General features: G+C 38.3%; 1 protein-coding gene across 1 annotated transcript; it reads left to right on the top strand.

Annotated features, from left to right (window-relative positions):
* The first annotated feature begins 36,436 nt into the window (after positions 1 to 36,436).
* MROH9 (maestro heat like repeat family member 9) lies at positions 36,437 to 117,954 on the top strand. The gene is given in 25 exon segments (XM_044003119.1): positions 36,437 to 36,501; positions 42,236 to 42,279; positions 53,078 to 53,213; positions 54,761 to 54,847; positions 67,154 to 67,255; positions 70,180 to 70,315; positions 72,077 to 72,198; positions 75,176 to 75,325; positions 78,582 to 78,736; positions 81,343 to 81,508; positions 85,356 to 85,405; positions 85,407 to 85,496; positions 89,711 to 89,836; positions 93,244 to 93,296; positions 93,299 to 93,363; positions 94,666 to 94,828; positions 97,211 to 97,385; positions 98,947 to 98,986; positions 104,221 to 104,373; positions 105,153 to 105,218; positions 105,220 to 105,270; positions 105,645 to 105,747; positions 108,626 to 108,642; positions 108,644 to 108,689; positions 117,662 to 117,954. Coding segments are annotated over 23 exon segments (2,472 nt in total). The 5' UTR covers positions 36,437 to 36,501; positions 42,236 to 42,279; positions 53,078 to 53,150.
* Positions 117,955 to 128,343: the final 10,389 nt, after the last annotated feature.

The following is a 128,343-nucleotide window of genomic DNA, read 5'->3' on the forward strand; positions in this document are numbered from 1 at the left end:
CCATTGACCTGAAAGTAGTGGGGGGGGGGGTGTCATTTATTTTTAAAGTTTTTCTTAATGCTGAACTATTTAGCCAATGATTCCACCCATTGCTTGCAGTGAGAAAATGCAATATGTTGAAAACATTTGAACCATTAAGTCAATGCAGATATGTTCAATCAACATTCTTTAGGGAAAAAAAAAACCCAACAACTTGTGGTTACCTTTTGACTCAGATCCTTTATTCCCCCTCAGCAATCGGGTGCATTTCTGTGTAATAGTTCATTTGCCAGTTTAATTGCAGCCACAAGGCCTGCAGATGCATCACTGTTGACTCACTGGTGATTGTTCCTTTAGTATCCTGAGATTATCAGAGGAGCAGGCCCAAGAACAAGACTAATTATGACCACAATAAACAGAATATATACAGGGATTTATGGACAAAAATATTTTACACTTCTTATTAATTTATTTGAACCTCACAACCCTGTGGACTAAGAAGCCTCAGTTTCCCTAACTGCAGAATAAAGGTATTGGACTATATGATGTTCAAGGTTATCTTTGTAATACCTCTCATATAGGTTCCCTTCTTTCCTCTGACTCTGCCATGCCCTGAACCTGCCACCATCTTGGAAGCACCAAAAACTTGAGGACCTAGAGAACTAACTCTGAAAACAGCAGCAGCAAAAAGCCTGAAACTTGGGACAGTGCCTCCCCACCCCCAAATAAACAGAGCCGAACTTTTAAAAATTTGATTTAGAATTTTATTTTTCCAAATTACATGTAAAATACAAATTTTGACATCAAAATTTTTTTTGTGGGGCTATGGGGGTTAAGTGACTTGCCCAGGGTCACACAGCTAGTGTCAAGTATCTGAAGCCAGATTTGAACTCAGGTCCTCCTGAATCCAGGGCTGGTGCTTTATCCACTGCACCACCTAGCTGCCCCTGACATCAATTTAAAAAACAACAACAACAACAACAACAACAAAAAAATTTGTGTTCCAAATTCTCTTCCTCTTTCCCTCCCTACCCCTCCGAACTCAAGCAATTCAATATAAGCTATATATGAGCAGTCATGCAAAACATTTCCACATTAGCCAGGTTGTGAAAGAAAATAAGACAAAAATAAAACTTCAGATAAAGGAACTAACAAAAAAAAGTATGCTTCAATCTATGTTCAGATACCATCAGTTCTCTCTCTGTAGATGGATTGCATTTTTCATAAGACTTTCAGAGTTGTCTTGGATCATTGCCTCAGAGCCCAACTTTTACATGACATTCAAAGTCAAGAAAGAGACTGGGAAAATGAGCAACAATGATATGTTTACAGTACTTATTTCACAGGATGGTTGTGAAGCTCAAATGGAATAATGTATGCAAAGTCTCAAGAACTATCTAAATGTCTGGGTTTTGGGTTTTTTTTTTGGAGGGGGGAGGTAAATTGTTAAAAATTTATTTAAACTTAAATACAGGGGCAGCTAGATGGCGCAGTGGATAGAGCACCGGCCCTGGAGTCAGGAGTACCTGAGTTCAAATCCGGCCTCAGACACTTAACATTTACTAGCTGTGTGACCCTGGGCAAGTCACTTAACCCCAATTGCCTCACTAAAAAAAAAAAAAACAAAAAACAAAAAAAAAACTTAAAAAAAAAAAACTTAAACACAAAATGAGAAAAGAAAAAAAGAAAAAAGTGCTGCCATGTACACAGAAGAACATAGGAGAGCATTCAATATAAAATGATAAATTTCTATTTTAAGAAAACTGATATAATAAATACTACACGTTGTTTTCAAATCTGTTCAGCTTTTCTTTGCTTCCTTGTTGGTTTTCTTTTGTTCTCTGCTGTGTACTTTTAACTTTATCTTTCCCCCTCCATCCCTGCCATACCCTAAAGAAAGCTGCAATTATATATAGATATAGATATATAATATATATTTTATATATTGTTGGGAAAATTTCTAAGTCTGACAGAGGAACAGAAACAACAAAGTTTCCAGCCTGAAGCAAATAGGTTTATTGAGAGAATTTTAGTCCCACAATAAAGCCAATAGGTTTATTGAGAGAGATTTTGTCCCCCCAATAAAGCCGGTCATCCAGGGGTTGGATCTGAAAGACACAGAGTTACAAAATCCATGGGTTTATATACCCTTCCAAAAGTTGCACTTATATAACATAGTATTGATCTTAATTAATTGCACTTCTAAAATTAAAGCATATTCTTAGCAAACATGGGAAACTGCCTAATGACCATAATGTCAGTATTTTCCAAAACTCTTATCAGTCTTATGATGACAACAGGGTGGGTCATAGTCATGCTGCATGACCCCCTCCTATTATTCAAGCATGCCACTCCTTGAGTCAATCATGTCACTCATGGTTTCAAAATATAGTATTGCTGACTACTGTATCTTGTGATATTACTTAATGCTTGACATTAGAAAGTTAGCCAGAAGAGAGACTTAACCTATTTATATAATTGTAATAAAATAATATCTAAATATAATAAACCACAATTTTAGTTAATATATTGATTATTATCTTAATTAAATCACTTATAACTATGGTAAATCTCTTATAACTAAAGGATGGGGAAAATCTCACTCACAATATACACACAGTGTGAGAGTGTCTATATACATATACACACACATATATAGATATAGATACATACACACATATACATAGATATCTACACACATAAACATATAAACTCATACACATATATGCAAGATTATATCATACTTATTTCCACCTGTTATCTGTTTCTCTAAAGAGGGATAGCATCTTCCTTCACATGTCCAAATATTTCTGTTTTTCCAAGTCAAACAAATGATCATCTCCTATATCACATCCTGAGAGATTGACTATGAAAGCTTTTCCCCAGTTTTCTGCATTCTATTCTTGTCTATATAGGTTTTGTTTATATAAGAAAATTTAACTTAAAATAATCAAAATTATACATTTTGTACTTTAGCAATGCTCTTGCCTTATAATATAGTTCAAGGTCTGATACTGCTGAATCTACTTCCTTTACATCTTTTTTCCTGGTTTCTTCAAAGTTCCTGACCTTTTGTTCTCCCAAATAAACTTTGCTATTATTTTTTCTAACACAGTACTATAATTTTAGTAATTTAATTGAGATGACATTGAATTAATAGATTAGACATTTTAAAAATTATATTGGCTTTACCTACCCATGAACAATAAGTATTACTTCAATTATTTGAATCTGAATTTATTTGTATAAAACGTGTTTTATGTTTATATTCAAATAGTTCCTGTGTCTGTTTGGGCAGGTATACTCTTTTTTTAATGCATTTAATAATCATTAAGTATTTAAGTCACAACTTGAACTAGATCTTTTAACTCCTAGAGTAATGTTCTTTCCACTAAACCATATTCCAGAATCCTGAAACTCTGTGGGTGAAGGAAGTCTCCAAGTTGTATGGCCCATAATTCACAAAACAATCAAGACCTAAGAACTTGATCCATAAATCACCCAGGCAGGTGGCTCAGATTAATAGATCATCAGTATCAGAGTCACCTCCACCAGTGAATTTAATATCTTACTTGTAAATTTCTTTTATGGGAGGTAACAGGATGAGGAAAAACTCCAGCTATATGACTGCACCTTCATAACTGAGCATTCTCTCTGTCTCTTTTTGTCTCTGTCTCTGTCCTTCTAGGTCTCTCTGTGTCTCTGTCTCTGTCTCTGTCTCTTCCTGCCTCTGTCTCTCTATCTCTGTCTCTGTCGTCTCCCCCCCCCCGTCTCTCTTTCTGCAGTAACAGCAATATGATAAAGATAATCAACTATGAAAGACTTAGCTACTCTGATCACCACAATGAACTACAACAATTCCAAAGAACTCATGATGAAAAATATACACTTCCAGAGAGAAACTGATAAATTCTGAGTGCAGATTGAAACATATTTTTTCTTGCTTGCTTGCTTTTTTTATTCAAAACATGGCTAATGTGGAAATATGTTTTGCATGATTTCATATATATAATGAATATCATATTTCTTGCCTTTTCGATGGGTAGGAAATGGTAGAAGGAGGGAGAGAATTTGGAACTGAAAATATAATTAAAAAAATAAACCCTTTCATTAGAAGAAAGAGAGACTAGAAGCAGAGAAAGTAGAAAGAGAGGCAGTTGGGTAGAATTGGTGAGCTTGGAGTCAGGAAAACAGTTTTAAATTCTGCCCCTCTGGCTTAAATTTCACCATCTGTAAAATGAAGGTCTGGGACTCATTTATCTCTGAGGTCTCTTCTAGCTCTAAAATCTAGGATCCTTTTTTTTCAATAATTTAGGAGAAAGTTAATGAGAGTTTGAACTGATAGGAGAGTAGGACCTGTGAGAATAGAAAACGGGGGAACCATATGCAAAAGCTACAGAGTAAGCAGAATTGATAGGTTCTGACAACTGATAGTACATGAGTGAAAAGGAGAGGTGAGTATGGAAGATTACTCTGAGCTCATGGTACTGGGAAAATGGGGGCATCCTGAAAAGAGACAGGAGAGTCAAGAGGAGAAGCTGATGTGTTTGGCAGGAGATGCAGAGTTTGATTTTGAGCGTACTTAGATGGCAATGTCCATTAGGTGCTTAGAAATATAAAGCTAGAGCTTAAATAAATGACTGGGACTAGAGATGGAGACTTGGGAGACATGGAAAATTTTGGTTAAGCAGAGAGTAGAAAGCCAAGATAAGTGAAGATATTGTAAAACAGCATCTAACTGCCTTCAATAAGCTCAAGACACCAGGCCCAGATGAAATATATTCCAGACTACTGAAAGAATTTACGGATGTGGTTACTGCACACTCATCATTGCTCTCTGGGAAAACAGGAAGGGTTGCCAAATGTGGTGATACATGCCTGTAATCACTGCTCCTGGTGAGGCTGAGGCTGATGGATTGCTTGAGCTCAGGAGTTCTGAGTGGCAGTAGGGCTGAGGCTGGTTGAGCTTTAACACTGAGTCTGGCACTGATATGGTGAGTGGCTAGAATTTGGGCTGCCTAGGGAGGGGTGGCCCAGCTCAGGTTGGAGATGGAGCAGGGCAAGACTTCTGTGCTGATCAGCAATGGGATCAGACCTGTGAATGGCTGCTGAATTTCTAGTCTGGGCTGTTGTTGTTTATCCCTTGTACTTGAAGAAGACCATGACATCAGGAGGTGAAGTCATGACTTGCACTGAATTGGATTTAAGTGAGGGAGGGCCGTGCAAGGTCTCCAACCTCATTCTCTCCTCCAGAGCCATCTAGGTCCACTGGCAAGATATATATCAAGACAACCGGAGATGCCCCCCTATGCAGTGGGTGACTTTGGCCTTTTTAAACCAAGAGCTTTCCTAGGTCTTGGTTTGACTGAGGCGACACACATTCTATGATAAAAAATAGTGAGAGGGTGACTGAAAGAGGGAGAGAGAGAGAGGAAGGGAGGAAACAATGAAACAGGAAATGAACCATAGAATTGAAGAGGGGCACAGGTCACATGTTTCTTTCCCTTTTCATTTTTTGACTTTTTTGACTTTTTCTGCTTTACCAGCAGAAAAAGTGTCCATGATATAGTATAATTAGATTATATAAATCATGTGACAAAATATCTCATGGTCTCCTTATGAGAAAAAAAAATAGAAACTAGACCAAACTATGGTCAGGTGGGTTCAAAATAGAGTTTCTTCTCACTATAAAACATTTTTATACCATCTTCCCCAGATCAAAGATGATTTTTGAAAACAAAACATAAAGTTAGAATTTAATAGCACAGTCATCTCAGCAACTTCCATTTATCATCATCCTATCCACCCCAAGTTATCCTATTCCTGTTTTATACTCCTTTTATAATCAGTCTCTTACAACAATTGAAATATTATTTGAAATGGAGATTTGCTTGTGTCATTAGAATATGTGTATAAGAGAAACTTTACACATGCTATTATTGCATAGCACTTCTAAAAATCATGAGAAGACAGAAGTCATCCTGGCATAGTGGAAGAACATTGACTCTGGAGGCTAAAGTTCAAAAACTATTTCTGATATATACTGGTTGTTTTTTTTTTTTTGGTAGGGCAATGAGGGTTAAGTGACTTGCCCAGGGTCACACAGCTACTGTCAAGTGATTGAGGCTGGATTTGAACTCAGGTCCTCCTGAATCCAAGGCCAGTGCTTTATCCACTGCACCACCTAGCTGCCCCTGATATATACTGTTTGTGTGATCTGAGAGGTCACTGAGGCACCAGGCCTCAGTTTTCTCATCTGTAAAATGAGGCAGTTGGATGAAAATGACCTCTGAGGTTCTTTTGTGCTCTAGTTCTATGGTCCTTTCAAACACATAAAGATCAACAATAATTTCATGGTGAGTTCTTGTCAAGGATTTACTTTCTAATTTGAATTATGAATCTGGATTCTCATATATTGAGTTTGTTAAAAACAGGTTATGATGAAATGCTATAGAAATGGCCTTGAAAGTGCCCCCTACCAATGAAAACTGACATATAAGTGAAATTACTCCCTGTGAATATATTTCTATGCTAGATTTATCAGTATTTTTGATGCTTAGAGTCATTCAAGTGATATTTATTTTTTAAGATAAAAGTATTTTATTATTTTCCAGTTATATTTAAGGATAGTTTTCAACATTTGTTTACATAGGATTTTTAAAAATTCTTTAATTAATTAATTAATTAAGAATTTTCCCCACCTTACATGCAAAAACAAGTTGTAAAATCAATTTTTATAACTTTGTGTTCCAAATTCTCTTCTACCCTACCTCCCCTTAAGAATTTAAGCAATTCAATATAAGCAGTACATGTGCAGTCATGCAAAACATATCAGACAAAAAACTTTAGAAATAGGAACTAACAACAACAGCAACAAAATATACTTCCATCTGTATTCAGATACCATCAGTTCTTTCTCTGTAGATGAACTGCATTTTTTCATAAGTCCTTCAGAGTTGTCTTGGATCATAGCATCACTGAAAATAACTAAGTCATTTGCAGTAGATCATCCTATAATATTGCTGTTATTTTGTATATATATTTGTATATATATTTCACTTTGCTTCAGCTCATGTAAGTCCAGGTTTTTCTTTTTCTTTTTTTTTTTTCTGTTTAGAATCTTATTTTCCAAATTACATGTAAAAGCAAATTTTGACATCAAATTTTTTTTTTGGTGAGGCAATTAGGGTTAAGTGACTTGCCCAGGGTCACACAGCTAGTAAGTGTCAAATGAATGAGTATGGATTTGAACTCAGGTCCTCCTGAATCCAGAGCCGGTGCTCTATCCACTGCGCCACCTAACTGCCTGGACATCATTTTTTAAAAACTTTGTGTTCCAACTTCTCTTCCTCCCTCCCTTCCCACCACCCACCCCAAGAACTCAAGCAATTCAATGTAAGTTATACATGAGTAGTTATGGAAAAATCTCTACATCAGCTAGGTTATGATAGAAAACAGATAAAAACAAGACTTCAGATGAAGGAGATTTCCAGAAAAGAAAAGAAAAGAAAAGAAAAGAAAAGAAAAGAAAAAGAAAAAGAAATGTGTTTCTGTCTATTTTCAGATACCATCAGTTCTTTTTCTGTAGGTGTATTGCAATTTTCATAAGTCTTTCAGAGTTTTATTGGATCATTGCCTTGCTGAAAATAACCACATGCTTCCCAGCAGATCATCTTACACTATTGCTGTTATTTTGTATGCAGTACATTTCTCTCTGCCTCAGTTCATGTGGGTCTTTCCAGGTTTTTCTAATAGCATCCTGTTCATCACAACTTTTATATAGTACCTTAAACTTGATAAAGAATTTTCTTCACAATAGCCCAGCAGAGTAGGTACCATACGTTTTGCCATTGTAGTCAATCATCATAACTATTTCCCTCCATCCTATTCTCTTCCAATGATATTTACTCTATTTTCTATCTTATTTTGCCCTATTATTCCTCAAAAGTGTTTTGCTAATGACTGCCCCCTCCCCCACTCTACCCTCTTTTCATTCACCCTTCCCTCCTTACCCTCTTCCCCTCCTACTTTCCCTTGGGTTAAATAGATTACTCCTCCCAGTTGGGTGTGTATGTTATTCCCTCCTTGAGCCCACTCTGATGAGGTTAAGGTCTTTGAGCTAATTCTATTTTCTTAAATTTTTCTTCCTCCCTCCCTCCTCAACTCTCCCTATGAAATCAAGCAATTCAATATATGTCATACATGTGCTGTTGTGCAGAACATCTTTACCTTCCTCAAAAGTGTTTTGCTTTTTACAGCTCCCTCCCTCAAACTTCCCTTCCCTCTTTCCCCTCTTCTCCTTCCCCCTTATCTCCTTCCCCACCCACTTTTCCACAGGGCAAAAATGTATTACCATACCCACTTGAGTAGGTATGTAATTCCCTCTTGAGCCAATTTTGATGATAGTAAGGTTCACTTACTGCCCTATTCCTTACCCCTCTTTCCCTCCTCTCCATAAGCTTTTTTCTTGTTTCCTTCATGTGAACTACTTCTCCCCAAACCATCTCTCCCCTTTTCCCTCCCCCAGTTTATTCCTCCTACCCCTCAACCCTATTTTAAAGATGTCATTATGAGTTAGCTAAGTGGCACAGTGGAGAAAGCACCAGGCCTGGACCCAAGAGGCCTTGAGCCCAAATCCTTTCCCAGACATAAGACACCCCACCCTGTTTGCTCCACAGAGAACAAGGATAAACAAAAAATGAATTCTTTACAGATATCATCCCTTCATATTCAGTTCAGACCTGTGTCCTCTGCGTATTCCTTACTGAGAAAGTTCTTATGAGTTAGAAGTATTATCTTCTCATGTAAGAATGTAAACAGTTTAACCTTTTAATGTCCCTCATGGTTTCTTTTTCCTGTTTACCTTTTTATGCTTCTCCAGGGTCTTATATTTGAAAGTCAAATTTTCTATTCAGTTCAGTTCTTTTCATCACAAATGCCTGAAAGTCCTCTTTTTCATAGAAATGCCATTTTTTCTTCAGAAAGATTATATGCAGTTTTGCTTGGTATGTGATTTTTGGCTCTAGTCCCAGTTCCTTTGCTTTCTGGAATATCATATTCCATGCCCTCTGGTCCTTTAATGTAGATGCTGCTAGATCTTGGTTTTTTTCCTTATTGGTCCTCTACACTATTTGAATTCCTTTTTTCTAGCTGCTTGCAATATTTTCTCCTTGACCTCGGAGATCTGGAATTTGGCTATAATATTCCTAGAGGTTTTCCTTTTGGGATCTCTTTCAGGAGGTGATCAGTGGATTCTTTCAATTTCTATTTTACTTTCTGCTTCTAGAATATCAGGGCAATTTTCCTTTATAATTTCTTGGAAGATGATGTCTAAGATCTTATTTTGGTCCTGGTTTTCAGGTAGTCCAATGATTTTCAGATTATCTCTCCTAGATTTATTTTCCAGGTCAGCTGTTTTTCCAAGGAGATATTTCACATTGCCCTCTATTTTTTCATTCAATTGGATTTGCTTTACTGTGTCTTATTTTTCATAAGGTCACTAGCCTGCATTTGTTCAGTCCTAAGTCTTAGGCAATTATTTCCTTCAGACAGCTTTTTTATTTCCTTTTCCATTTGACTTTTCAAGCTGTTGACTTTTTTCTCATAACTTTCCTGCATCACTCTAATTTCTCTTTCCATTCTTTCTTCCTTCTCTCTAAATCTTCCTTCTATCTCTCTTACTTTCTCTTCAAAGTCCCTTTTGAGAGCTTCCTTGGCCTGAGACCAGTTCATATTTTTCTTTGAAGCTTTGGATGTAGGGCCCTGAAGTTGTTATCCTCTTCTGAAGGTGCATGTTGATCTTCCTTGTTGCTGAAGAAACTTTCTATAGTTCTCAGCTTTCTTTGCTTGCTCATCTTGCTGTCTTTTACTTGACTTTTAACTCCCCACTGGGGCACTCTGCTTCTAGGCTACACTACTGTCCCCAGCTTCAGAGGGTCCCAGGTGTTTTGGTTTGAGGGAGGGCAGGTTTTTCTCTCACCTGGCCTGTTCTCTGGTCCAAAGATAACCTCAAGCCTACTTACTAAACAGACAACCAGCAAAGCTTTCTGTGGTATGGTTCTTAGCTTCGATGAGCATGCACCCCTTCCCAACCTGGGCCTCCCACTGCTCAGGATTTCTTCCTGGTTCCCTGCCGGGTAGGGACAGCTGAATTCCTCCCTAGGTCCTGCTGACACCCCTGCATTCCCCCCAGCCCTCTCACCCTACCGTAAGCTCAGTTCCAGAAGATGCTGGTGCTGCAACTGATTCAGAGGCTCAGGGGTTAAGTTCCTCTGGTGCAGCATGCCTGGGATCTCTGTCAGTGTGATCACAGGGTTGGACTTTACCAGTAGCTCAGAACAGCCCCCTTTAATCTGTCTGTAGCTGGAAAATAATCTCAGCCCATATTTTTGTGAGTTTTTCTACTTCAGGGGTTCTTTTATTCCTGTTTTGGGGGTAATTGTATCAGGAGCTTTGTGAGTTTATTGTCTTTCCTATACCATCTTCTTCATCTGATTTTTAGTTCCAAATTTTTCTTCTACCCTCCCTTCCCTCCCTCCTCCCCAAGACAGAAAGCAATCTGATATAGTTTATATATGTACAATCACATTAAACATATTTCTGCATTAGTCATATTGTTAAAGAAGAATCAGAGCACAAGGGAAAAACTTCAAAAAAGAAGGAAGAAGAAAAAAAAGCCCAAAAGTTGAAACAGTATGGTTCAATTGACATTCATAATCCACAGTTCTTTTTTTCTGGATGTTGAAAACATTTTCTATCATGAGTTCTTTGAAATTGTTTTGGATCATTACACTGCTGAGAAGAGCCAAGTCTATCACCATTGTTCATCATACAATGTTGCTGTTACTGTGTACAATGTTGTCTTGGTTCTATTCCTCTCAGCATCAGTTCATGTAAGTCCTTCCCGGTTTCTCTGAAGTCCTCGTGCTCATTGTTTCTTACAGCACTATAGTATTCCATTACATTCATATACCACAACTTGTTTAGCCATTCTCCCAAACAGAGCATTTTTTGAAGAGCAGTCCCTCGTTTTCCAATTCTTTGCCACCACAAAGAGAGCTGCTATAAATATTTCTGTACAAGTGGGTCCTTTTCCCTCCTCTATGATCTCTTTTGGAATACAGACCTAGCAGTGGTACCACTGGGTCAAAGGGTATGAAAAGTCCCATAGCCCTTTGCATATAGCTCCAAATTGCTCTCCAGAATGGTTGGATCACTTCACAGCTCCACCAATAATGCATTAGTGTTCCAATTTTTCCACAGCCTCTCCAATATTTATTATTTTCCTTTTTTGTCATATTAGTCAATCTGATAGTTGTGGGGTGGTACCTCAGAGTTGTTTTAATTTGCATTTCTCTACTCAATAGTGATTTAGAGCATTTTTTCATGTGGCATTAGATAGCTTTGACTTCATCAGAAAACTGCCTGTTCGTATCCTTTGACCATTTCTCAATTGGGGAATAACTTACATTCTTATAAATTGGATTCAGTTCCCTATATATTTTAGAAATTAGGTCTTTATCAGAAATATTGGCCATAAAATCAAATGATATTTTTTAATAGGAATGCCTTTCGCTTCTACTTACTAAACCCTTAAGTGAAGTGTATGTTGGCCTGCTTTCCTGTTGGCTAACTCCTTCTCCCCCCCACCAAAAAAAATAAATAATAGTTTTATTCTTTTGATGCCAAGAATCTTCATTCTTGACTAAATTTGACCATATATGGTGCTACTTCCTGAAGAAGAATTATGGTACTTTCAAACAGAGGCTGTGTGTGAGCATATGAAGCCCATTCTAAAAACTGAATTCTTCCAAGAACTGTGTGAAGTTCTGTTTTGGCTTGTAACTCCATGCCTCCTTTGAAAAATGGGCTTCCTCCTGGGAGTTTGGCTAGATGGCCCATCCAGGGGAAAAACTTGTCATGTTAATTTCAGTGCCACCCAGCCCCATGGGCTTCCTAGGAAGAGTGGCAACTTCCTCTTTGTAGCTACAATGGAAGACCAGATGTGGAGTAGTGTGATACCAGGCATTGACAAGTGAAGGACAGAATAATAGAGCCATCCCACTCTCAAGTAGTGTTGGAATGCCTCTGTAGAAGAACAGAGACTCCCAGGCTGAGTAAGCATAGGGCCATTCCCATAGAAACATGTAAGCTAAGATAAAGACCCACAATGACTATTGTCATTAATAATGAGCATGCACAAGGCTTTTCTCCAAATCCTCAGAACTTATGTGTGGAAGTAGCATGAACACCATCAGATTACATATGTGCCATAGGGCTTTAGTTCTTTAGCAAAGCAGTTAGCACTCTCCAGTCAAACTGGGTAAATTGCCATTCTCTGTATGGGACTTGAATTGTTCTATCCCTGCTTATTTACTTTTACTGTTCTTTCTTGAATACTCTCCCCATTCATCTCTACCCATTGAAACAACAATAGTAATAGTACCGGCTACCAGAGATGCTGAGGCAGGTGGTTGTCTTGAGCTTGGAATTCTGAACTTTGGTGAGCTAAGTCAATTGGATGTTTGAACTAAATTCATCTTTAATCCTTCCCTTGGGGAAGGGGCTGCCATATTGTCTAGGAGGGGGTAGACTGGCCCAGTTGCAAATAGAGCCAAGTTAAAGCCCCCATACTGATCAGAGTGGGATGAGATAGCCCTTGTATTTCAGACCGGGTGAGATTGGAAGACCAAGTAGGTAAAAGCAAACAAACTCCTACTATATACAAAGCACTATGTGAAGTGCTGGGGATACAAAGCCAAAAGTGTCTATGCCCACAGAGGACCACCCTATCCATTCTTGAAGACTCATATCAGATGCCAAATCTTCTCTAAATGCTTCTCTCTTCATCAAAGAAATGATCTCCTCTCTCCCACACACTCTGAATTCCTTCTATCATTCTAATCACATCATATGTGTTTATGTTGTTATTTCTTCCTATCTTCTATCTTTCTTCAGTATGGCAATATCAATGGAGTGCTGTACTTGGAGTCAGGAAGACCTGTGTTCAGATCCCAATCTGATACTAACTAGTCGTGTAACCTTGGATAAGTTATTTAAACTCTTTGACTCTCAGGCAATTCCCTAAGATTATACCTTTTAGATGGTTGTGATCTACTTCAAGAGGGGGAAGTTTGCATATTGTGATCTGCCAGTGTTCCCACACGGAAAAAAAGAGTCAAAGTAGTGGCTAGAGGCAGAGGAAGTAGGACAACCAGTGTCCCACATCTGCCTTGTACATAGCAATAATCCAGGATATAGTGGGATCAGCTGATGAGAAAAATGTCCCCATCCTCCCCAGCCACATGGCCAGAAATGGTGAAGTTAAGTGATGGAGGAATGGTTGGGTGGAGGGTAGCAAGTGCAATGCTAGTTTATAGTCCTTTTGGGATCTTTAGTTCATTTTAGTTCTTGTATAATAGTTGTGTGCTGCAAGGATTTACAGGATGTATTTTACCTGGGGCAGTCGCACAACAATAAACCAACCATCCCAGAAACCTCTACTCCATCTAGCTGGCTCAGTGCTCTTGTAACAGATATTCCAAGGAGGGTCTACCGTGGAGTGACCGAGGCCCTAGCTGTCTCTGATTAGGATATTTTCACCCAGTGAAGGTTATCTCATCAACTGTTCTGATTTGGGCTGCTTGATGAAGAAAGTAATAATGAACAGAAGCAAAAATGTACTTTTCTTCCTGCAGATTGAAGAATATGAGGCACACCTGTCTCAAAAGGGGATTATGATTTCCTTCCCACCCTAACTTGCCTTTAGAGTCAAAATACTGTGGCCTCCTGAACATTTATTCCTTTTTCTATTCAGAGAGCAATTTCTTACTTTCAAGTAATTTATAGGGACCCCCTTCTGGTACAATGGAGTTTATCAATTAAAGGCCATTCCTAGATGAACACGAGATAGAATAAATCACACTGTTTTCCTCGGAGCATTTTTAAAATTTCATTGATTTTTTTTACATAACAAAGATTTACAGATTACCTCATGAGAAGTCTACTTTAACAGAGCAAAACAATTAAGTAAAAATGTAATAATTCAGTGACCTGAAAGTGAAAGTAAAATTCCATATCTGTAGCACCCTTCACCTCTCTTTCTTTTAAAATTAACAACAAAAAAATTCCCTTCTTACCTCCACCCCATTGAAAAAAAAGGAAAGAAAAACACATTCCTGGTAAAATATGCATAATTAAGCAAAACAAATTCTATAAATGACTTTACAAAATATATATTTTTTTCATTACACACCCTAAATCCACCATCTCTCTGTGAAGAAATTTGTTTCATCATTGCTCCTCTGGAATCATGAATGGTTATTGTGTTGATCATAGTTCTTACAGATTTAAAAGTTGTTTATCTTTCCAATGTTGTTTTTATACAAATTGTTCTACTTGTTCTGCTCTTTTCATTTTTAATCAGATTTTTAAAGTCTTCAAAATTGTTCAATTTTATAATATTCATGTTGTAGTATAAATTGCTTTTCTGGCTCTCTTCACTTCATTCTGAATAACTTCTCATGTCTTTCCATGTCTTTTTTTTTTTTTTTTTTGGTGAGGCAATTGGGGTTAAGTGACTTGCCCAGGGTCACACAGCTAGTAAGTTTCAAGTGTCTGAGGTCGGATTTGAACTCAGGTCCTCCTGACTCCAAAGCTGGTGCTCTATCCACTGTGTCACTTAGCTGCCCCTTCCATGTCTTTTTTAAATCATGTTTCTTTATTTCTTACAGCACCATAGTCTTCTATCACATTCATTTACTATGACTTAGTCAGACATTTTTCAATTGATGGGTACCCAACCCCTTAACTTCCAGGTTTTTGCTATTGTAAAAAGAGCTGCTATAATTTTTTTTGTACATATGGGACCTTTTTCTCTTTCTTTGATATCTTTTGGTTTTAAACCTAACAATATTATGACTGGGTCAAAGACAAACAACTTTTTTTTTTCCTATGTAACTCCAAATTGCTCTGCAGAATTTATAAGTCCATTAAAAGTTGTCAATGAACCTATTTTGCCACCAATATATAATTTTTATTTTTGTCATCTTTGCCACTCTGATGGGCACGTGATAGAATTTCTGAATTGTTTTAATATGCATTTATCTAATTAGTAGTGATTTGGAAAAGTTTTTCATATGGCTCTAGATAGCCAGGGTTTCTTCTCTTGACAACTACCTGTTCCTAACCTTAAGCCATTTATCATTTGGGGAATTGTTCTTATTCTTATGAATTTGAATCAAATCCACATATATATTGGAAGCGAGATCTTTATCAGATAAATGTGCTATAAAGATTTTTCCTAGTTAAATTTTTCTCTTTAAATCTTAGCTTTGTTGGATTTTTTGACAACCTTTTCAATTTTATGTAATCAAAATGATCTATTTTATGTTTTGCGATTGTCTCTATCCCTTATTTGGTCATAAATTTTTTCTATATCTGATAATGCAATTTTTTTCTGTTTCTCTAATTTGTTTATGATGTGACCATTTGTAACAAGGCACAAATCTATTTGGCACTTATCTTTTTATAAGGCATAAGACATTGGTCTAAATATAATTTCTTCCATACTCCTGTCCAACTTTACCAAGAGTTTTTGTCAAACAGTGAGTCTATCCTAGGAGCTGGAGTCTTCATGTTTATCAAATATTAGGATACTAAGTATATTTGTTTCCATATGTTACATACCTACTCTCTCCTATTGATCTTCCTGTTTTTTAATCAATACCAAATTGTTATACCGTAATTATTATATGTAAACTATAAGTATAGTTTGAGATCTGACACTATTGGGTCCACTTCACTCTAATTTTTTTTATTTGTCTTGAAATTCCTGACCTTTCTTCCTTTCATATTAATTTAATTTTTTAGTTCTATAAAGCAATTCTTTGGTAGTTTGATTGGCATGACATTGAATAAATAGATTGTTGGATACTATTGTAATATTTATCCTTATTCTGTCTAGTGTTTTAGTAGTTTTATATAAGTAAAGTCAGTTAAGATTGTCAACAGAGTCAGATGAGACTTGTGGAAGGGTCTAGAAAATGTTTGAGTTCCTTAGAAAGAGGGAAGATTATTTCATTTAAATAATACAGATCATTTTAAGTATGATTTATTCCCATGATAGGTTCATAATAAATTTAGAGTTGGGAGGGACCTTGGAGTTCACTAAGTCTAACTCCCTCATTTAATAGATGGTTTCCCCATTTTTAAAGTTAGGTCATTAATAGTTGCAGTATCTATTCTACCAAATTAGTTTAAGGAAAATGCTTTATAAACCTGAAAATACTATATACATATGAGTTATTATGACAAATATTTCTTTATCTTTTATGTGCATGTGAGGCACTTTGGAAGATATATCACCTGACTCTTAAAGCACTAACAATTTATTTGACATGGGAGATTGTACATTATATACAAATACTTATCATAAATTTCTATGTGCATGTCCCTTACCCTTCTCAGGGACTGGGTTTAGAGCCCTCCTTACCCTCAAATCTACTGCACTTGGACCTAGCATCATGCATGGAGTTATATTTATTCTTCCTGAAGGCACTGAATAGTGTGAGAATTTTGTCAGTTCCCATGTACTACAATGCCTTTTTTCATGGGGCCAGATTTAACATTCTGACTGTCTGGATAGAATTTTGGATGTTTCTGTGTGGCTTGGAAAACTAAAAGGTAGACTACTGTGACAGATGTTCCCTATGTTTTAAGCTTCTAATACAGAGCATGGCACTTCTTTTTTCTTTTTTCTTTTTTTTTTTTTGTGGGGCATTGGGGGTTAAGTGACTTGCCCAGGGTCACACAGCTAGTAAGTGTCAAGTGTCTGAGGCCAGATTTGAACTCAGGTACTCCTGAATCCAGGGCCAGTGCTTTATCCACTGCACCACCTAGCTGCCCCAGAGCATGGCACTTGTAACAGAGGATGCAGCTAAAAATATTAAAACTAATTCTTTTCACATATGTAGCATGTCCTGTGCCTACAAAGGAGTATGATCCTTCAAAGTGGGTCCCTTGGGAAGATATCTTTTGGGTCCAGAGATGATTCCACTGTTCAAAACAGTTTGGAATTCTTTGTTTGGAACTATCTTCAGAAGCAGTTTATGAGCCACATAAGAACATCATTAGCTTATAATCACACCTCATCACAAATATGTCATTACCAGCCAGCCTGGTCACTCACCTCATTCACTACACTTGGATGAATCACTTTTTGACTTTCTAAAAGCTAAATCCAACCTCAAAGGATGAAGACTTTCCACCACTGAAGGTATTCAAACAAGGGAATTCTAAAAGAGAGCCCCAGAACTATGTTGAGCGGTGGAAAGAGAACTGGAATAAGTGTGTAACCTCCCAGGGTGGCCATTAAAAAGGGAAATGCTCATTTGGCTATACAAGTGTTTTCATGTTTGAAACAGCTTCCTTAGTTTATAGTCACACCTTGCTTGGAATATACTTTTCTTTTTGAGGTTCTCCGTTTGTTTATAACTTAACCATCATCATAGGAGACAACCACACTTGGAGTGAGAATCTAATATTTACTCATAAAGGGATATGTTCTTTACCTTTGAAACACTTCTAAGATCTCAGCAACACCTTATTTGCAGGAGCAGATTTGTCATAGTCCCATTACTACAAATTACTAGTAAACTGAGACCAATGTTTTTAAAATTCACCATAATTCTCTTCTTTTGAAAGGTTTATTTCCCTCCTGAGCTTGGGTCAGAGAAAGAAAGCAATTGGGAGAAAATGGAAAGGGTCATTTTAATGGACTCCATATTCATGTAGGGTGAGTCCTATAATATTATCATTAGAATGGACCTTGAATCAATTTCAAACTCTTCACTTTACAGATGGGAAAACTGAAGAATAGAGACCTGAAGTGACTCAATGGAGCGAAGGTCATCCAGTGGTGGTCCAGGATTTGAACTATGTCTTTGAACTCTCAACACAGTATTTTTTATGGTCATTCTGGAGTCTTTTCAATAACTTTAAAGTACCCCTGAGCTTCCATAAGGTGATGAGAACTTTTAAATTATTTTCCTTGGCTGTTTTTCCTCTTTAAAGAGAACTTAATGGAACTTGTAAAACACTTGTTATCAGGAAGAATAAAGTACACTCCAGTTTTCCAATGAATTTGTGGCCTCATTGGTATAGTGCTCATTCCAGTGATGCCTAATGTCAAGATCCCCATGCAAAGACCACCTCTCTTTTTTTTTACTCCTCTCTTTTTTGGAGACATCCTGTTTCCCAGAGCTAAGACCCTGCAAGCAAGCTGTGCCCTGAGCTTGGCATAACAACAATCCTCTTCACTGACCCTTTGGATGAACTCAAATGCAGCGAAATCCCAGAATTGTTTCACACCAACACCAGGTGATCCCTGAACTCACACAAGCACCGGCAGAAACTGTTTTCTGGTCATGAACCCTTGCTTTGAATCAAACTCGTCTCACTGTTGTTGTTAACCCTCGTTGTTGGGCCTACAGCTCACTGTGAAACCATTGCTATCTGTACTGAGATTTGCTCACACTAAAGTGGGTCTCCTATTAGAGAAGGTATTGGCACACATGTCTAGTTTCCCTCCTCCAAATGAATAAAGAAAGCTTTTTGCATATGATGGCTGTTGGCCCTATTTTTAAATTTTATTTTTATTTTATTTTATTTCTTAGAGTTAACTGTGGTTGTGATAACCAGTGTGAGTTCTCTGGTATTTTTTTTTAATTGGCAGTAGCTGCATAACCTCTGTGATGTTTTTGGTAATTTGTTTTCAGAGTTGACACTATCATGATACCCTCCATATCTGCCCAACCTGCATGACTCTTGTCCATGTTTTCCCATAAACCCACCACGGGGGATCCACCCAAAATTCTGGGGGTCTTTGTTGTATTCTCTTGATATTGTAAAAGCACCATCATAGCCCATGGATTGTCCATTGTTTCTCCCTTATTGTCACCATTTCACTAGTCCATCTTCCACCACCCCTCCCTAGGCTTTGATGGTGTCCTTTACACTACTTCTGCATATACCCTCATTTGTAATGTCCTTCAGCCTTGCTTATACCTACCACATGTTTCTCCATAGTTTTTTTATGGGACCCTCTACTCCATTTTTTCAAAGTCTGTTTTATTCCTTGACTTGCATCCATACATTACCAGAAGATTATTGGTTTTAGAATGATGGACTTTTGTTTTGGGTAAAAGTTTGGGGTCATTAAAAGAACTATATCAATTTCCCAAGATAATTTAGCCAATTGTCCCATTTTATTGTGAACCTAGTAAATTTTGCACTTGCAATATCTATCTATATACATACACATATAAACATGTGTGTGGTGCATATGTGTGGTGTGTGTATGTGTATATACATATATGTGCACCTATATGTAAATATGTACATTTATATATAAATATATGTGTGTTTATATATATATATATATATAGGTATTGATATCAACAGTTATAGACTTCGACATGGATATAGGTGATATAGATAGTTATAAATACAGATCTAGCTATTTATGTCTAGGCAGATACAAATTTAGATGTAGCTATAGATAGACCGAAGGATAATCTTAATGGTTATTTGTAGAACTGCATTTCAGAAAACAGCCATTCTCTATCCATTTTTTTTTCTATTTGGAGAATCAGGAAGAAATATTTTAATTGATTATGCTTCTAACTTAGGCAATTATTCCATTCTCTAGGGCTTGATACAAGCAGAACAATGCCACCTGCAAGAAGAAGAATCAGGACAAATACACTGCCTCCAAGAAATGTCTCTTCCTTTGAGATTGCCCTATGAAAGACACGTTTTTGTCTTTTTTTAAATTTTATATCTCATTTGATCTTAATTCATGTTTATTGAACAAAGGATTTCTGTTGTTGCATCTTTCAAGTAATCTTTCATGGTTTTGACATACGTTTCTGGAGAAAGATCTTTCAGGAGACCTCTTGTCCTATTGAGTCAAATTCTCTTTTATAATTAATAAAGGGGGCAGCTAGGTGGCGTACCGGCCCTGGAGTCAGGAGGACCTGAGTTCAAATCCGGCCTCAGACACTTAACACTTACTAGCTGTGTGACCCTGGGCAAGTCACTTAACCCCAATTGCCTCACCAAAAAAAAAAATAATAATAATTAATAAAGAATAGATAAATCAGGATCTTTTTTGCCATGCCTTTTAGTCAATTATGTGACTGTAAATATGTGGTCTTCCATGAACATACTTTTTGAAAGCCTCCCTGTTCTCTTTCTATATTGTCATTAGACAGAAAAGTAGCAGCTTGAATTCCAATAGAATTCTACTAGAAGGTAAGCACCCTGAGAGCAGGAACTGTTTTGTGTTTGTTTTATATTCCCAATGCCCATGGCAATGCAAGAACCTAATAAATCCTTTACAAACAGAATAAAAGAAACATATGGATCCGCAGTTATTGACATTTTCTCCCTTGCATTTTTCAAGAATAACAAGATCTGATATTTTACCCATGCCTTTGATATCTTTTCTTTCAGAAAATTTAAAAACTAGTTCATCATAATACTCTCATTATTGTGTTCTCTTCAGGCTTCTTCTGTATGAACAATAGCTTGGGTTTTTTTTTTTTCCATTTTGGTTTGCTTCAGTGATGTTTCTACTTATATAGCTTGTCTAGGACAATGATGTTAAAGTTTAAATGAAATGGCTTCCTGTCTTTGATGGAGAAAAAAACTTATTCTAAAAATATTTATAGCTCTTTCCCTCTGCTTACTGTCCTTTGAGTTCCATCCCTAAATGCCCTTGGGATTATTGTGCTTAGTCACATCCCTCACCAAGCTTTCTTGGAATTAGTTTTTCCTTCCACTGCCTCTCATTGTTTTATGAGGCAATATTAGGTAGCATAGTGGATGTCGTCCTGGACTTGGAGGGAGGAAGAGTTGAGCATTAATCCAAATTCAGACATTTATTAGCTACATTACACTGGAAAGTCACAACCTCTCTTAGCCTCTGTCTTTTTATCTGTCGTAAGGATCATGTGAGATTATATTTATATAACTAATGATATATTATTAACTATAATTTATATATAATTAACAGAATAATTCTATATAATTAATAACACATAAAATATATTATAGATGTATGTATATTAACCTATAATATATAAATATATGTATATATACATACATCACTTTGCTAACCTTAAAGTACTATATACATGTTGTTACTACTACTACTACTGCTGCTGCTGCTGCTACTACTACTACTACTACTACTACTACTACTACTACTATGCTATCATTCTTTGTCCATAAGAAATTGTAATTGAGTTATATTCTAAACTGGTGCTGCCCTTGGCTTCCATAATTCTTCACTTGGCCAGTAGATCAGAGATCACATGTGTGTTAGTGAGGCAATTACTAAGCTCTTTTGATGCTCTTATAGCAATTAATTTACACTGTATTGACTTTAGGAAATTATTATAATCATTTGGTGATAAAGTCACTTTTTCCATCCATTTCCCTTTACCGGCTTGAAAAGCTTCTTTAAATAGGTTGGGTTGGAATTGTGGTCATTGCATGTAATATCTCTTTCTTTCTATTTCTAGTATATTTATTCTATTTTTATCAATGTTGATTTTTACCTAATAAGTCAGTGGTATTTTCCAAAAGCACATATCTGACCATATACTACTCCCCATCCCACTCAATAAACTCCTATGACTCTATCATTTCCAAGATAAAATATAAAATGCTCTGTTTGGCTTTCAAAGCCCCTAATAAACACCCAACACCTTTCCAGTCTTCTTGCATCTTACTTACCTTCACATGCTCTAGGACAAAGCTTCTTAAACTTTTTCCACTTGGGACTCCTTTTTACTTCAGAAATTTTTATGGGATCTGGATTATATAAGTATATAAAATAGCTATACATAACCTTTTACCGTTGCTAAATTTTTTGCAACCTCCACATTCAGTTATATGACCCCATTTGGGGTCACAACCCACACTTTAAGCTTTGCTCTAGGATCCAGGGACACTGACCTCCTCAATCTTCATTCTATCCAAGACAAGCCAAAGAAGGAGTATCTTGTCTGTGGAACAACCAAGAGGCCATTGTCACTGGATCAGACTGTACATGTCAGAAAGTAAGGTATAAGAAGACTTTAAAGGTAGGAAGGGTCTAGATCATGAAGGAGTTTGAATTCCAAACAATCAGGGGATGAGTTTCCACTCAATGGAATGCTTCAACGAGGCTTGCAGCCCATTGGCTGTAGAGGGGATTGGCATTTAGATGACTTTGAGCTCTCTTCTGTCTCGAAATTCTGTGAATCCTTTCCCCTAAACACAATTATTTCACATTCTTTTTTAAAAAATCATTTTATTGGGGCAGCTAGGTAGCACAGTGGATAGAGCACTGGCCCTGGATTCAGGAGAACCTGAGTTCAAATCCAGCTTCAGACAGTTGACACTAGCTGTGTGACCCTGGGCGAGTCACTTAACCCCAATTGCCTTACCAAAAAAATCATTTTATTTATTTTATTTTGATTTATGGAATAAAATAAGCATTTCCATAACATAATATAATAAAAAAGATGATTGCACATGAAACTGCAAGTCTATTATGTACAACTTGCTATTCTTTTAAAATATCTAATAAAGTTATCAGGTACATTTCTTTTTATTCCTCCTCCCCCCTACCCTACAGATGGCTACCATTAGACATAAATATGTATGTGTGCGTGTGTGTGTGTGTGTGTGTGTGTGTGTGTGTGTGTTTAAAATCCGTTTATATATGCTTCTATTTATCAGTTCTTTCTCTGGATGCAGATAGCATCTTCCTTCATAGGTCCTTTGTATTATTTAAATTTATTAAATTAAATTAATTTTATTAAATAAATTTATTTAAGTAAATTTAAATTTATTAATTTAAATTGTATTATTATATACATTTAGGTATTTAAAATAGTCAAAAAGACTTATTTGCTCAAAGTTGTTTTTCAAACAATATTGCCATTACTGTATATAATTATTTCATATTCTATAGACAATGAAATATCCACCTATAAATAGCCCAGAATCATAAAATCATAGAATCCTAAAATGTATATGACCCAAAATGAATGGGAATATCACCTTCCTCATTGTAAATTCTATGCTTTTATCAACATAACCTGAAATTACATTAGTGCCTATTTTAGAGGCACTGAGACCACCTATGGACATTTTCTGGATGAGCCCACCTACCCCAAGGGAAGGTACATTCTAGGTCTAGTTGTTTTTGTTCTTGTTGCTTAGTTGTTTCAGTGGTATCCAACTCTTTGTGTCCCTATTTGGGGTTTACTTGGAAAGATAATGAGGTGGTTTGCCATTTCCTTCTCCAGCTCATTTTTACAAATGAAATCTTCCTAGTCACCCGTGCTCAAAAAGTGGCTGATCTTCAAGGTATGCATCATCTGAGCAAAGCTAAAAAGGGTGCAAAGGGTGGGAAGGAGGTGGAAGGAAGGCTGCAAAAAACAATCATACCCAGAGGTTGATAATTCAGAAGATGAGGCAATGTCAGTCTCCTTCTAAGGAAGGTTCAGGGACTCTCTATTCCCGCTAGCATAAAACAGCAGTTTTTAGTTTGGTTTAAAACTTTTCAGGATATGACTCTAACTTATATTTCCAGTTTTGTTACACATTACCTCACACACACACACAAACAGAGGCAACAGAGTCTAGTGGAGAGAGAACTGGCTTTGGAAACAATTAGAATTAGGTGGATAGTGTGACCCTAGGCAAGTTGCTCAGATGCCCAGTGCTCTAGATCAGGACTTCTTAAACTTTTTCCACTTGTGAACCCTCTTTGCCTGAGAAATTTTTACATGACCCCAAGTATATAAGTATGTAAAATAGGCATACATGCCCATTTGTTGTTGCCAAATTTTTCACAATCCCCACATTCAGTGATGTGACCCCATATGGGGTTGTGACCCACAATTTAAGAAGCTAGGCTCTATGGGAAGCTAGGTGGTGCAGTGGATAGAGCACCAGCCCTGAAGTCAGGAGGACCTGAGTTCAAGTCTGACCTCAGACACTTGACACTTACTAGCTGTGTGACCTTGGGGAAGTCACTTAACCCCAATTGCCTCACCAAAATAAAAAAAAAGAAAAGCTAGGCTCTAGATGGTGATGTCATACTCAAATAAAAACTAGGACCACTAAACTGTACATAAGCATCCTTGACAGCCTCATATTGACTTAGAAAAACACATATTAACATTAGCTATGGTCAATTGTATTTTTATTTAAATATTTTCCAATTACATTTTAATCTATCTTTTGCCAGTGTTACAATTCCATGGGTGAATATTTGCCACTTCCGCCCTAGGCAACTCTTTAGGATTCTAAATTGTTGAGAAAGTGTTCACTTGAATTGGCAGAGGAGTTTCCTCACCTGGGAGTTCCTTGATTGGACTGGTCTGGTACCTATTGCTGTCCCTATCTCCTTCACATACTCTTAATTCTAGCCAAACTGGCCCTTTACTGGTTCCCCTTACATGTCACTCCATCTCTGTACCTTTTTGTAGGCTGCCTCTATATTTTCAAAGCTCTACCCCCACCCCACCCCCAATTCCATGTCTTGGAACTGCTGGTCCCCTACAAGGATTAGCTCATGGGCCTTTTCCTACAAAACACCTTTCCCGATTCATCCTGGTTGTTAGATTGTTCCTTCTGCAGTTATGTTTATTATGTTTACATTTTGCATTTATTTATCTGGGCATATGTTCCCATCCTTCCAACCCCAGTATCCATCACCCCAGTAGAATGTAAACACTTTCAGATTTGCAGCTATTTCAATTTTATATTTGTATCTCCAGTGCCTAATACAGTATCTGGCACATAGCAGACATTTAACAAATGCTCATTAAATTATTGAATCCTGGAAGGTCCTGCCTTAAATTTTGTGGTCTCACTAAATGGATTACATTTTTAAAAAGGCTTATAAGGACTCTTGGATGAGAAATTTCTCTTACAAAACATTGTGATGAGTTAAGTGTAAATGAATCAGAAACATAAGGATTGAATTTCCCTTGAAATACACATGGACTGATGAACCAAGGGAAAATTTTCCACCCGAGTGCCTTAAGGAAGAACCAGGATATAATGCCAAAGGATGACGACCTATTTTTCCAAGGCTCAATCTGACTCCATCTGAGCCATCCTCCTCCCCTGGGCCCCCTGCTTCTGATCAGGCACCTGACACAAAGGTTGTTGCCCAAACCAAAAATCACGCTTCCCACTTCTCCCCATCCTCTGAATTAAGGCAGTCATCCTGGGTCAAATCTTTCTTCCAATTAAAGAGAGAAGGAGCCAAGAGACTAACAGGAAAAGACAGCAGAGCTACAGGGAGAAGGGCTAAGCTCAATTCTTAAGCTCTGATGAGCCTTGGCTCAAAGGACTCACCATGTGTGTGGCTTGTCCTAGTCCCCAAGTACTAAAATTATGCTCTCAACTCTAAGATGTAGGACTTTCCTTGTTTTAATAGAGTGATTTTTTTTGAAATAACACTCCATGCCTTTTGGTTCACTTGAATAATTCCAATTAAGTGGGAAGGGCTTGAAAACTCAGAAGAAATAAACCTTGTTCTTCCTATGTTAAAAATGGGTGTGGAGGCTGAGGAACAAAGCTGAGGCTTGGCCCCAGCATGAACTCTGGCAACCCCAGCCATATATTGGTTACAGAGGATAGAATATATAGATGAGGCTCAATCAGGGTAGATAAGTGGTACTTCTTATATTTTCCACCCTTCATTTGACTCTACAGTCTCAAGGACATTGACCTTGCTATTACTCTCACAAGGAACTCCACTGGCTGTCCCCATACCTAGAATGTTCTCCTTCTTCACATCTGTCACCCAGCCTCCCTAGTTCCTTTAAGACTTAGCTCAAATCTCATATTTTTCAGGAAGCCCTTCCTGGTCCCCACCTGCCTCTATCCCAGTCCCTTCTCTCTGAGATTATCTTCTATTTGCGTTGAATGAATCTTGCATGTACAGTTATTTGGATGTTATCTCCCCTTTAGAATGTAAGCTTCTCTGGCCTCAGACACTTAAGACTTACTAGGTGTGGGGCAGCTAGATGGAGCAGTGGATAGAGCACCAGCCCTGGAGTCAGGGGTACCTGAGTTCAAATCCGGCCTCAGACACTTAACACTTACTAGCCGTGTGACCCTGGGCAAGTCACTTAACCCCAATTGCCTCACTAAAAAAAAAAAAAAAAAAAAAAAAGACTTACTAGCTGTGTGACCTTGGGCAAGTCACTTAAGCCTCACTGCCCCACTCAGAGAAAAGAAAAGAATGTAAGCTCTTAGAGGTCAAGGACAGTGTCTTGACATTTCTTTGTATCTACAGTACTTAGCATAATTCCTTGCACAAAGTTAGGGCTTAATAAGTGCTTATTCACCTATTCTAGGTACTATGTTTGGTGTAATTTAGCATTGCTTTTAATTTTGTGACTGCTGGGTCACATTGCTGAGCCATATTAAGCTTGCAGTCCACTAAAAACACCAGTAGGGCTTTTTCATATGGACTGTTATGTATCTGGGTCTTTGATTGTACATATCTATAGGGACATTTAGCCCATGGTGTGAATACATGAATACATGGATTACATCAGAGGGAAACTGTAACTTCTCATCACCTGAATAATATTCCCTTCTTTGTGTTTGTTTGTGTGTGTGTGTGTGTGTGTGTGTGTGTGTGTTTAACCCACGTGTATTTTGAGGGAAATTTGACCAAAGTTTGTTATTGACTCTGAAATGGGCAAGTCTACAATATCAGAACTGATGAAGAGAGCCATGGGGAACACTTCCTGCTTAGGGAATGATAGATGAATCATGACCAAGGGTGTGCTTGTAAATAATTAGTAACCTGCTCTCTGGAAGATAAAAAAAAGTCTGCCCAACACATTTTTAAATTTAATCTTTATCATTAATATTTTCTTCACCATTTTTTTTCAGTCTAGAAAAGAAATTGGCAAATAATGGCCTGAGAGCCAAATCCAACACAAAATGTGAAAATCATGCTTAAATGTGTGTGTGTGTGTGTGTGTGTGTGTGTGACATATTGGATTGCCTGCTGTCTGGGGGAGGGGGGAGGGGAGAGGGAGAGGAGGGAGGGAGAAAAATTTGAGATTGGAAATCTTATGTAAACAAATGCTGAAAGATCTCTTCACATGTAACTGGAAGATAATAAAGTACTTTTATTTAAAAAAAAAAGAAGAAAAGAAAATCATGCTTAAGGGGCAGTTAGGTGGTACAGTGGATAGAGCACCTGCCCTGGAGTCAGGAGGACCTGAGTTCAAATTTGGCTTCAGACACTTAACACTTAACTACCTGTGTGATCCTGGGCAAGTCACTTAACCCCAATTGCCTTACCAAAAAAGAAAGAAAGAAAGAAAGAAAGAAAGAAAGAAAGAAAGAAAGAAAGAAAGGAAGGAAGGAAGGAAGGAAGGAAGGAAGGAAGGAAGGAAGGAAGGAAGGAAGGAAGGAAGGAAGGAAGGAAGGAAGGAAGGAAGGAAGGAAGGAAGGAAGGAAGGAAGGAAGGAAGGAAGGAAGGAAGGAAGGAAGGAAGGAAGGAAGGAAGGAAGGAAGGAAGGAAGGAAGGAAGAAAGAAAAGAAAACCATGCTTAACTTACAGTCACATACAAAAACAGGTGCCCAGTCAGGCCACAGTTCGCTGAATGCAGGTCTAGATGATCAACAGAACAACAAATCTAGCCCCAATTTGGAGCGTTTGTTTATTTCTGAGAAGTAAACACACTGAAAATTTAACATTCAGCTCTAAGAAGTGGTATGAGCTAATTCCAGCCCACTGTTGACATGATCTAACAAAGAAGGCTGAAAAGTAGGGATCAGAGAAATAGGAAAACCAGGAGATACTAGTCTCCTGGAAAGGACACTAGTTGCTCCTCCAAGAGAGGAAAAAGTATCTAAGAGGAGATGCTTAAGAAAGTTAAAAACTCAGAAAGATCAAAGTATATGAGGATTAAGAAAAGGCCATGACTTTTAGCAGTTCAAAGTAGAATAATGGGTTGGAAAATTGATAAGGAGTTGCAATGTGACAGTAAGATGTTATAAGGAGTTAATAAGGGATGAAGTAGAAACAAGAAGAATAGACAACTCTTTCTAAGATCTTTGAAGTAAAAGCAAGGAGACATGATAACTTAAGAGGGTGGCATGGCCTTTGGAAGGTGGAAGAGACTTGGCCATGTTTGCATACCCCACCATAGGAACTAGTCAAAAACGAAGAAATTATTTCAGGGGAAACTTCCTGGAAGTTATAATATGTGTTCTGGATGTGGATGAACTTTACATATGTGCCTGATCTAGAAACAAGAGGCCTTCCCTTAAGAAGGTCAGTCTTGTAAAATTTGTATTTTACAGAAAATATTGTGCATTTTGAGATCAGGGATGATTTTTTTGTGGCACAAGAGGTAATGTTCTCTGATGGTTACACAACAAAGAGGTTAAAAAATAAGGATGAGGGGAGAAAGACTGAAAAAAATGTCCAAATACATAATCCCCTTGAGATGCTAAGCTTAAATGGATGATATAAAGGAAGATCACATTTATGCCAAAACAATAATAGCAGTACTTTTTTTATAATAGACAAGAATTAGAAACTAAGTGGATATCCATCAACTGGGAAATGGTTAAATATTCGTAAAATATTATTATGCCATAAGAAATGAGAAATATGAGGAATATCGAGAAATCTAGGAATATGTGTATGAACTGATGAAAGGTGAAGTAAGCAGAACCAAGCAAACAATATACACAAAGACTATAACATTGTAAGTGAAAGAAATAATTAAAACAAAACTGAACACTCTGTTATTATAATGATCAATGTTGGTTCAGGAGAAAAGATGAGTAGATCATGAATGAGTGTAGAATGTTACAGACCTGTCAGACACAAATAATGGAACTATTAGTTTTGCCTAATTTTCCCCCTTCATTTGTGACACACCATTTTTTAATTAAGTAAAGCATTTCAATTGTTCCATATTTTCAAATTATTCTGGAAGCTAGTGAAAGTCAAAGGTTTAGTACAAAGTATGTATGATTCAAAATGACTATCCACCTTCAATAAAAAAATGGTGTGTCACAAATATAATAGTCACCTTTTTTGGACCTAACTTCTAAAGTGCCCAAGTGAAAGGGAAGGATTAAAGATGCAGCCCTGGGACACAGACATCATAGACAAACCTTAGGTCTTTCCTGTGCCCAAGACCTCAGTCAACCTAAAACATAGCCTAGTGCACCATTCTATCCATAACCACACAATAAACAGGGAAACCCTTACAAACACAAACACACAGAGAAAACAGTTCAGGAATAATTATTCAGAAATAATACTCATAGATATCTGTTATTAAAAAATACTTGCCCAACTTATTTTATTTTCCTTCTTATGAATACAGTCAAATCCACAGCACTAGAGGTTCTGGGTCTCTTTAATTTAGTTTCATTGTGTACATGTATTCTCAAAGTGAGAGAGATTTTGGTGCATACAGCTATTGGAAAAAGTCACTGCATTTCTATTCTCATAGCTTTAGTGTTTACTTCTGTGAGAGTGGTAATCTGTAAAGGATTTCAGAAATGTATCTACTACAACAGTTTAAGGATTAAAAACAAAAACAAAAACTAAGAAATTACTTGCCCAAAGTGGGAAATGCATTCTTCTACAATTTGTTCCTTGGTGCCTTTGTCATACACACTTCACTGACAAATCATAAGTTTGACCCACTACTTCTCTTCTGCTCTTAATAGCATGATGATAAAAATTGTTGGTAAAATAAGGTCAATGTTCTTTTCTTCCGTGAATACAATTTGTGATCCATCAATGATGTTTTAATTTTGTAGAAATTAATCTTTACTCCCCTTTTTCTACTAAATTCACTCTCAGATGGATTGGCCTTGTTTACTTTCCACCCAAAGTCCCTGTAGTTTTCTACTTCTTTAACCACTTTTCTGTTTATTTCAACATTCCTTTTGCAACAGTATTCATTGCAAAAACATGCAGTCTTTGAAAGATTCACCTTCAGGTTAACATTTTGTGACAGCAATTTAAATTCTTATACTTATTTTCCATCTCTTTAGCATCATTTCAAAATATAATTGAGTTGTCAACAAAGAGAAGATGCATCAATTTTATGCCATCCATATTCATTTCTGTTCCTGGTTAAGTTTCTCCACCCTTGATTATAGTGGATGGTTTTTGTTTGGCATTTGTATCTTATTCCTTGATTCCTCTGAATAGATTTATGTAGCATGAACTGTTGAATGATATAATTCTTGTTTTTGATTGTGGAATCTTTCTTCCAGATGGCTTATAAGACTTGACTGTATTTCAGTTTTGTTATGTTATGTAAAAAATGCTGTTACCTTCTCTTGGGTCTATTGCTTTCTTGTAATTAAGAAATGTAAAGTAGATTGAAATTTGATGATTCTGTCAGGTGGTAGACAGAATGAATTTGGTTAGTAGTTGGTTGCCTAGAGTAAAATTTTGCTTGTTCCTCATCAATACTCAGAGGCAGCTAATTAATAGAGCACTGAACGTGGAGGCAGGAAGACCTGAGTGTAAATCCTGCCTCAGACATTTAGTAACTATGTGACCCAGGCAAGTTATTTAACTTAATTTTGCCTCAGTTTCCTCAGCTGTGAAATGGCAATAATAATAGCACCTAGCCTAAAGGGTTGTTGTGAGTGTCCAATGAGATAATATTTGTATAAAGTGCTCAGTACAATGCCTGCACATTATAGATGCTATATAAATGCTTGTTTCCTTCCTTCTAATCTTCCTTCCTTCCTTCCTTCCTTCCTTCCTTCCTTCCTTCCTTCCTTCCTTCCTTCCTTCCTTACTTGCTTCATTACTTACTTTCTTTCTTTCTCTCTCTCTCTCTCTTTCTTTCTTTCTTTCTTTCTTTCTTTCTTTCTTTCTTTCTTTCTTTCTTTCTTTCTTTTTTGCAAGGCAATTAGGGTTAAGTGACTTGCCCAGGGTCACACAGCTAGTAAGTGTTAAGTGTCTGAATCTGGATTTGAACTCAGATCCTCCTGAATCCAGGGCCAGCACTTTATCCACTGTGCCACCTAGCTGCCCCTCTGTAAGTCTTTCTTAATGTGATCAAGCATGATTTTGTTGAAGACTTTGTGAAAAAAAGATAATTGGTCAGCAATATTGAAGTTCTTCTGAGATTGTTTTATTCCATTAAAGAAGTCTTCAGTCTTTTTTTTTTTTTGCTCTAGTAAAAGTCATTTATTCCTTTTTTAAAAGCAATGCTTCTAGGATCTCCCCTCTCTAACCCTTCTATACTGCCGTTAAATTGATATTCCCAAAACACACACCTGAGCATGTCATTCCTTTATGCAGAAATTTTCAGTGGCTCCATTATTTATAAGATACAAAATTCTCAGCTTGGCATTTAAAGCCTTCCACAATGAGGTCCTCTCTTCTCTATCTAATCTTATTTCATATTAGATGCCTTCACTTGCTCTCCATTCTAGTCATCCTGTCCTGTTTACATTTTCCCATACACGTCATCCCATTTCCCATTGTCATGATTGTGCAAAGATGATCCTGTTTCCAGAATGTACCCCATCATCCTAACCTCTAACTGTCAGAGCTCATTGCCTTCAAGACGCAACTCAGTCCCCTCTCTCCTCAGTAGGTTTCTTTCCCTTCAGAAATTTCTGTATATTATTTTATATTTACTTTGTAATTATTTCTCAAGTTCATCCCCTTCTCTCTATTCCTACTTAACAACATCCTAGTACAGATTCCCATGATCATTTTCCTGTATTAGCTATATAAAAAGGCTATATTGAAACCAGAAATCCTCTTCATTCTCTTCGTTCTCAAATTCGCCCTTCTTTTTTATCCAAAGATTATATCATGCTGCTCCATCACTCAAGAATCTCTGAGGACTAAACTCATGCACCTGGTATTTATGACTTTCTATGACCCGGTGCCACCATCTTTTTCCTATCTCACCTCAAATTACTTTCTTCAATGAGCTCTATATCAGAGCCTAAATGAACAGCTCTCTGATTTGTGAATAAATGCTACACTTTTATACTCTCTTGCCTTTGCTCACCCTAACACCTGATGCTCTTCCTCCCCATCTTCATTTATTAAACACTTGTCCACCCTTTAAAGCCATCATACCTATCATCTCCTCCAGCAAGCCTTCCCTTATATTCAAGACTGGTAATGGTTTTTTCCACCAATAAGGAAAGTTTTGTGTTTTCCCAGGGTGAAATTCACATGGCTCAGGTTCCTGAAATCTCCATAAACTTAGAAGCAATGTCATAGATTCAGTTCCTGATCCCAAGGACTAGACTAAATCCTAATGTTTAAATGTTCTTTGATTTTGGAAGTTCCTGTGTGTTCTCAGGACATTTCTGAAATTTTGTGGAGAATGGGGTGGGGAGATGTACTAGGGGGAATCAAGGCCAGAAGCTTTTAGAAGCAGTGACCATACAACCTTTTGGTATTCCACTTTACCATTCAAGGCTACTGAAAACTTGATGTGGGTCTTCTGTATTGTGCTACAGACTTTTCCATTAGTTAACTGTTCTAGTGTCCCAGGAGGGTCTTAAATCTCCTTGGAATACTTCCTGAGATTTACTTTGACACATAATGTCATGGAATATATCTATTTATGGACTGTTGGTCCCAAGAGACATCCCCAACCTCTCCTCCCACAACTCCCACCAACTCCAAGGAAGAAAACATAAAAACAAATGTCTATTGTTTTAGTGGCTTTATTTTATTAGAAATATTTACTTGACAAAAACCAGGCAGAACTTTTTTTGGCTTTAAAAAAAGAGCTTGTCTCATTAATAAAAAAATATTAGGAATAAAGTATAAGCAAACATGATGAAAACACTTTATAAATGCTGGTGGTGTTTTCAGAGGCAGAGCTAACACTTCCCTTCTCAGCTGGCTTTCCATGTTTGATAGGACACTCAAAGGCCTTGTCTCTTGGTTTTGTTGATCTATCATTTCTAGGACTGGAAAGGCAAAGTTGCCTAGTGGATAGGGCATTGGATTTGGAGTTGGGAAGATCTAAGTTCAAATTCTAACTCACACACTAGATTTGTGACTATGAGCAAGTCCCTTAATCTCTTTCTGCCTGTGTTCCATCACCTAAAAAAAAATATGACGGAGCATCTAGGTGGTGCAGTTGACAAAGCACGGGCCCTGGATTCAGGAGGACCTAAGTTCAAATCCGACCTCAGACATTTGACACTTAGTAGCTGTGTGACCCTGGGCAAGTCACTTAACCCTAATTGCCCTGCAAAAAAAAATTTTTTTTTTTTTAATGAAGAGATCTGGACCTTATGGCTTTGAAATCCCTTCTTTCCTGAAAACTATTATTTTATGACATCAAGGTGGGCAGATAAAGATAATAGAATTGTTTCACTTTAATCCAAATTTAACCTCCTATCTTTGAGTCTGAAAAAGAAAAGAGACCATGGAAGGACAAAACAACAGATGATCGGAAGAATCAATGTCCACTGAGAGTAATCAGGGTAAATTTAAATTCAACACTTATTTCCCTCAAATGCAACCTTGAGCCCGACTCCTGGAACTCCCTGGCTCTTATAGGTGAGCTTCTACCTAATCTTTCTGGGAACCAGGCCTGCACAGCACTTCCCAGCCATATCCATACCTTATCCCTCTCCCTTCTATCCTCCCTTTATGAAATGTCTTCCCCCATTAGAATGTAAGCTCCTTGAGGGAAGCCTGCTTGTATTTGTATCTCTGGCACTTAGCACTATTTCTGGCACCTACTAAGTGCTTAATAAATGCTTTATTCCCCCTCCATCTATAGTCTAGGGGCTCACTCTCCTTTAGTGAACAAATCCCCAAACTACCAATACAGACCTCAAAGTATCCTGGAGAATTAAACAAGTACTGGAACTGGAGCATTATCCAAGACAATGCTGTTGCCCATAATCACATGGGTATAACAAAAATATAAAAAAACATAATAAAAATATTCTAATGGCTGTTTCCATGCTGAATCCTCCTCGCTTCTAAAATATATAAAATGGGGGCAGCTGGGTAGTACAGGGAATAAAGCACTGGCCCTGGATTGAGGAGGACCTGAATTCAAATCTGGCCTCAGACACTTGACACTTACGAGCTGTGTGACCTTGGGCAAGTCATTTAACCCTCATTGCCCTGCAAAAAAAAGGCAAACAAGCCAACAATAAAATATGTAAAATGGAAAGCCTTTCCACTATAGAGACAAAAGCAGAAGAAATCAAAACCATGTGATAACTGGATGAAGGACATATCATCCCCAACATTTTGTCTGCTACTGGAATTGTCCCAAAGATGTTTCCAATGAGCCAATTGACAAGAATCAAATCCTGAAACTTTTGTATCATAACAAAAAAGGAATAGTTTTTACTCACATATGCAATAATACAGTTAACATTAAAATCAAAGGAAAGGGGCAGCTAGGTGGCGCAGTGTATAAAGCACCAGCCCTGGATTCAGGAGTATCTGAATTCAAATCCGACCTCAGACACTTGACGTTTACTAGCTGTTTGACTTTGGGCAAGTCACTTAATCCCCATTGCCCCGCAAAAAAAAAAAAAAAAAATCAAAGGAAAAATCATCTTGTCACATTTAAAAAATGGAAGCCTGGGGCAGTTGTGACTTGCCCAAGTCCTCACAGGTTGTCAGAATCAGAGCTAATAGTTGAATTTAGTTTCTTTAGCTCCAGAGCTGGGGCTCTTTCCTCTCAAACTTGCTCATGGTAGCCCAATAGTGACTTGACAGGAATATTTTTATCTGAACTCTATCAAATATAAGATGAGAAGACTGAGAATCATGGTCATCCCTGACATTTATAGCATACTCTGTTAAAAAGAGCTATATATCTCTTTTCTCATAGGGTAAGACAGGGCTGAACAGAGATTTCTTTGAGTAATTTGGATCAGGAGTCCACGCTTTATGTTTGAACCATAGTGGATTCCATGCTTTCTGTGTTCTTCTCCCTAGGTTTTATAAGTACCAGTGTTGATTTCAGCAACCTATTTGGAAAGTTTATTTCTAGTGACATCTAGCGTACTCTGTGTAGCAATGCAAAGAAGGTTGGGGTCTGATTTAAAGCAGGCTTCTCGAGCTCAAAATGTTGTACGTGCCTTGACAAAAATGAGAGAATTTGGACTATTTTTTCCCCAAATGAAATCACTTTAGGCAAGTGATTTCACATGACTTAGTTTCCCTCATCTGCAAAATGGGGAAAATATTTGCTCTCCTTCTTGTTTTGATGATACGTTGTGAACTTTAGGAGAGAAGTGCATCATTTCCTATCAGTTAAGGAATATCCAGATACAACCAAGTGGCTATTCTTTGGGGGTGGGGGAGAGATTGATCCCTTCTCTGAAGGAGCACAGGGAACCAATGCAATGTTAAGAAAGATAATGAGTCACATATTTAGTTTCTATTTAAACTTTGCTGTGTTGGATTTGAGGAGATGCTTTTTGTTAATTTGTTTGAAAGGAAAACAAAAGCTAGAATCTGAAATTCTGGGTTAGAATCACGCTCTGAATACCACTTTGCTCTAATAAGTCATGTATATGGTTACAAAGCCATACATACCCCCTACCTTTTTTAGAACAACTCAGCAAAATAAAATTCTGGTTTATTGTTGGACAACATGTCTCAAACATGCATCAAAGAGGGCAAATAATTTTTTAAAACAAAACAACAGGGGCAGCTAGGTGGCGCAGTGGATAGAGCACCGGCCCTGGATTCAGGAGGACCTGAATTCAAATCCGGCCTCAGACACTTAACACTTGCTAGCTGTGGGACCCTAGGCAAGTCACTTAACCCCAATTGCCTCACCAAAAAAAAAAACAAAAACCACCAAACAAACAAACAACAAAAGCAAAATAAAACCACCACCACTACCACAACAACAATGAAAACAAAAGAGTAACTTCATAGATAAAGGGGAAAAAGAGAAATATCTTTTATCTTTAGCCTTTTAACCATCTCATAAAAACCAACTATTTATTATACAGCTAAGTACAGAAGACAGACAGAAATACACAAAAGTTATTGGAATGCTAGGAATAAGATTGTATTTTTCGTTGTCTTTTTAGGTCATCTATGACTTCCTCTGGTCAAAGATTTCAAAGAGAAGACAGAATTTAAAAGCTCCCCAATCAACAATTGTAATGTTGAAACTCTGAACATAATTTCCTGTGCTGCAGATCCCTTTGAAAGGCCTGAGAACCAGGGTCTCATGACAACTAGGCATCAGGTAGACCGCCTCAGTCATGGGCGTACTGATCAGTATTCTAGGAAGTCAGTTACGGGCCTTTCAGAATGGAATCCCAAGGCCAGCTGGTTACCATGCCAACTGACAACAGTCTTGAGGGTGTTGTTTTGATTGATTCAGAAGAGGCCTGTTGTAAGGGAAAGACATTGACTTGCTCTTCACTCCAAAGCCCTAGCACTGATGGATATATGTAAGTGATATCTTTCCCATTATGCCAAACATTACTAATCCCCTCTCCCAGATAGTAATGGCCCTGTTCTTCTTCAGAGATCTCACTGACTTCTTCACCCTCTGTCTTTTGTATCCATGAAAGAAGGAGTGATACTGCAGGACTAGGAAGAATCTGTAGATTATCTAGTTCATTTAACTGAACAAAAATCTATTAAGCATCTGGTATGTACAATACCCTATAATAAGAGTTGGAGATGCATTGACAATAATAAAAAACAGTATCTGCCCCTCATTTATAGATGAGGAAACTGAACTGTAAACTGAATTGTAGAGAAAGTGACTTCCCCAGGGTCACCTGGGAGTAGTGAAAGGTGGAAATGAACTCATTACCCTCTGATGCTAAATCTGTTATACCACAGGGAATGAAAATACAACAATCTGCCTCCCGGTGGACCCAGGACAATTGTTGGCCTTACCAACCATGAGGACCCTTGTCTAAACTGTAGAATAGTTTAAATTGGTCTTTAGAAACCTCACATTTCTGGTCCAGTGCACTGTTACTCTTCTTGCTCTCCCCCACCCAGTCTGTACAGTGCCTTCATATTAACCTTTAGCTGCCAAAGTATTCCACTATGATAAATCACTCAGATCTGAGCCTACTATAACCCAGGACTCCATCCTGAATTTTGCCCCAGGGCTTTGCTCCTTCGTACCCCCATCTGGCTTTTTATTTCTACCATCTCTCCTCTTGAACCTACCCTCCCACTTCAATCTAAGAAGAGAAGGCACAACTTACTTCCTTTTCCCTTAAAATATCCCAACCGTATTTTTCAATATTTTACTACTAACCATTACAGGAAAACAAAGGTTAAAAAAAAAAGGAACAAAAAGGGGGTGGTGCAGTGGATAAAGCAACAGCCCTGGATTCAGGAAGACCTGAGTTCAAATCCAGCCTTAGACACTTGGCACTTACAAGCTGTGTGACCCTGAGGAAGTCACTTAACCCCCATTGCCCCGCAAAAAAAGGAACAAAAAGAAAAGTTATAAAGTTAAAGAAAAATTTACATTTTACTCTTTGCCAGTTACTCATTCATCTATCTTATTCCCTTGAAGTCTTCATTCTATTCTCCCTCATTCCTCCACCCCGCTTCATCAGCTGAAGTGATCACTTAATCCTAAAATTTCTCATAAGATTTTTACAGAACCTCTCCTTTCTATCTATAATATTTCTCCTCACATCACAGTTATCTATATACATGCTCTTCACCTCTCCTTACTTGGCTTATTAGAGTGCAAATTCCTTATAGGCAGGTATTAAATTGTAGTTATATTCATATCTCTGGTGCCTAGGACAGAGAACTGTCCATTGCAGGCATTAAACATGCTTGTTAAATTGAATTCGCCATCGTATCCTGCCCTTTGATGCCTGGGCCAAGTACTAGGTCAGAATCTAGATTTCTAGCTAATATAAATTTACTTTGACAGTGCTGGGGTTTATGACTCCCATGTTCTGGGAGAGGAAGTTTTATGTTTGTGATTATATCTTTTTTATTATATCTTTTGAAGTAAATATTTCTGGGTAAAAGATTTTTAAAAAATACAATGTTCTTAGGTATCTTAGATACCTTCCATTTTTAGCTTCATGTATGGAGGTCATGTATGGAGGTATTTCCATAGCCACCTGATGATTGAATTTGAACTGAATCATAGAACATTTATAGCCAGAAAAATGCTAAATAAACCCAAAAGTTAAGGTTAAACTTCTGGGAAGGACTAAGAATTATAGTGGAAGTATTTGTATAGTATGTAGGTATTTGTTTCTTTAAAAATACAAATGTATAGACGCAGACTTTTTTTGTCACAAAGAATTATCTGACCTACTGTCTAAAGTTATCTTAATAGTCTAACTACTTTATAGGGCTGTATATTTCAGTCATGGATGCTCCCTGAGAAAAATATTTGGGTGTTTGATATAGGATAAATTAACAAAACAATGAGTCTGGAAGACAGTCACTAATTCCCATGGAAAGATGTGCAGAAAGTGGAAAGAATACTGTGCAATTGTCAAAGACTATATTCCTCCACACAAGGTTACATAATAGAGGAGATTAGGAAACACATAGGACTAGAGGAATGTAGAAATTGGGGAGTAGGATGGGGTAAGGAGAACAACTGTAGACACACAGCAGGAAGGAGTTATCATCAAGTCCTACTTTCATTCAGAAAGTCCACAAGAACAAAAAGCCCTTCCATTGGTAATCTGACTAGTGACTTGAATTATTTTTAAGAGATTATAGTGGGCTCCACAACAGGAAATCTAGGATGAACTAATTATATTTCTGCCCAAAGTGGTAGGAGACCTTAGAGACTACCCATCTGATTTTGGAGTGGTCTGTAGCCTCTAATCTCAGTAATGCTTAGAAGACCAGGAGTTCCCAGTTGGAGACTTGCTTATTTTAGTTCATTAGTAGGTAAGGGAGTGTGGGGGAGAGGGGGGAGGGAAGCAAAGCATCTGGTCTCATACAGATTAGGAGAAGCTGCTATTAATGAGTAATTATAGCTCTTGTTTGACAGTATTGTTTGAGGAAGTCCCTATTTCTACTCCACCGGGATATCTGGCGAAAAGTAAATGCCTTTATGGAAAAAGAAAAGATAGAACAGGTGTACTCATATTTTACCTTAGTAAAACATAATTAGATTCATAAATTATTACATGGACCATGCGGCAAGGAAAAGCCACCTAGTATCATCTAATTGTCATCAGTGCCACCTAGTGTCATCTTGCCCACATAACAGGTTCCTTTTTCTTAATTGAATCACTACATTTTGAATGATGAATTCAAAACAAATACTACTAATACCTAGCATTTATATAAACCTTAAAGGTTTACAAAGCATGTTGCATTATTGCATTTGATCTTCACAAAAACCCGGGGGGCAGGGGGGTAGCTGCTATTATCATCTGAATTTTATAGATGAAAAATCTGAGCCACACAGGAGTTAAGTGATTTGCCCTGCTAGATTTGAACTCAGGTCTTCCTAACTCCAGCATGCTATCCACTGTGGGATCTACCTTTCTCTAGCTCCAACAATGACAATAGCAGACATTAATTTAATACTTCAACATTTACAAAATGCTTTTCTCGGAGTGACCCTGTGAGGTAGAAAAGTATGAAGTGACTACTAATTTCACACATTTAAATGGGACAGAATATGTAACCTTTCAATATTCATTGTCATAAATAAAATTTTTGAGAAGCAGCATAATATAGTGTATAGAGAATTGGTCTTGGTTTAATGCCTTCCTGCCTCTGGCCCATGGTCTATACTGGCTAGAAGAATGTAAATACTTCAATGCCCCAGAATACTCTCTAAAGACTATAAATTACATACTATGATGTGATTTCATCAATACAGGTAGAGGAAGTTCCTACTGATGAAATCACAGATCTAATCAAACAAGAAAAAAAGACTTTTAAGTTGACAGTATAAAAGGTTGAACTTAAAACTATCGAACTTGTAATTAGGTTATAGCACCATCGGGGCAGCTAGGTGGCACAGTGGATAGAGCACCAGCCCTGGATTCTGGAGGACCTGAGTTCAAATCCGAACTAAAAAACTTCACACTCACTAGCTGTGTGACCCTGGGCAAGTCACTTAACTCCAATTGCCTCACCAAAAAACAAAAAAAAAGGATATAGTACCATCAAATGGAGGGCAGCTAAGTGGCACAATGCATAGAGCACTGATCCTAGAATTGGGAAGACTCTTTTTGGGTTCAAATCTGGCCTCAGACACTTACTATCTATGACCTTGAGCAAGTCACTTAGTCCTATTTGTCTAAGTTTCTTCATCTGTAAAATGAGCTGGAGAAGGAAATGGCAAACTATTCCAGCATCTTTGCCAAGAAAACCCCAAATGGGATTATGAAAAGTAAGACATGACTGAACCTGGGAACACAAAAAATAACCACGAAACAGTATCTGTCTCCAATGAGCTTATTTTCTTTCCAAGAAGACAATTTGAACATACATACATATGTTAGAAACAGGTAAACTGAGGCATGACTCCCAGTCTGCTGCAAAGAAGGAAGACCATTTTATTATGATCTTGCGAGAAAGGGCGTATACTCTAGAAGAGTGGCATGCTTTGCCACAGCAAACTTCCTTTTTTATTCTAGATCTAACACAAAGTCCCTCACCTGGTTCGCCTATCAGGTTATTCCAGATTCACATTCTTGCAACACTTATAAACATGTAGACCACCCCCACTACACCCCCGCCCATGTGGCACCACTGCTGCCCCCACCCTGTGGGACAACCAGATGCTGAGATTTTACGATTCTTTGTTATCTAAGTTTAGAAAACCTCTGCTAACTCAGCAGGAAAATGAAGAGAATTGTGGGGGAAGGAGAAGAAGCCCCTTTCATCTCTCACATACATACATATATGTGTGTGTGTATATATGTACATATCTGTGTGTATATACATATACATATACATATACATATACATATACATATACATATACATATACATATACATATACATATACATATACATATACATATACATATACATATACATATACAAATTGGCTACAAGGTAATTTCAGTGGAAAGCCCACTTGGAGTTAAGGGAATCAGAAAGGGTCTTTTGCAAAGGTGATGTTTGAAGTGAATCTCAAAAGTGGTTAGGGTATACAGGAAGTGGAGGTGATGAGAGAGTCATTTGGGATCAGCCAGTACAAAGTCTTGGAGATGGGAAATGGAGTGTCTGCTTTGAATGAGGAAGAGTAAGAAAGACAGACTGATAAGTAAAGGGTGTGAGAAAAGGAATATTGTATATGAGGGCCCAAAAGGTAGCTTGAGGCCAGATTGTGAAGGACTTTACATGTCAAGAAGAGCTTATATTTGATTCTAGAGGTGGTAGGAGGTAAATTAGAGTTTATTGAGAAGAAAAGGATAAACTGTGTTTTAGGAAAATAACATTGGCAGTTTTGTAGATGATGGAGAGGAGTTGAGAGAGACTTAAGGCAAAGGAGAGTAATTCAATTCAGTAGTTGAGCTGAGAAGTGATAATGGCCTGAACTAGGGTGGTGACCACATAAATGGAGAGAAAGGGATGGATGCAAGGGATTGTAGGGGTATCAACGTCAAGATCTGGCAAATATTGTGGTGGAATGAGGAGTAGGCTATCATAGTGTCTACCCCTGACTGTGCAAAGCTAATCAAAGAAAAGACTTGTTTACCATCCTACCTTCCCTAGTTTTCTCTTGCTTCTTTCCCCAAATTTGTCAGAATACAAAAGAGAAATAGTATAATCATGTTGGAGTATCTTGGCTTCAACAGTGCAAAAACCTGAAATGTTTCCCCCTCCCCACCCCACTCAGAAAGGAGGAGGTTTTCCATCCTCAAAGGAAAGAAAAACACCCTCTCTTCCTAATAGCATTCCAGGGGCTGACTATATTAGGCAATACCTACATTATAATACGAACTTTTAAGGCAGAAATAATTTACTCAAATCTCCCCCCAAAAAGCAAGAAAATTGACTCAAATACAAACTACTTTCTTTTAAAGGGACATTATCTCTTTCAACCAAACATTTCTTTGAAAAAGAAAGTCATCACTGATACAGAGAACTTAACAGTTTTAAAAATGAGATTTACTCTAACTTTGTGATAATCTTTTATTATTCTCAATGATCTGGACTCTTCCAACTTTAACTATGGTTCCTTTCTTTCCTCCTTACCAGCCAATCTCCACTCTTTGCAGGCCAGTGTGAAATGGCGTCACATGGTAAGTAAATTTTTGTGGAATACTGCATTTTCAGGAATTGTTTGAAAAATATATGGCAGAACAGAATTTGCTCTTGTCTTAGAACAGGGTTCCCATAATCAGTATTTAATGTCTTCCTCATGTATATAGAGAGATGGAGAGAGAGACGTAGATGTAGACACAGACATTGATATAGACATAGAAGTAGATGTAGACTTAGACATAAACTTAGACATAGAGAGAAAATATATGAGGAAAAAAGAGCCTTTGGCTCTATACGACATCCACCTCTTCTCTCCCTCTCTAATGCAACTGCTCAGGCTCCTCTCCCATCCTGGACAATGACCTTGACCCCTGCTAGCCCACATTCACCCCCCCCCAATGGAAAGAATAAGGAAAACTAGAGGAAGTAGAAAAAGGGTTTTTTTTTGTTTTGTTTTTGTTTTTGTTTTTTTTTAGTGAGGCAATTGGGGTTAAGTGACTTGCCCAGGGTCACACAGCCAGTAAGTGTTAAGTGTCTGAGGTCAGATTTGAACTCAGGTCCTCCTGACTCCAGGGCTAGTGCTCTATCCACTGTGCCACCTAGCTGCCCCGAAAAAGTTTTAAGTAAGAAATGCCCAACCAAGACTTCAATCTGCAAGTTTGGGGTTAGCATTCCACCTCACCCTTTCCGCTTGGGGCCCTTGGCTTCTTGGCTATAACAGAAGGCAGGTGGGTGGATCCATCTTTAATCCAACCTCCACACAGCCTTCAAAGGGCTTTCTAAAGCATATTTGACCAGACCACTCCACTCTCCCACTTAAGAACCTTCAGGAACATGACATTTGAAACCATTTACACTTGGGCTACGGCTAATCTTTCTACACTCATTCTAAAGTATTGTCATACGCTCGACATTCCAATCAAATGGCTTACTAGTGGTTTCTCAAATTTAGCATTTTACTTCCCACCTCCTATTACTGAACCTTTGCACAGGTCATACTGCAAGCCTAGAATGTGCTCCTTCCTCACTCCACATCTTAGAATGCCTAGGCTTTTTTTTTTTCAAGGTTCAGTACTACACATGCATAGGGAAGCCTTTTTTGATTCCCACTAGTGGTTATCTGTCTGTCTGTAGTATCACAGAAGAATGTGAATGCCTTGGAAGTAAGGAATTTTTCATATATATTTCTAGAACAGTGCTTCCCTATGTATTGGCTCATTTCCTGATGCCTTTAAACATATCTAGGACTCTTCTAGCCTTAAACACTACCCCTCCCAGACTCTACTGCCCCCTCAAGTTTTGACCAATCTCTCTCCGTGTCTCTCTGTCTCTCTGTCTGTCTTTCTCTAGGTTAAGTGACATGTCCAAGGCTACACAACTAGTGTACTACTTAAGTGTCTATATGTTCTTCCTACCTATATCTTATAGAATGTAAGTTCCTTGAGGGTTGGGGCTGTCTCATTGTTCTTTTTGTATTTCCAGATATTCATATAGTATCTGGCATAGTAGGTGTCTAATAAACATTTGTGGACTGATTGGACATCATAGCTCCATAATGAATGTTTACTGTATGAAAATGAATTGAAAGTAACAGATTTGCTTCCTAGAAAACAATGTAGCCTCCCATCCATCTTGTAGTACATATAATCCCCAAACCATATAATTTAGCACTTTCTTATTTGCTGAATAGTATTGTTCTCTATTTCATCTGTGCAGATCTTGCCTCCTCAACAAGATTTGAAATTCCTTGATGGAGAGATGGCATCTCATATTTCACTTTGGGGGTTCTCTAGCACCTAGGATCCCGGTGGATTTCTTGTCAACCAGGCTGGAATTTTACTTGATTCACATTCGAGTTTCTTTTCATACTGAATAGAGTTCTCTTCCAGGAGTCAGGAAAACCTGAGTGCAGAGATCAGCCGGAGATCCCTTCATGTTATGTAATCCTGCTCCTTGGTTTTCTCATATGTAAAGTGGGGGAGGATTATAACTTAAGTCCACATTGTACTTTAAGGTTTACATCTCATTTCAGCCTCTCAACAACATTGTAATAGTAGACGGTATTACAGTTATGACCACCAATTTTACTGAGACTGCCAGTAGTAAAGAGACTCGTCCAGAGTCACACAGGTATTAAGTATCAGAGGCAGGGTTGGAACTCAGTTCTTAATGACTCCAAGTCCAGTATAATCCAGTATACCTGTCTTCCAAGGTTATTCTGAAGAAAATGCCTTGCAAACCTTAAAATGGTATGTAGGCATCAATTCTTTTAACAACAACAATAAGAGATTTATATAACTACAAAGTGTTTTATACCTATTAACTCATATGGGCATTATAATAACCCTAAGGCATACATACCATAAATACTATTGTGTTTCCCATTTTATAGATCAGCAAACTATGTCTCAGAGAGGTAAGATGACTTGCCTTTCTAGTCAATTTACAGGTAAGGATGCTGTCTCAACAGCCTCTAAGAAAGGAAAAAAAAAATAGATGTTCTTTGTGTGGTAACCAATGCAGTTATTTAATTTGACTTTTTTCTGCAATTTACAGGAAAATGTAAATAGTGATATATGGGAGACTTTCTGTAAACTGCTAAGTCAGCAGACTATAATCTTGGCAATAAATTCCAGGTATGTGATAATTTTTCATTTCATATGAGGCATAAAAACATTTTTTTTTTCTTACCTGGACTCTCATACATGCTGACAGCTCATTAGCTACATCTAGTTCCAGTGACTGAAGGAAAGGAGAGGGAAGAATACAGATCAGGGGCATGCTGATAAATCTTTAACAATAGACTTCTCTGAGGGGCAGCTAGGTGGTACAGTTGATAGAGCACCGGCCCTGGATTCAGGAGGACCTGAGTTTCAATCCGGCTTCAGACACTTAACACTTACTAGCTGTGTGACCCTGGGCAAGTCACTTAACCCCAACTGCCTCACCAAAAAACCAAAACAAAACAATAGACTTCTCCAAAAAAAATGTATACACAACATGCTTTTAAGTTTGATCTGCATCTCTAACATCTCCATCACTTTCTTAATTCGAAGCAATCAACAAAACACTAAATAAAGCCCTAATTTGGAGATTGCCTGTTTCTTTTTTTCTTATTTTATTTTATTTTTTCCATTTCTTTAGAATTTTATTTGTTCTCAAATTACACATAAAAACATTTTTAACATTGATTTTTAAAACTTTGTGCTTTAAAAACACAAATTCTCTTCCTCCCTCCTTCCCCACCCTGCTGAAGAACAGAAGAAATTCAATGTAAGTTAAACAGGTGTAGTCATGCAAAACATTTCCACATTAGTCAGTGAAAGAAAACAGAAAAAAAAAACTTAAGAAAAAGGAACTAAAACATTGTGCTTCAATCTGTATTCAGATACTATCAGTTCTTTCTCTGGAGATGGATTGCAGTGTGTGTATTTTTTTGGGGGGTGGTTCTTTTGTTTTATTTTTAGTTTTTATTTAGAATTTTCCCCCAAATTACATGTAAAAAAACCAGATTTTTTTCACATTGATTTTTTTTTTGCAGGGTAATGAGGGTTAAGTGACTTCCCCAGAATCACATAGCTAGTGTTAAGTGTTTGAGGTCAAATTTGAACTCAAGTCCTCTTGAATCCAGGACTGATGCTTTATCCACTGTGCCATCTAGCTGCCCCCACATTGGTTTTTTAAAACTGTGTGTTCTGAATTTTCTTCCTCCCTCCCTCCTCAACCCTTCCTAAGAAATCAAGCAATTCAATATAAGTCATACATGTGTAGTCATGCAAAAAGTCTTCACATTAATAAGGTTGTGAAAGAAGATAAACAAAATAACTTTAGAAAGAGGAACTAACAAAATTATACTTCAATATGTATTCAGATATACTCTATTTTCTATCTTCTTTCACCCTATCCCTCCTCAAAAGTGTTTTGCTTTTTCCTGCCCCCTCCCCCAATCCACCCTCCCTTCCTTTACCTTCCTCCCCCCCCCACTTATCCCCTTCCCCTCCCACTTTCCCTCAGGGCAAAATATATTACTATTGGATTTCATTTTTTGTAAATCCTTTAAAGTTGTCTTGGATCACTGTATTGCTGAAAATACCTAAGTTATTCATAGCTACTCATCTTACAATATTGCCGTTACTTTGTATACACTTTGCATCAGCTCATGTAAGTCTTTCCAGGTTTTTCTGCTAGTATCCTGCTCACCATTTCTCATAGCACAATAGTGTTCCATCATAATCTCATCCCACAATTTGTTCAGCCATTTCCAAATTGATGGGTATCTCTTCAATTTCAAATTCAACTTTTTGTTTTTTATCTTTTTGGATACCAACCCAGTAGTGGTATTACTAGGTCAAGGAGTATGCATGGTTTTATAGCCCTTTGGCCATAGTTCCAGATTGCTCTATGGAATGTTTGAATCAGTTTACAACTTCATCAAGAGTGCATTAATGGGGCAACTAGGTGGCGCAGTGGATAGAGCACCGGCCCTGGAGTCAGGAGGACCTGAGTTCAAATCCGGCCTCAGACACTTAACACTTACTAGCTGTGTGACCCTGGGCAAGTCACTTAACCCCAATTGCCTCACTAAAAAAAACAACAACAACAAAAAACAAAAACAAAAAATAAACAAAACAAAAAAGAGTGCATTAATGTCTCATTTTCCCATATCCCCTATGACATTTGTCATTTCCCTCTTCTGTCCTATTATCCAATCCAATAGGTGTGAGGTAGTACCCCAGAATTGTTTTGACCTGCATCTCTCCAATCAATAGTGAGTTAGAGCATTTTTTTCATATGGCTATATAGGTATCTTTGATTATTTCATCTGAAAACTTCATATCTTTTGGTCATCCATTAATTGGGGAATGGCCCTTATTTTAACAAATTTGACTCAGCTCTCTATGTGTTTGAAAACTGAGGTCTGTCAAACAAACTTGCTTTAAAATTTTTTTCACCATTACTATTGCTAACTGTATTTCCCTCCATTCTATTCCTTCTCCATGACATTTACTATATTTTCCATTTTCTTTCACCCTTTCCCTCACCAAGGGTCTTTTGCGTCTGACTGCCTTCTCCTCCAATCTGCCCTTCCTTCTATCTATCATCCCCCTTATCCCCTTCCCCTCCTACTTTCCTTTAAGGTAAGACAGATTACTATACCCAATTGAATGTGTATGTTATTCCCTCTTTGAGCAAATTCTGATGAAAGGTTCACTCATTTCCCAGCACCAACCCCATCTTCCCTTCCACTGTATAAGCTTTTTCTTGTTTCTTTTATGTGAGATACTTTATCCCTTTCCACCTCTCCCTTTCCCTGTCTCTCAGTAGATTCTTCTCTCACCCCTTAATTTTATTTTTAAAAGATATTATCCCTTCATATTCAACTCACACCTGTGCTCTCTGTCTAAATATACTCCATCCAGCTGCCCTAATAAAATAAGAAAGTTCTTATGAGTTACAAGTATCATCTTCCCATGTAGGAATGTAAAAAGTTTAACCTTTTAATAGCCCTTATTATTTCTTTTTTCCTGTTTATCTTCTTATGCTTCTCTAGAGTCTTGTATTTGAAGGTCAAATTTTCTATTCATCTCAGGTCTTTTCATCAAGAATGCCTGAAAGTCCTCTCTTTCATTGAATTCTCATTTTTCCCCTGAAAGATTATAATCAGTTTTACTGGGTAGGTGATTTGGGTTGTAATTCCATTTCCTTTGCCCTCTGGAATATCATATTCCAAGCCCTCTGATGCTTTAATGTAGAAGCTGCTAGATCTTGTTTTATCCTGACTGTGGCTCAACAGTACTTGAATTGCTTCTTTCTGGCTGCTTGCCATATTTTCTCCTTGACCTGAGAGTTTTGGAATTAGGCTATAATATTAATGGAAGTTTTCATTTTGGGATCTCTTTCAGGAAGTGATCAGTGGATTCTTTCAATTTCTATTTTGCCTTCTGGTTCTAGAATATCAGGGCAATTTTCCCTTATAATTTCTTGGAAGATGATGTCTAGGCTTTTTTTTTTAATCATGGCTTTTAGGTAGTCCAATAATTTTCAAATAATTTCTCCTGGATCTATTTTCTAAGTCAGTCATTTTTCCAATGCGATATTTCACATTGCCTTCTATTTTTTTTCATTCTTTTGGTTTTGCTTTATTGTGTCATGATTTCTCATAAAGTAATTAGCTTCCATTTGATCGATCCTAATTTTTAAGGAGTTATTTTCTTCAGAGAGCTTTTGTACCTCCTTTTCCATTTGGCAAATTTGGCTTTTCAAGTCATTCTTTTCCTCGTTGGCTTGTTGTACTTCCCTTACCATTTGGCTGAGTCTGTTTTTTAACGTGTTATTTTCTTCAGTATTTTTTTTGTGTCTCCTTTAGCAAGCTGTTGACTTTTTTTCATGATTTTCTTGTATCACTCTCATTTCTCTTTCCATTTTTCCCTCTACCTCTCTTACTTTATTTTCAAGGTCCTTTGTGAGAGCTTCTATGGGCTAAGACCAATTCATACTTTTCTTGGAAGCTTTGGATGTAGGAGCTTTGACTTTGTTATCTTCTTCTGAGGGTCATCATAGAAACTTTCTATGGTTAACTTTTTTTTCCTGTTTGCTCATTTTCCCACCTTATTTCTTTACTTTTAATTATTTGTTACAGTGGGCCACTGCTTCAAGGGTGGAGGGTGCACTATACCAAGCTTCAGGGGGCTTGAACAGCTGTTTTCAGAATACTTCTAGGAATTTATATGTCCTTAGTTCTTCCCAGGTGGTATGGTTTAAGGAGAGGTATGTTCACCATTCTCCTGGCCTGTGCTCTAGTCTGCAAGTAAGTACAGGCCTGCTTTTCTGCCCTGAAATTATGAACAGAATCCTGCTCTAGTGTGGCTGCAAGCTCTTGTGTGCTTGTGCTCCTCCCCAACCTGAGACCACTACCCGTGACTGTGACCTGGATCTGAGTATGGGCAAAACAACATAGTCCTGCCTCAGTGCTAGCAAAGAGAGTCCTATAATCTCCTTCTGGCCAATTGTTTGACCCTCTTACCCTATGTGGGCTGAGTTCCAAAAGCAGTTGCTGCCCCCACTGATTGAGAGGTTCCCGAGGCCTGCTCGTGGTTCACTGGGGCTGGGTCTGCACTGGGGTTGGGTCTGTGCTAGGGTTGGGTCTTTTCTGGCGTGGCCTGTGCTGGGCTGCACTTCTCTCTCACCCTGGTACAACAGACTTTTCCTGTCAACCTTCTAAGTTGTCTTTGGCCAGAAAATGATTTCACTCTGTCCTTTTGTGGGTTCTGCTACTCCAAGAATTGTCTTATGGCATTATTTGAAGTTATTTGGAGGGGTCTTGGGGATAGCTCAGGCAAGTCATTGTCTTTCCTTCACCATCTTGGCTCCATCCACCCACTGCCAAGTTTGTCTATTTCTAAGATGTAAATGAGGGGCAGCTAGGTGGCGCAGTGGATAAAGCACTGGCCCTGGATTCAGGAGGACCTGAGTTCAAGTCCGGCCTGAGACACTTGACACTTAACTAGTTGTATGACCCTGGGCAAGTCACTTAACCCTCATTGCCCTGCAAAAAACAAAAACAAAAACAAACAAAAAACAAAAACAAGATGTAAATGTCCACAACGGAAATTAACAGTTGCCTAGTTCAAGCTGATTCCACTGATCCTCAGATTTAATAGGAATAAGCATAATGTCCTACACTTGAGTTAAAGAAAAATTAATCACACATGTCTAAATGAGCATTTCTTTATGTGTGCTGAGGATAAGGAGAGGGTTATGATTGGATGTGTTAAAAAAAATTCTAAAGTTTGTTAGCTGAAAACCCAATATAAGTCAAACATATGAGGTGGCAATCAAAATAAATGATGTGATATTAATTCTCATTATTTAAAGTATAGGAGCAAAAACAAAACAAAAACAAAAAAACAAGGGGCAGCTAGGTGGATAAAGCACTGGCCCTGGACTCAGGAGGACCTGAGTTCAAATCCGACCTCAGACACTTGACACTTACTAGCTGTGTGACCTTAGGCAAGTCACTTAACCCCCATTGCCCCGCAAAAAAAACCAAAAACATAAAGTATAGGGATATGACATAGTCTACTATACTCTTCCATGACCATACCACATTTAGAATATTGTGTTTAGTTCTTGGCCCACACTTGAGATTGAAAAACCAGAGCAATTACAGAGAAGAGGAACCATGATGGTAAGAAAATTCATAACTTTCTGAAGAAAAATAGTTTGAAGACCTAAAAATATTTCTTGGGAAGAAAGAGGATTTAAAGGGGACATAGACTATCTTCAAATATTTAAAGGGCTATATCATATAAAAGGGTAGATATATTCATTTAGCCTAATATTAATTAACATATCAAGATTTAATTATTTGACTGTTCAATTTAATTTATTCAATGTTTTAATTTCATTAATATTAATTTGATATATTAAATTAATAACTAAAACCAATGTGTGGAAGCCATAGAGAGTCAGATTTTATTTCAGTGTAGGGAAGAACTCATCAGCAATTAGAAGTGTGCAAAAAATTAAATTAAAAAAATTAAATGGACTACCTCCAAAGGTACTGAGTTCCCTGACACTGGCAGTTTTAAAGCAAAACCTGAAGTATACTTTCTCAGGAATTTAAGGGAGGAGATTTGTAATAGAGATGAGAAAGTTTGGGACTATTTGATCTTTGAGCTCTCTTCTAACTCCTTTGAATCCAAGGTCTATGATCAAAAATAATTGCAATTTAAAAATAAGTTATATTTGTTTTCATTAAAAAAAAATAATTTCCTCCTTTGACTCCAATCTGAATTCTTTTAGGTCCAGCTTAGTTTTTTTATCTAAGTCTTGAGCTTATGGACCTATAGTGCTTTGTTCAAATCTCTTAGTGCATAAATGGCCAAACCACAACTTTAGAGCCAAATAAGATTTTTCTGAGATGTATGTGAATATCTTAAAGGAAAAATGCCAAGGTAAAAATGCCCTTACAAATTATATTAAGATAATTATATAAAAAATAAAAAATCTCAGTTTTGTCTTTGTTTGTTTTTTTAATCAGTCAGGGTTAAGTGATTTGCCCAGGGTCACATAGCTAGTAAGTATCAGAGGCTGGATTTGAACTCAGGTCCTCCAGACTCCAGGGCTGGTGCTCTATCTATTGCACCACCTAGCTGCCCCCCCCCCAAAAAAAACCTATTTTTGCAAGAAAGTCAGATTTCAAGTGCAAATGAATAATGCAAACACATTGTGAGTTATGTTCAACAAAATCACTGGATTAGGTAGATAAATTTCAAAAACAACACAAAAAGCATTTATTATATTTGCTTGTTGAAGATGGTGCATTTTGTCTCCTCTTTTTGGTCTGGTTGGTTCCATATATTCTACAGTATTTCAGTTAGGGAAAAACATATATTATTCTGAGCTGCAAACTTCAAGGTGCTGTGTGAAGATAGGCAGGTTGTCCTCAACTGAGGGACAAACACCCTGATTCCTTCCCTGATACCAAGGGCTATTGGAACAAATGGGAACAACTGGGAAAAACTCAAACTTTGCAAAGCATGTGTGTGTGTCAAAAGTGGAACAAACCAAGAAGGTGCTTAGTGGAACTGATCCCAGGGACAGATGCCTAGGCATGAGGTGGCTCTCTGGGCAAAACTCTACCTCCCTATCCCAGTTTTCCCCCCAACTTCCTTCTACTCTCTTTAAAATTCATGATTCATTCATGGTAACCAGTACCTGCTTATTACAATATAAATAATATGGGGGCAGCTAGTTGGTACAGTGGATAAAGCACTGGTTCTGAATTCAGGAGGACCTGAGTTCAAATCTGGCCTCAGACACTTGACACTTACTAGCTGTGTGACCCTGTAAGTCACTTAACTCTCATTGCCCTGCAAAAAATTAAAATAATTTTTAAAAACCAATATAAATTAGATGATATGATATGATATGACATAATATAGTATGTGTGATATAATGAAATGTAATATATAATAATAATAAAACCCTCTAGGAAAGTGAGGTGATCTCAATCATTCACATACCTATTGAAATATTTTCATTAGATTACTCTCTTAACAGAGACCATTTGCAATGATCAACTATATTTAAAGCAATTTTGTTTTGGTGGTTGTTATGGAGGGGGTTTTTATTTTTGTTTTTTGAAACTAGGTCTTTCTATCTTGCCCAGGGTAGAAGAGAAGCAGTCACTCACAGATATGCCCAAAATTCTGATTGCCATGGGTGCTTTAACCTACTCTGGGCTGACCTGGGTTGGTTGGTCCCCCCTTAGGAAACTTGGTGGATCTTTGCTCCCCAGGGTTGATCATAACAGCACAAGACTTAAGTAGATACCTGAGAGGTTTTACTGTAGCTCAGAACACCTGAGCTCACACAATCTACCAGATTCATCTGGCCCTGCATCAGAGATTAGGACCCAGTTTTTATAGATTATTCCTTTTTTGCCAGGCAATGGGGGGTAAGTGACTTGCCCAAGGTCACATAGCTAGTAAGTGTCAAGTGTCTGAGGCCGGATTTGAACTCAGGTCCTCCTGAATCCAGGGCCGGTGCTCTATCCACTGCACCACCTAACTGCCCCTTTATAGATTATATCTAAGAAGGATGGGCTGTAGTCAATCAATAGTTTTTGTATTACACATGGTTAGCACTTCAAAACGGTTGAGTGGGTATTGGCAAATGATCTCATTGAACTGAAGTAGGTTATCCCTTTTCTTATCATTCAAAGAAGCATCTACTTCCTGTCACAACCCCACCCCCATGAATGAGTTTATCCTGATCTGCAGTAGGCCTAACACATCAAAACTGACCTGAATGTTCTGTTTCTCTCCCCAGTTACGTGGATCCCTTACAGCAATTTGATACCCAACTGAAGACAACAGAGGAATGCTTTAAAAATGTGTTCTCCATGCCTGATTTAGAAATACTAAAAGAGAGGCAATTGAATGAAACGGATCAAAAAGATATCGAGGTAGTATTTTATACTAATCATTAGTCATGGGTGTCTTGGAAAGAAAAGTGGACCAGGGGGCAAGAGACATGGGTTCTGCTACCAGCTCTGGCACAAACTAAGTGACCTTGGGCCAGTCATTTAGTCATCTAATCCTTGTATTTTGAAAGGTGGGGGGTGGGAGAGAGGGAGGATACATCTTGATGATCCCTTCTAACTCCAAAGTCCTAGCAACCACAAAGTCCCTTCATTCCTTTCACCAGATGTAGTTCCATTTCCCTTGCCCAAAATCATCATCTTGGTGGACACCTTCCTCCTGGGGCTGAGAGGACATCTGGCTTCTATTCTCAGATGTGTCTTAGACAAGGATTGGGAGTCACTGAGTGTACTGCAAGAGGGAGATGAATGCATTAGTGAGTTCTACATTGCAAAGGGTGCTATATTTTGAGAATGATCTGGGTTCAAATCATGTTGTTTAGTCATTTTTCAGTCTTGTGATTTGTGTGTGATTTGGTATCCCATTTGGGATTTTCTTGGGCAAAGAGTGGCCTTCCATTTACTTCTCTAGCTCATTTTTATAGATGAGGAAATTGAGGCAAACAGGGTTAAATGACTTACCCAGGGTCACACAGCTACTAAGTATCCCAGTCTGGATTTCATTTCAGGAAGGTGAGCCTTCCTGATTCCAGGCCCAGCCCTCTGTCCACTGAGCCATTAGCATACCCCATTCATGGTGTCACCTAGCTGCCTGAAATCATGCATCATATATCAAATAATAACCATATATCAAGGCAGTTATGTGGTACAGTAATGAGCATGGAATCAGGAAAGACTGAGTTCAACTATAACCTCGGACATTTACTAGCTGTGTGACCCTGGATAAATCATTTAACCTCCGTCTCATTTTCTTCATCTGTAAAATGGGGAAAACAGCACCTAATATGTGAGAGTGTTGTGGGAATCAAACAAGATAATATTTGCAAAAAAAAACCACTTAGCACAGTTCCTGACACATAGTAGGTACTCTATAAATGCTTATTTCCATTCCAAAATCCTGGCTCTTATTATCATTTAACCTCTACGGGCCTTCGTTTCCTCACATAAGAAATGAAAGTGTCGAACTAGATGACTCCTAAAATCCTTCCCACCTCTAAATGTATTTTACAATGAGTTTACAACCCCCATTGAGTGACTGGGGAGGAGAGGGACAATGCAAAGGAGAATGGCTGGCGAGGGAAGCGTTTGTTGGTCAAGTGGATGAGCAGGAAGGAACTAATGAATCAAAGATGCTCAATCAGATTAGATCAGAACAGAAAGAGACGGTCTGGGAGAGAGAAGAGACTTCTCTGGTCCTTCTGTTTCTTCAATATCTATATCCAGTGCCTGGCTTCTGCTTTGGGCTCCCATGTCATAGGAAGGGTGGGATTGACATCAGCATCTCCTCTACTTGAAGACAATGTCATGCCTGGATCCCAACCCCTGCCCAGTTTGGGACCACTAAAAAACTCATTCCAGCGGTGATTTGACCCAAGTTGAGTGCATAATTCTCTTTTCCTTTTCTCTCTCAGCAACTGTACAAGACTATTTTAAGCACCTTTGAGGACACACTTCTGATCTTGGTTTCAAAAGACCTCTACAAGTTACAGCTCTTAAGGGTAAAGTAGGCAACCCTAAGAAGGTTGATTTCTATTCAGCTCTTGAACAAAAATGGAAAGTTTACATTCCTGTCCTGAATCCAGGAATCCAGATGTGCTTCTGTTGTTGTCCCTTGTCTCTCTTTCCTTTTTAACTTTCTGGCAGTGACTCTTGTTATCTCTAGAATTGAGTAGAAAAAAATTTTAGCCTCTTCTGTGGAAATGGAAAATAAATCCTGGTGTCATGTCCCACCTCTGACAAAACCTAGGTGATGCTCGGCTAGTTACTAAGACTCTAAGAAATCTGGGTGCCTGAGACTAAGGTGCAGGCAGGGTGGTGACCTACATTGGGAAGAGATGTTTCCTCACCTGGGAATTTTCTATATGGTACCAAGAAAATTATAGATCTGATCCCAATCCCTATATAAGGATGGATAGAAATAGTGGAAAACAAAAAATAACGTCACTGATCCTTCAAGTAAGGATAGCAGCACTGTTTCTGGTTACTGATACTAGAACTAATGTAAACTCTATTAATATATGTCTATGGGCTTGTTTGGAGGAGTTAGAAACAATAATATGCCATGATTTAATCTGCAGTATTTTCAAATTCCTGTAATAAAGAACCCCCTTATAATGGCACATTATGATGTTGTCATTCAAAGATAAGTCCCTTGAGGGTGGGGACTGCTGGTGTTTTATTATTATTATTATTTCTGTATGAATAAGACTTTGTGCCTAGCACAGTGCCTTACACACAATAGGTGTTTAGTAAATGTTGAACTGAATAGACTTGAATAACAACTCATTGCTTATCAAGCATTTTGTGCTTTACAAAGGACTTTCAGCATTTTAGTACTGACCTGTGAAGGAGGCAGGGTAAGTATTATTCCATTTTATTGATGAAGAAATAATTAAAGTCTGGAAAGAGGCTAAAGGGCTTGCTCAAAGTCACACAGCTAGCTCATCAGTGTGTGAGCTAGGACTTGAATCCAGGTGTTTGGATTTCAAGTGACTTGTTCTTTCTATTATACTATGCTTTTTCATCCTATATGGTGTTTATGTACACATATATGTAAACATATATACATACATACATGTTATATGGGCAGTTAGGTGGCACAGTGGTGTAAAAAATATTTTTGGTGAGTAGCCTAATTTGGAGGGCTAATCTGACTGGAGGACTAAACTGGGGACTTTTGACTATTTGGCTATCTGACTTCATTAATTTAATATGGACCGTTTATAAAGTTCCACCACACTGCTCCCAAACTGATAGACTAAAGATTAAGAAGCCTCTTAACCAAATAATCAAAGCAGAGTTTATTTATGATACTATTTAAAATTAGGAATACAGGGAAATAAATTGTACAACCTGACTGCTTTCCTGCGGTCTCTTTAGCACCTGCTGGGCTTCGAACTTCTTGAATACAATAAGGGCCTTAGCCGCCTCCTGCCTCAGGGCACATTACACTTTCCCTGGTTTGTATTAAGGCCTGTAAGCTTGTCAGCCCCTTCTCTAGTCTCCAATCTTTTCCGAACCAAACTCTCCTCCGTCCTTGTCCGCGCTCCCCTCTAGTCAGCCCCTCTATCTAGTCTGTCCTCGCTCCGTCCGTCTCCCTCTAGTCCGTCCAGTCCGTCCTCAGCCGGTCTTCTAGTCCGTCTCCTCCTTTTTGCCGTCTCCTCAGCCGCCTCTTGACCTCTTCTTGTCTGTCCGAACCCCTGAGTCTTGTCTATCTAGTCCGTCCTCGGCCCGTCCTCTAGTCAGCCGCCCCGCCCCCAGTCCGTCCTCCTGGTCTATATATACACCTTTTCTTCTCTCCACTCAAATCTTGGGGCTTCCTTCGCCCCCACAGACCAAGCTAATCCGCCAACCAGAGCTGCAGCTGGTGGGGGGGGGGTGCTCTTGAGCCTCATGCCTCAGCACAGGCTATCCTTCAGATAGCTCCGCTCAGGTCGGAGGGAGCTGGGGGCTTTTTTTTTTCCCCCAGCTGTCTGACCTCGGTCTTGTATAGCCCATGGGGTTTTTTTCTCCTCAGCTGAAACTGAGGAGGAGGGGGAGAGACCCTAAGGGCCTAAGGCTTTCTAATCTCAGCCTAAAGGTAGGGTCCCCAAATCAAAATAAATTTCCACAGTGGATAGAGTGCCAGGTCTGAAGTCAGGAAGATTCCTCTTCCTGAGTTCAAATCTGGCCTCAGACACTTACTAGCTGTGTTTCCCTATATGCCTCAGTTTCCTCATCCATAAAATGAGCTGGAGAAGGAAATGGCAAACCACTCCAAGAAAACCCCAAATGGGGTCGTGAAGAATCATGACTGAAAAATGATTGAACCACAACATATATTAGATAGTACTAGTAGGCACATAGTAGGCTCTCTCTCTCTCTCTCTCTCTCTCTCTCTCTCTCTCTCTCTATATATATATATATATGTGTGTGTGTATGTGTGTTTATAAATGTATATATGTGTATGCATATACATATATACACATAAAGATGTATAGATATAGATGTAGATACACATACTCTCGTACACAAATGTATAATATATACATATACAAATGTGTGTATATACAGTCTTGCTGTCCAACACCAAGAGAGCCAGTGAAACCAAAGAGTGGCCCCATATCATGGCAAACAATCCATAAATCTACTAATATTTGACAATATCACCTTTGGTAATACCCCAGAGTCAACCCCACCTCCTTTATCCATGTCCTGTCTGGATGCAAAGTCTTGGGCTGGAAGGCCTCTGGTTCTGATCCAGTTTGGTCATTCTAATGGTGGTAAAAATCATTTGTGTTGCCTTGTGTAGTAGTGATCATAGCACATGCCCTAGTACCCATCAAGAGGATCTATGAAAATTGAGGAATTCTGGCCTTGTTGTAGGAACAAAAATCACATATAATTTCTAAGTATATAGTCAAGGCAGAGCGACATTCTTTTGCAGAGTGGGATAAAGTAAAACAAGATAAGGGATGATTTCCAAGGAGACACTCAGGTGGAACTGAAGCTAGGTCATGAGGAGGGGTAGCTTAGCTGTCATTGCCTATATTTTAAAAACTCACCCAAACCTATATTCCAAGAGCCTCTTAATAAACTTGTGGCCTGGAGTTAGGAAGACTGAAGTTCAAATCCATCTTCAGACACTTACCAGATGTGTGACCTTAGGCAAGTCACTTAACTACTTCCTCACTTTCCTCATCTATAAAATAGGGATAATAATAGCTCCTAACTCCTCATTTTGCTGTGAGGATAAAATGAGATATTTGTAAATTGCTTCACAAACCTTAGAATGTTATATACACAAGGTAAGGAGTAGAAGTTGATGTGGATTCAACTCAATGAATGGCTATAAAAAACTGCTTATCTAGAAAAAAGGGAGGGAAACAGATTTTAAATGTACTATATACTTTTCACATTCCATTCACCCTTCCCTTCAATGGTTGTTGTTGAGTCATTTCAGCTGTTTCTGGTTCTATTTGACCCCATTTGGGGTTTTCTTGGCAAAGGTAGTACAGTGGTTTGTCATTTTCTTCTACAGCTCATTTTACATATAAGAATACTGAGGCAAACAGGCTTAAATGACTTTCCCAGGGTCACATAGCTAGTAAGTGTCTGAAGCTGGATTAGAACTCATGAAGATGAGTGTTCCTGATTCTAGGCCCAGTGTGCTATCCACTGTACCAACTAGGTGCCTTCCCTCCAATGGTAGAAGTGTGATAGTTAATATTTTGTCTTTGTACCCTAGAATCTAGCAGTTCCTGACATATGATAAGTTATCAATAAATGTTACTTGATTACTTAAGAAATTAGTTTCGGGGCGGCTAGGTGGCGCAGTGGATAGAGCACTGGCCCTGGAGTCAGGAGTACCTGAGTTCAAATCCGGCCTCAGACACTTAACACTTACTAGCTGTGTGACCCTGGGAAAGTCACTTAACCCCAATTGCCTCACTAAAAAAAAAAAAAAAAAAAAAAAAAAACAAGAAATGAGTTTTACTTAATTCAAGGTACATGGCATCATACTAGGCAGTGGAGGATGGATTGGATCCTTGAAAACAGGGCTTTTGTTTTATTTTGTCTCCATATTACCAGCACTTGACCATCTAGTGTTGTGTTTTAAAGTGGTAAGCACTCAACTCAAGTCAAGTCATCAAGCACTTAACCATGTTCCAGACACTGACCTAAGCTCTGTGGAGCTAAAATCAGTATAATACAAGACATAGGAGCTTCTATATAAAAAGACTGAAGGGCTTGGAACATTATATTTCAAAAAGCAAAAAAGCTGGGGTTGTGACCAAAAATAACTTACCCAGCAAGGCAGAGTATAATCTTGAACAATAACAATAAAAATGACATTTAATTAACTGAAAGACTTTCAGGTTTTTGTGGGAGGGAAAAGCCAGAACTCAATGGAAAATTTAACATATAAAATCCAGGAAAAACATAAGGTAAACAATAAACACCAATTATAAAGGACTCAATAAGGTTAAACTCTTTACTTCTTATATGTAAAAATGTTATCAGCACTCTTAAGAATGTCAACATTACTTGGGTAGTTTGACAGAAAGGCTAGGCTAAGCCCAGTATTATGGATTGATACTAAAACCAAAACAACCACAACAAAAACTGGGTAGGTAGTGGTAAAAAAGATCAATTATACAAATGGGGTGTGAAAGGAAGAACTGGTACAGAGGAAGCAGGTGGGGGTGGAAGGGTGGTAGTGCTGGAACCTTATTCTCATCAGAACTGAGTTAAAGAGGGAACAATATACACATCTAAAAGGGTATAAAAGTCTTCTAAATTTATAAAGAAATAAGAGGATGAGGGGACAGGATACAGGAAGGACTTTTAGAGGGGTAGGCAAATAGGGAATAGGAGAGTGAATATAGAAGATAAGGCAGGGATTCTTAAAAAGTATAGCAGAATGGATTGAAAATCAGACAGTATGTTGTTTACAAGAAACACATTTTAAAATGAGAGATACACACAGTTAAAATAAAAGACCTGAACAGAATTTATTATGCTTCAGCTAATTCAAAAAAAAAAAAGAAAAAGTAGCAATCATGATCTCAAAGTTAAAGCTAAAATAGATTTAAATAAAAGCAATAAGCATGATTGCTACTTTTCCTTTTTTGCATTAGCTGAAGCATAATAAATATCAATATGAAACCTATATACATCTAAGTTTTTAAAGCAAAAGTTAAATTAATTACTGGTGGAAATAGATAGTAATGCTCTAATAGTGGGGGACTTTAATCTTCCCTTCTCAGCATTAGATCAATCTAACCAAAAATAAATGAAAAAGAAGTGGAGATAAATATAATTTTATTTAAGCTGGATATGATAGATATCTAGAGAGAAGTGAATGGGAATTTTAAAAATACACCTTTTTCTCAGTGCTATATGGTACATTTACAAAGATTGACCATGTATTAAGGTACAAAAATTTTTTAATTAAATGCAGAAAAGTTGAAATTAATAATAAATTTAATAATACATCTTTTTCAAAGTATAATGCAATGAAATTATATTTAATAAAAGACCATGGGAACACAGAGCAAAAATTAACTGGAGACTAAACAACCTAATTTTAAAGAATGATTGGGTTAAAGAACAATTAATAGAATCAATTTCATTAAAGAGAATGACAATAATGAGACAATATATCAAAACCTATGGGATACAGAAAAAGCAGTAATAAGAAGAAAATTTATATCTCTAACTGCTTATGTCAATAAATTAGAGAAAGAGTGGACCAATGGACTGGGTGTGCAATTTTTTAAAAACTAGAAGAAGAACAAACTAAAAATCTGCAATTAAACACTAAATTAGAAGTCCTAAAAATTAAAGGTGACATTAATAAAATTTAGTGTAAGAAAACTATTGAATTAATAAATAAAACCAGGAGTTGGTTTTATTTAAAAAATAAAATTTTTTAAACATTGATTAATATGATTTAAAAAGAGAGAAAATCAAATTGCTAGTATTAAAAATGAAAAGGGTGACCATGTCACTAACGAAGATGAAACCAAAGCAATTATAAGGAGTTATACTGCCCAATTATATGCTAATAAATTCAATAATTTAAATGAAATGGATGAATACTTATAAAAACATAATCTGTCCAGATTAAGAGAGGAGGAAATAGAGGCGGCTAGATGGTGCAGTGCATAGAGCACTGGCCCTGGAGTCAGGAGTACCTGAGTTCAAATCCGGTCTCAGACACTTAACACTTACTAGCTGTGTGACCCTAGGCAAGTCACTTAACCCCAATTGCCTCACTAAAAAAAAGAGAGAGAGAGAGAGAGAGAGAGAGAGAGAGAGAGAGAGAGAGAGAGAGAAGAGGAAATAGAATATCTCAATAAACCTATGTGAGAAAAAGAAAGAAAAAGAAATTCAATAAACTATAAATAAGCTCTTAGGAAAAAGCATCAGGACCAGATTGATTTACAAAAGACTTCTACCAAATATTTAAATACCAGTTAATTCCAGTATTAAATAAATTATTTGGAATAATAGGCAAAGAAGGGGTCCTTCCAAACCTCTTTTATTTTTCCCCTCACAGGATTTTTAGTTCCAAATTTTTCTCCCACTCTCCCTTCCCTACCTCCTCCCCAAGATGGAAAGCAGTCTGATATAGGTTGTATATGTATAATCACATTAAACATATTTCTACATTAGTCACCCTGTAAAAGAAGAATCAGAGCACAAGAGAAAAACCTCAAAAAAGAAGGGAAAAAAGTCCAAAAGTAGAAACAGTGTGGTTCAATGTGCATTCATAATTCACAGTTTTTTTTTTTCTGGATATTGAGAACATTTTCTATCATGAGTTCTTTAAAACCATTTTGGATTGTTGCACTGCTGAGAAGAGCCAAGTCTATCACCATTGTTTTTGTTTTGTTTTTTTAATAGAATTTTTATTTTCCAAAATATATGTAAAAACAAAATTTTAACATCAATTTTTAAAAAACTTTGTGTTCCAATTTCTCTTCCCCCCTCCATTTCCACCCCCCACCCAGAAGAACTCAAGCAATTCAAAATAAGTTATACATGAGTAGTCATGAAAAAAATTCCCATATTAGCTAGTTGTGAGAGAAAACAGTCAAAAAACCCAAAACTTCAGATTAAGGAATTGTCAAAGAGGAAAAGAAAAAAAAATTAATGTGTTTCCATCTGTTTTCAGATACTATCAGTTCTTTCTCTGCAGATGGGCTGCAATCTTCATAAGTCCTTCATGGTTATATTGGATCATTGCCTTGCTGAAAATAACCACATGCTTCCCAGCAGATCATCCCCCACTATTGCTGTTATTTTGTATACAGCACATTTCACTCTGCTTCAGTTCTTGTAGGTCTGTCCAGGTTTTTCTGATAGTATCCTGTTCATTATAACCTGTATATAGTACCTTAAGCTTGACAGAGAATTTTCTTCATAAAAGTCCAGAAAAGTAGGTACCATACATTTTGCCATTATAATCAATCATCATAACTATTTCCCTCCATCCCACTCCCTTCCCATGACATTTACTCCTCAAAAGTATTTTACTTCTGACTATCCTCTCCCTCACTCTGCACTCCCTTTTTTCACCCTTCCTTCCTTATCCTTTTCCCCTCCTACTTTCCTGCAGGGAAAATTGGGTAGGAAATCTATTCCATCCATGAGCCCACTCCAATGAGATCAAGGTCCCTGAGCTAATTCTGTGTTCTAAATTTTTCTTTCTCCCTCCCTCCTCAACTCTCCCTATGAGATCAAGCAATTCAATATGTCATACTGGTGCAGTAATGCAGAACATCTTCATCTTCCTTGAAAGTGTTTTGCTTTTTACTTCTCTCTCCCCCAATCTGCCCTTTCCTCCTTCCCTTCTTCCCCCTCCCCTTTTCTCCCTCCCCTCCTTCAGGGCAAAAATATATTACTATACCTACTTGAGTATTTATGTTAGTCCTTCTTTGAGCCAATTCTGATATTATTCACTCATTCCCCAAGTCTTTCCCCCTCTTCTACTCTCCTCCATAAGCTTTTTTCTTGTTTCCTTCATGTGAACTACCTCTCCCTAGACCATCTCTCCCCTTCTCCCTCCCGTAGTTTATTCCTCCTACACCTCAACCCTACTTTAATGATGTCATCATGGATTAGTTAGGTGGCACAGTGGACAAAGCACCAGTCCTGGACCCAGGAGGTCCCAAGCCCAAATCCAGCCCCAGACATAAGACACCCCACCCTGTCTGCCCCACAAAAAACAAAACATAAATGCTTTACAGATATCATCCCTTCATATTCAGTTAAGACCTGTGTCTTCTGTGAGTTTCTTACTGAGACAATTCTTATGATTTCGAAGTATTATCTTCCCATGTAGGAATGTAAACGGTTTCATTTTTTTATATCCCTCATGAAGTCTTTTTCCTGTTTATCATTTTATGTTTCTCCAGGGTCTTGTATTTGAAAGTCAAATTTTCTATTCAGTTCAGGTCTTTTCATCACAAATGCTTGAAAGACCTCTTTCTTATTGAAATCCAATTTTTGCCTTGGAAAGATTATACTCAGTTTTCCTGGGTATGTGATTTTTGGCTGTAGCCCCAGTTCCTTTGCCCTCTGAAATATCATATTCCATGTCATCCGGTCCTTTAATGTAGAAACTGCTACATCTTGCTTTATCCTTATTGGAGCGCCACAGTATTTGAATTCCTTTTTTCTAGTTGCTTGTGGTATTTTCTCCTTCACCTGGGAGTTCTGGAATTTGGCTATAATATTCCTGGAGGTTGTTGCTGTTACCGTGTACAATGTTCTCCTAGTTCTGCTCCTCTCAGTCAGCATCAGTTCATGTAAGTCCTTCCATGTTTCTCTGGACTCCTCCTGCTCACTGTTTCTTATAGCACAATAGTATCCCATTACATTCATATACCACAACTTGTTTAGCCATTTCCCTATAGATGGGCATTCCCTCGATTTCCAATTTTTTGCCACCACAAAGAGAGCTGCTATAAATATTTTTGTACATGTGGTTCCTTTTCCCTCCTCTATGATTTCTTTGGGATACAGACCTAGCAGTGGTACCAGTGGGTCAAAGGGTATGAACAGTCCCATAGCCCTTTGGGCATAGTTCAAAATTGTCAAACCTCTTTTATGAAACAAATGTGGTATTAATACCTAAACCAAGAAAAGTAAAAACAGAGAAAGAAAATTAAAGAACAATTTCAGCAGTGAATATGCATGCAAAAATCCTAAATAAAATACTAGCTAGGAGACTACAATGGTATATTATAAAGATTGTACATTGTGACCAAATAGGATTTATAACAGCAATGCAAGACTGGTTTAACAAGGGAAATTATTAACATAATTGATTATTGATAATAAAAGTAACAAAAATCATATGGTTATATCAATAGATGCACAAAAAGCTTTTGATAAAGTATAAAACCCATTCCTATTAAAACACTTGAAAGTATAGCTATAAATGAATTTTATTTAAATTGATAAAAAGCATTTACCTAAAACCATCAATAATCATTATTTGTGATAAAGGATAAGCTAGAAACCTTTCTAGTAAGATCAGTAGTGAAACAATGATGCCTATTATCACCAATATTATTCAATAGCAATGTGAATAAGAAAAGAAAAAGAAATTGAAGGAGATAGAATAGATAAATGAGGTGATAAAATTATCTTTTTCCAGAGGATATGATGATATGCTTAGAAAATCCTAAAGACAACTAGAAATTTAGTTGAAAATAATTTTAGCAAAGTAACATAATATAGGGTAAACCTACCACATAATTCACCAGCATTCCTAAATATCACCAATAAAACCTTGCAAGAAGAGATGGTAAGAGATACCCTATTTAAAATTAATGTGGCCAGTATAAAATACCTAGGAGTATATATACCAAAATAAAACCAGGAATTATATGAATATTTTCAATTATACAAATAAAATCAAATTTAAATAATTAAACAAATATTAATAGTTCATGAGTAGACAAGGCCAATATAGCAAACATGACAATTTTACCTAAACCATTTATTCAATGCTATCCCAATTAAATTACCAAAAATTATTTTCTTGAGTTAGAAAAAATAATAAAATTAATTGGGTAGAACAAAATGTCAAGAATATTGAAGGAACTAAAGGGAAAATGTGAAGGAAGGAGGTTTAGCAATACTAGATATTAAACTATATTATAAAGTAGTACTTATCAAAACTATCTGGCACTGGCTAAGAAATAGAAAGGTTGATCAGTGGAACAGAGTAGACATACAATCCATAGCAGCCTAAGATTATGGTAACCTTGTGCTTGAAAAGTGTAAAGCCTTATATTTTAGGGATAAGAATTAATTACATGCTAAAACTTGTTGGGGAAACTGAAAAGCAGTCTGGCAGAATGTGGGCATAGACCAATATCTTACACAATTTACCAAATTAAGGTCAAAATGGATACATGACCTAGATATAAAGGGAGATATCACAAGAAGATGTGAAGAACATGGAAGATATTACCTATCAAACTTATGGATAGGCAAACAATTTATGAATAAACAAGAAATAGAGAGCATTCTGAGATGCAAAATGGAAACTTTTGATTACATTAAATTATTTTTTGTACAAATAAAACCAAGGAAGCCAAGGTCAGAAGGAAAGCAGAAAATTGATGGGGGGCGGGAATTTTATAGATAATTTCTCAGATAAATATCTCATATATCAAATAAAATATAAAGAACTTTGTCAAAAACCATAACTATACAATTCATTCCCCAAATGGTCAAAGGATACTAATATGCAGTTTTCTGATGAAGAAACTAAAACAATTTATAATCATATGAAAAAATGCTTTAAATCATCATTGATTAGAGAAATGCAAATTAAAACAACTTTGAGATACCATCTCACACCTATCAGATTGGCTAAAATTATAGGGGCAAGGAAGCAACAAATGTTGGGAGATGTGGAAAAATTAGAACACTAATTCACTCTTGGTGGAACTGTGACCTAATTCAAGGATTTTGGAGAGCAATCTGGAATTATGCCCCCTCAAATTATTAAACTGTCTATACCCTTTGACCAGGAATACCATTATTAGGTCTCTTTCCCAAAATGATTAGGGAAAAAAAGAAAAGAACCTATATATTCTAAAATATTTATAGCAGATCTCTCTGGTGGCAAAGAATTAGAAATTGTGGGGGTACTTATCAATTGGGGAATGGCTAAACAACTTGTGTTATATTAGCCTGATGGAATGCTGCTGTGCTGTAAGAAATACTGAGGCCAATGATCTTCAAAAAACATGGAAAGGGGCAGCTAGGTGGCGCAGTGGATAGAGCACCGGTCCTGGATTCAGGAGGACCTGAGTTCAAATCCAGCCTCAGACACTTGACCCTTACTAGCTGTGTGACCCTGGGCAAGTCACTTAACCCCAATTGCCTCACCAAAAAAAAAAAAATTTAAATAAAAATTAAAAAACATGGAAAGACTTGCATGAAATAATGAAAAGAAAAATGAGTAGAACAAAGAGAACATTGTATGTATATATATATATATATATATAACAATATTGTTTTAAAGAAAATTTTGAGTGACTAAGCAATTTTGAACATTATAAATACTCAGATCAACTACAAAGAACCAATGAAGGAAGATGCTATTTGCCTTCAGAGAAAGAACTGACAAATAGAAGTATGCACCGTATGGTTTTACATTTATAACATATATCTACGTATTCTAATGGTAACCATCTCTTGGTCAGGGTGGGAGGGATTGAAAAATACAAAAAGAACAAAGCAGAGAATAAAAGAAAATTTAGAAGGAAGCATAGAAGGTATAGTACTTATATAGTATTTTAAATAAAATGTAAATTCATGATTTTACAGTGAATCCTCTTTTTATATTATATATGGAAATTTTTTTGTCTTTATGTATTTAAGTTCAAAAAGAATTTTTAAAAAGAAAGTCAATGAGACCAAAAATAATGTATTATTATTAATGTCATCATTATTATTCAGGTAATTAATATTATTATTCACAACATAATATTAATGTTATTGATCAATAATCTGTTATTATCATCACATACTTTCCCTGGACCTTAGTTTCTTTATCTGTAAAATCACAGAAGATGGGTTGGGAGTTTGAACTAGATAGCCTCTGAAGTCTAGAGCCACAATCAATCACTATAACCTTAAATTAACCTTTCTCATATTGCAAATAAAGAAACTGAGGACCACAGAGGCTAAGGAACTTGCCCAAGTTACCCAGTGTGTAGAACTGTGAGTCCATTCTAGGTCTAACTCTTGGTCTAGTGTTCATTCTCTTACTTCCTTTGCATCCCCAACAGGAAATGATCATATGGATGAATGAGACTAATTACTTGCAGGAGCGAGTCATGAACATCATAAGCAGAGTCTTAAAGTATTCATCCAGAAAAATAAAGGGATCTGTAAGTCATAAGAAATTCCTTTGCTACCTAATTCTGGAGACTAGTGCTCACCCTCTCCTCCACCCCAATCTTTCTTGCCTATGTTCCTTCTTTTCTTTCTTTCTTTCTTTCTTTCTTTCTTTCTTTCTTTCTTTCTTTCTTTCTTTCTTTCTTTCTTTCTTTCTTTCTTTCTTTCTTTCTTTCTTTCTTTCTTTTTGGCAGGGCAATGAGGGTTAAGTGACTTGCCCAGGATCACACAGCTAGTACGTGTTAAGTGTCTGAATATGGATTTGAACTCAGGTCCTCCTGAATCCAAGGCCAGTGCTTTATCTCCTGAGCCACCTAGCTACCCCCTGCCTATGTTCTTGATAGACATAGAAGCAGACCTGAGAACATTGCAGCTGGTGGAGGGAACCATTAGGAAAGATATATTTAAGTCTCAAGTACCTCTGTATGACTTAGTTTTCCCAAAGAAGTAGTTTGGACACCTCCATGAATACAAAATAAATGCCTCAGTAGTGGATGTGTCAGCAATAAGCTAGCTCTTCTACAAAACTTCTTATGGGCATGAACTGCTATTCCTAGGATGGATGATAATTGGTCTTCTTCTGTCCTAGCTATGCAGGCCATGGTTAATGTTAAATGGTCTCTTTGTAAAGATGGATATTTGGAATTTATAACATTTTTTTTCCTTTGGAAACAATGGTATATGTTAGTGATTCCCATTTAGTGATTTGAAAACCTCCAATTTACACTGATGGTCCAAAGAGTTTGCACTACTGGAGCTTTAACCAAGTAAATAATTGTAGAATATTATGAGTAGGATGTTAAATTACCACAAGGGTTCACAACACATCTTTTGCTGTTGTTGAAAGGGGTTTGTGTGGGGGCAGCTAGGTGACACAGTGGATAAAGCACCAGGAGCATATAAGTTCAAATCTGGCCTCAGACATTTGATACTTATGAGCTGTGTGACCCTGGGCAAGTCACAACTCTCATTGCCCAGCAAAAAAGAAAGAAAGAAAGAAAGAAAGAAAGAAAGAAAGAAAGAAAGAAAGAAAGAAAGAAAGAAAGAAAGAAAGAAAGAAAGAAAGAAAGAAAGAAAGAAAGAAAGAAAGAAAGAAAGAAAGAAAGGGGTTTGTGAAAGAATAAATTCTGGGAACTCCTCTTATACAAAAGCACCATTTTCTTAGTTAAATAGCACTCTCCCTTTACTCTGTATATTAAATATGATTTTGCAGGTCTGGCTATCCTGAGATAGTAACCATCATGTATGTATATCATTGCTTCTATGATAAAAATTATTTCTGTGATGAAGTAAGAAACCCAAGTGGGTCCTGAAACATTCCACTTTGGGCCCTCACCTCTACACTGGCCCTTCACCAGAAAAAGGGACACAGAGGACCACGGAACCCATTCCTGCTGGGAAACCCTAGAAAAAAATCACATACTTGCAATGTATAGGCTAACCATTTATATGCACAGAATCAGCATGTCAGCTGATTGTAAGTTGGAAAGACCTGTATATATGTCCTTCTCTCCACCTTTCTTTCTTTCCTTCTTTCTTTCTTTCTTTCTTTCTTTCTTTCTTTCTTTCTTTCTTTCTTTCTTTCTTTCTTTCTTTCTTTCTTTCTTTCTTTCTTTCTTTCTTTCTTTTTGTTGTTTTTGTTGTTGTTTTGTGGGGCAGTGAGGGTTAAGTGACTTTCCCAGGGTCACACAGCTAGTAAGTGTCAAGTGTCTGAGGCCAAATTTGAACTCAGGTCCTCCTGAATCCAGGGCTGGTGCTTTATCCACTGCGTCACCTAGCTGCCCCCTCTCTCTACTTTTCTTAAATAAGACCATGTTTGTAGCATGTAATATGAGCTCTACCCACTTCTGGACAAACCATTAGTACCCTCCTATTTTTCACAGTGTCTCACAAAAACTTAGAGGCCATTTTGACTAATCTATAGCTAAAAATACTTTCTGGAAAATTACTAATGTTACTCCCCTTTACTCTCCATTGTAATCAGAGTATTATAATCCAATTTACTAGATTAGAATAGAAACCATTATAATCTAATCTATTCCAGACTGAAGGGGAGTAATTTCATGAAATTTTCTAGAAGGGATTCTCAGTCACATACAGGAGTCAGATTATTCCAAAACGTTTTAGAGAGATTTGTCCAAGGTCCCTCTAGTGTAACCCACATGATTTGCTATATATGAAGACGATGAGAGCATTAAGACTACTTCTATAAACTTTGCTTAATGGTGTGGAATTCAAAGCTATAACTAGGCAGAGTAACTGGTGCTTAGTGTTACTGCAGAAAGTTCAGACATCACTCCCTCCCCAGGCACTTCCTTCCCTGGTCCCCTCCACCCCCTAATAGTGGCAGAAGTCTCTCCTGGGTATGCTCCGTCGTCTGCCTGGCCTCAGTGCTCTGGCTAAAGCAGTCTCATTCTGTGGTGCCTCCTCTCCTTTAACACATTTGAAAGCCTCATTGTGTTCCAAGGCACTTCCAGGCTCCCAGCAGCACTACCCCAGATGAACTCAATCACCTGCTGCTAGTGCTGCCATCTACCCCAAGTACAGAAATAGCTTGTCATAACTCTGATAGCATTCTAGCAATTCATCAACCATAATTAAATTAATCACTCATAATTAAATTAGTAATTTATTATAGACATCATCTGGTGTTGGGGGGGGGGCGGGGGTCTATGCCCTTTGAGATTTGCCATGCTAGAAAATACAAATAGATAATTATTCTCTTTCCCTGGGAAGGAAATGGAATCTTAATAAAAACCAACCACCTTTTCATTGTATATATTGTATCTACCATGTATTATCTGTATGCTGCTTCCTCTGTTAGAATGTGAGCTTCTTAAGGGCAGGGACTGTTTTACCTTTCTTTGTATCCTCAAGACTTAGCACAGTGCCTCTCTCTTCTGTCTTCCATTCTCAGACAAGTGTTGATGCTCCATGTATGGGTCAGCTGGCAGTAGAACTGGCCATTTTATGCAATCATGAAGATTTCCAAATTGTTGTCCACTCTTCTTTGGCAGTATATTATCTCCTCTGCATTGTAAAATACCAGAATGGTAAGAGAGGTGTCTGGGCCATCTTGGTTGTTCCAGATGAGGCAAAGATTTCTGCTCTGGGATCTTCTACTCATGTCTGCTGGTGTCACTTCTATGTCTGGGTTTTTCTGATACCCTGCACTGGCCCAAGACCAATACTTTGTTCTTTTTTTGGTCTCCCAGAAGAACCATTTATCCTTTTGAGTCTTGAAGAAGATCATATTCCAATTTCATCTCCAGTCTATAAAATCTTGGGCTTAGAATGGCTTTGGAGCAGTTGTGGAGCTAGGCAAGGGAGCACTATCACCTTCCCCCGATGTGGACACTATTGGGCACCTTCCAGAGCTCCAGATTTCATGCCATGTCTGTACAGGGCAATTGTGAATGTGTTTACTTTTCCCTAGCTCCTCTCATAGTTTTGCACCCTTGTACCTATGAAAAGTGATAAATGGGAGAAGAGAGAGATGGGATATATTTGGAAATAAAGCTGAGGTTTGAAGCAAAAGATGGATAGATGAATAAATGTGTACAATTACACATAGATATCCATATACATGCACACGTATGCACATACAAATATACACATGCACACACATATATGTATGTGTGTATCTATTAAGGAAAAGGTATAAGAGGGAAGCCCCCTTCACTGTGGCCACCTTTTCTCTACAGTTAATGCCTGAATTCTCCACCATACTCATGGAACTTGCCTTTGCCTTAAAAAGCAAAATTCAGAAGTAGCTTCCTAAAAGTTGAAAGGATGCCAGACCACTTGGAAAATGACCAGATTTTCCCCATATTTTTTCAGTCTGATACTGAGGAATAAGCTTTCTACTGTTTCATGGGAGAAGGATATTTAACATTTGTTGTTCACTCATTTTTCAGTAGCATCTGTCTCTTTGTGACTCCATTTGGGGTTTTTTTGGCAAAGATACTGGGGTGGTTTGTCATTTCCTTCTCCAGTTCATTTTATAGATGAGGAACCTGAGGCAAACAGGATTAAGTGACTTGTCCAGGGTAACATAAATAGTAAGTGTCTTAGTTCATGTTTGGATTGAGGAAGATGAGCCTTTCTGACTACAGACTGGGAACTTTATCCACTGTGCCACATAGCTGCCCTATTTTAATATCAGCTACTTTCATAAACCATTATTTCAATGAAGGGCAGTATTATATGGTGGAAAGAGGACTAGATTTTGAGTGAAAGGATGAGTTAAAATCTTAGCTCTGCTAATACTTTGGGCAAGCTATCAGATCTCTGTGTGCCTCAGTTTCCTCATTTGTAAAATTATGGAGCTAGACGGCATCTAAGGTCCCCTCCAGTTTTAAATCCATGACACTAGCAGGCTCCCACTAAAACCCATTTGATGTATCCATCCCAGCTTTTATTGACTGCTCTCTATTTGTTTCCCAAATTGCCGGCCTGCCATTGATTCTCGCAAGTGGTGATGGTGGTGATCCTTTAAACATTCCTTCATGTTGATCAAGAATCATAGAAATGAGGGCCTTTGGGTCTGTGGGATCAATCCTATAATCTCACCATTTCCCTCTACCACAGCCCGACTTCTTTTCAACGCAAAGCGACTCTCTTCCAAAGTCCTGGTTCCATAAATCTGTGCCACTTTGCAGACCTAATCTAGCCGCAGTCAACATCATTCAGAAAATCAGTGCAAATTGCTAGATCCCTGCATCACCCGGGGAGAGGATTAAGCATCACAGCTATTTCCCTCCCCCACCCCAATAGCAAAGGAGAATATTGATATGAGCCCTTTTTCTATACAGAGGATTTGTGTGGCTACATAATGATGGAGCTGCAACCACTAGAAGGCTGCCTATGCACTAACCCTTTCGAAATCGACTTTGTGCCTAGTATCTTTCAAAGAAACAATGCTGCTCTTGCTAAGGTAAGTCGACCTTTGGCCATCTATATCCTGTAGACTATGCATTGAGTCGTGTTTAATGTCACAATGTTGTTCAAATTGTTCTTATTTGGATGCTTCTAACACATTTATTTGAGGACCCTTGAAGTCCTCATGAAGGAAGGACCTCTGATCTCATTGGTACAGGGAACTTCTTGTGTGGTAATGCCCTTCACCAATGTCAATAGGCCATTCATCTCTAAACTAGGAGACTTCCTGGAGACAATGTCAGGTTACACAAATTGTGCATGGTTACACACCTACTATATTCCAGAGACAGAATTTGAACCCAGGTCTCCTTGACCCAAAGGACAGTCTCTCTGTCCACCATACCATGCTGCCTCTCTAACATGCTATATTACCAAAAAAGTTTAGAAAGCAAGGGAGAGAGAAAAGGAGCATAACTCAACACTTTCCAATGTTTGAGACTGTATAGTAAAGAAAGTGCTGTATTTGAAGTAACAAAAACCTGACACTTTCCCAGCTCCAACAATGACTACTTTCATGAACAATGGGAAATCAAATCACTTCTCAGAGCAGTTTGCTCAGCTATAAAATTTTGAGAGCCACAGGTGAGAGCTGGGTGAGAGGTGGACATCAAAGGTGGATGAGCAGCCCTGAAAAAAAGGACTTGGCAAGACATCACACCAGAGAGGCTAATCCTCCCTGAACACCTCACGTCTACCCCCAGCATGCTGAACCTTCCCCCTACAGAATGGGCAGATGAGAACAATTTTTTCCAATGGCCATCAAAGAGGCTTCAGCACTCACTGTGGATACAGACCTAAAATTTGCACCAGGAACCAATGGGTTCAAATCCTATCTCTGACACACACTTACCTGCTCAGTGCCCAAGGCAAATCTCTAGCCCTGTAACTTACAGAATGGTTACCAATCTTCATTCGCAATGGTTATTTCCTCACCAGAAATTGCCTCTGTCAATGAAATCACAAGTCCTGTCCAAAAATTTAAACAACAAACCAACATTTACCCTTAGGTTTAAACAGAAGAAATCTCATCCCTCTGCTGCAGGGCAGTCCTTCAATACTTGAAGAAAGGAGTCATATCCTTTCTAATCCTTCTTTTTCCCAAGCTTAATAACCCAGGTTCCATTAACCAAACTCCACACCACATCATCTTAGGGCTTTTTCTCTGTTCTAGTCACTTTTCCCTTGATTTTCTCCATCAGTCTAAACTATCAGTGAGGTTCTTAATTGCTAATGGGTAATATCAGTCACTTGATACCGTGGTCATGATGTTGTTGTTTGTCTTTCATTCTTGAAGAGGACCAATGACATCAGGAGGGTGATGTCTTGACTTGTAAATGAATTGGATTTACGTAATTGTCAAAAAGTGGAGGCAAATGAGTGTTGTTATGAGCTGTGTAGTACCTCCTTTTGTGAGGCTAGTGAAAGAGATTGTATGGGGAGGAAAGACATTTGGGAAGCAAAAACATAGTATCATGTATTTATGGCTGGAAAGGACCTTAGAAACTATTGCATCCAACACCCTCTACTTAGAGATGAGTAAACTGAGACACAGAGAGTTTAAGGCAGCACTCAACTTGGAATCAGAGAGACCTGGGTTCAAATCCTGCCTCATACACATGTAGTGTTGCCTCTTTAAAAGGGGAAACTTCTTGAACTCATGAGGTTATGATGAGGACAGGTTCCTCAAACATACAATGGTTTGTTTGTTGGTAGGGTTTTTTACCTACCTTTGTTACATAGCCCAATTCCTATGAATTTCATCTTCCATATTTCAAACACTGACATATCTGGTGTTGTATCCTTCTCTTCCTAGTGTCTTTGTGACAGGAAGGAGCAGTCTCCCCTCCCCAAATTCCTTTCAATGCATGCCTGTTACTACTCTACCTCTTTCATCTCCAGACTCTTGTCAGTCCTAATTTCCACCCACCTGGACCTTGTCAAGTCTACGTTCTTACAACCATAGTGAAGAAAAAATATGTTTCCTCCTTCTCTTGTGACACATAAAATTTAATGTGGTCACCTTATTTCTGTCCCAAGTGTAAGGAAAATTAGCTGGGGTTTCTAATATATTTGTTACTCATAAATTAGAAGCTTTAGCACCAGTTTGGGGGCATTAAGCATTTATTAAAGCCTATTAAGTATTAGTAAAGATAGAACGCATTGCCCTGAAAGATAGGACAGCCTAGCTAGAATCTGGGGGGGGGAGAGAGAGAGAGAGAGAGAGAGAGAGAGAGAGAGAGAGAGAGAGAGAGAGAGAGAGAGAGAGAAAGAAAGAAAGAGAGAGAGAGAGAGAGAGAGAGGCCCCTTGACCTCCAAGTCTCAGGCCAAAAAAAGAAAGTTCCTGTCCCTGTGAGAGCAGAAGCTACCTACAGGTCTGGAAGAGAAGTGGTGCCGGGGCAGCTAGGTGGCACAGTGGATAGAGCACCGGGCCTGGATTCAGGAGTACCTGAGTTCAAATCCAGCCTCAGACACTTAACACTTACTAGCTGTGTGACCCTGGGCAAGTCACTTAAACCCAATTGCCTCACTAAAAAAAAAAAAAAAGAGAGAGGGAGAAGTGGTGCCTACTACACACCACTCCAAACTAATTGGCCAGCATCACCCAAATCCATTGGTTCACTGGATTTGAGGGTGGTCTATGAGTAGAACGTGCTGAGGTCAGAGTTCAGATACTCTGGCAAGAACAAGGCTTTCAAGGTAGGTGTGGTTTTGAATGAGGTAACTTCCTGACTCTGGGCTGACCTTAAGAAAGGTCAGCCAGGCTCTCTCAGCAGGGGGCCCCCTCAAGTCCCCAACCTATTATCAATAATTTTCTCACACTCTATGGTATTATGGTTCTCTTCTTCTCAACTCATCCCCCCCAAGCAGATAGATATTCCCACTGTCCTTATTTTGCTCTAAAGAAAGAATCTACTTTATGCTCAGGAATGGGCTCCTCTCTGGCTCATTGGCGATGTCCTATTTGGTTTTAGTATATAGGTGAATACTTGTCACCAAATCTGCTCAATGACTTTGTTTATGGACTTCTGAAGAAACTTTGCAATCTACCATTGAAGCATGCGACTGTAGCAGCAACCTTATTGAGTCTGGTTCTAGAAGACAATGGCTCTAAAGTGACCAGGGTAAGACCCTTTGTTAGTGACAACAAAGCACACTTGGGATTTTTTGGGGGTGGTGGGGAGGGAAGTCCACCATAGTACTCATCCTTCTCTTTTCTGTTCTTGCCCTTTGTTGTAACTCATAGGATGATAGATTTAGAGTTGAGAGGGACCCACAGTGGAAACTGTGATTCAACGAGGTTATGTGATTTACCCAAGGTCATACAACTAGCAGGTGTTTATGGTAGGATGCAATCTCAGATCTTCTTGACTGAGTGTTGTGGTCTATCCATGCTTCCTTTCACTGACCTGTACTCAGAAAATAAGATTTTCAAGGGTCTTCAGTTGCAAGGATCTTTCTTAAACATCACACAAAAAAGCAGTGTGGCGTAGTTGAAGGAGTATGGAGTCAGAGGATCTGAGTCTGAATCCTACCTCTATCTCTATACTACCTGGGAGACCTTTTTACCCCTCTGACCATCAGATTTCTCACCTTTAAATTAAGGACACTGATATCCATAATCTCTAAGGTGCTTTTTCTGGTTTAAGTTTATGATCCTCCAAACATCCACATAAACATGAGAAATCTGTACTGTTATTGAGAAGATAAAGATTACAATTGATTTATAAGCTTTCCATTTTATAAAGGAAGTCATCGTACCCCACCACACATGGTCAAGCTGATATAACTCAATCTATTATAACAGCATACTTCTTTGTCACCTTACAGTTTATAGACTGCTTTCCTACAACAGCCTTTTGAGGTAAGGAGATCAAGTATCAGAGCCATAAGTAGCTGAAAACAAAACTTGGACAAATTCATTTGAGTGAGAGAGGAGGCTATGCAACCAGCTGGTGGTATAATAGTCCAACTGGGTCATCTAGAGCCATGTAGGAGAGAGGCATAGTGTTGGTACAGAAGATAGTCTGTGAGGGAGAAGGGTTTATTGTGCAGAGAACAGGTACCATTAGGAGTGCAGTCAAGCTGATGTGATGATTAAAAGGGTTCAAGAGACATAGTTTCTGAGTAATTTAGTCATTTTATCAATAAGGCCAGCAGGTTATTAATAAAAGGATGGTAAATTTAGGCATCTCTCTTAGACCAAAGTTCATATACGTTTCATAGTAAGGGTTCCTGAGGAGTGGTAATCAATTCTGATTGGATAACACAATGGAAGGTAAGTTAAATGAAAAAGTCATCCTTGGACCACTCCCATCCTTGTGCTATCTAGACAAAATAATCTGTCTCTACCCATGGAGAACACAATGGGTTTCCCCATTTTAGATTTCTTTCCTTTTAAGGTTGGGTGGGGTCTGACTAAGATTGAGAAGAGTTAATTAAATCTCATTATGAGTCTTGTCCTTCAAGAGACTGAACTTTTAAAATCATGACTTTGGAAAAAAGGAGGGCTCTGAATCTCCCCAAATTATTGGTTATTAATAATCATTTATCTCACTGGTAAGATACTGCTGGTATCCCAGTGTGGCAAATGTGGGCCCCACCCTCAGGGTAATTGGAACTGTCTGGGAACACCTGGGAGGTGGATTCAGGCTTGGCTGGGAACAAAGATGGGTGCTTGAAATGCTAATATCCATAAACAGGGGTTGGGGTCCTCCCCCTCTCCAGCAACCAAGATCACATAATGAGAGACCCAAGGCTGGTCACTTGGGGGAGGATTGTAGAGGACTGTCCCTGTGTCACCCCCCCCCTTTGCCTATACTGCATGCTGATTGGCTAGCTTTTGGTGCCAGTACTTGGCACACAGATTATAATTGAACAAGAAGGGTGGGGCCAGCTGTATTAAAGGATAAAAAGGCTCAGGGGTCCATGTTTCACCACCATTTCCATTAGGGAGCTGCCCCATTCATGTGAGAGTGTAAATAAAGACCTTTGATACTTCTCCAACACTGGGTCCCAGAAATTTTTAAATGGGGTTTCTTATACCCAGATAATCCCATGAGTGTGCTTGTTTTCTTGGACCCCATAGGAGCTGAGGAACAAGGGTAAGTGGTTGATTTGCAAAAGAGCCATTGAAGAATACTTTCCCAGGGAGAAAGTACAACACCCAGGGGCAAAATCTCCATTCACCCCATGTTAGTTAGACTCTGTCTAGTCTTATTATCTCCATTGAATAGATGTGGAAACCAAGTCTCAGAGACATGTTAAGGTACATGCTTAAAGTCAGGTGATGAAGTTGGTCCTTACTTCCAGGTCTTCTGCCTTTAACTCTGGAAGGAAGCCAAGAGATGAGGAGAGAGCTTTCCAAGCATGAAGGAAATCAAATGAAAATGATGGGGCCAGGTGGAGTGTCTAGTGCAAGGAAGAGCAAAGAATCCAGGGTCACTGGATCATAGGGTACATGGATTGGGATTAAGGTGTATGAAGCCTAGACAAGTAGAAAAGGGTTAGAAATTAATATGGTCCAGTGGCTCCCTAGGACCTCCAGGGTCAAATATAAAAGCCGTTCTTTGGCTTTTAAAACCCTTAATTTCTAACCCTTTTCTACTTGTCTAGGTTTCATACACCTTAATCCCAATCCATGTACCCCATAACCCAGGTAAGAAAATGTATGTTACAAATGCAAATAATATCAACATTGGTATTATAGAGATAACATACTGGTTGACACATGGACGGAATCACTCAACAAGTTATTTTAACTAGTTTTATGAAGCTGACATACTTCATTGATCATGATGGAATTGACAATAAAAACATCAGGTATGTATTAAGTGCTTGCTGTATGCAGAAGGCACTGTTCTGAGTTCTATAGATAGAAAGGCAAAATGAAAGAGCTCGATTGTACTAGGGGGAATCCACATTTACATTATAAGCAATTTGAGTCCTCAAGTCAACAAGCATTTATTAAGTGCCTATTGGTTCCAGATACTATGCTAAGCACTGGAGAGAGCACTAAAAATCAAGTTGTCAGTAGGGGGTTGCCCCTGAACTGACTTTCCAAGACATATTTTCAAGGAATTTTACAATAGATGGACCTGACTTTGTCATTGAGAAACCTACAATTTTATTTCTTTCCTAAATATAATTTTTTAGCATAAAATGCTTTGGTGTTACCCTTTCTCCCAGTTTATTGTTCTTCCTATTAATGAATGAAGAGGCTTGACTTCTTACCTCCAGTTCTTGATTGCCATCATTAGAGAGGTGAATTCTGTGGAATTTTCCCAGAACCTCAGGTACCTTAGTGCCACAGCATTCATGTTCAAAACAATAGGAAGAACATCGGAGAGGGCAGTTTCTGATGTACTGCTTCTCTTCCAGGCAGCTAAGATTGTGGATTATATTCATAAGGAATTGAGTATTGGGTCACCTAACAATCTAAAGCAATCACTGCTGAAGATAGTCACTCTGTTGACTCGTTCCTGCCCCCAGAAAGTTGTCTTTCAACTTCTAGACTATATGTTTCCAGTAGACAGGTAAGAAAGTTTCTTTTATTGAGGGTATGTTCACCCAGAGCTGGTAAGTATTGCTTTCTTGATGCTTATGTTTTAGGGACAGACCTTTGTCTTTTTAAACAGTAGTGGATTGTCTTGACAAATGGGCATTTTCTTATTCTTATTCTCCTTGAGGGAATGTCTACTTGAATGGGGCAAAGCATTCTCTTGGTTAACCAAGAGGAGGTGTCTCACTTGCACCCACTAGTAAGATGAACTGAAATCTTTGGGTTCCTCAACCACAAATGGAATTTTCTAGTTATCTGTGCCCTTAACTCCTAGTATGATGCACAGCTATAGGACCTGAGAGTTTTGGGAAAAGAAAAGGTGGGGCATAGGAATGTGTAAGAGAGAGTTTAACAGGGAGCGTGGTAGGTGAGGAATCAGTGTTTAGAAAGGTTTTACATAGAAAGAACAACACTCAAGATTCCTGATTCACCCTTAAGTCAAGTGCCTGCTCTCTCTTGATTATCTCCAATTTCTTCTGTATATAGCTTATTTATACATAATTACTTACATGTTGTCTCCTCCATTAGCCTGAGAACAGGGACTTTCTTTTGCCTTTCATTGTATCCCCAGGGTTAAGGACAGTGCCCAGCACATAGATGGTGCTTAATAAATTCTAGTTGAGCCACTTACAGGCAATAGAGTACAAAGCTAGCATATCAATGTGAAAGTAATAAAAAGGGGATGGGATAATTAGAACCACATGAATGTAATTGGAGACTGTTTTCCAGGCAAAAATGAAAAAAAATCTCAACACTAAGACTTAGAAGTCAAAAAATGAGGCTAGGACTAGGATTTTCTATTTGGGGAGGTCACATGGTATACTAGGAATCAGTATCTCTGGCTCTTCTCACATACTATCTGTGACCTCACATATATCATTACCCTTCTCTGGACCTGAGTATCTTCATATGAAAGTGAGAGGATTAGACCAAGGTCCCTTCCTGTTCTAAGTTTTCTTTGCTTCTAAATCTAGTCCAGAGGGAGTCTGAAAAAAGAGCATCCAAAGAGGACAGTTTAATAGTTCAGCAATAAGGTAGTGCTGAGTTTTGACCTGTTTAGGTAGAGGAGCATAATGCAAAGTCAGGACAATCAGCCTTGCTGCAAGGGAGTAGTAAGAGGAGAGTGGAATTCCAAATTAGGTACCAAGTAACAGGCTGGACCAAAGTCTGTAAAATAAACAGAATGAAAGGAGGAACACTTGAGAGTAATGGTGGTCCAGGGTGGCACAGATGGCCAGAATCTGGGGGATTAAATAGAAAGCACTAGTCTAGGAAACATAAGAGCAGAAGGAACCACGGTATTAATAAGACATGATAGCAGTCAGGAAATTCACATGTGGGGTGGGGGTGGGGGGGACTGGACATTGGGGCAAACACTGGATACAGAGGGATTAGGTAATAGGGGTTAGCATTTCAGAAAGAGAACAGTGAGAACCAGGACCAGGTGTAGCAATGAGCTCAATGTTGAGCCAATGTCTTCTGAGGTAGATACTCCTATGTATCTTGTTTAATGCCACAGTCATACCAAGCTATTGGATTGGAATGTGGGTAGGGTGGTGGTGGCCCTAAACCCAGAGATGAGGGCATCTGCATAGAGGAGCAGAATATGTGGGTGATAAATCAGAAATTCCTGACTATGGGTTGGGCAATGTTTAGAAGCAGGAGAGGGAAATGGAATTACCAACTTCACTTTTCTTTGGAATCTTGTTACAACACTTTCCAAGAAGTTGACAAGTCACAAAGCCAATTAGAAAAAGAAATTATGCTCTGTTTGGGTCATACAAGATGAGTTGTATTATATAAATAAGCAAAACCAAGACTTCTCATTCCTGTCCTTCCACATGAATGAATGAATGAATGAATGAATGAAAACTATTTTTTGAGTATTTACTATGTGCCAGGTACTGTGCTCAAAGTTGTGGATACAAATTAAAAAAACAAACAAAAAAAAATACAAAAGGCAGTCAATCCCCACCTTCAAGGAACTTAGATTCTAATAGGAAGAAGGCAACACATGTAGAGTAATGGCCAAGGAATGAATTTTTGGTCTAGGGAGTGACAGAGATAGTGAGTTGAATCAAAAAGAAACCAATTCATAGACCCTTTCCAGAAGTAATGACAATATTTGATAACTGTGCTAAAAGTAAAAGTGGAGGGACACAAAACAAATAGATGGTCCTGGATGGATGGATGGATGGATAGATGGATGGATGGATGGATGGATGGATGGATGGATGGATGGATGGATGGATGGGATGTAAAGGTGAAGCATAGTCTGACTATGGAAACCAATAGCTATAGAGTTTGTACTTGGTCCATCTCCAATCAATTAGGTTTGGCTAGGATGGGAGCTTCAAAAATGAGTATATCAGCTCTTCAGGGACTTGGGGACATAGATTCTGGAGGTCTACAATGTAGAGCTTCAGATCTCATAGGTCCCAGGTGGGAAGAAACAAGGCAGCTGCCATAGGCAGGTAGTGAGATGACCTGTTTACATTTCCATATTGTGCACCAAATGCAAGATTAATGTACACAATGGACTTTTATTTATTTATTTTTTTATGGGGACCTACTTTCCAGGTCAGTGCTGGAGATGTGGCAAGCAGTCAGTTCAGAAAAAACCTCCTCAACTCTTGTGATGAAGACAATCCTTACCGTGTTAAAAGGGAAACCTGGAGAAGTGGACGGAAGCAGTCTAACTCGAAAGCGTTTTTCCCTTGATGCTGCCAACATGATGCCTGTGACAGTAAGTCTCACATCCAGCATTTCTCAGGCCCTGGGTATTACCTACAGTAATGTTCAGTTCATCATGAAGGTCCATCATAGCAGAGCTGTAAGTAAGGAGAGTTTCACTGGGAGCAATAATGATGATGATTGGTGATGGTGATGGTGATGGTGATGTAAGGGGCTAAAATTCTAGCTATACTATCTAAAATCTAATGAGTGGTCACCAATAAATTATAAGCTTTAGCAAGAGTTTAGACTTTTAAACATGTATTAAGGAGAATAAGAATTTGGTAAAGAGAGAGAGAAAGACCTAGATTCATCTATCTATCTTGGGGAGCTACAGTTCTGCTCCACTCTCCACAAGAGTCTTGGCAAAAGAGCCTGAGAGAGCCAGCCTCGCCCCCTCTTCCTCCCACAAGCAAATGTCACATGGCCTTGCTCTCAGAGGCCTTCTCCTCATGGTGGAGCTTTCCTACAGTAAGTCTCCAGCAGGTGGCGTCATTCCAATCGTTATAGTGATGATGTTTGTCCTTCAATCTCAAAGAGGACCATGACATCAAGGTGATATCATGACTTGAAGTGAATTGGATTTAAGTGAGGGGGGGCTGTACAAAGTCACCAGCCCCACTTCCTCCTCCAGAGCCATCTGGGTCTGGTGGTAAGATATCTATCAGGATGACTAGAGATGACCTTGGATGTTTTAAGACATTAGTGTTAAGTGACTTGCCCAGGGTCACACCGCTAGTAAAGGTCTGAGGTAAGATTTGAACTCAGGTCCTCCTGACTCCAAGGTCAGTGCATACCCAGGTTTTTTAGGCATGGATAGGCAGCTAGGGATTGTGGAACAGAAGACAGTACATCTAACCCTCACCACTCTGAGTGCTGGGGAGGTGAGAACAATGAGGTCCAATTGCTGTTAGTTCTCATACCTGCTGTTCCCTGACCCCTAAAACTTGTTGATCAGGCCTTTGTACCCCAGTTCTTGGCTCTTGTTATTTTGTATGAGATGGTGGCAGGTGAGAGCCAGTGGAAGACTGAGGCTCTAAGGCAATTTCCATGGAGAAGATATCCCCTTGCCCCAAACCCAATATTTCAGATATGACCACCACCGAGGAATCAATGCCCTGTTTCCCTACAGCATATCTAACTCTTCTTTATACTCATATAGAATCACAGATCTTAGAGATTATAAAGGCCAATCACTCTCTGAATCCAGATCCATAACTACAGAAAATTTGTCCATGGTACAAGGACTGAAAATCACTCCTAGGGCTAGTGGCACTAAAAGTGCCCAGAGTTTCAAGGGAAGGGAATGAGGGAATTAAGCTTTTACTGTGTGTCAGGCACTATGTTAAGCCCTTTCCTGATATTATTTCATTTGATCCTTACCACAATGCTGTGAAGTAAGTGCCATTATTAGGAAACTGAGGCCCACTGACTAAGTGACTTACCCAGGGTCCTAAAACCAGCAAGTGTCTGAGGTCTAATTTAAATTCACTTCTTCCCAACTCCAGGCCCAGGGCTCTATCTACCAGTACACATCTGTATATATCATCCCTGGGGTAGACAGAGATCCCTCAAGGCATACCACCCCCGCTATTTAGTAACTTGTTATTTAAATGAGTTATATTAATTATTCTTGATAACTAGGTGTTATGGTCAGCTCTTTGAAGCCTGATTTCTGAGGAGTGGAGGTAACCCTTACTGCAAATAGATGCTTTAGGCATGGGGATGCTAAAAAAGGACTTGAAGCACACTTCAAATGTATACATATGTCATATATATGTATTTATACATACATGTATGTATATATGAATGTACATCTGTATGTGTGTATGTATATATGTACCTGCACATACACATACATATACCCCTTCGAGTACCTCCTTAGAACTAGAAGAAGCCTTAGGGATCATCCAGTCAATTCACATTTTAAAATCACACTTGATTTTACAAATAAGCAAACTCAGGTCCCAAAGAAAGGATATCGTTTGCCCATGGTTGCAAAGAAAGCCCCATTTAACTCTTATTGAAAGTGAAATCCAGTTGAGATAGAGTCAAAGGAAGCCCAAATCTCATAGAATCCTTCAAGTGACACAGGTGCTGTCACCTGCCTTTTCTATCTCCAGCCCAAGGAGAATTGACAGCCATGCAGCAAAGCCCCTGTCCCTTGCCCTTTCAGTCTTCCAGTAGGTCCCCTCTGGTTCAAATTAGTTTCAGAACTACCTTGTGTCCCAGAAGGCTTCTTGGGGACTGCGGGTAGGCCAGAGAAGCAGTGGGTTGGAAGTAGGTCCCCACTCCTGCATTGTCAGCCCTTCAGGTGAGAGACAAGATCAGGGAAAGGAGACAGCTTTTCTAGAACTCTAAGATACCTCCAGTGAAGACTGGAAGGCTACATGACTTCAGAGCATCCCATTGTTTGGTGCTGAAGATACAAAGACCACAGACATTCGTTGTTGTTGTTCAGTCATTTCAATCATATCTGGCTCTTTGTGACCCCATTTGGGGTTTTCTTGGCAAAGATACTGGAGTGGTTGGCCATTTCCTTCTTCAGCTCATTTTTACGGAGGAGGAAACTGAGGCTAACTGGGTGAAGTGACATGCCCACGGTCACACAGCTAGTAAGTATCTGAGTCTGGATTTGAATTCAGATCATCCTGACTCCAGGCCTGGAGCTCTATCCACTGAGCCACCCAGCTTTTAGACCGTCTGTGAGCATCTTAAGGCCTTACTGAGTGCTAAGAAGGAAAACAAGCTCTGCCCTCAGGGAGCCTTCATTACTGTGGAGAAGACAATACATAAAAGGAAACTGAAAGAGGGAAGGAAGGAAGAAGGACTCTGCAGTCCAGAGTCAGAGTCCTGCAGCCTGATGGGAAATGAAGAGATGGCTGGCCCAGGCACCCTCCTTAAATGAAATTCTGGGAGGAATCCTCTATTCTCCATTCTGAGGGAGGTGCCCCAAGGGAAGATGGCATTCTTACCATGGGAATACAGGGCCGGAGTGATCTTCCAGGATGAAGGGCATCAGGGGGCAAGGGGGCATGGTGCAGCAGTCCATAGAAGGGTAGCATGGCGGGAAATGAAGAATTGACTATTCTGGGCACCCTCCCTTGAAATCTTGTGATGAACCTTTATAAAAAGCAAAAACTTTGGGGGCAGCTAGGTGGCATAGTGGATAAAGCACTGGCCCTGGATTCAGGAGGACCTGAGTTCAAATCTGACCTCAGATACTTGACACTTACTCGATGTATGACCTTGGGCAAGTCACTTAATCCTCATTGCCCCAGGCTGGGTGGGGGGGTGGCAAAAAAATTTAGCTGAAGTAGGTGACCTCTGAAAATGCTTCCAAGTTGTAAAGGCAGAATGGTATAGTGAACAGAGCTTAGAATCAGGAGACCTGGATTTGAATCCAAACCTTTGATCTATGTGATCAAAACTAAGTCAATTAACCACTCAGATCAGTTCCTCATTGGTAAAACTAGGCTAGGAATACTTGCACTCCTGTCCTCAGGGCCATTTTGAGGAAAAAGCTTTGCAAAATAAATTTTAAAGTTTTTAAAAGCTATGTAAATATGAGTTATTGTATAATCCTGGGAACTATTCACCACAAAGTGAATTTTTGTGATTTGAAAATATCAAGTTTGCTTAAAGCCCAGTATCTGGAAATTCAGAATATAGCTTCTTCTGGGTTACATCAGCATGATTTTGCTCTACAGAGATTTAAGTCTCCCCAGGGCTTGGGGTGGGTGATGCCCTTCCTTTTATCAACTAAGATTGGTTTAGATCAGAAAAAGGTGGAAATGGGGAAACCTGGAATCACAATTGAGTCTCATTATCTTTTCTTTCTCTTTCTTTTTTTTTTCCAGGCAGCCCAGGCTCTCTGCACCTTACTCCCTGTCCCTGAGTACAAGAAGCAGCAGCCCAGTTTTTCCTGAGCTGTTAATTGCCCTAATACTACAACTCCATTATAGTAGTGAAATGAAGATGAAAAGAATTATGGAACAATCGTAAGATGTTAATACTAAGAGTGATTAATGAGGTTGTAAAGTGCCATCTACCACCCATTGCTGCCCATTTTGGCTTATGTAGAAATTCCTATAGCACAGAATCAGTAATACATTCCTTTTTTTCTCCCCTCTCCCAACAGGGAAAAGAATAGCATGAAAGTTTCCATGTGAGTGGGACCTAAATATTCCTTTATGTCAAGGATTTTTAACGTGGGGTTTTGAAATTGTTGGGATTTTTTTCATAAAATATTTAGATAATTATATTTCAATATACTTGGTTTTCTTTGTAAATCCTATATATTTTATTTTGTTTATATTTTTAAAATATTCTAAGAGATTCATAGAAGTCATCAGATTGTCTTGTGCTATAATATTTATCTATGAAGGAGAGAATGGCCTGATTATTCTTTGTAGTTTTCTTTTAGAAGAGGCATCTTTATTGAGCAGTATGTACTCGTGTGTGTGTGTGTGTGTGTGTGTGTGTGTGTGTGTGCTCGTGCGTGCAACCAAGGGGTATAAGGACTCTCAAATATGAGAACCAAAACATTGTTGTAAAACATTTCCAAATCTTTTCAATCCCAGTTCAATTCTGCAAATGCATATTAAGCATATATTGTGTGTAGAATATAATGTTAAATCTAAAGGAAAATGCAAAGTTTAGATAAGAAACAATCCTCATATTCCTAGAGCTTATAGGCTACTAGGGAATAATGACAGCATATGGGACATATAAAATATACATGGCAAAGTGTTGTGCAAATTAACTGGGACAAAGCAAAATAATTTAATTTATTGGCATACTCTAAATTAGTAGCTGTCAAGCTCAAATCATCTCTGCCCCTGAATACTTATTTAGAAAATCACAAATTAGCTTTATCTATGTTTTATTGTATTTTTATTTATTTTGTTAAATATTTCCCAATTTCATTTTAATTTGTAATTCATTTACACTCAGGAGTCTTGTAGCCTACTTGTTTGGACACCTCTGCCCTAGATTGCATCTAGCTGTCTGAGCCTGGAGTCAGAAGACCCTGAGTTCAAATTCAACTTCAGACATTTGTTAACTGTGTGACCTTAGGCAAATCACTTAATTGCTGTCTTCCTGTTTCCTCTTAGGGATGAAAAAAGTACCTTCTTTCCAGGGTTTCTGTGAGTATCAAATGAGATAATATAATTGTTAAAAACCACTTAGCACAGTGCCTGTCACATAGTGATCACTATATAAATGTTAGCTATTATCATTAATTATCCTCCTCCTCCATCCTCCATCGTCGTCAGAAATATAACTAAATAGAATGTGATCTTGATACCCAAAACCAGGAAGAGTAAAAACAGAGAAAGAAAATTATGGACCAATTTCACTAGTGAATATGCATGCAAAATCCTGAATAAAATACTACCTAGGAGAATACTACAATATATCACAAAGATTATATACTACATTGTGACCAAGTGGGATTTATATCAGGAATGCAGGGATAGTTTAGAATAAGAAAAACTATTAACATTATGATTATGTCAATAACAGAAGTAACAAGAATAAGAAAACTATTAACTTATGATTATGTCAACAACAGAAGAAACAAGAATATATCAATAAATGTAGAAAAAACTTTTGACAAAATACAACACTAATTTCTATTAAAAAACACTTGAAAGTATAGGTATAAATGGATTTTCCCTGAAATGATAAGCATCATCTACCTAAAACCATCAGCAAGCATTATCTCTAATGGAAATAAGCTAGAAGCCTTCCCAATAAGATCAGGACTGAAACAAGGATGTCCACATCATCGTTATTATTCAGTATTGTACTAGAGAGGATAGCAATTACAATGAAAAAGAAAAAGAAATTGAAGGAATCACAATGGGCAATGAACTCTCTTTGCAGAGGATATGAAAGTATACTTGGACAATCCTAGAGTTCGACTAAAAGTTAATTGAAAAAATATTAATTTTAGCAAAGTAGGATATAAAATAAGCCCTTAGAAATCATCAGCATTTCTATATATCACAAATAAAGCCCTTCAAGAAGAGATAGAAGATGGGGCGGCTAGATGGCGCAGTGGATAAAGCACCGGCCCTGGATTCAGGAGTTCCTGAGTTCAAATCCGGCCTCAGACGTTTGACACTTACTAGCTGTGTGACCCTGGGCAAGTCACTTAACCCCATTGCCCAGTTAAAAAAAAAAAAGAGAGAGAGAGAGAGAGAGAGATAGGAAGAGATGGTTCATGTAAAATAACTGTAGACAATGTAAAAATATCTGGGAGCATACCTTCCAAGACAAACCTAGGAACTATATAAACATAATTATAAAACCTTTTTATACAAATAAAGTCAGATTTAAATGACTGGAGAAATATTAATTGTTCGTGGGTGGGCCAAGTCACTATAATAAAAATGACAAATCTACCTCAATTAATCTACTTATTCAGTGCCATCATAATTAAATTACCACAAACAAATTATTGGGCTAGAAAAAATAATTACAAAATTCATTTGGAAGAACAAAAGGTCAAGAATATCAAAGGAACTAATGAAAAAGAAAAAAGGTAAATGAAGAAGTTCTAGCAGTGCTAGATCTTAAATTGTATTTTTAGGAAGTATTTATCAAAACTCTTTGGTAGAGGGCAGATAGGTGGGGCAGTGGATAAAGAACTAGCCCTGGATTCAGGAGGACCTGAGATCAAATCCAGCCTCAGACATTTGACACTTACTAGCTATGTGACCCTGGGCAAGTCACTTAACCCTCATTGCCCTCAAAATTAATAATAATAATAATAACTCTCTGGTACTGGCTAAAGAATAGAATGGTGAGTCAGTGGAATAGTAGTAAATGATTATAATAACCTTGTGTTTTAGAAATGTAAAGATTTAAGCTTTGGGAATAAGAATTCATTATTTGGTAAAAATTGTTTGGAAAATTAGAAAACGGTCTGACAATCACTATATATAGACCAATATCTTATACCCTTTGCCAAGATAAGGCCAAAATAGATAGATGAGCTAGACATAAAAGGAGATATTCTACGTAGATTAGAAGAACATAGAACATATTATCTATCAGATTTATGGATAGGAGAAGAATTTATGAATAAACAAGAGATAGAGAAGATTGTGAAATATAAAATGAGTAATTTTGATACATTAAATTAAAAAGGGTTTATACAAATAAAACCGGTGTATCCAAGATTAGAAGGAAAGCAGAAAACCAGGGCGGGGTGGGGGGTGGAATTTAGACAGTTTCTTGGATAAAGGCCTTATATCTCAGATATATGGAAAACTTCATCAAATTTATAAGACTATTAGTTCCCAATTGATAAATGGTCAAACAATATGGACAGTTTGGGGATGAAAAAAAGTCAAAGCTACCTATAGTCCTGTGAAAATAGTTATTGTTAGGATTAAATAGTATAGTACCTGCCACATAGTAGACAATATATAAATGCTGATGTGTCAAAGCTAATCTTTCAAGATGATGAGAATTCCTGCTATTATTATTATTATTATTATTATTATTATTATTTCCTCAAAATAGCCCTGTCATGTAGTTAGATTTAGTATTATGACCCTCTTTTGTGAATGAATATATCTAGACTCAGAAAAATCATGACCCCCATCATCACAGAGCTAGTAAGTGGTGGGGTCAAGACACCCATAATCATGAAATATTCGATTTAGAAAACCATTTGATTTAAACCCAGGTCTCCTGAATTCAACTCCAAAGCTATACTACTCTGACTTTCCTTAAGTGAAAACCCATCCTTTTTTGAAAAGACATCCAGAGAAGGGAATCTCACAAACTATTTAATTTAATTTTATTATTTATCAACCCTTCTTATAATTTATTTTTAAAAATGCTTGTGTGTGGGGGGCAGCTAGGTGGCACAGTGGATAGAGCCCTGACCCCTGGAGTCAGGAGTACCTGAGTTCAAATCCAGCCTCAGACACTTGACATGTACTAGCTGTGTGGCCCTGGGAAAGTCACTAAATCCCTCATTGTCCAACCAAAAAAAAAAGCTTGTGGGACAAGGAATTTTACATTATTTCTTCATATTCTGTCCCCCATAAAAGCTTGTGACCACATAATCACCTTTCCCTGAAATAGCTCTTACATAGCAAAATTAGCTTCAGTGTGAGATTGATCAGCCCGATGTGTATGTCTTATTCAAGCAATCACACTGTTCATGTTTTGGTGATCTAGCTTTTCCCAGGAAGCTTGAGACTTCTACTGAGATCTTCAGGATTGCAACAAGTGGAGTAATGCCCTTCAGAAAAGGGATTGCTGGAACCAGTTTCCAATCTCATATTCACCACTATGGAGTCTACATCATCGCCAAGTAAGAGAAAACTAAGAATATTGATACCAGGCCCTTTTCTACCTCCCCCATTTCTATTAATTCAAGAAATAAAAAGGTATTTTTATATAATCCTCCTTAGCCCTGTGAAATTGTGGTTGACATGTATCTCACTATTTGCAGACCTTTTGAATGAACTTTGTCTTGGTTTCAGAATCATAGGAGACTTTCTTGAACATTATAAAGTTTAAGCTCCCTTATTTATTGTTGAGAAAGCTGCTTATGGAGGAGAGTCCCTGCCGCTCTGCTTTGGTGATTAGGAAAGGAATGATAAGGATGGGAATTGTGTTATGTAATTTAAAAAAAACTAGCTATCAGGGACTGGTACATAGATTTTTCCATGACTGGTATCATGAAAAATACACTAGAAACGGAGTCAGGATGTTTGAGTTCTAATCTAAGCTCCAACACTTACTAGCTGTATGAAAATGGGCAAGTACTTATCTATTATGAGTAGTAGTTGTTTCAACTGAAAATGGGGATAATAGAATTATGTCAGCTACCTCAAGTTGTTATTATGAGGATAATATCTTCAAACCCTAAAACACTATGCACAAGTGAGTGTAACAACTGAAATCCTGAAATTTCTCTGCAGATTATTGTTTTGATGCTTTCCCTGAGCTCATTTTGATTATTTAGGGGTAAATCGAAGTCAAAAAAAAAATTATGGCCCAGCCACTACCTCTGTGACACCACCCTTTTTTTGCTCAAACCCTACAAAAGTCTCAAATTCAATAGCAAAAAATATTTTAATTAAGACTAAAAAAGCAGTGGTTTTAAAAAATCAAGATAATCAAATAGTAGAAAATATTTCTGTATTCTTTTGTGTGTTGTTTTTTGTTTTTTTGCAAGGCAATGAGGGTTAGAGTACCTTGCCCAGGTCACACAGTCTAGTAGATGTCAAGTGGTCTGAGGCCGGATTTAATTAGATAGTATTGCCTCTACTACCTGAGGTCTAAGATAAATAAGAAACTTCCCAAAGTGGGAGTGTGTGTGTGTGTGTCGGGGGCCACAAAGGCATGGGGAAACTACCTTTCTGTATGTAGTGAGATTATTAATAATAATACCAACTAACATTATTTAATGCTTATTATGTGCCTGGTCCTGTGCTAAATGCTTTACCAGTATTATCTCAATTGATGTTCAACAATAACCCTGGCAAGTAGGTGCTATTATTATCCCCATTTTACAGAAGGGGATACTGAGGCAAACAGGAGTTAAACAACTTGCCCGTGTCCATGCAGCCACTGTATCTGACATTATATCTGAACTCAAGTCTTCTTGAAGCCAGGCTTAGCACTCTATCCACTGAAAAGCATACTCTTTATCTGTCTTAGTGCTGTATTATCCAACCCATTTGCAGAGAGGTTCGTCACAACAAAAGTAGATGGTTTTTTGTTGTTTGATTGGTTGTTTGTTTGTTTTAATCACAGGGATCCATCTGCTTAAGGGTGTGTGAATTAGGATATACAGCAGTAGTGGATACACAATGATGCCATGAGCATATGAGAATGTTAAGATACTCTGGCAAACATTTAGAATAAAAGCAGTTTGATTTGGGATAGATAAACACACCCTTCCTTTTATTAGCCCTCATTTTACATTTGAATTTTATTTATATTCTCACAAGACATACACATGCCCAGAGACCTCTGGGTATGACAGGGGTATGTTTAGAGTATGCCTCCAAAGTGAGTCCAGTTTGTAGGTTGGGTGGTTCTTATGTCATCTATGTCTCAGTTTCAGGAAATGTAGTAACAACCTTAACTTCGGAACCAGATAAATTTGGTAGGGGAGAGGAGAGAGAAAGAGTACATAGGAAAGATTATTTTCACTCTTCCTCAGTGATGTCATCAGCTCCCATGGATTTAATTATCATCTCTATTCAGATGACTCCTGGATCTATATAGCCAAACCTCACTTTTCTCCTGAGCTTTAACCCTGTATCACCAGTTTACTACTAGACATCTCCACTTGGATCTCCCATCACATTTTAAAATTCAACACAGAATGCTTTATTTTTTCCCCTTAAACCCATCTCCTCTCCAAATCCACTATTTCTATCAAGGACTTCATTCATTCAGCATCCCAGCTCTGTATTTCTTAATTCAGTCTTCATTCTTTGCTTTTCATACTCTTACCACCATCTATATCCAATCACTTGTCAGGTCTTCCCTTATGGCACTATTTGGAGGGTTTTGGGTGTGATCGCGTTGGAAGCCATGAGAGCTTACCGTCTTTCCCTCCTCCATCTTGGCTCCGCCCCATTCCAGGTCTTCTCTACACAATTTTTTGCCTGTGTCCCCTTCTCTCCATTCACCCAGCAACCATCCTAGCTCAGGACCCCATCACCTCTTACGTGGAGTATTGAAATAGTCTCTGATGAGCCTCTTCAGATTCAGTCTTTCCCTTCTCCAATCCCTCTTCCACAAAAATGACATTATTAATATTGCAAAACTTAGGTTTAACCATGTAATTCTTCTGCCCAGGATGACTTCTGGGGCAAACTCATGTGTTAGGTATTAAAAGCCCCACATTGACTATAGGAGTTCTTCCAAACTAATTTCACATTATTGCCCCTCAAACTCACCACATTGAAGTTGGACTAGTCCTATTGATTCCCACACATCATATTCCATCTCCCACTTGTTCCTTTTCACAGGTCGCTCCCTTGTCCCCATGCCCCAAACAGCCTTCCTCCTCAATTCCACAGTTTGGAATCCTGGGTTCCTTCCAAGGCTTGGTTCAGGGATCGCCTCTTATAGGAGGCTTTTCCTGGTTCATCCTAGTTATCAGTGCTCCCCTTCCAAGGTCTTTGTATTATTCTGCATATACTCGTAATGTTTTTATCTTAGTATATCTTATTTCTACCCAATAGAATATAAGTTCTTGAAGGCAGGAATATTTTGACTTTTATCATCATATTCCCAGTGCTCATCTATCATAGTTCCTTTCATCATGATAGGGGCGTAATGCTTGTGGAATGGAAATAACTCATTTGTGTAATCCTTTATACTTGCAAAATGTTTTATATAAATTATTTCATTAATTTATGGAACCGTGACCTTTTGGTTCAGACATTTTCTCTACCAGGGCAGATTGAAAACCATCTTCCCTAGGGGGAAGAAGACAATCAGTATGATAGCAGATTGATGAGCAGACTGGTGATAGCAGTTATGAAGAGGGATCCAGGCTTTATACAATAGTATGGAGAACCTTCTAGGACTGAGGTTGAGGTTCACAACCTTTCTTGAATTGATAGTTATTTCCTTTGTACTTAGGTGGGCCAGGAGGGGAGGGGGGATGTAGTATTCTCTTATCCCTAGTCCCTTGTGTACAACCTATTAAATTTCCCCTTCCTAACAGTAAATCTCTATTTTTCTTCACAGAACTCTCAGTGAGCATAATTTCCCACAGCTTCCTGAGACCTTACATTACCTCTACAGCTCTCCTTAGAAGGTCCCAGAAGGTCAGAGGACAGTGTCACCACAGTCATCTTCCTCATTGAAGTAAGCCTACCTTAGAGACTGTGGGGCATCTGGGTCTTCAGACTTCTCGTCCATGGTTAAAATCATATCTCTAGACTTAAGAGCACTCGAAGCATGTCACCCAACTCACTTCATTTTATAGATGAATAAACTGAGATCCAAAGAGATTAAACAACTTGTTCAAGGTCAAAGGGGTAATATCAAAGGTGGAAGCTGAACCCCAGTCTTCTAACTCCAAAGCTGGTGTTCTTTCCATTAGTCCACACTGCTTACCAAGACACTATGGTAATACCGTGTGTTTGAGAGAGTACCGGACTTGGAGTTAGAACAGAACACATACAAGCTCTGTAACTATCAGCAAGTCATGAAATCTCTTTCAGCCTCAGTTTTCTTTATCTGTACAATTCTACGTATGGTGAGGGAGGGGGAGTTGACCTAGATTACTATAAAGTCTCTTCCAGCTCTAAATCTATGATTTTATGCTTCTATATAGATTATTACCCATTTTAACACAAGTGATTATTGCTGTGGAGGAGAGAGTTGGCTGGTCAGTGCTCAATCCTTTCCTTCCCCTCCTTTCATCTGGACAAGAACAGAGCTAGAACTTTCCAAGACCTTTTCTGTGTCCTCCCTGATATGTGGTTTAGGATAGGATCCTTTCTCCAGTCATTATCCCTCCTCCCTAGTGAAGTTTTGAGGTCAACAGCTACCCAGTTCTTTTGTGTACATCTGACCATCCATGGAGCCTAGGCAGAAGCTTACATTAGGTGGAGGAAAGTAGTGACAGTGAATGCCATGGAATATTGGCTCCTCACAATCAGCTGTAGGTCATGAAAATATATTGCATAGATTTACATATATAATTACATATATGATATATGCACATATACATATATACATAGCTAATTACATAAGTTAAAAATCTTGGACAGTCTGAATTTCAACAAAAGAACAGACCCTCAGAAGAGATATTCTTTGTTAGACTATGCTCATCTGGGATCTGGAAAACATGGTTCCCATAGTTATAACAGCTAGGTAGTAAAGTGGATAGATTGCTGGTCCTGGAGTCAGGAAGACTCATCTTCTTGAGTTCAAATCTGGCCTCAGACACTTAGTAGCTATGTGACCCTGGCAAGTCACTTAACTGTGTTTGGCCTCAGTTTCCTCATCTGTAAAATGAGCTGGAGAAGGAAATGGCAAACCACTCCAGTATCTTTGCCAAGAAAACCCCAAATGGGGTCATGAAGAGTCACACACGACTGAACAACAACAGTTATAAACCTTTGCTCTAGTTACAAATTTACTCCATTTCTTTTATTTTAGCTTCTGAATAACTTCTTTAAGGATCCATTCCCAGAAGAATTTTTGGCACTTTTCAGAACCTGGGTAAATGACCCAAACCCTACAGTTTCCAAGTTGAGTCTCCAAAAGATTTCTACCATGGCAACTGTCATTAACAAGGTGGGTCTATCTGTTGTGTGTGGAAGTAATTATCATTTTTCAACATCAAGTCTAATCCATTATTCCTTTTCTTAGAATTGATCATTAAAGAAACATTTATTAAATACTATGTGCTAAGCAAAGTACTATCTTCTACACTAAGTACTGGTGATAAAGAGAAAGGCAAAAAGTCAAGTCAAGTCACAAAGATTTATTGAGGGCTCCATTTTGTCAAAGTCCTTCTTAAAATGTTGTGCCTAGAACTATTTCAGGGGTGCTATAACCAGGTAATCCATTATTGCTCAACAGTAATGCCTCATAGAAACCACCCTAGAAAAAACAAAAATGTTTTTCTTTTTAGAAGCCTTTATAAACTTTTTTCTTCGAAATACAAATCTTCCCTCATTCAAACTTGTTTATCATTCTTATTAATCAGAATATAATCTGTTTCATTCATTAATACTGAAAGGCAATCAGATTAGATTTTATCTCTAGCTACATACATTGTCATTTAGCTATACATCTTTCATCTAGCTATTTTCTATATATCTGTCCATGCACACCTATCATCTATCATCTATCTACATGTATCTTTCATTTATGTATCTATTTTCTATATATCTGTCTACACAAATCTAATATCTAACATGTATCCATCTATACCCATCTATTATCTACCTATCTACACATTTCTTTCATCTATCTATCTATCCATCATCCATCTATCCACCTAAACCCATCTATCATCTATCTAAACATATATATCTAGTTATTTATTTGAGATCAGGCCTTACTATCAAGCCCAGGCTGGAAATATGGCCACCACTTAGGGCCCCATTACTGACAGACTCAGATACTTTGAGTAGCTCTGTTTCTTATTTGGGCCAGTTCCTGCCTCATTAGACAAGAGCATTAAAAAATGGAAGAGAATAAATATCCTTCCCTTTCCTCTCCTTCCTCCTCTTGAGATAGGGTTTGTGTTGCAGTGGAAAGACCACTGGATTTGTAGACAGAGGATCTGGTTTGAGTCCTTGGGAAAGTCCCTTAACCTCCCTGGGTTCCAGTTTCTTCACCTGAAAAATGAATGAGTTGAATCTCTAAGATCCCTTCTAGTTGCCTTCCTCTTAAGCTTCCTCTCCTTTCTTCTTCTTTTGCTCTCCCATTTATTTTCTTTTAAATATCTCTCTTTTCTTCTATCTTCTTGAAGATAGGACAGAATGCCATGAGGTTCAAATGAGATCATGGGTGTGTCACTTTGGCAAACCTCAAGGGCCATAGAAATGCAAGTTATCATTATTGTTTTATAGCCCATAACCAGATCTGCAAGGTCCGGTAATGACTTCATGACTTGAGCCATTGCACTGCACTATCCCCGGACTCAACACAAGGTCCATAGGGTAATAGGCAGCTAAGTGGCTTAAATGGGCAGAGTCCTGGGGACCGGGACTTAGGAAGATCTGAATCTATATGGCCTACGAATCATCTTAAACTCTCTCTTTCTTAGTTTCTCTTCAAAATGTGAATTGGATAATATCCAACCACAGCACATACCTCTTATGTTGTTGTGAGGATCAAATAAGATACACTTGTAAAGTGTTTAAGCATAATCCCTGCACAGTATGTCTTAATACATGCTTATTCCCTTCCCAATATAGGAGTAATCAAGTAAATATAAAAGTTACTACTGGCCTCTCTGGGGGAGGGGAGGAGGGAATAAATGTACATATGCACACTTCTAAGTTTAAGCTGCACTATTTACACTTTCTTGTGGCTTAAACAATCAATAAAATAAAATCAATAGATAACATTACAGAGGCCATACTGATCTATAGAGATGGTCAGTTTCTGAAGTGTTGTATAGTAAATATTTAATGGTTAGGAGCTGACTCCCACAAGCTCTGCTGCTTTGCAGGCCTGTCAGTGACATCCTTATAGTGCAAAAGCACATTATGCTCAGTGGCCCTGAGGAAGATCCAGCAAAGGGTTTGAATGCTGCCTTGCTTAGAACCAGGGGAATGAGCTACATGACCTCTGAAGTCCTTGCTGCCAAAAGACTCTGCAGAGCAGTTGGATAGAGTGATAGACCTGGAGTTGGGAAGACCAAGTTCAAATTCTACACCAGATAGTTATTGACTGTGTGACCTTGAACAGCTCACTTAACCTCATATTTGCCTCAGTTTCCTCAACTGTAAAATGAATATAATATATCACCTGCCTCCCAGGATTGTTATGAAGATCACATGAGATAATATTTCTAAAAAGCATTCAGCACAATGTCTGGCACAGGATATAAAATTCTGGATTTCTCTTTATTCCCGTCTATTGCCATGACTGTTATTCCTCCCTGGTTACTACTGCTTACCACTATCAAACAATTTTCTCTGCAATGTGATAAAGGAATGTCTTATTTGCTGCTTCTCTTATACAGGTATCAAACGTCAAAGGCTTAATTTATGTATTGTGGATTCATTTCCCTCCAAAGACAAAACCGTTACAATACAGGCTATGATACCCTCCGAAGCTCTCTCTGGGATAGACAAAGTAACATACTCCTACCTGTGTGTCCGAATTGCTTCCAGCTACTACCCCGCTCATGGACCAATGTGAGTGAGGGCACCTACATACATGGATGAATTAGTTGGTAATTGGGGGGAGGAGGGCTACATACTGTCCTGGAATATTCCCATACAACCTGATAGCATTGAATTCCAAAAATCCTTCTAGAGAATTCTCTAACCCAGAGATTTCAGAGCATTATTCAGTAAAATGCATATCTTTGAATGAAGCACCCAAACATGGGAAAAGTGAATTGAAGATCGTGTGAAGATGGAGGATGATGTCGTCTCTCCTCTAAGAATAAAACAAAATTAACTAGCTAAGGCATTGTACATTTTTATTTTAGGGAAAGGGTAATGCTGACTCCTAGAATTTTAGAGATGGAAAAGACCCGCAGCATCATCTGGTGGCTTTCCACCCATATTTTAGATTTGGAAACTGAGACCCATAGAGGTTAAGTGAGTCACTTAAAGTCACGTAGCTACTTCATGTGGGAACCCCATCATCTGACTCTGGAGCCAATGTTCTTTCCATTATATAGAGATATTCCCCTTTTGATAGGGTTTTTTGGCTCCTGCATTTTGACTGCCTCATTTCATGTCAAAGTTCCCTTTGATGAAGTGGCATAGCATTTTTAATAAATGGTATCCTCTCTTCAAGCCCTGGAGGTACTTGCTGCTTGAAAGAATCATCTACAGAATTCTTTGGTAAAGCAGAGAATTCTTTTCCATTAAAAAATCACTTCTTAATAGCTATTTTTGTAAGTTAAATTTTCATGTTAGATTTCTTAAGGTGAACACACTTTAGGAAGATTACAATACAACCTGGGTGACAAAAACAATTTTCAGAATGAGGGAGGTTTGGGGCAGCTAGGTGGCACAGTGGATAGAGCACTGGTCCTGGAATCAGACGACCTGAGTTAAAATCCAACCTCAGACACTTGACACTTACTAGCTGTGTGACCCTGGGGCAAGTCACTTAACCTCAATTGCCTCACCGCCCCTCCCCCCCACCAAAAAAAAAAGGAAAAAAAGAAATGAGACCTTTGATAACCATTACTGTGAGAGCCGTAGTTATATAAAACACTAAAATGACATCATCAGTGTTTGGAAAACAATACTAAAGACTCTGTGAATATATCTAACTCCCCTCAGAGACATTGTCTCATATCAGTGGAACAATGAATATAGCATTAGCCTGGAGTCTGGAAGAAATAAATCCAATCTAGCCTCATACACTTACTGGCTGTTTGACCCTGGGAGTCACTTAACGATTTGACTTCCTCAGTTTCCTTAACTGGAAAGTGGGCATAATAATTGCAGGGTTTTTGTAATACCACCGTGTCTTGATTTTTCCTCCTACCTACCTGACCATTCTTTATCTCGCCCTTTTCAATCCTCTCAGGGATCACAATCTCTAACCCCAAGAAGTATCCCTTAGGGGTATGTCCTGGATCCTCTTCTCTTCTCCCTCTATACTACTTCACTTGGTGATCTCATCACTCCTCATGGATTTAATTACTATCTCTATGCTGATAATTCTCAAATCTACATATTCTTCCCCAATCTTCTGCTGACCTCTAATCTCACATCTCCACCTGCCTTTCAGAACATCTCAAACTGATATCCAGGTAGACATCTCTAACTCAGTATGTTCAAACAGAACTTATTTTTCTCTCTAAACCCCCCCTCCAGTCCTACCTCCCTATTACTCTAGAGGGCAAAATCATCCTCCCAGTCCCTTCAGATTTACAATCTAGGAGTCATCCTGGACTCCTCACTATCTCTTAAACCCTCCATATCCAAGTGGTTGCCAAATATCTCAGCTTTGGAACGTCTCTTGAATACAATACCTTCTCTCCTCTGACATTGCTACAAGTCTAAGTTGTAGCCCCTCATCACTTCATATTGCATTATTACAATAGCCTGATACTGGGCCTGTCAGCCTCAAGTCTCTCCCCACTCCAATCCATTATCGTACTCAGTTACCAAAGTGTTTTTCCTAAAATACAGATTCAGTTTATATGAACCCAATAAATACCAATGGTTTCCTATTGCCTCTAAGAACAAATACAAAACTCTCTCTTTGGTATTTAAAGGTCCTTCATAACCTAGCCTCCACTTACCTTTCCAACTTCTTACATCTTACTGCCAACATGTACTCTTCAATCCAGTGACCCTGGACTCCTGGTTATTCCATGAACAAGATCCTCCATCTCCTGGGCTCTTGGCATTCTGCCTGGCTCCGTGTCATGGAATGTTCTTCCTCCTCTGCTCTGACTACTGACTTCCTTGGCTTCCTTTAAGTCCCAATTAAAATCCCATCTTCTACAGGAAGTCTTTCCAACCCCTCTTGATTTCAATGCCTTTCCTCTGTTTAATTATTTCCTATTTACCATGTATGTATGTATGTATGTATGTATGTATGTATGCATGCATGTGTATATATTTGCATTTTTTGGCCACCAATTAGACTGCAAGCTCCTTGAGGATAGGAACTGTCTTTTGCTCCTTTTTGTATCTCCAGGACTTTAACACAGTGCCTGGAATTTGATATTTATTGATTGTGAGGCTACATACCTACATCATAGGGGTTATTTGGAGGATAAAATGAGTTATATCTGAAAAGCACTTAACAGATTTTGAAGCACTATAGCTCTTATATGTCTGCATGTAAATGCACAATATTTTACACAGATCCCCGCCCCCCCCTTCCAAAGCTTTTGACATTAGAAGGAACTTCCTTCTTTCCAGAACCCAGGTGACTGAGATGGAAAGAAGACATAGAGAAAAATGGAAAAAGGAAGAATTTTATGAACTCTACTTTTACCCCATGCTTCTCTTGAGCTAGGGGAGAAAGAGGATTTGTAGACCATCTCTAAGATAGAAAGTAAGGAACACAATCTAGCATTGTGGTAGAGCATGCATAGAAAAGAAAAGTGATAGAAGACATGATCGGATGGGCCAAAATGTTGGAGTTGATGAAATTACAAGAATCCAGTCAATAGTACCTCTCTTTATACATCTCTGAAATGCTGCCTAAAAAAAAATCAAAGTTCCCTTTTTCTGTCCAATTATTTCACTTTCTATTTTTTCTCCCACCAATGGGGGTAAGGGAGAATGGTAAACCCATTACCCCCCTCCCAAAGACATCATCATTTGGAGGGGGAATTGTGTTCATTTACATGTTTATTTCTATCTCTATGCTATTTGAAATTGTTTTTCAAGTATTTGGCAATTTTTGATGACTTGTGCCCAAACTCACATAAGCATTCCGATGGGGAGGGAGGTGAGAATGCTTACCCCAGAGGCAATACTTTTCCTGCCCAGAACTTGAGATGAACAAACTCTTGGGTACAGAAACAATCCATTCAGCATGGAAATATTGGTCTCTGGTATATCTATAACTGTTAGGTTGCTTGTGAACTCAGAGAGAAACTTAATGAGGAAATGACTGTGACCTTGAGAAGTGGAAGTTGGTGACTTTGTTCAAAGCATAGATCCAAAGTATATATGTATTTAGGAAAGCTTTGTATAGACTGTCCAGTTGTTTCAGTCATGTCTGACTCTTCTTGACCCCATTTGGGGTTTTCTTGGCAAAGATACTGGAACAGTTTGCCATTTCTCTCTTCAGCTTATTTTACAGATGAGGGATCTGAGACAAACGGGGTTAAGTTACTTGCCCGGGGTCATACAGCTAGGAAGTATCTGAGGCCAGCTTTGAATTCAGAAAAATGAGTTTTTCTTATTCCAAACCCCATGATCCCTTGTGCTACCTAGCTGTCCCATTTTATAGATTATTTCTATAACACAGGATTGTTATTAAAAGGTGCTCATAAAACCTTAAAGCATCACATAAGTGTGAATAGCTGTTCTTTTAAATGCAAATGGACTAGAGAGCATAGGAATAGGTGGAGCTTTCCTTAAAATAATAAGCAGTATCTACCTAAAACCATCAGGAAACATCATATGTAATGGAAATAAGTTAGAGGCCTTTCCAATAAGATCAGGGGTGAAACAGGGATGTCCATTATCACCTCTATTATTTAATATTGTGCTAAAAATGTTATCTTAGCAATAAGAGAAGAAAAAGGAATTAAAGAAATTAGAATAGGCAAGGAAGAAACAAAAGTATCACTCTTTGCAGATGATATGATGGTATACTTAGAGAATCAACTAAAAAATTCCTTGAAACAATTAACAACTTTAGCAAAGTTTCAGGATATAAAATAAATCCACATAAATCATCAGCATTTCTATACATGACCAGCAAAGCTCAGCAGCAAGAGATAGAAAGAAAAATTCCATTTAAGTAACAATAGACAATATAAATACTTGGGGGTCTACATGTCAAGACAACCAAGGAACTCTATGAATACAATTACAAAACACTTTATACACAAGTCAAATCAGATCTAAATAATTGGGAAAAATATCAGTTGCTCATAGATAGGCCAGCTAATATAATAAAAATGACAATTCTACCGAAAGTAATTACTTATTCAGTGCAGACCAATAAGACTACCTAAAATTAGTTTACAGAATTAGAAAAAAATAATAACAAAATTCATCTGGAAAAACAAAAGGTCAAGGGAACTAATGAAAAAAAATGCACAGAATGGTAGGCTAGCTGTACCAAATCTGAAGCTTTACTATAAAGCGCAGTCATCAAAACTATTTGGTCTGGCTAAGAAATAGGGGGTGGATCAAAGGAATAGGTTAGGCACAGAGACACAGTAGTAAATACTTTAGTAATCTACTGTTTGATAACCCAGAGGACTCCAGTTTTCTGGATAGGAACTCGACATGTGACAGAAACTGCTTGGAAAACTGGAAGATAACATGGCAGAAAACTAGGCATAGACCAACATCTTACACCTTATACGAAAATAAGGTCAAAATGGGTACATGATTTAGAAATAAAAGGTGATACCATAGATAAATTAGGAGAGGAAGGAATGGTTTACCTCTCAAGAGAACAGTTTGTGCCTAAACAAGAGAGAGAATATTATGAAATGCAAAATGCATTATTTTGATTACATTAAATTGAAAAGGTTTTGTACAAACAGAAGCAATGCATCCAAATTAGAAGGGAGGCAGAAAGATGGGAAAACAATTTTTATAGGCCAGTACTTCTGACAAAGGCCTAATTTCTAAAATATTTGGGGAACTAAATCAAATTTATAAGAATCCAAGTCATTCCCCAATTGAGAAATGGTCAAAGGATATGACAGCAGTTTTCTGATGAAGAAATCAATGCTATCTATTGTCCTTATGAAAAATGCTCTAAATCACTATTGATTATAGAGAATGAAAATTAAAACAACTCTGAGGTACCGCCTGACACCCCACATACCTATCAGAGTGGGCTAATATGACAAAAAAGGAAAAATAATAAATGTTGAGAAGCTGTGGAAAAATTGGAATGCTGAATGCATTGTTGGTGAGCTGTGAACTGATCCAACCATTCTGGAGAGCAATTTGAACTATGCCTAAAAGACCATAAAGCTATGTATACCCTTTAACCCACAATACCACTATTAGGTCTTTTCCCAAAGAGATCATAAAAAGGGAAAAGGACCCACATGTACAAAAATATTCATAGCTGCTCTTTTTGTGGTGGCATAGAAATTGGAAATTGAGAGATTGCCCATCAACTGGGCAATGGCTGGACACGTTGTGGTATATAAATGTAAGGGAATACTATAGTTCTGTAAGAACAATGAGGCAGGGCCGACTTCAGAGCAACCTAGAAGGACTTACATAAACTGATGATGAGTGAGATGAGCAGGAGACCAGAAGGAAATTATATACAGTATCAACAACATTGGTGTGTTGAGCAACTATGATAGAATTGACTCTTCTCACAATACAATAGTCCAAGATAGTTAGTTCCAAAAGACTCATGATGGAAAATGCTCTCCAAATCTAGAAAAGAAAAAAAAAAACGAACTATGGAATCTAGATGCAGGTTGAACCATACTATCTCTATTTTTTTTCTTTTTTGAGGGTTTTCCTGTTTGCTCTAATTCTTCTTGCACAGTAATGACTAATGCAGAAATAAGTTTAATGTATTGTACATTATCACCTATATCAGATTGCTTGCAGTCTTGGGGAGGGGCGTGGGAAGGGAAGGAGGGAGAAAAAACTGAAACTAGAAATCTTATAAAAGCAAATGTTGCAAACTATCTCTACATGTAACTAGAAAATAGTAGAATACTATTATGAGAAAAATGAAAATGGAAAATTTCAAATATAAGTGTGGTAGGGGGTTCTATAACTTGGAGTCCTATAAACTTTGTAAAAAAAGTAATAAACTAGTGAGGGCAGCTAGTGGCACCATGTGGATAGACAACCAACCCTGGGAGTCAGGAGGACCTGAGTTCAAATTCAGCCTCAGACACTTGACACTTACTAGCTGTGTGACCCTGAGCAAGTCACTTAACCCCAATTGCCTCACCCCCCCAAACAGTAATAACTGCAATTCCATCTAACTAGCTTCCTTGCAATCTTATTATTTTATTTATGCATTTAAAAACATTGTTCTCATAGGCTTAAACAGACTTACTGCCCAAGGGTTCCAAGCCACACTAAAAGGTTAAGTACCCTTTCTCAACGGCTTGAATTTGTCCTTCATTGAGCTCCTGGGATGGTAACTTATACTTTTTTGGGGGGGGGCGGGGGGGGCAAGTGTGGCAGCTAAAAAAGTTAAGAATCTCAGAATTAAGGGGATATAAAGAAAATCCTCTTATAAAGGATTTATAAAGCAAAAAGTTGGCACCCTGATCTATCTGCTTTGTAAATCAGCATTTTCAAGGCAGCCTTGATTAAGCGAAAGCCCTTAAAAGGATCTTTTAACTGAAATCTTCTTTGTATTTCCCAGGCCATGCCAAGCATTAGAGCAATGGCCATTAGACATTTTGGTGAATTACTCAAGGAAATGAATCAATACAGTTGGATGCTAAAGCCCATTGTTCTCAAAGCCTTGGTGCCTTTGATCCTGTTCTTGGAAGATACAGAGATCAAAGTAGTTAAAGTAAGTCCATCTATCCATGATGGTTCCCTAGCCACAAGAAATATATAGACAGTCTTTGTGGGAACAACCTTATTTGTGAAATCTTCTCCCTGGCTCCCTATAGCCAGAAGGAACAGAATATAGAGAAGCCTTAAAAAGCTTGTTTCTGTTTCCCCCAGCTAGGCTTTCACTGCTAGGCAACTGACAAATTAATGGGTCATAAAAGCTAACACAATGGTATAGAAATAATTATCAGAATTCTTTGGTTTATTTTTTTTTGAGACTAGGTCTCCCAATCTCACCCAGGCTGCAAGTACAGTAACCATTCACAGGCTTGATTCCACTATTAATTGACACAGGAACTTTGACCTGCTCTGCTTTTCCAATCTGGGCAATTTAGCCCCTCCTTAGGTAATATGGTAACCATGTACCCTCATGACCCTTTCTGCTCCTGGGATTCACGATTTTGATGCTGAACTTAGTTGTGGACAACTGACTGGCTTAGCACAATATAACTGAACACTCTGTTACCCATGAGACCTCCACCAACTTCAACCTGCCAGGTACAGGAAATTCCAGGTGTGCAGCACCATGCCCAGCCAACTTAAGATTCTAAAAAGGCGGAGGATCCTAAGGAGCACTTTTTGTTGGTTGTTTTAAGACAGAGCTCTCACAAGAGTTAGAAACTGATGATTTTCATAAATGAAAGGAACAGCTGGATGGGGGGATGGAATGAAGTCTATGGGGATATGTACACTAAATGCAATATCTCACTGTTTTTTTTCTCCTCTGCCTCACAGGCATGTAAATATACATTAAACATCTGTGCTCCATATTTTAAGTGGGTATCTTTACCTTTGCTTGAATGATAAATATTACAATTATGAGATAATTGTGCTCAGCATCTGCAACTGCCTTGTAAGTGACTCTGTGGGCGTTACTGCACAGGGACATTAGACTGAATTTGGAGGCTTGGCTGGAGATGCAATGTGGTGCAAATGGAAGGGAAGGCAGATCTTTGGAAAGGAAAGTACAGCATGTTGATGGGTAACCATTGCCCAGAAAGGAAACTCTAGTAGATCTCTCCTTACCTTTTCTCCACCAGCATTAAATCTGGGTACCCCATATATAAACTCCATATTTGGGGTTTTGGATGGAGAATAGAAGGACAAAATAAGATCTTATACTAGTATTCTTAGACATGAAAATTTTATCTAAAAACTACTTGAGGGGGAGAAAGGAAGTGATTTTTTCCCCACTTTGAGGTTGTTTTTTTCTCTTTTTCCTTCTAGTTCAACAATTATGGAAACTACATTTCAGAGATTATTTATACAACTGTAGGATTTTTAAAGAGCTCTAGAGCTTATCTAAGGAAAGCAGCAATCATTTTAATAGGTAAAAAATAACAACCCAGTGTCAACCTTCAATTCTCATCATCTTTATCTCTTTAAAACAGGCTAAAAAAGGTATGAAAGACTATTTGGGAGTGACATCTTATTGGGCTTTCTCATGTATCACCCTCCCTATCCAAAAGCTTTTGGTTTATGAAATGCCATAATACCCTGGCTCTCCTTCCTCTCTAATTGCATCTTCTTTTTCTCTTTGATGGCTCCTTACTCTCTCCTGAAATCCTATGGTAAATATTCAGCAAGTTCCTGTTTTCTGTGTTATGGTAAGAGTGTAGGGATTGAAGTCTGAGACCTGGGTTGCAATTCCAGCTCTATCACTTCAAGTCTCGTGTCACCTTGGGAAAGTGACAACCCCTCCAGGGGGTAAGTTTCCTCATCTGTAAATGAAGACATTGGACAAGATTGCCTCTAAAGTATCGTCTGACACTAAATCTACCACCCTGAGTTCCTTCAGGTCACGTTCTTTTGGCAATCTCATTGCCTTCCATGGCGTTAAGTATTATTTCTACATAAAGATTACCCTTTTGATTTGGTCAAACCTTTCTTCTGAGCTACCAACTTTTATCTCTCATTGCCTATTAAAGAGACATTGCTGCAACATTGACTCTTTGAGATCCCATGGGCATCCTGAACCCAACATATCTCAAGCCAAGATTTCTCTAACATCCTTCCTTCCTCCCGTCCTGCCTTCTTTCCTTCATTCTTCCGCCCTCTCATTGCTGCTAGGATCTTTTAGATTTCCCTAATTAACACACTATGCTACTGTTTCATCCCTTCTCAACCGCACATGGCTCCCTCTCCAGCCATTCTCTCAGTTGAGAACTATGCGTCATTTTTTACTAAAACCAAATGAGGTGATTGGTTGAGACCTCCCTCTTCCCACCTCTTCCTTAGCTCACATCACACAGATTACCTTCTGCCACTATCTCCTCCTCCATTTCTGTCTCACGTGATGAGTTAGTCCTTCTTCTTACCAAGCCCAACCCTACTACATTCATAGTGGTCCCATTCCACCTCCCATTCTGACCTTCGATCTCTCCTAGTCTACCGGCTGCTTCCCTATTGCCTATAAACATTCCATCACCACCCACCCTTAAGAAACCTTCACTTGATTCAATCATCCTTGCTAATTATCATCCCATATCTCTCCCGACTTTTGTGGTTATGAACTTTAAAATGTTGTTAGGATAGATAACTCCACTTTCTTTCTCTATTCTTTTCTTAACTCTATTATTTGGCCTCTGATTTCATCATTCAACAAAAACTGCTCTCTCCAAAGTCATAACAATTTCTTAATTTCCCATGGCCTTTTCTCAATCCGCCTCCGTCACCTCTCTGTAGCTTTTGACACTGTTGATTGATCACCCTCTTCTCTTTGATAGTCTCTTCTTGCCAGGTTTTTGGGACACCACTTTTTCATGGGTTCTCCTACCTCTCTGACTTCTTCTCCTCTTTCTGTTTTGCTGGGTCTTCATCCAGATCATGTCCACTAACCATGGGTATCCCATAAGACTATCCTGGGCCTTCATCTTTTCTCTCTATTTTACTTGAAGATCTCATCAGCTCCCCTTTATTTAAATACCATCTCTATGTTGATGATTCTCAAATGTACTTTCCAGACATAATCCCTCTGCTGATCTCTAGGCTCAAATCTCCAACTGCCTATTAGATATCTAGAACTAGATGTCCTACAGATATCTTAAATTCAGCATATCCCAAGGTGAATTCATAATCTTTTGTTCAAACTCTCTTCTCTTCCAAAATTCCATATTATTATTTTTTGTTGGTTGGGTTGTTTTTTGTTTTTGTTTTTGTTTTTGTTTTTTGTTTTAGTGAGGCAATTGGGTTAAATGACTTGCCCAGGGTCACACCGCTAGTAAGTGTTTAAGTATCTGAGGCCGGTTTGAACTCAGGTATTCCTGATTCCAGGGCCGGTGCTCTATCCACTGTGCCACCTAGCTGCCCCCAATTCCATATTATTATTTAAGAAACCACAATCCTCCCAGACCTCTAAGCTCACAGTCATCCTCACTCTCTCTCACCCTTCACCCATCCAATCAGCTGACAAGACCTATTGATTTTACCACTGTAACATCATTCAAATATGTTCCCTTCTCTCCTCTGATATGGCTATGACCCTGGTATAGGTCCTTATGGACTATCACCATAGCCTCTGGTTGTTCTGCTTGTCTTAATTCCCTCCCCACTCTAGTTCAGCCTCCAATCAGTCACCAAAGTGATTTCCTAAAGCTCACCATGTCACCCCTTCCCCTACGTGCTAATACCCCATCCTCCTCTCCTTGATCGCCTCCAGAATCAAAATCCAAAAATCTGTGGGATTTTCAAAGCCAATAAATGAGTCATTCCTCCCATCCACTTTGTCTAGTCTTCTGCCTCCTTATACGACACCCTCTCCCACATGCCTCTTTGCTCCAATGACTGTCCTCCGTATTGTTCCCCTAACAAGACATTCTGTCTCTCAAATCTGGGCATTTTTACTGGCTATCCTTTACATGTGCTATATTCTTCTCTTAATCTCTCCCTCCTACCTTCCTAGCTTCCTTCATTGCAGGTTATAATTTCAACTTCTGTAAGAACTTTTCCCCAGCCCCACTTCTTTCTGTAACAATTTTCCATTTATCATACAGATATGTATATTATATTTCATATTGTTTGCAAGGTTATCTCTCCTCAAGGACAGGAACTGTCTTTTACCTTTCTTTGTGGCCTTTGGTGTTTATCTTAGTGTCTGACACATAGTAGGCTCCTTGGGTTTTGCGTAGAAGCTAAACTTTGGCATCAGTACTGGAGAAACCTTCATATTTTGAACGATAACTTTTTATGTTGACTTTGTTTTTGTTTAGGATACCTGGCAAAAACTGGGGAGTAATTTACTTCTCAAGGATGAAATTGAAGTCATGCTGAAGGGTAAGATATGATTTTTTACTGATTGTATATTTGTGTATGTATTTTAAAATAACTCATTTCCTAAAGTTCTTAAAAAAATGTCAATCAGAAAAAAAAATCTGTTTTCTCTCTACCACTCCAACCCTCATTCCATAGTGAGAAGGAAAGAAAAACAAAATCTTTTCTGAAACCCATTACAAACATGTATCATAGTCAAGCAAAACAAATTTCCACAGTAGTCATCTCCAATGTGGATATAGATATAGATATAGATATAGATATAGATATAGATATAGATATAGATATAGATATAGATATAGATATAGATATAGATATAGATATAGATATAGATATAGATATAGATATAGATATAGATATAGATATAGATATAGATATATAGATGTGTGTGTGTTTGCATATGTATATCTCAATTCTTTTTTGTGTGACTGCATAGATTCTTTTTTCTTTAATCTCGAAGCTTTGGATTTTAGTCATAATGTTCCTCAATGTTTCCATTTGGGGATTTCTTTCAAAGAGTGACTGGTGGATTTTTTTTCTATTTCCACTTTTTCTCTGGTTCTGAGAAATCTGAGTAGTTTTCTTATAAGATTCTTTGAAATATGATATCTTAGCTCTTGTCTTTTGAGCATTTTGTTAAGGTAGTTCAATGATTCTTAATTTTTTTCCTAAGCCATCCTAAAACTTGTTAAACAAATATTTTATAGTCTGGTGAAAATGCCATATCTAGAATTTATATCTATTAAATGATCCGGGTTTATCTATATTTATACATTTTATAGCATTGAATGAAATAAGTGAATTTCATCATTGAAAAATTTTCTTTTTACTTAATCTTCAGTATTCTAGTTTTGCTCATACTGAACATTTTTTTCTTCTTGGCAATGGATGTGAAACACTATTCTGCCTACTCAAGAAGCCTATGCCACACTATAGAAGTATTACCAGTATCCCTTGTAGCTTCCCTTTGAAGCTTCATCTTTTTGAAAGTCTTTGCTTGTTTTCGGATAAGTTAATCAGGCTATTTGGCAACAGTAGTATTTTTTTATTGAAATTTTAAATGTCTCAGATTGGTTTTTATTTTTAGTTTTTGACCATGCCTTCTTTGTACTCCAATGCAACTGATCTAGTATCATTGTATCTGAATGATCCTGGAAATGCTCTAGTGCCCATCCCAATATGACTATATTATGGCTAGTAGTCATTGAAGTGTACTTAATAATAACTACAGCTTTGGCTTTGCAATAATATCCATTCTTAAATCTATATCTACCACAAAGTGTTACTGTGAATATCAATAGTATTGTATCACATTTATGTACCATAACTTGTACAACTATTCCCCAATTCATGGGTACCCTACTCAGAGTCACACTCTTTTCCATCTCAAAAAGAGATATAGATATTTCCGTACATCCCTAGTTAGAGTCTGTTTGATTAGGACTCATCACTCTTGATTATATGAGGTAACTTTCCCTAACATTCCTTTCCCTTCCCCCTTTAGTGAATTCCTCTTTCCATTCTTTTCTTCAGGGTACTGTAAGCCTATGCCCTTTGCCTTCTGGCTCATACCATCCTACCCCCTAGTGGGGAGGGGAGAGGGTAAGTGATGTCAGTGTTCACAGGCATGTATTAACTCTAGAATTATCACAGTTATCCAAGTAGGAGGGAGCCTGGAACCAAAGGAACCATAACTGTCATTCTCAGTTTCAGTACAGTGGCCATGTTCCTTAGGCTTCATAGTTTCTGCGTTGAGATAAGCATGTGCTAATGGCAGTATTAAGGGCAGCTCTCCTCTTCTTTTAAAGTGGTGGCTGCTAATCACGTGTAATCGCTAACCATGGCTCCTCTAGTTTAGAATTAGTGGACAATGATCTGGATGAAGACCCAGCAAAGCAGACAGAGAAGGATTGATAAAAGGCATTGGGAAATTAAGAAATTGTTATAACTTGGAGAGAGCAGTTTTTGTTGAATGAATAAAATCAGAGGCCAAATAATAGTTAAGAAAAGAATGAGAGAAAAGAAGGTAGAGGGTACCCTATCCTAAATAGCATTTTGTGTATCAAATGAGATAATACACGTAAAGCATTTTACAGAACCTCAAAATGTTACATAAATGTTTAGTGGCTCTTATTATTAATATAAGGAAAAAAATGAAAGGCACAACAGAAAGATAACAATGAAACACATGTAGTGGCATGAAATCCAGCTTGCATTGCAAAAGAATATAATAAAGGTGAAGAAACCTGATCAATCTGACTTTTCTGATCAAGTTCAGACTTCAATTGCAACACACATATTAAAATGAAACAATGAAAAAAGAACCTTATTACCTCTCCAAGTAACTTGCATAACACTATAGGTTTTCTTGGTAGTAGGATAAGGGGAGAGAGAAAGAGTTCCAAATAACTCAATCTTCCTGAAGTCTGTTTATGTTTTACACAAGGGGAGGATAGAAAGATGAGAAAAGACAGAGAATGAGAAATACCAGCTCTCTTCCTTGACCATCATTCCCAGTTCCAATTTAAAAAAAAAAACAAACCCTTCTGTCGGAAGGATTATGGGGGTAGGGTCCCTAACCATACTTGCCTCTGAGTAACACCCTGATTAATTAGAACCTTTTCAAACTGGATTTCCTTCCAGTATTTCAAAAGCTCACAATTCATCAGCAAATGTTTATTTTAAGTGCTTCCTGAGTAGCCAGCTCAGTATCAGCTGCTTTAGGGTAAAACAAAGAGATTGTAAATCAGAGTCCCTACCTACAAACAAGGTGTCAGTATTTGGAAGTAGAATTAAGACTTCTCTCCTGGGAATATTATAGGACTATTAGAGACTAGCTTGTGATTTTAATGATAGAAAAAACCTCCATCCAAGCAGAGGATCCCCTACTTTGCAACGTATTGGGTCGTTTAAAAGTTGCCTAGAACAGTAGTGTCAAAGTCTAATAGAAAAAATGGGATATCCAACATAAGGATTCCTGCAAGCTGCTTACTGACTAAGTTTAATATAGAATATTGTTACATTTTAAAAATTTTGCTAAAGTACTTCCCAGATTACATTTTTTTGCAGGACAATGAGGGTTAAGTGACTTGCCCAGGGTCACACAGCTAGTGTAGTGGTCAAAATATCTGAGGCTGGATTGAAATCAGGTCCTCCTGAATCCAGGGCTGGTGCTTTATCCACCCATTACCTAGCTACCCTTCCCAATTACATTTTTTTTTTAGTGAGGCAATTGGGGCTTAGTGACTTGCCCAGGGTCACACAGCTAGTAGTGTTAAGTGTCTGAGCCAGATTTGAACTCAGGTACTCCTGAATCCAAGGCTGGTGCTTTATCCACTGCGCCACCTAGCCTGCCCCTCCCAATTACATTTTAATCTGGGTTCAATCCTCACTGGGTCATGTTAGGCCACTTACACATGATGTTGGCACTTCGGACCTAGAACATTGAGAAGTTGAAGTTTCAGCCCTGGGTCACATAGCCAGGATGTGTCAGAAATGGAATTTAGACCCATTGTTCACATGACCCACAATGAGCCTGGCTTGAAGGACCAACTGCCTACTTATTTTAGCATGGTACCTCTGAGTCAATATACTATCAGAGCTAAATGTGGTGGGGCAGAATGTTGTGATGATAATGGAGAATGATGATGTGCCCTTATATAAAGATTTAAGGTTTAAAAAGCTAACCACATCTTGATTCATTTGATCTTCACAAAAAAACTATCCAATTATTATCTCCATCTTACAGAGAAGGAAACAGAGAAAGAAAGAGTTGTCCAAGGTCACCAATTTATGTCAGTCATTTCCAGGTATTGTGCTAGGTACTAATTGAAGGAAAGATTCAAAACTCAGCTTTTCCTCAGTCAAGCACTCTTTCTGCTGAACCACTTTGCTACCTAGAAGTCCTATTTCCTTCCCCAGTAAAGGCAGAATATTTTGTTAAAAATATGGAACTGTGGGGGCGGCTAGGTGGCACAGTGGATAAAGTGCCGGCCCTAGATTCAGGAGGACCTGAGTTCAAATCCAGCCTCAGACACTTGACACTTACCAGCTGTCTGACCCTGGGCAAGTCACTTAACCCCCATTGCCCCGCAAAAGAAAAAAATATATGGAACTGTGCTTTGTCGTTAAAATTCAAACTCCTAGACTTTCTTAAATAGTTGAATTAGATACCAAAATCACAACTTTGACCAACACAGAAATCTAGCTTTTAAAGGTCAGTCAACTCTCTCTGCTGACCCTATCTTAGCACCTTCCTTTCTCTTTCTTCATTCTGAAGTGTGATGGGATGAGAGGCAGTTTATTTACCTGTATTACATAACTTGGCATGACACCCACAGAAAGTCTCAGGAGTCAAATCAAGTCAAAAAGCATTTATTAAGTGATTCCAATGTGCCGAGTACTTAGCTTAGTGCTGGAGATACAAAGAAAGGCAAAAGCAGTCCCGGACCTTAAGGACCCACATTATAATGGGGGAGGTGAAATTAAAAGACATAGAGGGTAAATTGTAGAAGCTTTCAAGGGGAAGACACTAGGAGTGGGGCAAAAAGGAGAGGCCTCTTAAAAAAGGCAGGGATTGAAGTAAACAGAGAGGATTCCATTATGGGGGACAGCCAGTAAAAAGTCATGAAATTGGGAAATGCAGTTGCTTTGGGTGAAGAACAACAAAAAGTCCAGTATCTCTGGATCATAGATTAAGTAGCTATGAGCAAAGTGCAAAAATAATAGAAAAGTAGGAAGGGTGTCAGGATGTGGGAGATCTTAAAAGCCAAATAGGATTTAGCAGCTCTAGAGCAAACATTAGAGGTATAGTAAATACTAAAGGTAAAAGAGGAACCATCATAGTTTATTGAGTAGAGGTGTATGGTCTGACTTGTACTTTAGGAAGTTAATTTTAGTAGCTGAGAAAGGATGGACTGAATTGATAGATACTTGAGGCAAGGAAATTAACCAAAAGGCTACGGCAATAAATAATCCAGGTGTTAGGTGATGGGGGGCTTTCAGATTGGTGGCTATGTCAGAGAGAAGGAGGAATATACAAGAGATGTTTCAAATGTCAAAATTATAGAACTTCAAAAATGATTGGAACATGGGGGATAGGAGAGTTAGGAGTAAAGGATAATACCTAGTTGCAAGCCTGGGTAAACTAGAAGATGGTGGCTTCATAGTATGAGGGGAAGTTGAAATGGAGAGTAAGGAGGAATGATAAATTCAGTTTTAGACAAAGTGAATATAAAATATCGAAAGGACATCTAGTTTAAGATGTCCAATAGGCACTTGGAGATGCTTATCTGAAGGTCGGGAGAGAGATTAAATCTAGATAAAATAACTTCTAGAGGCATCTAGGTAGCATCTAGATAGAGCATTGGATCTGGAGTCAGGAAGCAGTAGTATTAAGCACCCATAGACAGAAAGAGAGCAAAGATTAATAAGAGAAGGTGATGGACAGAGGATGAAATATCAGGTTCAAATCCAGACCCAATGCTAGCAAAATGAACCCAGGTATGTATACATAAATATATATATTAATGATAGATGGCCTTTCTGCAGGTATACAAATATATCACAGATAGTTCATATAGTACATATTATTATGTTATACATACATATATTAGATATTATATGGTGTGAAACTATGTCAAATTTCTAAAAACAAGAGCAATTCTGTCTATGGATAGTCAAAGGATATGAATAGGAAATTTTCAATAATTCCAAGTCATCAATAGCCAAATGAAAAAATGTTCTAATCATTAAAAGAGAAAATTCAAATTAAAACACAATAAGGGTACCATCTTATACTCATCAGATTGGCATAGTAACAAAGTGAACAAGAAAAAAAAAGGAAATGGGAAAATTCCAGAGGGACTAGAGATCGGGGAAGGCACATTAATATATTTGCTGATAAAACTATGAATTGGTCCATCCATTCTGGAAAGAGCATGTGGAACTATGTCCAAGGAAGCTTTAAACGTGCATGTTGTTCAACCTAGTAATATTACTACTAAGTCTAGTACTCCAAAGAGATCAAAGAAAGAATAAATTAACCCATATGTGCAAAAAAACAGTTTATAGCATTTCTTGGTAGATAAGAAGTAGAATTGATGGGTTCCCATAAACTGAAGAATGATTAAACAAATTATGCCATATGAATGTAATAGAATACTACTGTGTTATTAAAATAGAATGACTACTATGTTATTTTTAAAAAGTGAAGAAGAAATGGGTGTCAAGAGTAACCTGGGAAACTTGCATAAACTGATGTGAATAAGAGTGAGCAGAACCAGGAGGAAAATGTATACATAACACATTATTGTAAAGACAAACAACTTTGGGAAGACATAGATCTCTGATCAACACAATTGTCAATCAAAATTCCAGATGATTTATGATGAAGCATGCCACCCTCCTATAGAAAGAGAGTGATATACTCAGAGTGAAGACTGAGATATGTTTATGTTCTTTATGCTTATATTTATATATAGACGGCCAGTTTCTATAATTTGTTTTGCTTGACTATACTACTGGTAAAAGGTTGGGATTTTTTTCCTTGCTTTCTTGATGTAGGTGTAGGGGAAAGGAGGAGAGAGATAATATAAAGTAAAGCAAAGCAAAAGTAAAATTGAATTAAAAAAAAACTTTTAAATAAATTTTAAAATGAGATCATTGGTAATTTTGGAAAGAGTAGTTTCAATTAAATGATGAAGTTGGAAGCCAGATTATATAGAGCCAAGACAGTGCAAGGAAAAGATACAGAATCACTTATAAATGGCTTTCTCAAAGAGATTAACTAAAAAATGGAGGTGAGATAGGATTAATAGCTAGCTGGATGCTTAGATCAAGTGAGAGAAGGTGTTGTTTGGGTGATGGAGACACAAACATGTTTGTAGGCAGTAGCAAGCACCCAGCAGACAGAAAGAGATCAAGGATTAGTAAGAGAATGGATAAGGACAAAGAAGAAAATCTACTGGAGAAGATAGGATTGAATAGGATAAGGGGTTTATGCTATCTTTACATAGAGAAGGGCTCCTTCTTCATGTGAGACAGGGGTGAAGAAGAAGATATTGGAAATAGACAACTGATATGAGAGGAGGAGAAAGAAACGGAAGCTTTCTGCAAATAGCCTTATTTCTAAAATGATATATGAGGTAAAGTTCTGATCTAAGCTGGTGGAAAGAGGGGAACAATGAGGGATCTAAGAAGAGATTAAAAAAAAAGTTTGTAAAAACTACTGAGGTGGGCAACTTGGTGGCACAGTGGATAAAGCACCGGCCCTGGATTCAGAAGGACCTGAGTTCAAATCTGGCCTCAGATACTTGGCACGTACTAGCTGTGTGACCCTGAGCAAGTCACTTAACCCTCATTGCCCCACAAAAACAAAACAAAACAAAAACAAAAACAAACAAAACAACTACTGAGGTAAGTGAAATAGTTAATTGGTTGCTTTGCTGCAGTGAGGGCCCAGTTGAGATCATGTACCAAATTTGTAGTGAAGCCAGGTGAGCATGATTTTATAACTCTCTCTAGCTCTATTTAGCAATGAGTGAATATATGGGAAGGCAGCAGAGTAGTACAAGGTTGGGATGTGGCAAGGCATAATTGGTGATAGATAAGGTGGGAAAGAGATTTGAGTGCTGAGGAAAGAGTAAAGTTAATTGGTTAACCATGAGGTGAAAATGAGGAAGGGAAGAGAATGTAGCCAGTGCAGGGCTGATGCCCTGGGAAAAGAACTGAATGGTTGACGAAATATAGATCACAGTGGGATAAAGAATAGAGTTTCAGGTTGTAAGGCAGAGGGAAAAATAGAATGATAAAATATTATGATGAGATAAATGAATTTTGAAGTGTATCAACATGGAATAGAAATATGTGTAGCTAATGGCAAAATCAATGGTGTGATCCTCTATATTTAGTTCAGAAGTAAGTTATAAAAAATTGAGCATATTAAGGAACTGGGACATTTGAGAGATGTTGTCTGAGGGAGTGTCAATATGCTAGTTGAAATCCCCTAATATAAGGACAGGAGTTGAAATAGAGAAAAAGACCTTGAGTAAAGCACTGAACTCACTGAGAAAAGAAGGGGAAAGTCCTCAGATCAGTAGATAATAACTATCAGAATCTTGATTGGCTATAAATGTAAATTGAATAATTTTCAATGGGGGACAGCTTCTTGACTGGTAAAGGAAGACTCTAGAAGTGACAATAGAGATTGAAGAATATTCGACCCTACTACTTGAACCAATGAATCTAAGTGAAAGGGCAACCTGTATTGGAAATGGCAGCCAGGGATCCCTTGTCATTAGGAGGGAGTCAGGTTTTAGTGAGTGCCAAAAGATGGAAAGAAAAAAGAAAAGGTTTAAAATGAAACGAACCTGAAGTGGAACTTTAAAGTTGCAGGACTGAAAGGATGGAAGTAAGAGAGTAGGCAATTGGAGATGGGGAATAAAGTTTGTAGGGGGACATAGAGGTAGTCAGTATCTCTGGGATGAAGACAGTATTACAGGGTGGGAGATAGTAACCATTGAAGGATGAGGTCAGGCAGATTAACAATGGCTTGGAGATGAGTCCATTGAAGAAGGCCCATAATTAGGCCATTCAGGGCCCTCCCCAGATATCCAGCCCCATGACAAGGGTTGATGATGAGTCCTATGGGGTCTAGGAAGCCCAACTCCTAGTAGGTAAGAACAGGCAAAGTTATAGCCTTGGAGAGTCCAGACAGGAAGCATAATCTGGCAACTCAAAGTGGATTTAATTAAGGAACCACTTCTGAAGCACTAGAGAAGGTCCTAAATTCAAAGATAGTGATCAGAGATGAATGGTTATCTTGGATTGGGATCAACATAGAAGTTCCCTGGGAAAACTCAGGAGTGACAAAGTGTTAGGAGACAATGGCTGGGATCAGTCAGCATAACATAAGGGTTTGTTATGGGAGGAGTCCAGTTTGATCATAAGAGGGTGAATTAATTTTCTTGTTTCAGCTATGGAAAAAGTACTCCATGATCAAGATCCTACCATCCAGCGGATGGCCGATTTTACCTACACATTATTTAAGGAAGTAGCCTGTGAAGTGAAAGAGTCCAGCCTTAAACAACATTTCCGAAGGTTATGCAGTTTCTTCCAATTCAAAGACATTTTGCTTCTTTATAATTATAGAGGTAGAGAAGCTATTGACTCTTTTTATGAGCTTGATGAATACACACTACAATATAGGAAAACAGAAGCTAGAGAAAACAGTGAAAACCGACTAGAACAATTCTATGACAATAGTTGATAGGGGCTTCCTGTCCACAAGAACAAAGTCGGGTTAAGCCTGTTTGCCTAAATTGATGTTGGAAGGAGGGCCTTGCCCCTGCTGTCTTTTTCTGTATCCTAGTATACAATTTCTGAAAATCCTATTGTGCATCAGTGTTTAACATAATGGGGTAGAAGGTTCGATCTTACCAGGTGTAACCAATAAAAAGAAAGCAGAAGATGGGGTTCACAATTATTTTGGATGAGTTCCTAACTGTACAAGAGGCAAAAGCCTATTTTGGAAATGATACCTACCAATGAAATTCCAGATGCCTGAAATAAGAGATGTATTAAAATGCCCAGATATTTGCTACAGTTCCAAGGTCCCCAAGTGCATTATTTTCACTTCCAACCTCAACTGCTGCCTTGGTCTCCTATCCAAAGCCTACATAGTCTGTAAGACCCTAACTCAGGTTTCAATGTCCTTCAACTCACACATACTTCTCATCTCTGAGCTTCTAATGCTCTTAGCTAAAACCAAACACACAGGGGGCAGCTAGGTGGCACAGGTGGATAAAGCAACTTGGCCCTGGATTCAGAAGGACCCTGAGTTCAAATCCTGCCTCAGACACTTGACGCTACTAGCTATGTGACCCTGGGCATGTCACTTAAACCCCCATTGCCCCGCATAAAAAAAACAAAAACAAAAGCACAACCCAAACACACAGTTTAGTGTTTACCTCTCCAACATTGGTTTCAAGTTTTTCTTTCCTGTCTGGTTTATAGGCCCTCTGAGGTCAGGTTCCATAGTATCTTCTGTACAATGTGTCCCAAAAGCTTAGTGCAATTTGAACTTCAAACCCTAAAAGTTTGTTGAGTCAACTTCCTTTTGATGAGCTTTTCTTGGTGAAGGAGGCTGATCCTCAAGATCAAAACTGATGTATCCAGGCCATACCAGGTCTTTATGTCAAACATTTCCTGCATTGAACTCACTCTGGAGCAGGTCTTCCATCCCCAACTGACTACGAGCAGGGGTGGGGTCCCCAGATTTCAGGTGACTAATTGTCCCCGTAGAGTTCTTTGAGTAGCCCTTGAGGGTGTAGGGGGTTGGGTTTGGTTTGGTTGGGTTTTCCCCCTAATGCTATACCCTAGAAAGGCCCTAAAAGTGGGCCTCCTTCCATGACAAGGAGTATCAATCAATCATAATTCTCTTTTTAAAACAGGTATTTACTATGGGTGTTATAATTGTACAATTATACCCTCTCCCCACCCAATCCTCTTTTCCCCACCCCCCACCCCACAAAAAAAAGTCTGACACTTTCCCACAAGTACATACAGAGTCCAGAAAAAAGTGAGCTCAGGCTTAGAGCAAATGTGGCCAAGGGATGACAGATTCTACCTGGTGGAAATCCTTTTCTTCTCTTGGGGGTGGGTACTCATGAAGTCAATCTTGTGTTTAGCATTTCTTCTGGATTTCTTGAAGAACTTTTATTCTACCTTTATTCATTGCATCCAATCTATCCTAAGCTCTCAATGAATACACTGTCATTGACCACTGCCACCAAGGTGATACTGCAAGGATAGGGATTTTTCAAAAAATCCAAATCATATGATTATCCAAGATTCACAAAGTCTTTCTCTGGTCAAGGAAAGGGGAAGGGAGAATTTGGTGAAAGAGACCAAGATGGAGACTAAGGCCAAGGTCTCTCTCCTCCCAACCAAGAAATTCCTTCTCAGCGGCTTGGCTAGAGAACTTCTATCATTAATCAATCTAATGGACTCATTTAAAAATTCCAAAGAAGCTTCTTTGCTTTATATATGCCCTACAGCATATGACCAAGTCCTTCAACCAATGAAGAGAAATGTGTACTCAAACCTAGTTGAAATGCCTAGATTGAGATGTCCAGGGCCTTTTTCCTACATAGGGCCACTCCTCTGACTGATTGAGTCAATTGAGAGCTTTTCTGACCTCTGAGGTAGTGTAGTGGCCAGTGGATTGGAGTAACTGGGCCTGGAGTTAGAAAGACCTGATTTTAATTACAGTTGTAGAGAATGCCGATACTTGGGGACCCGGGGAAAGTCATCCTTAACCGCTGTTTGCATTCAACGAAAAAAAAATGAGAATAATAATAGCCACCTACCTACTATGGTTATTGTAAGGACAAAAGTGGGATATGTTTGTAAGAAAAGGGGCTTTAGCCTAGTTACTGGCACATAGCAGGTACTATATAAATGCTTATTCAAATGCTTTTTCCTTTTCTTGCCCCCTTCTGATCTGACAGAGGTATTAAGGCAACAGTGTTTTGCCAGTTTACTTTAAGTGGGGTAGGGTGATTTTTTGTTTGTTTGGTTTGCTTGTTTTTGTATTGCAGGGCAATGGGGTTAAGTGGCTTGCCCAGGGTCACCAGCTAGTAAAGGGTCTGAGGCTGGGTTTAAACTCAGGTCCTCCTGAGTCCAAGGCTAGTGCCTTATCCACTGTGCCACCTAGCTGCCCCCTAATTTTTCATTTTTTTGGGGGGGGGGCAATGATGGTTAAGTGACTAGCCCAGGGTCACACAGCTAGTGTAAAGTGTCTGAGGCTGGATTTGAACTCAGGTCCTTCTGAATCCAGGGCCAGTGCTTTATCCACTGCACCACCTAGCTGCCCTGGGGTAGGGTGATTTGATTCAATGACTCAATCAGCCCCAACATTTATTTATACCCAGTAGGGAAAATCTGCCATAACTTGCATCCTTCTAATGCCCATTAAGGACTCACCTTCACACCACAATGAAGCAGGAAAGCAGGATTTTAGAGAAGGAAGGGGCTGGATTATGAAGAGTTTTGCAAGTCAAACAGAGGAGTGTGAATTTGATACAGCTGGGGAAAATAAGCCAAGTCAAAAGTAATTCCTTCCAACTTCTCCCTCAATGGGAGAGAGGAAAGAAATAAGCAATGAATGGATATGGTCCCCAGTTCTCCTCCTTGACACAGAATAGAGGGAATGAGTGATATGATTTAAGAGAAATTGCTACCCCTCTTAGCCTACCCAAAATATCTCCATTAAACTGCCTGAAAATCTACCAATTAAACAATTCATTGTGGTCAATAAGCAACCACCCCCAAAGAAGGTTCGTAAGTGGGAGTTGAACAGATTTCAGAAATTTGCCTTTAGAATGGATTAATTTAATTGGATTGCTGACCTCTTTACATCTTACTGAAATCCTGGACATTAAAACAATGGGAATTTTCATGGAGTTGGGAGTAATAAGTAACTTTGGTTAAGGGGAACTTGTTGGAGGGCATATCTGGGTTTGTATTATACTTGAAAACTTGGGGACCCAGAAGACAGCCTAGAAGGTACTGGTCTCCAAAAGAACAGGAACTGTTATTACTCAACTGCCAAAACACTTTCCCTAAAATGCATATTTGATCATGTGACCTCCCATAAACTTCAGGGGGTTACCTATTGTGCCTAGGATCGAAAATAAAAGCCTGTTTGTCTTTTAAAGCTCTTTACAACCTGGTCCCTTCCTATATATCCTGATCAAATCATATAACAATGCATCCTGCTTGTACAAGTACTATATAAATTCTAGCTGGTAGTATTTTCTTTCATACTTTGCTCCCTTCTATACATTGACTCTACAATCCAGCAGCATTAGCCTTCTGAATGTTCTTCACACAGGACAGTTCCATTCCAGACTCCCACAAACATCCCCCATGCCTGTGAGTTTCTCTCTCCTTACCTATGACTCCTGGATACTCTGTTTTGGTTTTGCTTTTGTTGTTTGTTTGTTTTGTTTTTGAAACTGATCAAGTCCCACTTTCTGCAAGAAGTCTTTACTGGTTTAGGTCCCCACTCCTCCACTACTAGTATTTTCCATCTGTAATTACCTTCCATGTACCCGCTATATAGTTTGTTAGGTACAACTTTTGCATGCTGTCTGTCCAATTAAAAGGTAAGTTTCATGAGGGGAGAGACCATGGATGATGTTTGTGCCTTTTCTCTGTAACCCCACTGCTTAGACCAGGGCTTGACACATAGTAGGTACTTAAGTTTTAAAAAAGACTGTTTGGCTGATAGTAGAAAGATCACCCAGCTTGGGAGCCGGGCTCATATCCCAGCTCTGCAGCTAACTACAAGCATGTGTTGCAAATAGGCAAGTCACTCAATCTCTCTAGCCCCAGTTCCTCATCTGTGATTCGAAAGATAGATATAATGTGAAAGTTCATTTTATGGAGGGAGGGAATTTGGTTTAAGGAAATCTGTTTGAAGTACTAAAAGGTGACTCTTCTGGAGACAAGTCCCACTCTTCAGAGTGTTTCCCTTTTGAGTGATTTGTGGGTGTAGCCCAGTACAAAGGGATGGAAAAGGGTGAGGAATAAGAAGGACACAGTACTCCAGCAATCGTCACAGGCAATTATGCCCATACTGGAACTGCAATAAAGGGAGTATTTGAGGAGAGAGATTATCAGAGACAAATGTTAATATCATCCATAAGGGGCCAGTGCGCAATGCCTTGAAGAGTTGTGAGGACAGACTGAGTGAGATGAGAATGGTACAGTAACATGAGCAGTCTTCTGGGGCTCTTGAATATTTTCCCCTTTTGGATCTGCATCTGTATATGTGACTATACACTAGTCACCTGGGAGATCCACAGTAGCATCAAGGGTCTTCACCCTTTGAGCTATCTACCTGGTTAGCTATTGGGCAGCTCCAGAATGCAGACATTGGTCAGACCACTGGGAAGCAGAGAAACAGTGAACTGCGGGTCAACCTATAGCGAGTTATCTAACTGCGGGCTAAGCTTTACTACCAATCCCTGGATACCACAATATACAATATATGAGCAAGGTTTGATGTGGCTTCTGGGCAGCTAGGTGGCACTTTGGATAGAGTGCTGAGCCCGGAATCAGGAAGACTCATCTTCCTGAGTTCCAATCCAGACTCAGGCAGTTACTAGCTATGTGACCTTGGTCAAGTTAATTTACCCTCTTTCCTCAGTTTCCTCATTTGGAAAATGATCTAGAGAAGAAAATGGCAAGCCACTTCAGTATCTCTGCTAAGAAAACCCAAATGGGGTCACAAAGAATGGAGCATGACCGAAAAATGACTGAATAACAGCAACTACAAACAACAGTGTGGCTTCTGGTTACAAGTTAGCTTATTCATAAATTGCAGATTATGACTATCCTAATTACACATCAAGAGGAGAAAGAGATATTTTAGTGCCTATTATGGACCAGGCGAGCTCAGGAGCTACAAAGAAATGTACATAGCATTTGCAGAACTCAAGGAGCTCATAATCTACTAACTCCGGTGACTGGTGGAAAACAGTAAAATGTAATAGAATTTAATTTCAACCTGAGTTGAATTATGATGCTGCCCTTGACACCTCTATTCCCTTAGACACTTAATATACTTGCATCTCACTTTCCTCATCTATAAAATGGAGGCACTGGACTACATGGCCTCTGAGTTCCCTTTAGTCCCTAGATCGAGGATCTTGTCACACCAATTTTAAACTGACTGAATTTTATTTTTTGTTCTAAATAATAATACCCTAAAGCACCTGAACTCCAACAGAGAAATTATTTAGATTCTTAGGTTTAAAAGCAGGCACAAATTGGATTCCAAGTGCTTGGGAACATCATTGTGTTAAATGGATTGTTCATCCTTTTAAAAAAAATCAGGCTCATCTAATATATTTGGTTTTATTTGGTTTTCTTAATATTCCTTGATATGTATAGTGCTGCTAAATATCAAATTCCAGAAGAGTTTATCATTTAAAATGAAAACATCTGATAACAGATGGGTAATATCTCAGTGGGCTGAGGTAGATGAAGTTGGCATTCCAGGAATGAGTACAAGTGCTGAAGAAAGAAGGCAAAGTAAGGGGCATGTTCTCTGAATATGAGTACACAGTGATATTTGGTTGGAATGTATGCCATGTGAAAGAGGAGTGCTGTGAATAAGGATTGAAAAGCAGATGGAGGCCAAATTATGGAGGCCTCGAATGGTCAGATGAAGGAGTTAAGTGTTATCTTAAAGCACTGGAGGAGACCCCACCATGGCAAAAAGGAGCAATCTGATCTCAGTTGTATGTTAGAAGAATCAGTCGGTAGTGGTGCATGGGATGATTGTAAAGGGGGAAGATAGAAAATGGGAAGACTTATTAGAAGGTTATTACATGTACTGTTTGAATAACCCAAAGACTCCAACTTCTGGATAGGAATTCAGTATTTGACAAAAACTGCTGGGAAAACTGGAAGATAGTATGGCATAAATTGGGGCATAGACCTACATTTTTACACCTTATACTAAAATAAGGTCAAAGCGGGTACTGATTTAGACATAAGAGGTGATACCATAGGTAAATTAGGAGAAGAAGGAATGGTTTACCTTCCAGATCTTTGGAAAGGAGAACAGTTTATGACCAAACAAGAGATAGAGAATATTACAAAATGCAAAATGGATTATTTTGATTACATTAAATTAAAAAAGGTTTTATACAAACAGAAACAATGCATCCAAAATTAGAAGGGATGCAGAAAGCTGGGAAAATTTTATGGCCAGTGCGCCTGATAAAGGCCTCATTATAAAATATATAGGAACTAAATCAAATTCATAGAATTCAAGTCACTCCCAAATTGAAAATGGTCAAAGGATATGAAGAGGCAGTTTTCTGATGAAGAAATCAAAGCTATCCATTCCCATATGAAAAAATGCTCTAAATCACTATTTATTAGAGAGATGCAAATTAAAACAATTCTGAGATACCACTGACACCTATCAGATGGGCTAAAATGACAAAAAGGGGAAAATAATAAATGTTGGAGAAGCTGTGAAAAATTGGAACACTAATGCATTGTTGGGTGGAGCTGTGAACTGATCCAACCATTCTGGAGAGCAATTTGGAATTATGCCCAAAGGGCTATAAAGCTGGGCATACCCTTTGACCCAGCAATACCACTTTTGTGTCTTTTCCCAAAGAGATCATAAAAAAGGGAAAAGGACACACATGTACAATAATATTTATAGCTGCTCTTTTTGTGGTGACAAGGAATTGGAATTTGGGGGATGCCCGATCAATTAGAGAATGGCTGGGACAAGTTGTGGTAAATGAATGTAATGGAATATTATTGTGCTAAAAGAAAACGATGAGCAGGAGGAGTTCAGAGAAACCGGGAGGGACTTACATGGGGCTGATGATGAGTGAGAGGAGCAGAACCAGGAGAACATGGTACACAGTATCATCAACATTGTATGTTGATCAACAGTGGTAGACTAGATTCTTCTCATCAATCCAATGGTACAAGAAAGTTCCAAAGGACTCATGATGAAAAAGGCTCTCCAAATCCAGAAAAAAAAAGGAACTGTGGAATATGGATGCTGATTGGACCATCCTATTTCTTTTGGTTTGTGCTGTTGTTTTTCTTTTATGAGGTTTTTTTTCTTTCTTTGTGGTTTCCCCCCTTTTTGTTCTGAGTTTTCTTTTTATGAAAAGGACTAGTATAGAAATGAGTTTGACATGATTATACTGTATAACCTATATCAGATTGATTGATGTCTTGGGGAGAGGGAGGGAAAGGAGGGAGGGAGAAGAATTTGGAACTCAAAACCTTACAAAGATGAATGTTGAAGACTGTCTATATGCAATTGGGAAAAAAATCAAATACTATTAAATGATAAAAAAAAATTAAGAAGTTATGAAACCCCACTGGTGCCTGGTCATGGGAGACATGAAGACTGAAATGGGTTCTGGGCAATAAAACCTCAAGTAGAGAAAGTAAAGACAAATTTTGTTCAAGATTTTTTCCAGACTAGCATAGCTGTTCCTGAATAGGGATCATGCAGAGTCAGAGGCAAGAGTGAAAAGGAGCTTAGAGACCATATCTGAGCCTCTGTCCTCATTTCTTTTTTTTTTTTTCTTTGCAGGGCAATTGGGGTTAAGTGACTTGCCCAGGGTCACACAGCTAGTAAGTGTTAAGTGTCTGAGGCCGATTTAATTCAGGTACTCCTGAATCCAGGGCCGGGTGCTTAAACCACTGCGCCCACCCAGCTGCCCTGTCCTCCTTTTTTTCTTAAAGTCAAGTAACATTAGTTTAAAAATCAAAGAAGAGATTGAGTAAGGCATTGAAAAAAACAATCATATATCAAGGCAAATAAGTTAATCAATTGGAAAATTTTATGTTAATGTATCTCCCCAGGTAATTTCAGGCTGACAATTTTTCCCTTTTTTTCCCCTTAAAAAAGGGAGGTATTGCCTTTGGGATGTGCAAACACATTTGTATCATATATGAAACTTTTATTAGCAGCACCTACATGAAAAGTTAGATTTTAGATACCAGGGCCAACCTCCCACAGTTAGAATTCTCTAGATGATTCAGGGAAGGAGGAGGATTTATTTGATTTGAATTACCCTAATACTAGATTCTGATAAATCTAGGCACATAATAAATATTGAGGTGTCTTGCTGACAACCTTCACATAAATAAGAGCAAGGTGATGAGGAGTCTGGCTAAACTATTCAGACTAGTTATCTATGCAGTCTAAATGCACCAGATAATTGTTCATTTCTAAATACATAATTTTAAAATCTAAATTTATTGTTAGAGGGTTTTTTTAAGATAACTACTTGGAGGAATTCACCTCCATGGCTTTCTTGAATAATAAAAGGTTGCCGACAATGGGTTTTTCTTGAAGTCCTTGGTATTCTACTTCTATGCTCTAACAGTGGCAGCCTTGTGGGAGATGATGCAGTACCATGCAAAGAACACTGAATTTTATGAAAGAAGATGTGGGTATGAATCCTGTTTTTGCCACTGACTCACCTGTGCAAACTTGGATGAATCACTTAGTCTGGACCTCAATTATTTTCATTTACGAAGAGTACATTCAGCTAGGTAGTGCAGTGGATAAAGCACCGGCCCTGGATTCAGGAGGACCTGAGTTCAAATCCGGCCTCAGACACTTGACACTTACTAGCTGTGTGACCCTGGGCAAGTCACTTAACCCTCATTGCCCCCCCCCCAAAAAAAGACTGCAATCTGGACTAGGTTACCTCTTCGATGCTGAAACATCCATGATCCTGTGAATTGATGGATGCTCTCAAGTCCACTTTGGTACAAAAACCATCTCTGTAAGTGTCTATGATGTGAAAGGCATTGCGCTTGACCCTGGTGGTATAAAAATGAATGATGGGGGGCAACTAAGTGGCACAGTGGAAAGAGCACCAGCCCTGGATTCAGGAGGACCTGAGTTCAAATCCGGGCTCAGACACTTGCCACTTACTAGCTGTGTGGCCCTGGGCAAGTTACTTAACACTCATTGCCCTGCAAAAAAAAAAAAAAAAAAAAAAAAAAAAAAAAAAGAATGATGGGAGACAACATTGTGCAATGGAGGAAATACTGAACTTGGAGTCATGGAACAAGAGTACAGATCCAGACCCTCTAGCTTGTCTGTGTGACCTTATACAAACTGTTTAGCCTCTCTGGGCCTCAGTTTCCACATCTGTAAAATGAAACAGAGCAGATTGCCTCAAAGGCCCTATCTAGATCTAAAATCTATGATCCTTTGCCTTTTCAGGGTTGTTTATGAAGAGAGCTGAGATGGGTGACAAGATAGTTCTAGTTCTACCAGAGTACCTGTCAGCTCTACATCATTGATCCCTAATACTCTTCTATAACTAGTCAGGAAAATTTGAAAAGCTACCAATAGCACATCTGAATAACTCACAACTATCTGCCTCCCTCATAAGCCACTCTCATTTACTTTACCTAACCTTAGCCAGAGGGGTGGGGGGAAATAAGGCTTTGAGAAAGAGACAGAGACACAGAGGAGATAAATTAGATTAAAAAACAAAGAAAGAAAAAGTAGGAAGGAAGGAGGAAAGGAGGAAAGGAGGAAAGAAAGAAAGAAAGAAAGAAAGAAAGAAAGAAAGAAAGAAAGAAAGAAAGAAAGAAAGAAAGAAAGAAAGAAAGAAAGAAAGAAAGAAAGAAAGAAAGAAAGAGAAAGGGAGGGAGGGAGGAAGGAAGCAAGAAAGGAGGAGGGAGGGAGAGAAGGAAGGAAGGGAGAGAAAGAGGGAGAGAGAGGGAGAGAAAGAGGGAGAGAGAGAGAGAGAGAGAGAGAGAGAGAGAGAGAGAGAGAGAGAGATTGAGAAAGAAGGAAGGAAAGAAAGTCAGGCACTGTGGTTTATTCCAAGTACACAAACATGCAAGACAGTTCCTGCCCTTACAGCATTTAGATTCAAATATGGGAAGACAATGCATAAAGGGGAATGAGAAGGGATGCTTCAGAAGCATGGTATAGAGATGCTAGGAAGTAGCTTGTAGGTAAGATAAGGTGACAATGTGCCTATCAGAGTTGATCATACCAGGGGTAGAAGCCAAGGTTATGGTGGGAAGGAATGAAAATGAAGGGCAGAGCAGAAGCCAAGGCAGACAC

This window comes from Dromiciops gliroides, chromosome 4 (assembly GCF_019393635.1).
Source record: "Dromiciops gliroides isolate mDroGli1 chromosome 4, mDroGli1.pri, whole genome shotgun sequence".
In the NCBI taxonomy this organism is placed as follows: Eukaryota; Metazoa; Chordata; class Mammalia; order Microbiotheria; family Microbiotheriidae; genus Dromiciops; species Dromiciops gliroides.